The sequence below is a fragment of the Anomaloglossus baeobatrachus genome, chromosome 5, assembly GCF_048569485.1.
Source record: "Anomaloglossus baeobatrachus isolate aAnoBae1 chromosome 5, aAnoBae1.hap1, whole genome shotgun sequence".
In the NCBI taxonomy this organism is placed as follows: domain Eukaryota; kingdom Metazoa; phylum Chordata; class Amphibia; order Anura; family Aromobatidae; genus Anomaloglossus; species Anomaloglossus baeobatrachus.
This window is the reverse complement of record NC_134357.1, coordinates 116,708,460-116,852,638: the sequence shown is the minus strand read 5'-3', so window position 1 is coordinate 116,852,638 and position 144,179 is coordinate 116,708,460. Positions and strand designations below refer to the sequence as shown.

At 48.7% G+C, this 144,179-nt stretch overlaps 1 protein-coding gene across 1 annotated transcript; it reads left to right on the top strand.

Annotated features, from left to right (window-relative positions):
• Positions 1-41,177: 41,177 nt before the first annotated feature.
• KIFBP (kinesin family binding protein) lies at positions 41,178-129,540 on the top strand. The gene is made up of 7 exons (XM_075348796.1): positions 41,178-41,607; positions 56,994-57,092; positions 67,682-67,761; positions 67,839-68,022; positions 93,690-93,783; positions 96,087-96,202; positions 127,586-129,540. Exons 1-7 carry the CDS (start codon positions 41,230-41,232, stop codon positions 128,462-128,464), a joined length of 1,830 nt encoding a protein of 609 aa, XP_075204911.1. The 5' UTR covers positions 41,178-41,229; the 3' UTR covers positions 128,465-129,540.
• The last annotated feature ends 14,639 nt before the right edge of the window (positions 129,541-144,179 follow it).

The following is a 144,179-nucleotide window of genomic DNA, read 5'->3' as shown; positions in this document are numbered from 1 at the left end:
GCGCACTTTACCCGTCACCGTTCAACGGTGGGTAGGACAGGGTGACCCGAGTACCCTCGACCAATTAGTGTCCCTGGTAGAGCGGCATGTGGCTACGCAGGACTTGATACGGGACACTGAGACTTTGCGTACCGCCCGTCGGTCCGGCCCCTCCAAGCCTAGGGCCAAGGACCCACCGCTGACAACGGTGCAGGAGTCCCCTACCGTCCCGTCTGAGGCCGCGGCCGCCATTCCTGAGGTCCGGAAGGTTCTGTACCCTAAACGACAACCCGTCAAGGGGGTTTCCGTCCCCATTAGATGTTGGCGATGCCAGCGGGTGGGACATATGGAAGCCCAGTGTCCACTCACCATGGAGCCCATGGATTGTGGGGTTACCCGGCGGGGTTCAATGTATGCTCAGGTGGTGTGTACCGCTGACCTGGTCTCCCCAGAGACGGAGCCCCACTTGTGCCAAATACAGGTGAATGGATGTCCGGTTACAGGATTGTTGGATTCCGGAAGCTTAGTGACCCTTGTGCGATCCACCTTGAGGGCTAAAGTAAAGGCCACAGGACGTACCGTGGGGGTGGTTTGCATACATGGGGACCGCCGAGACTATCCCACAGGGATTGTCACCATCACAGCACCTTGCGGTCAGGTGCAACATGAGGTGGGACTTCTTAACACTCTTCCCTATGACGTGATCCTAGGAAGGGATCTGCCCTATTTTTGGACTTTATGGAAGGGACCCCCTAAGTCTCCTCAGATATTGGTCAGTCCGGGACCTGAGCCCTACAATCCTGAATCCGGGACAACTGCCGTAGGGGTCCCCATGATAGGGACAGAATGTGAACCCGATAGGTCGCCCCTAGAGGTATTGGCAGGAGAGGCTGAGACGGTCGAACCCATCCCGGAGTTGGAGGCGTCCCCGGATACGTTTGGGACTGCCCAACTCCAGGACCATACATTAATACATGCCCGGAGTCGGGTGACAGTAATTGACGGGGTGGCACAGCTGCCCGGTGCCCAGGTAAGGTACCCCCATTTCGCTCTTAAGCAGGATTTACTCTACCGGGTAGATGAAATACGGGGCGTGGGGGTAGAGCAGTTGGTGGTGCCCCAGCCGCATCGTCGGCGGGTCCTCGACTTGGCTCATAAACACCTGATGAGTGGCCACCTAGGGGTCAAGAAAACGCAGGAGCGAATATTGCAAAGGTTCTATTGGCCCGGAGTCTTTGGGGAGGTAAAACGGTTCTGCGAAACCTGCCCGGAGTGTCAGCTTACCGCACCCCTGACCCATTTTCGCAGTCCGTTGGTACCGTTACCCATTATAGAAGTCCCTTTTGAATGGATAGGGATAGATCTGGTGGGGCCCCTCGTAAAGTCCGCTCGAGGGCACCAACACATCCTAGTGATCGTTGACTATGCCACCCAGTATCCCGAGGCGATACCTCTCAGACATACTGCAGCAAAGCTTATAGCTCGGGAGTTGTTTGCTGTGTTCTGCCGGGTGGGGTTGCCCAAGGAGATCCTTACGGATCAGGGGACCCCATTCATGTCGAAAGTGACCAAAGAGCTATGCCGGCTACTCCAGATCAAGCAGTTGCGTACGTCTGTGTATCATCCTCAAACGGACGGTTTAGTCGAGCGTTTCAATAAAACCCTGAAAACCATGCTCAAAAGGGTGATCTCCAAAGACGGGAAAGACTGGGATTTGATGCTTCCCTATTTGATGTTTGCCATACGAGAGGTGCCACAGGCATCCACGGGGTTTTCGCCTTTTGAATTGTTATACGGGCGACATCCCCGGGGATTGTTGGACCTGGCAAAGGAAACATGGGAGCAAGAGCCCACCCCCCATAAAAGTGTGATTGAACACATTTTGGGTATGCAGAACCGCATAAGCGCGGTCATGCCAATTGTGAAGGAGCATTTACAGGAGGCTCAGGCCGCGCAAAGCGGCCGCTACAATAGACAAGCCACCGTGCGGACCTTTAAACCCGGGGATCGGGTGTTGGTATTAATCCCCACGGCGGAGAGTAAATTCCTGGCTCAGTGGCAAGGCCCCTACGAGATAAAGGAAAGAGTCGGGGTGGTTAACTATAAAGTATTGCAGCCCGGTAGGCGGAAACCTGAACAAATATACCATGTCAACCTATTAAAACCTTGGCAGGAACGGGAAAGCCTGATGGCTGTTTTTTCCCCATCTCCCTCCTCTTCGGGTCGTTCACCTCCGGCTCCAGCGACCTCCGGAGAGGACGAACCGGAAGTAAGGATTGGAGAAGCCCTCACCAAGACTCAGAGGCGAGAGGCCAGACGGTTGGTTCAGCAGAACCCCGATGTCTTCTCCGAGCTGCCCGGTAGGACCAGTCTGATACGACATGATATTGTCACCGAGCCCCACCTGAAGGTACGCCTGAAGTCATACCGGGTACCGGAGGCTCGACGACAAGCCATATCGGAGGAAGTAAAGACAATGTTACGCCTGGGGGTCATTGAAAAATCCCGGAGTGAATGGGCTAGTCCTATTGTCCTAATACGAAAACCCGATGGCTCCTTAAGGTTCTGCAATGACTTTAGGAGATTGAACGAAATATCCAAGTTCGATCTCTACCCCATGCCCAGGGTGGATGAGCTGATTGATAGGCTGGGACAGGCGCGGTATTTTACCACGCTCGACCTGACCAAGGGGTACTGGCAGGTGCCACTGACGGAGTCCGCCAAGGAGAAAACCGCTTTTGTTACGCCGGAGGGTCTCTTCCACTATGTTGTCTTGCCTTTTGGGTTACATGGCGCTCCGGCCACGTTCCAGAGGTTGATGGACTTAGTGCTGGAACCCCACCAGGCGTATGCATCAGCGTACCTTGATGACATCATTATTTACAGCTCCGATTGGCAGACCCACTTGGAACAGGTACAAGCGGTGGTGGACGCGCTTCGAACAGCCGGATTGACAGCCAATCCCAAGAAATGTGCGTTGGGACTCACGGAAGCCCGCTACTTGGGCTACGTGATAGGCCAAGGAGTGATTAAGCCCCAAATTAACAAGGTTGAGGCGATCCAGAAGTGGCCTAGACCCCTGACCACGAAGCAGGTTAGGGCCTTCCTGGGTATCGTGGGGTACTACAGGAGGTTTGTAAAGGATTTTGCAGGACTATCAGCCCCCTTGACGGACCTTCTCAAAGGCAAAAAGTCTGTCATGGTGCGCTGGACTCCGCAGGCCGAGGACTCCTTCCGGGCCCTGAAGGGGGTCCTGTGCGGACAGCCCGTTCTCGCACACCCTGATTTCCGGAAGGAGTTCATAGTACAGACTGACGCCTCAGAGGTCGGCCTGGGGGCAGTGTTGTCTCAGGTGGTTCAGGGGGAGGAACACCCCGTCACCTTCTTAAGTAGGAAGCGTAGTGGAGAAGGAGATCAAGTGGGCCTTGGAGTCCCTACGCTATTACCTGCTGGGACGGCAGTTTCGCTTGGTGACGGATCACTCTCCACTGGTCTGGATGAGGTCCGCCAAGGAACGGAATGCCCGGGTTGCCCGGTGGTTCCTTTCTCTGCAGAACTTCCGGTTTACGGTTGAACATAGGGCTGGTGGGTTGCAGGGCAACGCCGATGCCTTGTCCCGCGGACCGTGTTTGATGGCGGGAGTTCAACCCCGCACGCTTGAACTGAGGGGGGGGTATGTAAGACTGTGACCGGGGTTATCTATGACGGCCGGTATGTCTCGCCCCGGTTGTGCTCACTCCATGATAGAAAGTAAATCCACTCTAGGGTTAATGCTGTTTCCCTACAGGCTGAAGGAAGGGTTAAATAGAAACAGGAACAAGGGCAGGTGTGCCGGGTGTGAGGGAGTGAACAGAACTCCCTGAGCTCTCTGCTGGAGAGGCACATGTATATTGTTGTGGACTTTTGTTTGGACATTAAACCGTGTGCTGTGAACCTTAATGCCTGGATCCCGTGTCTTCTGCTGCGCAGCCGACCACGCTACCTCACATAATATATATATATATATATATATATATATATATATAAAAAGCCCCTTTCTATACGCTTTTTACATTTCTATGATGACACAATTTGATAGCCTGGAATTTGGGAGCATGTCTTATCAGAACACAGCACAACAAGCTGCCATCCCAAGATGGCCGCTCCCATGAACTGTAATTCTCTCATTTCATAATTCATGTAACTTTGGTCATTCTTCCAAAGGCAATTTATTAAATGTTTATATTTACCGTCAATATTGTAATATACCGAATTATGCAGGGTCGGACTGGGGCCCACCATATAGCTATATGCAAATACCTGAAAGCCGTTATCCCCGTTGTAGTGGAACGTCGACTGTAAAATACAGGCGGCCCCTGCACATCTACTGTGCACCATAACAGAAATGTACAATTACGGTAGTTCACATTAAATTGGTTCTTTGATGAAAATACAGTTGAAACCAGAAGTTTACATACACTATTTAAAAAGACACATCAGTTTTTTCTCATTATCGGACATGAAATAAGAATAAACTTTTCCTGTTTTAGGACAATTAGGAACCAAAATTATTTATATTTGCCAAGTGCCAGAATAATGAGAGAGAGAATGTTTTGGCAGTTTTTATTACTTTTTGCAAAGTCAAAAGTTTACATGCACTATGAGTACTATGGCTTCAATATGGGACAGCCCATATGATGATGTTGTGACGCCCTGGGCAAGCCAGGGGTCACAGGTCATGACACCACCACACCCTACACCCCAGATAGGTACACCAAAGCTACACCAAAAATCCTTGTTGCCTTCCTCCAGGGGCTGATGTCCACACCAGGAGGTGGGCTAGGCGGTTGGCTCCGACCACCGAGGAGTTCACAGCCCTGGAGGCGGGAAAACCAGGTAGAACAGATCAGATAGAGTTTTGAGGAGGAAGTGAAAGGAGTTAGAAGTTAGAGATCAGTTTAGGGAGAGTGTGAAGTAGGAGTGAAGTGGTAGAGGAGCAAGAGAGAGGAGTAAAGTGGAAGAGACAGTGACAGCTGAGAAAGCCTGAAGTTGGTCCGGGTGTGTGCCCCGGACTGAGAACAGCAAGGTTAGCAGACGGCGGTGACCGTCTGCAGGAGAGGCTGCTTGGAGGTTGCCGAAAGGACCGTGGACGGGTGGTGGCCCGGCGGTACCGGAGCGGTATATGAAGAGAAGCCAGCACCATTGGCAGGGGCCTTTCGGATCCCGGCAAGGCTAGGAGTTGCCGTGAATTTGCCAAATCCGTTAGTGAAGGGGACCTCTGGGTCTCCCAACAACCAAGTCCCTATTGAAGGCAATAGTCCAACCGTTAGAGAGAGACACCGCCACTGCCAAGGCACCTGTTTCTCAGGGCCAGCGCCTGCGGGCAAAGAGGGGCTCCTCCGGCCCATATCCAAGCCGGGGAGCGGGTTACCGGTGGGAACCCATCGCTACCAACATCATCTTAGGTACAGGAAAAGGGAACGTCACCGTCAACTACTGGGGAAAAGCAACAGCAGCCGTCCGTGGGAACTGTCTTTCCAGCCGTGTGTTTTACCGAGAACTGTGTCCCCGTCTCAGGCTGAGTGAGTACCACAGTGCCGTGAGGCACAGCGCTGCTCCCCGCGTCCCTGCACCCCACCAATCCCTGCACCGGCCCCGCCATCCCTCAACACCCACCCCATCACTGGGCCCCGGGACAACTACCCCCTACCCACGGAGGGGAGAACCAACAACTTTGCTGCTCCCTGTCACCGCTCCCGGGATCCCCATACAGAGCAGCGGTGGTGTCCACACAATCACCACAACCGTGGGTGGCGTCACGGACAACAATAAATCCCAAAAACCAATTCCCTTTTCACTCATGGGCGAGGAGCGCCGCTCGAGTCCCCGGGATCTGGCCCATCGCTCGAGCCACCGAGCAGCAGCAGGCCGCAGCAGCAGCGGCAGCCGGACCCGAGCAGTGGGAGAGCGTGGCGTCCCCTCCTCCGCCCACGACAATGTCATGTCTTTGGAAGTTTCTGATAGGTTTATTGGCAACATCTGAATTAATAAGAGAAACACCTGTGGATGTATTTTAATGCACACCTGAAACACATTGCTTCTTTGTGTAGCATCATGGGAAAGACAAAATAAATCAGCCAAGATCTCAGGAAGAGAATTGTGGACTTGCGCAAGTCTGGTTCATCCTTGGGTGCAATTTTCAGATACCTGAAGATGCCTCGTTCATCTGTACAAACAATTATACATAAGTACAAATAAGATGGGGATGTCCAGCCATCATACCGCACAGGAAGGAGATTGCTTCTGTGTGCCAGAGATGAACGTGCTTTGGTCAGACATGTACATGTCAACCCAAGAACAAAAGCAAAAGACCTTGTGAAGATGCTGGTGGAAGCTGGTAGAATTTTGTTATTATCTACAATGAAATGAGTACTGTATCAACATGGGATGAAAGGCCACTCTGCCAGGAAGAAGCCATTACTCCAAAAGAAACATAAAAAACGCCAGACACAGGAACAAAGACCTTAATTTTTGGAGACATGTCCTGTGGTCTGACAAAACTAAAATTGAACTGTTTGGCCATAATGACCATCGTTACGTTTGGAGGAAAAAGGGAGAAGCTTTGAAGCCTAAGAACACCATCCCACAGGGGTGGCAGCATCATGTTATGGGGTTGTTTTGCAGCAGGAGGGACTGGTGCACTTCACAAAATAGATGGCATCATGAGGACAGAAGATTATGTGGCAAGACTGAAGCAAGATCTCAAGACATAAGCCATTAATAGTGTTGAGCGAGTATGCTTGTCGCTACTCGGTACTCGCACGAGTATCACTGTACTCGGGCTACTCGGCGGGGACTGAGTAATCTCGCGATACTTGTGCTGTACTCGTGGTCTTCATCCCTGCATGTTGGCGCTCTTTTGAGAGCCAGCTCTCATGCAGGGATTGGGTGGCAGACCACTGAAATGCCACAGCCCTGTTAGATGTGGAATTGCAGTGATTGGCCGGCCTGCACAGCGTGACCGAGCCTTTATACCGGCGGGCGCGCTGTGCTCTGCACACAGCCATCCAGACAGTCAGTGCAGGGAGAGTGTTGCTGCTTCAGGGAAAGGTTTGCGGCCCTTTATAGTTATTTCCGTAGCAGGGCTGCAAACAGTGTGACCAGAAGTCCTTCTCAGGACTATTGTAGTTGTATACAGGCAGGCAGGGTATAGCCAGGTCGGAGTACAGGAGCAGAGTCCTTCTCAGGACTATTGTTGCTGTATACAGGCAGGGCAGGCAGGGTATAGCCAGGTCGGAATACAGGCTAGTGACCAGAAGAGTCCTTCTCAGGACTATTGTAGCTGTATACAGGCAGGCAGGCAGGGTATATAGCCATTCCTAGTTGTGACCGTATACCAGCCTTCATCATATCTGGGGCTGGTGTACACAGTCTAAAACAGTCCTGATAGTGTCAGACTTCTCAGTAATTGTCGCTCCTAAAAAGCTGTTAGGTTCTTAGTGCGTCCGTGCGTGCATTTAAAAACCGCACGTGTGTGCCTGTCAGTGGCAGCGTACAGGTGCACTTGTGTGCGTTTTGCACAAACTAGTATATAACGCACAAGTCTAGTGAATAATACACGTCAGTCAGCAGTGTCTGATAGTGTCAAACTTCTCAGTAATTGTCGCTCCTAAAAACCTGTTAGGTTCTTAGTGCGTCCGTGTTTGCATTTAAAAACCGCACGTGTGTGCCTGTCGGTGGCAGCGTACAGGTGCACGTTTTGCACAAACTAGTATATAACGCACAAGTCTAGTGAATAATACACGTCAGTCCGCAGTGTCTGATAGTGTCAAACTTCTCAGTAATTGTCGCTCCTAAAAACCTGTTAGGTTCTTAGTGCGTCCGTGCTTGCATTTAAAAACCGCACGTGTGTGCCTGTCGGTGGCAGCGTACAGGAGCATGTTTTGCACAAACTAGTATATAACGCACAAGTCTAGTGAATAATTCACGTCAGTCAGCAGTGTCTGATAGTGTCAAACTTCTCAGTAATTGTTGCTCCTAAAAACCTGTTAGGTTCTTAGTGCGTCCGTGCTTGCATTTAAAAACCGCACGTGTGTGCCTGTCGGTGGCAGCGTACAGGTGCACTTGTGTGCGTTTTGCACAAACTTGGATATAACGCACAAGTCTAGTGAATACACGTCAGCACAGCATTGCAAAATGCGCAAGGGCGTTGGCAACGAACAAGGAAGTGGACGTGATGGTGGTGCAGGCAGAGGCCGAGGTCGTGGGCAAGCTCTAATTTCGCCACAACAAAGGGCCACATCTACTCGCTCGCACGTCCTGTCCCAAATTCTTGGGGACCGCAGCAGTACACCGCTCTTGAACCAAGACCAGTGTCAACAGGTTGTTAGTTGGATAGCGGATAATGCTTCCAGTCAGATTGGCACCACCACAAACACTCTGTCTTCCACACGGTCAAGTGTCAGTAGCCGTGATACTGCACCGCCCATTTCAGAACCTGATCCTCCTTCCTACCACCAGGCTGAGTACACGTCCACGGACATTACTGATCCCACACTTGGACACTCGGAAGAGCTGTTCACGTTTCCATTCGCACATTCTGGCCTCTCGCCAGCTCCTGTTGAAGTGGGTCATGAGGAGATCGTATGTACAGATGCCCAAATATTTGAGCAGCCACGTTCTCACGAAGTTGGCAATGTGTCTCAACAAGGGGTGGACGATGATAAGACACAATTGTCAGGAAGTCAGGAGGAGGAGCAGGGTGCAGAAGAGAAAGACGACGTGGTGGATGATCCAGTAACTGACCCAACCTGGCAGGAGAATATGCAGAGCGAGGACAGCAGTGCACAGGGGGAGGGAGGCGTAGCTTCCCAACAGGCAGTAAGAAGCAGGGTGGTGGCCCCAGGCAGAAGTCAGGCAACCGTTCCCCGGAACAACAACACGACACAAGGTGCCTGTACAAATGTTAGGTCTTCCCGAGTCTGGCAGTTTTTTAAGTTGGCTCCAGATGATTCTAAAAAGGCCATTTGCAACACCTGCCATGCCAGCATCAGCAGGGGTACCAAAACTAGCAGCCTGACCACCACCAGCATGATCAGGCACATGTCAGCCAAGCACCCGACTTTGTGGGATGTACAACAGAGTCGAGGAGCAGTGCTTGCTGATGTCACTGCTACGTCTTCGCTTGTTGTGCATGCGAGCCAATCCCCTGTCCATGCTGCCTGCGAACAAGCCTCCTCCGGCCCTGCACCTGCAATTGCCTACGCAGAAATAACACCATCATCAAGCACGTCCTTGTCCCAGCGCAGCGTTCAGTTATCCATTCAGCAAACCTTTGAACGCAGGCGCAAATACACTGCCAACGCCCCACATGCCACAGTTCTAAATGCTAACATTTCGCGATTGCTTGCGCTGGAAATGTTGCCTTTTAGGCTGGTGGAGACAGAAGCATTCCGCGACCTGATGGCGGCAGCTGTCCCACGTTACTCGGTCCCCAGCCGCCACTATTTCTCCTGGTGTGCTGTCCCCGCATTGCATAACCACGTGTCACAAAACATCACACGTGCCCTGAACAACGCTGTTTCAGCCAAAGTCCACCTAACCACAGACACGTGGAAAAGTGCTTGTGGGCAAGGCCGCTACATCTCGTTGACGGCACACTGGGTTAATATTGTGGAAGCTGGGACCCAGTCTGAGCGAGGGACGGAACACGTCCTTCCCACACCAAGGTTTGCAGGCCCTACCTCAGTCAGGGTTTCACCCACACTCTACAGCTCCGGAATGTCATGCTCCTCAGCCTCCTCCTCCTCCTGCGCATCCTCATCCACTTTACCCTCCACACCAGTCCCAAGCTGGAAGCACTGCAGCACTGCCTCGGCGAAGCGGCAACAGGCTGTGCTGAAGCTAATCTGCATAGGTGACAAATCCCACAATGCAGAAGAGGTGTGGACAGCTCTGAAACAGCAGGCAGATCACTGGCTCACACCTCTGAACCTAAAGCCAGGAAAGGTCGTGTGTCACAATGGCCGGAACCTGGTGGCGGCTTTGAGGCGAGGCCAGCTGACACATGTTCCATGCGTGGCCCATGTGCTCAACCTCGTGGTTCAGCGGTTTCTAAAGTCATACCCAGAGCTGTCTGATCTGCTGGTAAAAGTTCGCCGCCTGTCTGCACATTTTCGAAAGTCACCTACTGCTTCAGCCGGCCTTGCCTATGTGAGCAGAAGAGGGCAGTTGTTGAGTACCTGCATCACCTAAGCCATCGGGACATGGGTCAAACTCCACACATAACACCTGAGGAGTGGAGATGGATGTCCGACCTATGTACCATCCTCCAAAACTTTGAGGACTCCACCAAGATGGTGAGTGGTGATGACGCCATTATTAGCGTCACCATACCGCTCCTCTGCCTTCTAAAACGGTCTCTGCTCAAAAACAAACATGATGCATTGCAAGCGGAGCGCGATGAGTTGGAGCAAGAAACAGTAGTGGGTGTGGGTGATAACACACAGCCCAGCCTCGTCTCATCACAACGTGCAGTGGAGGACTATGACGAGGAGGAGGATGAAGACATGGAGCAACTCTCCGGTCAAATTGAGGATATGACATGCACACCAGTCATATCCTCGGTTCAGCGTGGCTGACCAGAGGACAGGGTAGATGAGGAGGAGGAGGAGGACAGCATGTTCAGTCATCGTGTGTTGGTCAGGATACTGAAGTACTGGCTGTTAAGAGTCTGGCGCACATGGCTGACTTTATGGTAAGCTGCCTGTCTCGTGACCCTCGCGTTAAGAACATCTTGTCCGACAATCATTACTGGTTGGTAACACTGTTAGACACACGTTACAAGGAGAACTTTATGTCTCTTATTCCCGAGGCGGAGAGGTCAGCCAAAATGCAGCAGTTCCGGAGGGCCATAGTCACGGAAGTAGGCAAAGCATTCCCATCACAAAACGCTAGCGGCATAGGTCAGGAATCAGTGGACAACCAAGGCGTACAGCCGAGAGGGGCACAAGTCCAATCCGCCAGAGGTAGGGGAACTGTTACGAACCGGCGCCACCATAGCCGCAAGCAGCCTGCTGCAGTTCCTGTTGCGCCCAGGCACCGGCTGCCGTTCTTGGCCGTGCCTCGGGTCGTCCAGTTGGCTGTTCCTTCCACCACGTCTAAGTGTGGAGAGGCGGCTAGTGCGCATGCGTGCGCCGATTTACCCCAGCCAGAGTTTAAGCCCGGTGTTTTGCCTAGTGAGCATGCTCAGCCTGATTGTGTTATGTCTGAGACTAAGTCCTCAGTTCAGGCTACTGAGCATGCTCCCACAATTAACCCTAACAGCCTCTTTGCACAGGTACTTGGACTTCGTGCTGTGTCTAAGTTCTGGGATGTGCCTACTGAGCATGCTCAAACTGATAGTCTGCTTTCTAAGCCTGTGGCTCAGGCTACTGAGCATGCTCAGGCACTTAGTGCATCAGAGGCTAGGTCCGGTAAGGACCTCACTGAGCATGTCCGTGAGGTGGCAGGCCCTGATAGGGCAGAGGGTGTCAGGTGTCCTGATGACGTGGCAACTCCGGACTGGCTCGCAGAGGCCCGCCCCTATGATCTGGCACCTCAGTATTGGTCGTCAGACGATGACTGGTGAAGTGTTTGGGGCGTGGCTGCCATGAGGTCATCAATGATGTGGCGGTTCTGGATAGGTCGCATGTTACGTCACTGATGACATGGCTCTCTGCTATTGGACCTTGGTGGTTCCACCCTGGGTTTGGGGCAGACCCAGGTTATAAAAGGGGCTGGAGACAACATGGAGGTGCGCAGTCTTCACTTTTGCTCAGTCAGAGCACACCTCCATGTTAGAGCCTCATTGCGGCATAAGCCTATGTTGGGAAGCGGTAGGTAGGGTTAGGCGAACGGTGCCTGTCACGCCAAGATTCGTGGCTCAGCACATCAGGGTCAGGCGCCGTGCTTCCCTCCTGCCGTTCCAGTCTTGCTATAGCAGCCCAGTGGCGTTAACTGGGCTGCGGCTGCTGTGCTTCCTGTCCGATTGTGCCCCCTACGCACACGGACAACGCACCTGCTGCGCCACCTGTCTGATTGTGCCCCCTACGCACACGGACAACGCACCTGCTGCGCCACCTGTCCAATTGTGCCCCCTATGCACACGGACAACGCACCTGCTGCGCCACCTGTTAGGTTGTGCCCCTACGCGCACGGACAGCGTACTCCAGGACCCCTGTGGAGTTAACAGGGTGTTCCTTATTTTCCTCGGCTTCCCGGTCAACGCTACTGGTGTACCCATCTGGCCTGACGTGTCCTACACACACGTGGCCAGTCGAGAGGTGGCCAGAAACGCTAATCGGAGGACCGCTCGGCCTGACGTGTCCTACACACGTGGCCGACAGGGCGCTTTCGTGGCGGTCTTCCGGTCAACGCTACCTGGTTACCACCCGGCCTGACGTGTTTCCTGCACACGTGGTTGGTGTAGCGCTAGGTGCACCAAAACGCTAATCGGGTTGTCATCCGGTCTGACGTGTCCCAACACACGTGACCGGTTCCCAGAGTTCCTGGGTTATCTCAGAGCCATCCAGCTCTATAGTCTCTGCCTAACCCTCAGGTGCCAGCAGCTCCATGGTCATCTGGAGCACGGTGGGCCCCGACTGGCGATTAGGATATATACCCCCTGGTCCTAATCTGCCGGTCCCCCCGTAACAGTAAGACTGCGCCAGGGTCTGGCTGGCATGGCGGAGATGGAGCAGCTACGTCAGTTCATGCTGCAGCTTGATGCCAGAGTGAGGTCTCTGGAGAAGTCTGCTCTTGCTGCTGATATGAATGATGTGGTGGATCAAGCGGCTGCAATGGTGTCAGTCACCAAGCCTACTCCAACCCTCCCTCACCTCTCGCTGCCCAACAAGTTTACGGGAAACAGCAAGGCATGTAGGGGATTCGTGAACCAGTGCTCAGTCCATCTAGAGCTGTTGGCTGCACGGTTTCCTACAGAGAGGTCGAAGGTGGGGTTTATCATCTCCTTGCTCTCTGATAGAGCACTGGAGTGGGCTACACCATTGTGGGAGAGGAATGACCCCGTAGTACAGGACTCTAAGGAGTTTTTGGAGTCCTTGCGACAAGTGTTCCTGGGGCCTCAGGTCACTCACGACTCGGCCCTACAGCTACTGACTTTGGAGCAGGGGCGTACCTCCTCAAGTCAATATGCTGTGAGTTTCAGGACACTTGCTGCAGAACTGGGGTGGTCAGAGAGGACTCTCATTCCACTGTTCTGGAGGGGATTAGCCTCGCACGTGAAGGACGCATTAGCGTCGCGTGAGGTACCAACTACCCTTGAGGGCCTCATGACTCTGGCTACCCGCATTGACCTGCGGACCTCCGAACGTCAGCTGGAGTGCAGGTCAGAGGGCCGTTCAGCCACTGTAGTGGTCTCTCCTACTGCACCTCCCTTAGAGGACATCTCTGTCCCTATGGACATCGCTAGGGTTGGTGTTGCTAGGTCTTCGAGTCGCAAGGGCATTTCCTGTTTCGCTTGTGGGCAGTATGGTCATTATGCCAACCGTTGCCCAAAGCGTCAGGGTAAGCGACCGCGATTGGTGACCATAGCTGAAGGTAGACTGGACTCTGCGTCATCCATTAGGGTGACGTTTCCCGCGTCCATTTCCTTTAAGGGGTCAACATGATCCTCAAGGGCAAGTGTGGACACAGGTGCTGGGGATAGTTTCATCTCCTCCTCTTTTGCTCGGCGGCATGCCATCCCACTGGTGCAAATGCCAAGGCCAGTGAGAGTCCGTGTATTGGATGGGTCCTTGTTGCCCAAGGTAATTCACCAGCGGACAGTGCCCATTACCCTTGCCATGTCATCTGGGCATAGGGAGACCATTTCATTTCTGGTTCTCCCTAAGGGTGCAGATGATATTCTGCTGGGTATTCCTTGGTTGAAGCAACATTCCCCACATATCGACTGGTCGTCTGGGGTGATTACGCGGTGGAGCGAGTCTTGTAGCTCCCACTGCATGTCTCCATCTTCTGCCCATCGCTCAGTGGTATCTGTGGCGACTATAGACCATTCGAGTGGGAGGGCCGCTAGAGGGGGGGGTACTGTTACGAACCGGCGCCGCCATAGCCGCAAGCAGCCTGCTGCGGTTCCTGTTGCGCCCAGGCACCGGCTGCCGTTCTTGGCCGTGCCTCGGGTCGTCCAGTTGGCTGTTCCTTCCACCACGTCTAAGTGTGGAGAGGCGGCTAGTGCGCATGCGTGTGCCGATTTACCCCAGCCAGAGTTTAAGCCCGGTGTTTTGCCTAGTGAGCATGCTCAGCCTGATTGTGTTATGTCTGAGACTAAGTCCTCAGTTCAGGCTACTGAGCATGCTCCCACAATTAACCCTAACAGCCTCTTTGCACAGGTACTTGGACTTCGTGCTGTGTCTAAGTTCTGGGATGTGCCTACTGAGCATGCTCAAACTGATAGTCTGCTTTCTAAGCCTGTGGCTCAGGCTACTGAGCATGCTCAGGCACTTAGTGCATCAGAGGCTAGGTCCGGTAAGGACCTCACTGAGCATGTCCGTGAGGTGGCAGGCCCTGATAGGGCAGAGGGTGTCAGGTGTCCTGATGACGTGGCAACTCCGGACTGGCTCGCAGAGGCCCGCCCCTATGATCTGGCACCTCAGTATTGGTCGTCAGACGATGACTGGTGAAGTGTTTGGGGCGTGGCTGCCATGAGGTCATCAATGATGTGGCGGTTCTGGATAGGTCGCATGTGACGTCACTGATGACATGGCTCTCTGCTATTGGACCTTGGTGGTTCCACCCTGGGTTTGGGGCAGACCCAGGTTATAAAAGGGGCTGGAGACAACATGGAGGTGCGCAGTCTTCACTTTTGCTCAGTCAGAGCACACCTCCATGTTAGAGCCTCATTGCGGCATAAGCCTATGTTGGGAAGCGGTAGGTAGGGTTAGGCGAACGGTGCCTGTCACGCCAAGATTCGTGGCTCGGCACATCAGGGTCAGGCGCCGTGCTTCCCTCCTGCCGTTCCAGTCTTGCTATAGCAGCCCAGTGGCGTTAACTGGGCTGCGGCTGCTGTGCTTCCTGTCCGATTGTGCCCCCTACGCACACGGACAACGCACCTGCTGCACCACCTGTCTGATTGTGCCCCCTACGCACACGGACAACGCACCTGCTGCGCCACCTGTCCAATTGTGCCCCCTACGCACACAGACAACGCACCTGCTGCGCCACCTGTCCGGTTGTGCCCCTACGCGCACGGACAGCGTACTCCAGGACCCCTGTGGAGTTAACAGGGTGTTCCTTATTTTCCTCGGCTTCCCGGTCAACGCTACTGGTGTACCCATCTGGCCTGACGTGTCCTACACACACGTGGCCAGTCGAGAGGTGGCCAGAAACGCTAATCGGAGGACCGCTCGGCCTGACGTGTCCTACACACGTGGCCGACAGGGCGCTTTCGTGGCGGTCTTCCGGTCAACGCTACCTGGTTACCACCCGGCCTGACGTGTTTCCTGCACACGTGGTTGGTGTAGCGCTAGGTGCACCAAAACGCTAATCGGGTTGTCATCCGGTCTGACGTGTCCCAACACACGTGACCGGTTCCCAGAGTTCCTGGGTTATCTCAGAGCCATCCAGCTCTATAGTCTCTGCCTAACCCTCAGGTGCCAGCAGCTCCATTGTCATCTGGAGCACGGTGAGCCCCGACTGGCGATTAGGATATATACCCCCTGGTCCTAATCTGCCGGTCCCCCCGTAACAGGAACAGTCTTTAAGATGTGGGACAGTTTTCTCAGCCCCTCACGTACCACAGCCCTTGAGGTGCGGGGTAGTGCCACAAGAAATCCTAAGTTTGCCCAGATGCTCAAGGAGTACCTTGCAGATCGAACAACTGTACTCCGACATTCCTCTGTGCCTTACAATTATTGGGTATCCAAGCTGGACACGTGGCATGAATTGGCTCTCTACGCCTTGGAAGTCCTGGCCTGCCCTGCCGCTAGCGTTTTGTCAGAGCGTGTTTTTAGTGCCGCAGGTGGAATCATTACAGATAAACGCACCCGCCTGTCAACTGAAAATGCTGACAGGCTGACTCTGATCAAGATGAACAAGGGTTGGATTGGGCCAGACTTCACCACACCACCAGCAAATGAGAGCGGAATTTAAAGTTTGTAACGGGAATTTGCCATGTACCTCCACTCACCCATGGGTACACACTTCTGGACTTTGGATAATCGCTGGACTGCTCCTCCTTCTCCTCATGCGCCACCATGATGACCGTTACAATAGTTAGGCCGTTGTTTCAGGTATACCCCCAGTGGTAAATTTTTTCGCCCATTCTTTCAGAATGGACATTACAACGACAGGAGACCCGCTCCTTTGCAATGGGAACAATGTTTTGAGGCCCTCATGCACATCTCTATCCAGGGACAATGTGGAGCCTCCCAATTTTTGGCTGCCCTGCCAAAGGGGTATACTACAATAGACCCACTTCCTTACAATGGGCACTTCAGGTTTACAGGCCATCATGCACGTCTCTATCCAGGGACAATGTGGAGCCTCCCAATTTTTGGCTGCCCTGCCAAAGGGCTATACTACAATAGACCCACTTCCTTACAATGGGCACTTCAGGTTTACAGGCCCTCATGCACGTCTCTATCCAGGGACAATGTGGAGCCTCCCAATTTTTGGCTGCCCTGCCAAAGGGCTATACTACAATAGACCCACTTCCTTACAATGGGCACTTCAGGTTTACAGGCCCTCATGCACGTCTCTATCCAGGGACAATGTGGAGCCTCCCAATTTTTGGCTGCCCTGCCAAAGGGCTATACTACAATAGACCCACTTCCTTACAATGGGCACTTCAGGTTTACAGGCCATCATGCACGTCTCTATCCAGGGACAATGTGGAGCCTCCCAATTTTTGGCTGCCCTGCCAAAGGGCTATACTACAATAGACCCACTTCCTTACAATGGGCACTTCAGGTTTACAGGCCATCATGCACGTCTCTATCCAGGGACAATGTGGAGCCTCCCAATTTTTGGCTGCCCTGCCAAAGGGCTATACTACAATAGACCCACTTCCTTACAATGGGCACTTCAGGTTTACAGGCCCTCATGCACGTCTGTTTGCAGGGGCATTGGTGAACCTCACAATTTTAGACTGCCCTGGCAAAGGAAAATACTACAAAGACTCACTTCCTCAAAATGGGCACATTAGACTCAAGAGGCCTTCATGTACGTCTCTTCTCAGCGACATCGGAGTGCCACACAATGTTTTCACGTAAAATCTTTCTTGTAATCTCCAAAAGTAACATACACCAGCTCTATCTCACTATTGGGTATGTGCCCTTAACATTTCCGCCATGAAAATTCATTTTGGTGTCATTTTTGAAGGTTTTCTGGTGAGTCCGTAAAAATGGCGTAAAACGCAGACAAAATTGTTCACAGCTGTGACTTTTGAGTGATAAATGCTTCAAGGGGTCTTCCACATGCTGTTGCCATGTCATTTGAGCACTCTTCTGAGACTTTTGTGATATTTTTAGGGTTTCTACATGCTGCCGGGGGGTCATTTCATAAAAATACTCGAGTCTCCCATAGGATAACATTGGGCTCGGTGCTCGGGCCGAGTACACGAGTATCTTGGGATGCTCGGCCCGAGCCTCGAGCACCCGAGCTTTTTAGTACTCGCTCATCACTAGCCATTAACTTAAAGCTTGGGCGGAAATGGGTCCTCCGAATGGACAATGACCCGAAGCATACTGCCAAACTGGTTACAAAGCGGCTTAAGGATAACAAAATCAATGTTTTGGAGTGGCCATCACAAAGCCCTGATCTCAGTCCTATTAAAAATTTATGGGCAAAGGTGAAAAGGCCGGTGAGCGCAAGGTGACCTACAAACACTGCTCATTTACACCAGTTCTGTTAGGAGGAATGGGCCCAAATTCTTATCAACTATTGTGAGAAGCTTGTGGAAGGAGATTCAAAACATTTGTCCCAAGTCATACAGTTTAAGGGCAATGGTGCCAAATACTAATGAAATGTATGTAAACTTTTGAAAATAATAAAAATGCTATAAAACATTCTCTCTCATTATTCTGGCATTTGGCAAATATAAATAATTTTGGTCCTAATTGACCTAAAACGGGAAAGGTGTATTCTGATTTCATGTCAGATAGTAAGAAAAACCTGCAGATGTGTCTTATATTTATATATTTGCCTAAAATACAAAGGAAATGTGTAATCTTTAACGTTATGCCTTTTAGAAATCATTTAATCTATAACTTGCAATAACATTAATTTTGACCAGGGGTGTCCAAACTTTTCAATGTCACTGTATATAATGTAAGGATGTTAACTGCTAAAAATGGAAACTCTGCAGAGAGCTCACACCCGATCGTAGGCAGACCACATTGCAATGTTATGCTTCTAATGTAGAATAGCTCTGTAATATAGATTTTGGAGAAACTTTCCTTTTAGAATCTGACGAAGAAAAAAAAAAAGTATGGTTACATAAAAATCTCTGTACAACTTGGATGTCATAATACGTTTGTGTGCTGATGAATTTTACATCCCCAGCTTCTATCCGTTGCCTGCTTTTGTCACAGATCTCACCTGCTGCAATAGTTATATTGTTCAAATCTTGTAATTATACCGCCCCGCGGGCTGTTTAACGGGACGGGTGCAGGGTTTCACACCTGGTTGTCTCTTAGAGGCCCTACGTCCAGGGGACCCCTGGTCCGGAGGATCGCCACCGGTTGCATTGGTGGCGGGCCTCGGCCATCTGTTTCCCGCAGGCCCATCCTCCAGTCTGCCTCTCCCGAGGTTGTGAAACGGGAAGGCCGGTTAGGGATTATTTACAAGCCCAATAGTTTTTGGGTTGGCCTACAAGTTCTTGGCCTTGTCTTTGTTAAAACGGGGGGCAAAACAAAAGTCCCAATGGGCAGTAGGGTCCCAACGGGGACTGTGTTCACCTTGGCAGCCTAGTTCCGCTGCCTTTACTCCGTATCTTCATTTTCATATTCAGCCTCTATGTAACTCCAGGGCTGTACGGTGGGGTCTGGGAGCGCCTCGGGGCTTCTTTGTATGCCCTCTTCTGAACGTCAAGGGCGAACCAGCCCTTCTCCCTACAATGACGGGTATAGCTGACCAGCTCTCCGGGGATCAGGTCACAGTCCGGGTGACCCATGGGCAGGTGGGGGTAGACGTCCCGACGGGACACAAAGACCTCTGCCTCCAGGCCGGGCTCAACCACGAACCCCCACCCTTTGTTGGGGTCAAACCACCTGACCTGGCCTTCATGCCTCAGGCCCCGTACCCGGAAGGTAGCATTCCGGAGATTGTCCTTTTCTTTGATGCTGCGGTCCAGGACCTCCACCTTCTTCTTTTCCCGGGCTGCGATTTCCCGGCCCAGCTGGCGCTGCTGCCGCTCCCAGTACGGGGCATCCAGTTGCCCTCCCTTCGCACGGGTTGGGCCCAGCTGGAGCTCCCCCGTGCCGGCCCCGACCTGCACCTCATCTGGGGAACCCCACTGTTGTGGCCTGTAGCGCTGCCTTGCAGCAACAACCCTGCGCTGCCTCAGCCGAGGCCTGGGGTTGGGAAGTGGCCAGCTTTACCTGCTGGGCGGGTCTCCGGTTTGCGATGGCCTCCCTCTTGGCCGGGCGGACTGCCGGGGCCAGGGTATCTCTGGGCGTCGCTTTCTCCGGGACTTGCGGGACTACGTCTGGAGCGGGCACCTTTCAGGGTAGCGGGGTCGGTGCGGGCCGAGCATACGGCCGTCCGTAAGCCGCGTCTCCAGGTGGGTCCTCACGGGTCGCCCACCCGCTCCTCCAAATTCGTCTCCATCTCGCGTGCCCCTACAGCCGAAGTTATCTCCCCCATCTTGGTTGCCCACTGCTCCATAAGGTATCTCACCTGCACTTGCAGGCGGCAACACATGAGAGTCGTCCGGGCTTCCACCCACGCCGCTGTTCCGGGTGCGGGCTCCAGGAATTCGGGCTTCTCTGACGGGGCGGACATGTTGCAGCTTGTGCTTCCAAGAACCAGATGGGTGGCAGAGTCCTGGAGTCCCTGCCCTTTATCCCTTCAGTCACATGAGGCAGAATCTTCACCCGCCCCCCTTGGTCTTTTCAGGGCACTCCGCTGGCTTTCTGCACCGCTCTGCTCACAGGGGGAGGGGCTTCACTTTCGCGCCCTTTCGCTTGGAGAAGACGGCTTGGGCGGGAAACTTCGCGCCACAGGAAGGTGACAAGATGGCGGATTCTGCAATTTTTCATTGGGGACTCCGCTGACGATAACTTCAAGGCGCACTTCCGCAGGTAAGTGGATGGGTTCAATCCTGTTCGTGATGCCAGAAGAGTCGATGTGTACCGCCCCGCGGGCTCGGCCGGCTACCGAGCCGCTCGGATCCGTGCTCGTCGGTGGGTGGCTCGAGCTCTCCACGGACCCGGGGGTCACGTCGCTCTGAAAGGAGGTTGGCGCTACACGCAGGGACTTCGGTGGGGAGTTCCACGGCCGGGGCCGCGGTGGTTTGTAGGGGGGATTTAAGTTTGTGACACCACCCACGGGTTGTGGTGAATGGATGGACACCACCGCTGCCGTTGACTAGGCCTCCCGGGGACGGTGTTGCGCAGCTTGGTGTTGACCCCCTCCGTGGGTAGGGGAGTGATGGTCCCGGGGGACCGAGGGAGGTGCTGAGGCGGGGGAGCGGGTGCGTGCTGGGTGCTATTGCGGTGCGCGGCCCGAAGGCATTGGTGTACTCACTATGATACAACACACTGGAGTCTCTGGTAAACCAAACGGGATGATGAACGGTGCCCGCAGCCGACTGCAGCTTCCCCTTAACAGGTTGGTGGTTTCCGCCTTTCTCCTGCACCTCTTTAGTGTAGACGTTATGACTCCTATGCCTAAGCAACGGTAGTCCGCTCCCCGGCTTGCTGTGTGTCGGGAGAGCCCTGTTTGCCGGCAGACGCTGGCCCCTTGGGTCTCTATGGCTTGGCGGTGGCTTTACCCTAATGGTTGGGCTGTTGTCTTCAGTCGGGTCTTGTGTGGGAAAGGTCCTAAAGTCCAGTCCTCAATCAGTTGATTCGACTTAGCCTAATTGTTTCTGGGCCTGATACTGGGTCTGAGTACCCCTCCTGGTGCTCCGGTTTCCAATCGGTTCCCCGGTTCGGTACCGGCAGGCCACCGCCCGACCCCGGTCCCTACGGTTCCACCGGCTGTAATCCCAGCTCCTGCGGGCGGCCACCACCATCTGCCTCCTTGCCAGAGGTGACTGGGCTCCAACCCAGACACCTGGTAGACTATGGTAGGCCTGGTCACAGGTCTGCCCTTGAACTTGACTACTCCAGTCCACTGTCAAAGCTAATCTACTTAGAACAGACCTGAGCAAGGTGCGGCCCGCAGGCCACATCCAGCCCGCCTACTCTCTGTGACTGGCCCGCCTGTCTTCAACCGGTACAGTGGAGCCGGGCTGCAGCGTGCCGGCCAGGGAGAGATCTTGCAGGTCCGCACAGTCAGTGCAGGCAGCATAACGCAGGAATCTCTCCTCTGTTCCCTGCTGGCACTTTCTCTGTGACACACGCACACGCTGTGATGTTATCAGTACTGTGCGCGTGTGTAATTTCAAAAGTTCCCGCCCAGCCGGCAGGAGAAAAGCGGCACAGTGGGGGCCTTCACAGAGAGAAGCAGCGACGGGGGCTCCTCGGAGAAGAGCATCAGCGCAGCCAGGGCCCGTACAACAGAAGGAGCAGCTCAGTGGGGGGCCTGTACGGAGGTGCCTGAGGACGGGGACAATAAGAAGGGAGAGGTAAGTAGTGACTGATAAGCTGAGGAGGGAACATTGGGGGAGGGGGGACTAGTGACTAATACTGGTGGTGTAGTGGTGTAGTTTTACAGGTGTAGTAGTATATGGTGTTGTGTGCATATAGTGATGTAGTATATGGGGTGTAGTGATGTAGCTTTATTACAGGTGTAGTATATAGGGGTGTAGTATATGGGGGTGTTGTATATAGTGATGTAGTATATTACAGGTGTACTATATGGAGGTGTAGTATATTACAGGTGTAGTACATGAGGGGTGTAGTATATTACAGGTGTACTATATGGAGGTTGTGAGGTAGCGACCACCAATGTTGTGGATGGTCGCAGTGGAGAAGGATCCCCCTGTGATATTGAACTGAAGGTGTGACTGTGGGACTTGTAGTTCCACAGAACTTGGGTTGTAATTAAGGGTTAGGTTCCCTTTAAACTGTGACCAGTGTGATGGACAGAGCTGGAGAATCACATACCTCCACCTGTGGGTGTATCCGGTTGGGTTTTAAGAGACTGTTAGTTTTAGAAACAGGGGGAAGCCTGAGAGTGCTGCACATGGAGGATGTGTGCTGGAGAGCTCAGTCTGTGTGAAGACTGAAGAGAGACTCCTGGAAATCAGTCCCGGTGATGACTGGGGAAAAATACTGCAGCCTGGCTGGAGAGGGCTGGAGGCTGCAGGAAGCAACCACAGTGACTTGTGTTCGCTGGCTGGAGCCAGAGTGTGGAGACTCCACTATGGACACTTAATTGGACTGGAAGCCCACGGTATGTGGATGTTATATTTTCCTTTAAGCCAGGAGAGGCTTCATTGTGTTTTGGAAGGGCAGTTTATGTTGGTTACTAATAAACTGCTGCATTTTTGAGAGAGACTCTGTTGCCTGTGTATGCCTAAGCTACCCTGCACCGCTGCAAGCGAGTAAAACCCCCGGGTTGCGGTAAGCAACGTTCACATATGGTGCTAGATAGCGGGCAGCAATCCAGGCAGCACGTCTAGCAACTGCAGAGGTGTTGTTCCTGTGGATCAGCCGGGTCCACGAAGGTGTGTTTTTTTTTTTTTTTTCTTCTGCTGTCTACACACTGCAAGGAAGTGTTGCCTGTGGATTGGCGGGTCCACGAAAACAATTTTCGAAGCTGTCTGCAGTGGATCGGCGGGTCCACGAAAATCGTGTTGGCGCACTCAAGCTGCTGGTGGTGAATCTGCGGGTCTGCGGGGTTCCGTGCTGCAGTGGCGAGAGACCAGTGACTGGAGGTTCCAGGCCAACCCAGAATTGCGGGGCCCTGTTTGGTGAGCAGTGATACACCACAGGCTGGAGATCCTGGTTGTACGGGCGGTACAACCTGGAAAGGTTAGTGGTTCTCTAACCCCCCCCTCTTTAGACCACCGGGTATTACCCATTGGAGCGCCCCTCCTGTTTGTTTTCTTGTTTCAGCATGGAGGGCGCACAAATGGATGCTATGGAGGAGCTGTACCAGTTCCTTGTGCGTGGACAGCAGGAGCCGTCAGTGCGCACTGATGTGGCAGCAGTAGACCAGTTGATGAACTCCCTTCTGGGGCCAATACAAACACAGGGTGCCCAGCGAGATAAAGGGGAACTGTGTGTATTCGGGTCTAAAGACACTGCAAGGAAGCCACAGAAACCCCAAAAGGAGGCGGAGTCCCAGAAAGGGGTGGTTAGCCAAAAGGGGACAGAGGCCCGGAAAGGGGTAGTCGCTCAAAAGGGGGCGGAGTCCCGGAAAGGGGCGGTTACCCAAACGGGGACAGAGGCCCGGAAAGGGGTGGTTACCCTAAAGGGGGCGGGGTCCCAGAAAACGGTGGTGACACGAAAAGGGGCGGAGCATCCCAAATCCGAAGGTGTAGTGGCACCAATGGACAGTAGCCAAGGACAATGGTGTTCATGCTATTCGTGTCCGGTCTGCGGTACAGACTACCCGGCTGACGAGAAGTCACGTCTGTGTTCTGTGGAAGTTGATGGCAAATGTGTGACTGGGCTGGTAGACTCGGTGAGCTTGGTGTCCCTGGTGAGGGCCACGCTCGATACCTACCCGATTCTTGGAAGGATGGAATCCCGCTGCAGACATGGGAACATTGGAGAGTATCCACGGTCCCGAGTGGTCGTTGAGACGGATGGGGTGTTTGGATCCGTTAATGTTGGGGTAGTGCCTGACTTACCGCATCCCATTATAATAGGCCGGGACTTTAATTTTTTTGAGGACTTGTGGTCGATGGCAGAAATGGCCAGCTGCTTGTGTAAAAGCCGGAAAGGCTCAAAGGAAGCCCTATCACAGCGGGAGGCTGAAAGTGTTCCTAGTAGTATGATATTGTGTAATAAGGGGAAGACCGTTAAAAATGGGAGAGCTCCAGACAGGGGGTTCAACACTTGGTTAAGTGGGGGCTTGTTAGTCCAGGACACCAGGGGGAGTGACACTGACTCTAGTAACCTGACGACTGAGTACAGTGAGGTACAGACAGTTGAGAAAGATAAAATCTCCTCTCGACGCCGAAGACGTAATAAGCGCCGAGGGGTAGTGCAATGTATATCGTCTGAGTGGGGAGAGAAGGTTGAGGAAGGCACGTTGACAGTAGCAACCGCTAATGTAGAGTCAGACAATAAAATCCTGAAAAAGAAAGAGTCAGAAACTGAACAGACACACTGTAACGACAGAAATCAGCAGGGTGAAAGTGCAAAAAAGGAGCTGACCAAAACAGTATTGGTGATGTCCCCTATGATTTCCTGGTGTGAAGCTGATGGTCTGTTGAGTGAAAGCACTATAGGAGAAGAAATCCTGGAGGCTGTTGGTGGAGGAAAAATCCACAAAGGTCATGGTGAGCAGACCAGTGATCCACCCAGTGCTGGGGTGAATAATAGTGCAAACGGCACAAAAGCTGTTGTAGACCCCAGAGAATGTGAGGTTGAAGGTATGGAGTGCAAGAAAGCCTCTGAAGTTGCAGAGAATCAAGAGGAAATTGAGGGAGATGCTGCAGAGTCCCAAGTGATGGCTGAAGCTGCAGAAATTGAGAGAACCCTTAGGGTATGTGCGCACGTTGCTTTTGCTGCTTTTTCTTCTGCGCTGTTTAATGCCAAAATGGATGTGTTCTTCTATTCAAGCAAAGTCTATGGGAATTTGGGTTTCTTGTTCACACTATGTTGTTCAAAATGCTGCCTTTTTGAGGCAGAACTTTGGTCAAAAACTCAGCTTTTCAAAGAAGCAACATGTCAATTGTTTTTGCCATTTGGGTTTTGCACTGCAAAGCTGCGTTTTTGACCAAAGTTCTGCTACAAAAAGGCAGCATTTTGAACAACATAGTGTGAACAAGAAACCCAAATTCCCATAGACTTTGCTTGAATAGAAGAACACATCCATTTTGGCATTAAATAGCGCAGAAGAAAAAGCAGCAAAAAAGCAGGTAAAAAGCAACGTGCGCACATACCCTTAAAGTAGGGAAATCTGGCCCAGAAGTCCCATCAGCAGCTGAGAGCTTAACTGAACTTACTGGTAAGACCAAGATGGAGGCCATAAAGATGGACTTGGTACAGAAGATTGAGAATCTTGAGGCCAAAGATGAGGAAAAATTCAAAGGCTCTGAGGCTATTGAAAAACCTGAGGAGAATGCAACTCCAAAGGTGGAGCCTGTGATAAGAAAAGAGGATGGATATGGAAGACCGAAGGAACGGTCCGATGGCCTTACAGGTAAAGAAATTCGGCCAGTCTTTACGTGCATGGTAGAAGTCCCTGCAGACTTGAAAAAAGCCTGTGCCAGTGAGGTGGTACATGAAAAATTCAAGACGGCCGTAGGAGCCTATAAAGTGTACTTTGCCCCAGAGTCTTGTCGGTTGCTGGTGTGCTCTGTAAGTGATGTCACAAAGAAGCGGGTGGCTATCCTGAGTGGCATGCACCTACAGTGTCTTCGCACGAAGTGGCTCATCTCTACAAAGATGGAAGAAGACACCAGACGATTGGAGCATATGAAGCGGCTCACCGCAGCGTTTCAGGAAGTGGTGGTTGTGAAGAAACCATTAATTGGGCTTGCAATAAGAGCGCTGAGAAGTAACATTCAGCAAGCCAAGAAGGTTCCAGGTATTACAGCTATTGAATTGGAAAAAAACAGTGGAACATTCCGAATCTATGGGAAAACTGCAGGAGCAGTCAAGACAGCTCGGAAGTTGTTGGAGTTTGTGGAGGAGGTCACACAAGTGCCCAGAGAACTGGTTAAGAAGCTGATTGGAAGAAATGGAAGAGTCATGCAGGAGATGGTTGACAAGTCCGGTGTGACGAGAGTAAGAATTAATATTCATAATGAAGCCAAGATACTCTGTGAAGTCGGTATGGTTCCATGTGTCATTGTGGGAACAAAGGAGTGTGCTGAAAATGTACGAGTCCTCCTAGAGTACCGCCTGGGTTACCTGTCAGAACTAAGGCAGTTGAACCTAAAAAGGCAGAATATTGCAGAACAACTCCATCAAGTGGGTATGAGGTGGAGACCGCTTTCAGGCTGGGGCCAGGAGAAGGGTTGCCCACCTGATAAAGGTGTTGCTTCAGTTGGCACAGAAAGTAGGTCCTATAATGAAAGGAACAAAGGTCATGGAAGACCTAACTACACTTTGGGCTATAGCATATACTCTGAATGGTCCAAGTCCTCTACTCTAAACTCCAAAGGAATGGATGAAGGGAGTGATGTATCTACAGTGAAGGATGGTCTTGAAAGAACACACCAACAGAGCGATGACAACCGAAGACGCCATGGCAGAACAAGCCATAGTATATCTGCAAAAAGAGAATGCAGACGGTCTAGATATAGCAGATCGTCTATCCGCTCAGTGCTGAGGTGCCCAGACAGTAGCCCTTCTAGTGGATTAGATAGCTCAGAGTCAGACCAGACAGTAGTTTCGACTGGAAGAGACTTTCGCTACTACACTAGCCGTTGGAGACAGTCATGGAGAGATAGGTCTGACCGGGGGGCGTACCTGACAAGGAGGTTGACTGAGACGAGTCTGGTGACAATAACCGACTTTCTGTCAGGAGCTAAAGCTCAAATTTATCAGAGAGGGCCCTCTCAACTTGTAGGGCAGGGTAACACTAATGCCCTGTCAAAGGGCCCCTGTGGGTTATCAAATGTTCAACCCTACAAGTTTGAACAGAGGGGGGGGATATGTGAGGTAGCGACCACCAATGTTGTGGATGGTCGCAGTGGAAAAGGATCCCCCTGTGATATTGAACTGAAGGTGTGACTGTGGGACTTGTAGTTCCACAGAACTTGGGTTGTAATTAAGGGTTAGGTTCCCTTTAAACTGTGATCAGTGTGATGGACAGAGCTGGAGAATCACATACCTCCACCTGTGGGTGTATCCGGTTGGGTTTTAAGAGACTGTTAGTTTTAGAAACAGGGGGAAGCCTGAGAGTGCTGCACATGGAGGATGTGTGCTGGAGATCTCAGTCTGTGTGAAGACTGAAGAGAGACTCCTGGAAATCGGTCCCGGTGATGACTGGGGAAAAATACTGCAGCCTGGCTGGAGAGGGCTGGAGGCTGCAACCACAGTGACTTGTGTTCGCTGGATGGAGCCAGAGTGTGGAGAATCCACTATGGACACTTAATTGGACTGGAAGCCCACGGTATGTGGATGTTATATTTTCCTTTAAGCCAGGAGAGGCTTCATTGTGTTTTGGAAGGGCAGTTTATGTTGGTTACTAATAAACTGCTGCATTTTTGAGAGAGACTCTGTTGCCTGTGTATGCCTAAGCTACCCTGCACCGCGCAAGCGAGTAAAACCCCCGGGTTGCGGTAAGCAACGTTCACAAGGTGTAGTATATTACAGGTGTATTATATGGGGGTGTAGTATATTACAGGTGTACTATATGGAGGTGTAGTATATGGAGGTGTAGTATATAACAGGTGTATTATATGGGGGTGTAGTATATTATAGGTTTATTATATGGAGGTGTAGTATATTACAGGTGTATTATATGGGGGTGTAGTATATTACAGGTGTACTATATGGAGGTGTAGTATATGGAGGTGTAGTATTAACAGGTGTATTATATGGAGGTGTAGTATCTTACAGGTGTATTATATGGGGGTGTAGTATATTACAGGTGTACTACCGTATATGGAGGTGTAGTATATTACAGGTTTATTATATGGAGGTGTAGTATATTACAGGTGTATTATATGTGGGTGTAGTATATTACAGGTGTAGTATATGGGGGTGTAGTGATGTAGTACATTACAGGTGTAGTGTATAGGGGTGTAGTGATGTAGTATATTACAGGTGTAATATATAGGGGTGTAGTGATGTAGTATATTACAGGTGTAGTATATGGAGGGGGTGTAGTGATGTATATTACAAGTGTAGTATATAGGGGTGTAGTGATGTAGTATATTACAGGTGTAGTATATAGGGGTGTAGTGATGTAGTATATTACAGATGTAGTATATGGGGTGTAATAATGTAGTATATTACAGGTGTAGTATATGGGGGGTGTAGTGATGTAGTTTAGTGATGTAGTTTATTACATGTGTAGTGTATAGAGGGGGTGTAATGATGTAGTATATTGGGTAGAACGGAGTTAATTATATTAGTCCGGCCCTCTAAACCAATCCCTATTTCTCATGCGGCCCCATGGGAAAATTAATTGCCCACCCCTGACTTAGAACTACTGTTTTTCCCGCCTCCAGGCCTGTGAACTCCTCGGTGGGCGGAGCCTACCACCTGGCTCCACCCCCCCTGGTGTGGACATCAAACCTGGAGGGAGGTGACAAGGGTTTTGAAGTTTGGCTGCTGTCACATTTTTAGGGAGGGTGTGTGTGTGTGTGGGACTACCTGGGACGACCTGACTAGTCCAGGGCGTCACATAATACATGGAAATTGTACCGATAGTGTATTTTACTCTACTTGTTTGTTGTGTAAGTACACATAAGACTAGGAAAGTAGACAATAAAAAGATTCTGACAATGGACCACTCTAGCACCATAGTACTAATGATTTCACTGTACAATGTTACTAGCTTAAGTTTTTAACCCCTTTATAAGCCTGTAGAATTACTAATATGGGGAGGGCGTTCATTCATGTTCATTCAGGGAGCATTCTCATCGTGATTGTAATGACACTCATTCTGCCCGGGCCATCAGGAGCCCACCTGCCTCTCACACTAATGCTTGCCATACATGTCAATGGCTTTTGTTGTCAATAAGGAAACTGGAGTAAGCTGCTGCTGGGCACCTCTGGGGGCAGCTTTTTGTGTTAAAACATGATTCTCAGCCCTACCCCAAAAATAAGCCCTAGTTGAGGTTCAATAATGAAGTGTCCATGCAGCTAAAAAGTTAAAGAGGACTGAAGGACACTTCATTAAAGAAAGCAGACACCCTCAAAAGAGAGAAGACAAACCCACCAATCATACTCATCAGACCCCGAATGGGACGCTGTGGAATGTGAGGACCTGCGGTGGAACACATAACCCCCTCCCCCTGGTGATACCGAAGTGCAACGGGGACCTGAGAAGCAGTAGAACGCAAGGACCTGTGGTGGAACGCATCAAGGACCTGCAGTGCAACACATACACATCTGGTGATACCATACTGCTCTGGGGACCTGGGACGCAGTGGAACGTGAGCACCTGCGGTGGAACGCATCAAGGACATGCAGTGAAACGGATTGATGTGTTCCATCGCAGGTTCTCACATTCCACAGTGCTGCCAGTTGCATGCAGTACGGTATCACCCGATGTTTCTGTGTGTTTGTATGATGTTCCTGCAATCTGATGTCTCTGTGTGTGAGCGCTAGCTGTGGATCGCAGGAGGAGCTGGGAGCGATACAGATGTTCAGGGTCTGGTATGATTTTCCTGGGGGGGGGGTAGGTGTCTGCCTTTTTTGGGGGTTTAAATGTACTCCCAACCCATGCTTCTCCACAAATAAGCCCTACCTTGAAAATAAGCCCTAGCGTATTTTTTGGGGCAAAAAATAATATAAGACAGTGTCTTATTTTCGGGGACACATGATATTAAATTGGTAAAATTGAAAAGAGCTTGTAAAACAGCCAATTTTGCAAGCTAACATTAAAAAGATTATTTTTAATAACAGTCTTTACTGTTCGTTGCCTATCAGCAGTGGCCATCTCCAAGGCAGAGTGCAGTGACAAACTCCTTACAACAGAGCTGCTCTAAAGCTGTCAGAATCACTCTTAGGCCAAGGCCACACGGGGATTTGTGCGAGTCTTCGTATGACACTAGGCACACACTCGCAGCACAGCGGGAGCCGAGTGTCATACAGCTGTGGTCTGATCATGTGATCAGACCACAGCTGCGGAGGGGAGGGCTGGTGCTGTGGAGGAGAGGGAGGGATTTATTTCCCTCTCTCCTCCGTTGCCGGCTGATGCAAGAATCGCACTGCTCTTGCGTTACACCGGTGTAACGCGAGAGCAATGCAACGTTTCTCGCACCCCATAGACTTTAATGGGTGCGAGTGAAACAAGCTCGCATTCTACTCGCAGCATACTGTGACTGTTTTCTTGGTCCGATTAGGGCGGAGAAAAATTGCGCATGGGTGCTGCCCCATAGAGTAATATTGGTCCAAGTGGAATGTGATTTTTTTTTTATCGCATTCCACTCGCACTGTTTTTCTTGCCGTGTGTCCTAGGCCTTAGCTCTTAATCCCGGACAGTTTCAGTGCCCCTGTTCTCCAACAATACCAGAGCATCAAAGAAAGCACACAGTGCGGCCCGGCAGGACAACCAAGACAGATGGCCCAAACGGTCAATCAGGACCATATTGGCTACTGGCAAGCAGGTAGGCTGAGGAGACAGCAGTAAGTTCTTGAAGACAGATGACAGGACAAACCCTTTAAGAAAAAAAAACGATCAGGTATTTAAAATTGTCAAGCTTATCTTTGGGAGAGAGAGTTTAGATCATTTTCTACACAGATGGTCGGCTAGTCCTGTTGAAATCGCCAGATTTATCTAAGGCCTCTTTTACACGTCTGTGAAAATTACGCACGTTTTTCACGGACGTGTCAAAGGTGAGTATTGCCCTCGGTGTGCCGTGTGTATGGCACACGTGTGTTCTCCGTGTGTTATCCGTGATAACACACAGAGAACGGGAACTTTCTACTCACCTGTCTCTGGCGTCGCTGTCCGTGGTGCTGATCTTCCGTCTCCGGTCCTGCCGACTCCCCTCTGCTGCTGCGTCCGGCCGCAGTGAAGTTAATATTCAATGAGCATAATGAGCGGCGGTCGGCAGCAAGTGACAGCAGCGGCAGAGACAGCAGGGCAGGAGAAGGTGAGTAAAGATTTGTTTTTTTTTTCTCACAGACACGTCTTTTCTCCGGTGCGTGTCACACGGAACACATACGTGTTGTCCGTTTGCATTACGTGTGACACGTTTGCGTTCCGTGTGACACCCGTGATGCCGGAGAGAAAACTGACATGTTGCTGTGAGAAACACACGGTCACACGTAAGTACGGAACGGACACACGTTCCGTGCGAAAAAACGTACGTATGTCCAAAACCATAGGAATACATAGGTCTACGTGTGTATGTGTCTCCGGTACGTGAGAACACTGCCAAACACGTACCGGAGGCATGTACGTGTGAAGGAGGCCTAACCTAAATCTAACTCACATTTACATGACAGTAACTTTGCCCCACCCATTAAGGTTATTTAATGGAAATAATCACACATTTTTATTTTTTTTTTAATGGATCCATGTTTTTTATTTTGTTATTTTACCGAATTAAATTAGCCGTTCAATGTATAAGGATGTGTTAAAATCAGATTAATGCCCTTTGTGTCCCAAAAAACCCCAAACACCGCTGTCCATATGTGCCTTAATGTGGAAACAAGTAATCACTTATCCACAAGATAGCATTGATTAGTGGGTGTCCCACTGCTGGGATCAGCACCGATCAGCAAAAATAGATCATCATGTCAGATGCTTGTCCACCGTATGGCAGCTCTTTAAGGAATGAAATATGAAAGGTTTCTGTTCTGCAGATCATTGCAGTTCCCAGCTGTGAGACCCCCCACTCATCAATGTTATCCTGTTTATATTTGATATCTATGTGCGCACTAGAAAATGACTTTTCTTAAGAAAAAACGGAATCTGTGAAAGAATCCCGCACCTGCAGTAAAAAACCGCACCAAAACCGCAGCAATCCGCATACGTTTTGGTGCGGATTTGGTGCGCAATTTTTGCAGTTTTGCCGCAGGTTGGTCAATGTGGGGTTTTTTTTAACAATAATTAATGGCAAAACCATTCTAGTGTTAAAGGTATGTTCCCATGATCGTAATCTGGACACAGCGTTTTACAGTACAAGCAAAGTGGATGAGATTAATAGAAATCTCATGACCACTGGGCTCCTTTTTTATGCTGTGTAAACTGAATTGCGGTGCGTTTTTCTAATCTGCAGCATGTCCATTTCTCTTGCGGGAACGCTCAGTTTTCTGTTCAGATTTTCTCCATAGACATGCATTAGATGCGGAAATTCTGCAGGGAAAGGACACACATGCATTTTTGGTGCGTTTTCCATTTTTGGTGCGTTTGGTGATGTCAATGCCAGAAAGTTTCAAAAATAAAAAAAGCTTTAAGATATCATACCAAACGGAGACAAAAAAACCAAAACATAATAAAAACGAGTAAAAAATGCTATAGAAAAAAGATGCAGCAATTGTGCAGAAATTCTGCAGCATCAAAAACTCAACTGATCCGGATTGTAGCTTAAGGCCAGAATCACACTTGCTAGTGCCTCGCGTGTACCTCACGCGAGTCTCTCATGGTAGAACCCGGCTTGGCCGCACACTCCCCTGACAGGAGCGGGTCGGTTGCATGTATCTCTATGCAGCTCAGACGCTCCTGTATGCATAGTGTGCGGCCATGCCGGGTTCTACCATGAGAGACTCGCGCGAGAAACACGCAAGGCACTAGCAAGTGTGATTCTGGCCTTAGTGTATTCACATCAGGGCACCTCGCTGCATTGTATTTTCTTATTGTGTTGGTAAACCTGTACAAAACATTTTAAAAAATATGCCGAATAAGAAACCAACCTCAGCCCCAAATAAAAAACGTATTAATTAAGAAACCAACTTCAGCATCGTCTGGAAACTTGTATTATAGAACAATGTGCCATTCTCTGCAGAGCTGCCCGGTCACTGCACGTCCTCCATTACTGAGGATACTATACATTACACTATATTACATATTATCTAATTCTAATATATAAAGCTGTGTGTGTGTGTGTGTGTGTCCCCGCTAAAGGAATCCGCACCGTCGCATTTACAATCACGAAATTTTGCACAGACGCCTCATGTGACCCAGGGAGCGTCGTAGACTATGTTTTGACAGAAAAATTTAACCCCATGCTTTACAGCTAGTCTCTAAAATCCTGCTGCCATTAAACTGAAAGGAGATGGGAGCTATAGGTTATTAATAGCAACTGTCAGTGGTTGCTGTGAGGTAAATCCGGAGATATGACGATAAATCATGATATTCAAGTCATGTCAGTAAGCCCTCTCCTGGTGTCACCCCACCCCCCCTTTCCTTCACACAGCTCCTTCAATCAGAAAAGTTACCACAGGGATAACTAGTTTGTTTAGGGCCCCCTTCACACATCCGTGAAAAAACACCCACGTTTGTTACGTCCGTTTTTCGGGTCCGTTTTCCGTTTTTATGGTCCGTGTGGCATCTGTGTGAACTGCGTATGCTAGCCGTGTGTGCGTGTGGAATGGCCGTGTGTGCACGTGAAACTTAACTAACGTGTGTGTGTGTGTTGTCCGTGTGAAATGTCCGTGTGTGATGTAAAATGTCGTTGATACATGCCGGCTGACAGCAGACAGAGTCGCGCGCTGAGAATGAACTCAGGTGAACTTCACCCGACTTCATCCTCATACCGCGGCTCTGTCTGTGCCGCGTCCTGATTAGCGGTCACCGGTGACCGCTAATCCCCTGAGTGACTGAATGGAGTACCCCTCTCTCATACTCACCATTCCCCGATCTCCGGCGCGGCGCTGCACGGCTGTTCTCTAAACTCCGGCGGCTTTTCCTCTTTTGAAAAAGCCGGCCACTCATTAAACAATCTCGTATTCCCTGCTTTCCCCGCCCACCGGCAAATATGATTGGTTGCAGTGAGACACGCCCACACGCTGAGTGACAGCTGTCTAACTGCAACCAATCACAGCCGCCGGTGGGCGTGTCACTATGGAGCAGAGAAATAAATAAATAAATAATTAAAAAAAACGGCATGCGGTACCCCCCAATTTTAATACCAGCCAGATAAAGCCATACGGCTGCAGGCTGGTATTCTCAGGATGGGGAGCCCCACGTTATGGGGAGCCCCCCAGCCTAACAATATCAGTCAGCAGCCGCCCAGAATTGCCGCATACATTAGATGCGACAGTTCTGGAACTGTACCCGGCTCTTCCCGATTTGCCCTGGTGCGTTGGCAAATCGGGGTAATAAGGAGTTATTGGCAGCCCATAGCTGCCACTAAATCCTAGATTAATCATGTCAGGCGTCTCCACGAGATACCCTCCATGATTAATCTGTAAGTTACAGTAAATAAACACACACACACCTGAAAAAATCATTTATTAGAAATAAAAAACACTAACAAATTTCCTGGTTCAACAATTTAATAAGCCCCAAAAAGCCCCCCATGTCCGGCGTAATCCAGGATGGTCCAGCGTTGCTTCCAGCTCTGCTGCATGGAGGTGACCGGAGCTGCAGAATACACCGCCGCTCCTGTCACCTCCACGCAGCAAATGAAGACAGCCGTGCGATCAGCTGAGCTGTGACTGAGGTTACCTGGATCCAGCGGTGGATGCAGCGGTGGCCGCGGGTAACCTCAGTGACAGCTCAGCTGATCACGCTACTCACCGCCGCTCCTGACACCTCCACGCAGCAACTGAGGTGAGTAGTGCGATCAGCTGAGCTGTCACTGAGGTTACCCGCGGCCACCGCTGCATCCACCGCTGGATCCAGGTAACCTCAGTCACAGCTCAGCTGATCGCACGGCTGTCTTCATTTGCTGCGTGGAGGTGACAGGAGCGGCGGTGTCTGCTGCAGCTCCAGTCACCTCCATACAGCAGAGCTGGAAGCGACGCTGCAGCATCCTGGATTACGCCGGACATGGAGGGCTTTTTGGGGCTTATTACATTGTTGAACCAGGGAATTTGTTATTGTTTTTTTATTTCTAATAAATGATTTTTTCAAGTGTGTGTGTGTTTATTTACTGTAACTTACAGATTAATCATGGAGGGTATCTCGTGGAGACGCCTGACATGATTAATCTAGGACTTATTGGCAGCTATGGGCTGCCAATAACTCCTTATTACCCCGATTTGCCAACGCACCAGGGCAAATCGGGAAGAGCCGGGTACAGTTCCAGAACTGTCGCATCTAATGTATGCGGCAATTCTGGGCGGCTGCTGACTGATATTGTTCGGCTGGGGGGCTCCCCATAACGTGGGGCTCCCCATCCTGAGAATACCAGCCTGCAGCCGTATGGCTTTATCTGGCTGGTATTAAAATTGGGGGGTACCGCACGCCGTTTTTTTTAATTATTTATTTATTTCTCTGCTCCATAGTGACACGCCCACCGGCGGCTGTGATTGGTTGCAGTTAGACAGCTGTCACTCAGCGTGTGGGCGTGTCTCACTGCAACCAATCATATTTGCTGGTGGGCGGGGAAAGCAGGGAATACGAGATTGTTTAATGAGCGGCCGGCTTTTTCAAAAGAGGAAAAGCCGCCGGAGTTTAGAGAACAGCCGTGCAGCGCCGCGCCGGAGATCGGGGAACGGTGAGTATGAGAGAGGGGCGGGGAACTGACCGACAGACAGCGAGACCGACCGACAGACATAGAGAGAGACCAACCGACCGACGGACTGAGGGAGAGAACGAAACAGAAAAAGAAAAAAGACCGACATCACATAAAAAAAGCAAAAAACGTACAGGGAGCAAACAGAGATGCGTCCGTGTCACTCGGACGTGCGCACAGACCCATTGACCTTCATTGGGTCAGTGCTGCGTGTTGCGTGCTGAAAACGGACATGCATCCGTGCAAAACGGAGACACAAACGTAGCACGCACACGGACCCACGGACCTTAATGAAAAACGCTCATGTGTCCTCAAACATTAAATAACATTGGTGCACGTTTGGCCGTGTCTCCGGTATATACGGAAACGGACCAAACACACACGTGTATCACGGACGTGTGAAGGGGGCCTAGCAGATAGGTGTTAGAGGAACTGGTCCCTGTTCCACTCACCCAGCAGAAGGCAATCTCCTGTGATATGGAGATTAGACGAGCTGTGAACAATGGACACAGGATGACCCCTTGCTGTGACCCTGTAACAGGAGTTTGTATCTCATTACCAGGCTTTGGAAGCCACCAGACAGAAAGACTCTGGTAAAATATGGTTAATATCTCGTGAGCCATATTTCCGATAAATACGGCAACCATAAAAATGGTGTCTCCGCATGCGGACGATGCTGGCACACCTTTTTTATGGGAGTGGGACCTTGGGAAGTACTGCAGGCGTGATATCGGCCAGTGGGGAACTAGCAGACAAGCTATGAGTCCTCTCGTTTTGCAGCTAAATTCATAACTGTCACAATGAGAGCATTGGCGTCTGCCTACGACGTTTCCAGGCAAAGTTATGGCCAATATCCCCTTTTTGGATAATTTCCTGACTCCAGCCAGGGGTGGAGCAGTGCTCCCTCTGAGGTCACTAAGGTAGGAGGGGACAGCGATCCGGCCAGGATTGATAACCACAGTTCGGACATTTTAGCTTGTTCTTTGCTCGGGGGGTCTGAATCTGGAAAGACCTGTGAGGGAGTTCCTGGAAACCTGGTCTACGGCGCCCCCCTGTGGCCAGACGCACAAGGTAACTGCTTGAACGGTATGCCTGTTTGTAAACCATGCTTTATCTGTAACTGTACTCTGACCTAACTGTATATTCTGTAGATCCCCTATTGTATATATTGTAGTTTCTAGTGTGGCTTCAGCCGATTAAATTATATAATTAATCTTGGGCTGTTCTGTTATCTCGATCTTGAATCCCACGTCTGTGTGTTCGGGCTAATAGTTACCGTAAATCGGTTGGTGGCAGCGAGTTTGTGCCAAGGATCATTGTGGGGCAGCCAGTGAGATTCGGGGAGGTTTTTATATATTCCGTCCGCGGAGGTCGGGGGAATATATACCCTACTCTCACCGGGGACCCTTCAATAATCGGCATAAGTAGAATAGCGGCCTCCTTGCTTATTGTCGGGCAATTCCATAATTGGCCTGACTATAAGAGGGGGCGCTAGAGAGCGCGTCACGTGCTCTGTCTGTCGGGAGGTATAAAGGAGGGGCGTGACTCCCGCTTGTTACCCCCCCGATCGTGATATTGGTGGCCAGCACGAGGGATTTCTGAGTGACCCCCCCCGGCTGTTCGTGACAGTTGCTATAGGAACAAAATAAACTGTTAGTTGAAGCTTATGTGTGAGGTAACATGATGTCGGTGGAGAGATGGATAGAGAGACAGAAAAAGACAGACAGACAGAGACACAGACAGAGACAGATGGGGAAAGAGACAGACAGACAGCCGGGGGAAAGAGACAGCCGGCCAGAGAGACAGCCGGGAAAGAGACAGACCAAGAAAGACGGAAAAGAGACAGACGGGGAAAGAGACAAACAGACACACACATACATACACACACACACAGACAGACAGACAGACAGACAGACAGACACAGAGATGGAGACCGATAGACTGATACAAATACAGACAGAGATAGAAATAGTCAGACAGAGACAGACACAGAGAGAGAGAGACAGACAGACAGCGACACACAAACAGAGAGTGGGAGACAGTTACTATCCCGGGCAACGCCCGGGGTACTACAGCTACGGTAGTATAAGATATATTACACTGTACATCATTCCATAGTATGTATATATGTTACATTAAACTATATAGTACTTTATTCCATACTATATTAGTTATATTACAGTATACATTACATTATGCCATATTATACTATGACATTACACTATTCATGACTATTACATATTATATATGTGGCACCCTGGACAAGCCAGGACGTCACAGGTACTGCAACAACACACCCCACACCCCCGGCTAGGCACATCAAAGTCAGACAAAAATTCTTGTTGCCTCCCTCCAGGGGCTGATGTCCACACCAGGGAGTGGAGCCAGGCGGTTGGCCCCACCCACCGAGGAGTTCACAGTCCTGGAGGCGGGAAAAGGAAGAGAGATCAGTTAGGGAAGTGGAAGAGTGAAGTGGTAGTGGAGGAGACTGACCGTGTCCGGGTGCGTGGCCCGGGCACATACAGCAAGGTTGGCAGACGGTGGTGACCGTCTGCAGGAGAGGCTGATTGACGTGAACCGTACGGACCGGGGACGGGCGGTGGCCCGCCGGTACCGGATCGGGGAGCGAAGAGAAGCCAGCATCATTCGGCAGGGCCTACGGAACCCAACCAGGCTTGGAGTCACCGTAAAACCGGTCAAATCCGTTAGCGAAGGGAACCTCCGGGGTTTCCAGGTAACAGGATCTTACCGCCGTCTGGTAGAGGTGCGCCTTGTGATCGCCGGAGGTGTCCGGACGAAAATTTTGAGAAGCCGCCATTTTGGGCGCGAAAAGTCCCCCGCTCGAGCGTCTCCTCAAGCAGTGGAGGCGCGAAAGCCGAAACCCCGCCCCTGTAGAGGAGGAGCCGGAAAAAGACTAAGGGGGACGCGGATGGAGAGATGGCGGCGTCCTCGAATTGGAGTACGGGAGTACCCGCCACCCGGGGCGTCTAGGCTCTGGGGGAACCGAAGAGGAGTAGCCTTTGAAGACTGCGGCCAGGGTGAGCTCCCCGCTGGGACCGCTGCGTGGCTGGAGGCGGGAGCTGGGCTGGTTCTGCTTGAAGGTGAGGGGCGCAGAGCCTGCAGCAGCTGCTGGATTGGAAGGCGGAGATGCGTAGAATGGTTGCCGTAGTGGGGGCCCGAGAGCAAGGGGCTGCTGCAGCCGTGCCGCGTCGCGATCAGTCCACCCAAACTCCGGAACCAGCCCTGATTGCGTGTGAGCCGGGGGCCAGCACCGCAGCCGGAGGACCAGAGAGAATGCCACTGATGGAGGAGGGGGTCCCGAGCACGCTGCCCCCCGCCACCCGTTCCTAACGGCCGTCTGTGGTTCTGGACTGAACTGCCTATGGAAGGAGAACCCAATGTACCGTCCAGTCCCTGGGTGGGCCGACCCCCTGCGGTGGTAGCCGCCCCAAAGTCAGCGGAGCCCGCTGCAAGTTGTCCCCGTTGGGACCCACCAGTACCGTGTTAAAAGTGTTTGAATGATAAGATTGAATCAACCGAAGAAGTTATCTGATTGGAACCGTGATTGAACCGGCCGTTGCCGGCAACTAGTCCCCGTAGGGACTTTCTGCAACCGTTGCGTAAGGAACTACTTACGGACAAGCCCGAGAACTTGCAGGGCAACCACAAACTTGTGGAATGTAAATATTAGTTGGCTTAAACCGTTACCGCCTCCGGAGAGGCAGGTTTGGAGGATGGGCCTGGAGAAAAGAGATGGCCCAGGCCCGCCACTACCGTAACCGGTGGCGATCCTCCGGGGGTTCAGGGGTCCCCATGGACGCGGGTCCCCTGAAAGGGACCGTACCCGCTCGACGGCAACTTGGTTCTGGACTGGGGTCAAGGGGTGCTGCCCACTTCTTAGGGGCAGCATCAGGGCCAGGTTGTTTGGGTGGGAGAAGAGCGGAAGCTATACCGTTTAATAAAAGACAACCGTTTCGTAACGTTTAAGAATGTGCCTCCCGTTACGGGAAGTTTGACTAAACATGCTTGTGTTTTAAATGTATTTTTACTTTTTGCAGTTAACAAAAAAAAAATAAAACCGGTGATGGACGGGCAGCCCACGGACGGTCTGCATTTTACTAAGGGGGAATGTGGCGCCCTGGACAAGCCAGGACGTCACAGGTACTGCAACAACACACCCCACACCCCGGCTAGGCACATCAAAGTCAGACAAAAATCCTTGTTGCCGTCCCTCCAGGGGCTGATGTCCACACCAGGGGGTGGAGCCAGGCGGTTGGCCCCACCCACCGAGGAGTTCACAGTCCTGGAGGCGGGAAAAGAAAGAGAGATCAGTTAGGGAAGTGGAAGAGTGAAGAGTGAAGTGGTAGTGGAGGAGACTGACCGTGTCCGGGTGCGTGGCCCGGGCACATACAGCAAGGTTGGCAGACGGTGGTGACCGTCTGCAGGAGAGGCTGATTGACATGAACAGTACGGACCGGGGACGGGCGGTGGCCCGCCGGTACCGGGATCGGGGAGCGAAGAGAAGCCAGCACCATTCGGCAGGGCCTACGGAACCCGACCAGGCTTGGAGTCACCGTAAAATCGGTTAAATCCGTTAGCGAAGGGAACCTCGGGGTTTCCCAGCAGTCAAGACCCCGATTTTAAGGCAACCGCTCAAACCGTGAAGGGAAATACAATCACCGCCAAGGCTACAGTTCCCAGGGCGAGAGCCTGCGGGCAAAAGGGGCTCCCTCAGCATCCATCCAAGCTGGGGAGCGGGTTACCGGTGGGAAGCCACCAGAACCGAGAACATAACACAGGTGCAGGGAAAGGCAGTCACCGCCAACCTACCGGGAGAAGAACCACCGCAGCCGTCTGTGGGACCCGTCCATCCAGCCGTTTGTTTTACCGGAGACTTTGCATTCATCATTGGCTCAGTGTGTACCACCGTGCCGTGCGGGCACGCCGCGCTGCCCCCCGGCGACCCTGCACCTCACCAGGCCCCGTAACCCGCCTGCCATTCCTCCCTCACCGGGCCCCGGGACAACCAACCCCCTACCCACGGAGGGGAGAAAACAACATCCAAGCTGCTCCCTGTCATCGCTCCCGGGATCCCCGTCCAGAGCAGCGGTGGGTGTCACAACCCTCACCACAACTGTGGGTGGCGTCACGGACAATATCCCCAAAAACCATTCCCCTTTTCACTCACGGGCGAGGAGCGCCGCTCGAGTCCCCGTATCCGGCCCACCGCTCGAGCCACCAAGCAGCAGCAGCGCCGGACCCCCAGCGTGGTGAGCGCAGCGCCCCGCCGCCCGCGACATATACACTATATAGTACTTTTTTTTCCATATTATATACGTTACATTGCACCGTACATTACATTATTACATATATACATGACACTACATAGTACTTTCTTACATATATGTTACATGTCATTACCCTATATAGTCCATTATTCAATATGTTATATTACATTGTACATTATACACAATATATCACACTATACACAATTATATTCCATATATGTTACATTACACTATATATGACTTTATTCCCTATTATCTGTTACATTTTGCTCTGTACATCACACGCCCTATCACTGCTGCGGATACACCGGATGTTGTTCACAGAAGTGTCATAAAGCCGCCTCCCTGCCGTGCCGTATTCCGCGGACGTCGTCTGTGAGCAGCACCATGGCTGACAGCTGGCAGCCTGCGTGTGACGCGTACCGGCGGGCGATCGCTGCCTCCGAGGTAGAGTCCAAGTCTGATCCGGAGAATGAGCCGTATCGCTCCAAGTACCGGGCCCGGGAGTTACTGCGGGAGGTGCGGGCGCTGCTGGCTCCGGGGGCGGAGGAGGAGAGCGGCGGCGGCTCTCAGGCAGCCGGGGAGGACGAGGGGCGGCTGCTGGCTGCACGGCTGGCGGTCATCGAGTTCCGGTTGGGCGTGAATCACACGGAGACGGAGGAGATGTCGGCGGGAGAGGAGCACCTGGTGAAGGCGGTGCGGCTGCTGGAGCGCTGCCGCATGGCGCACGACTGCGTCTCCATCTACGTCCAAGGCGCAGGTGAGGTCGGCAGCGGCTCCCGGTGCACCCTCACAAAACGCGTCCGCAGGACCGCCGGATTATGTACGAGACGTTCTCCACAGTCCTGATTTATTTCATCTGTCATTCCTTATTTCCAAGCTTTGTGGCTGCGGTCAGTGCGTGGTACCTGGATAAAATGTGCCCTGTTCACACTGTTTACTGCAGTGCATTCAGGTGATTCCAACTGAAACCCCCTTTAATACTGAGTCATACGGACCCCATGGGTCTACAAACTGTAGAGAAACAAAGAGTTCTACTGACCCCAGTCTATGCCCCCTGAATGTGTCTGTTTCACGGCTACGGTTCTGTGCTGTCTGAACAAATCGACACATTCATGAATTGAACTTCATACCTCCCAACTTTTCAAGAAAGGAAAGAGGGACAATGTATGCGGCGCGCCACGGCAAATTTTGACCACGCCCCTAGCCACGCCCCTAGCCACACCCATTTAGCAGTAAGGGTCATTCAGCAGATGCCCCGGACTGTTCATTCATATTTATAGCAGTCAGAATTTTTTTATATTTCTGTGTCACTATATGACATGTTGCATATTTGTGCCTATCAATCCGTGTTCACATGTTGCATAAATTCTGTTTCTTTTTGTTTCTGTCTGCACCAAACTACACAATAACCATCTTCTCTGTTTTTTCCATTTTTGCTGCATTTTCTCCATTATTTAATGCGTTTTTGGTTCACATGTGAATCTGCGTTTTTATTGTACAGAGAAGCTTTTTCCTGCATTTTTTTAAGCTCCACATAGAAACCTCCAGAGAACCCCCCCCCCCCCCCCCGAAAACCGCAGAATTCAGCGGCGTCTTTTCATGGAATCACATCCACTTTACTTGGACAATTAAACACAGCAGAATAAATGTGCAAAGAAACAGCAGAAAAAAATGCAGCATTTACACTACATGGGAACATGGACTAATTGTCCAAGCAAAGTGGATGAGACGTCCTGAAATCTCCGCTCCTGGTGCGTGTAAAGACGCCGCTGAACTGTGCGGATTTGGTGTTTCTTTCTTTATAAGCTTCAGGATTCACATCAGCAACAAACATGTATCAAATAAGGGGGACAATGTATAAAAAAATACCGCAAACACGCAATAATCAGAGGAGATTGTTATTGAGCTCGTGGCGCGGAACACCTGCAGAAAAAATGCAGCATTTACGCTATGTGTGAACACGGCCTCAGTGATCCATTCTTATTACATTTTTTATGGGTTTTAATAAAGAAAAATAATAAATTGCGCCTTTTTTTCCCGCCATTTACCGATTTCCATAAATCTGATCGCTGTGTTGTTCAGGTCATTACGATTACAGGGACACCAAATATGTCCATGTTATTTGCTGATTTGTAATGTTTATTATTTTATAAAAAAAGTGCAATAAAATTACATTCTATTTTTTTTTAATTATTTTTAGTAACTTTATTAGAAGAAAAAAAATCCTCTTTTCCTCTCCCTCTAGAATACAGGACATAGAGATGCTGCTCTGTACAATGTAGCTGTGTCCTGTGTAATCTGCTGTGTAAGAGGCTGCTAGGAAAGCCAGGAGGCTGCTGGACACAAGTTTTGAACGTTGCTGGTTTGAATCCAAGGTGGTGAAGATAAAAAAAAAAAAAATTGTATTTGTATTTTTTTTCCTCATTTCTTTATAGTAGTTTTATGGGAACAAATGAATCTGACTCTTTCACCAACATTGAGATACAGTATTTATTTATCTATCTCTATTCCTCCTATCTATCTATGATTCTATCTGTCGTGTATCTATATATCACTCTATCATCCATCCCTCTATCATCCATCCATCCCACTATCATCCATTCATCCCCTCCCTGCCTCCCTCCCTGCCTCCCTCCCTGCCTCCCTCCATGCCTCCCTCCATGCCTCCCTCCATGCCTCCCTCCATGCCTCCCTCCATGCCTCCCTCCATGCCTCCCTCCATGCCTCCCTCCATGCCTCCCTCCATGCTCCCTCCATGCCTCCCTCCATGCCTCCCTCCATGCCTCCCTCCATGCCTCCCTCCATGCTCCCTCTATGCCTCCCTCTATGCCTCCCTCTATGCCTCCCTCTATGCCTCCCTCTATCCCTCCCTCTATCCCTCCCTCTATCCCTCCCTCTATCCCTCCCTCTATCCCTCCCTCTATCTCCCTCCCTCTATCTATCCCTCCCTCTATCTATCCCTCCCTCTATCTATCCCTCCCTCTATCTATGCCTCCCTCTATCTATGCCTCCCTCTATCTATGCCTCCCTCTATCTATGCCTCCCTCTATCTATGCCTCCCTCTATCTATGCCTCCCTCTATCTATGCCTCCCTCTATCTATGCCTCCCTCTATCTATGCCTCCCTCTATCTATGCCTCCCTCTATCTATGCCTCCCTCTATCTATGCCTCCCTCTATCTATGCCTCCCTCTATCTATGCCTCCCTCTATCTATGCCTCCCTCTATCTATGCCTCCCTCTATCTATGCCTCCCTCTATCTATGCCTCCCTCTATCTATGCCTCCCTCTATCTATGCCTCCCTCTATCTATGCCTCCCTCTATCTATGCCTCCCTCTATCTATGCCTCCCTCTATCTATGCCTCCCTCTATCTATGCCTCCCTCTATCTATGCCTCCCTCTATCTATGCCTCCCTCTATCTATGCCTCCCTCTATCTATGCCTCCCTCTATCTATGCCTCCCTCTATCTATGCCTCCCTCTATCTATGCCTCCCTCTATCTATGCCTCCCTCTATCTATGCCTCCCTCTATCTATGCCTCCCTCTATCTATGCCTCCCTCTATCTATGCCTCCCTCTATCTATGCCTCCCTCTATCTATGCCTCCCTCTATCTATGCCTCCCTCTATCTATGCCTCCCTCTATCTATGCCTCCCTCTATCTATGCCTCCCTCTATCTATGCCTCCCTCTATCTATGCCTCCCCTCTATCTATGCCTCCCTCTATCTATGCCTCCCTCTATCTATGCCTCCCTCTATCTATGCCTCCCTCTATCTATGCCTCCCTCTATCTATGCCTCCCTCTATCTATGCCTCCCTCTATCTATGCCTCCCTCTATCTATGCCTCCCTCTATCTATGCCTCCCTCTATCTATGCCTCCCTCTATCTATGCCTCCCTCTATCTATGCCTCCCTCTATCTATGCCTCCCTCTATCTATGCCTCCCTCTATCTATGCCTCCCTCTATCTATGCCTCCCTCTATCTATGCCTCCCTCTATCTATGCCTCCCTCTATCTATGCCTCCCTCTATCTATGCCTCCCTCTATCTATGCCTCCCTCTATCTATGCCTCCCTCTATCTATGCCTCCCTCTATCTATGCCTCCCCTCTATCTATGCCTCCCTCTATCTATGCCTCCCTCTATCTATGCCTCCCTCTATCTATGCCTCCCTCTATCTATGCCTCCCTCTATCTATGCCTCCCTCTATCTATGCCTCCTCTCTATCTATGCCTCCCTCTATCTATGCCTCCCTCTATCTATGCCTCCCTCTATCTATGCCTCCCTCTATCTATGCCTCCCTCTATCTATGCCTCCCTCTATCTATGCCTCCCTCTATCTATGCCTCCCTCTATCTATGCCTCCCTCTATCTATGCCTCCCTCTATCTATGCCTCCCTCTATCTATGCCTCCCTCTATCTATGCCTCCCTCTATCTATGCCTCCCTCTATCTATGCCTCCCTCTATCTATGCCTCCCTCTATCTATGCCTCCCTCTATCCTGCCTCCCTCTATCCTGCCTCCTCTATCTCTGCCTCCCTCTATCCCTTCATGCCTCCCTCTATCCCTTCATGCCTCCCTCTATCCCTTCATGCCTCCCTCTATCCCTTCATGCCTCCCTCTATCCCTTCATGCCTCCCTCTATCCCTTCATGCCTCCCTCTATCCCTTCATGCCTCCCTCTATCCCTTCATGCCTCCCTCCCTCTATCCCTTCATGCCTCCCTCCCTCTATCCCTTCATGCCTCCCTCCCTCTATCCCTTCATGCCTCCCTCCCTCTATCCCTTCATGCCTCCCTCCCTCTATCCCTTCATGCCTCCCTCCCTCTATCCCTTCATGCCTCCCTCCCTCTATCCCTTCATGCCTCCCTCCCTCTATCCCTTCATGCCTCCCTCCCTCTATCCCTTCATGCCTCCCTCCCTCTATCCCTTCATGCCTCCCTCCCTCCCTCCCCTCTATACCCTTCAATGCCTCCCTCCCTCTATCCCTTCATGCCTCCCTCCCTCTATCCCTTCATGCCTCCCTCACCTCCTATCCCTTCATGCCTCCCTCCCTCTATCCCTTCATGCCTCCCTCCCTCTATCCCTTCATGCCTCCCTCCCTCTATCCCTTCATGCCTCCCTCCCTCTATCCCTTCATGCCTCCCTCCTCTATCCCTTCATGCCTCCCTCCCTCTATCCCTTCATGCCTCCCTCCCTCTATCCCTTCATGCCTCCCTCCCTCTATCCCTTCATGCCTCCCTCCCTCTATCCCTTCATGCCTCCCTCCCTCTATCCCTTCATGCCTCCCTCCCTCTATCCCTTCATGCCTCCCTCCCTCTATCCCTTCATGCCTCCCTCCCTCTATCCCTTCATGCCTCCCTCCCTCTATCCCTTCATGCCTCCCTCCCTCTATCCCTTCATGCCTCCCTCCCTCTATCCCTTCATGCCTCCCTCCCTCTATCCCTTCATGCCTCCCTCCCTCTATCCCTTCATGCCTCCCCTCCCTCTATCCCTTCATGCCTGCCCTCCCTCTATCCCTTCATGCGCTCCCTCCCTCTATCCCTTCATGCCTCCCTCCCTCTATCCCTTCATGCCTCCCTCCTCTCCTTCATGCCTCCCCCTCTATCCCTTCATGCCTCCCTCCCTCTATCCCTCATGCCTGCCTCCCTCCCTCTATCCCTTCATGCCTGCCTCCCTCCCTCTATCCCTTCATGCCTGCCTCCTCCCTCTATCCCTTCATGCCTGCCTCCCTCCCTCTATCCCTTCATGCCTGCCTCCTCCCTCTATCCCTTCATGCCTGCCTCCCTCCCTCCTCTATCCTTCATGCCTGCCTCCCTCCCTCTATCCCTTCATGCCTGCCTCCCTCCCTCTATCCCTTCATGCCTGCCTCCTCCCTCTATCCCTCATGCCTGCCTCCCTCCTCTATCCCTTCATGCCTGCCTCCCTCCCTCTATCCCTTCATGCCTGCCTCCCTCCCTCTATCCCTTCATGCCTGCCTCCCTCCCTCTATCCTTCATGCCTGCCTCCCTCCCTCTATCCCTTCATGCCTGCCTCCCTCCCTCTACTCCCTTCATGCCTGCTCCCTCCCTCTATCCCTTCATGCCTGCCTCCCTCCCTCTATCCCTTCATGCCTGCCTCCCTCCCTCTACCCTTCATGCCTGCCTCCTCCCCTCATCCTCCCTTCATGCCTGCCTCCTCACCTCCCTCTATCCTCCTTCTGCCTGCCTCCCTCCCTCTATCCCTTCATGCCTGCCTCCCTCCCTCTATCCCTTCCTGCCTGCCTCCCCTCTCCTCTCATCCCCTTCCTGCCATGCCTCCTACCCTCTATCCCTTCCTGCATGCTCTCCCTCCCTCTATCCCTTCCTGCATGCCTCCCTCCCTCTATCCCTTCCTGCATGCCTCCCTCCCTCTATCCCTTCCTGCATGCCTCCCTCCCTCTATCCCTTCCTGCATGCCTCCCTCCCTCCCTGCATGCCTCCCTCCCTCTATCCCTCCCTGCATGCCTCCCTCCCTCTATCCCTCCCTGCATGCCTCCCTCCCTCTATCCCTCCCTGCATGCCTCCCTCCCTCTATCCCTCCCTTCATGCCTCCCTCCCTCTATCCCTCCCTTCATGCCTCCCTCCCTCTATCCCTCCCTTCATGCCTCCCTCCCTCTATCCCTCCCTTCATGCCTCCCTCCCTCTATCCCTCCCTTCATGCCTCCCTCCCTCTATCCCTCCCTTCATGCCTCCCTCCCTCTATCCCTCCCTTCATGCCTCCCTCCCTCTATGCCTCCCTTCATGCCTCCCCCTTCATGCCTCCCTCCATCATCGATCTTTGCAGCTGAATAACCTGCTTCTGGTGTCTCTGCTGCAGTATAGAGGTCAAGATAACAAAATCTTCCTACTGCTTTCAATAGAGGCAGTAGCTCAGTGGTAAAGCTGCTGCCTTTGAAACAATGAACTCACAGCTCCACGAGTTCGAGTCCCGGCCGCCCCGAAAATCCAGAGCCGATGATAAATTAATTTAATTTATTCACTTCACTGAGGGGAGGAGCCGGAACATCAGCTGTGAGCCGCGGGAGTGCGGGACAGCCCTGATAAATCGTGCAAGTCCCGCAGAATCCGGGACGGTTGGGAGGTATGGAACTCCATTTGTGTCATTGCAGGCTATGGCCCTAAGCAGGGGTCTGCCTGATACCAGTATTAGGGCTCTTCTCCACTGGCGTGTAAAATCACAGCGATACTCAGATCAAAATGTGAGTCGAGTGTCCTGCGTGTGATCTGCGTACAGTGTGTGTGTTTTTTTTTTTTTCCCCTCACATTGCATCCATATGACATGTAAGCGTCATGCGATTGCTATGTGAGGTTTTAGGTAAGCAGTGTAGGGCTGGCTACGGGAGAAATCTCCTGTAAAACCAGTCCTGGCCGCGGTTAGTCCTGCACTCAGCTCCAGAGCTGTAATCTGAGCTGCAGCGTCTGCCTGATCTGTCTGCAGCTGTGCTGACCTGAACAGCAATCGCCGGGGAATCCATCACTTGGCGCTCGCTGTTCAGGCTGCACTCTGGAGCTCAGGGGACAGCTCCGGGGTTCAGTGCATGTAACCGCGGCCAGGACTGGTTTTACAGGAGATTTCTCCAGTAGCCAGTCTGACGCGGTATGCAAGTGTCAGGATCCGTGTGACATGCGCATGCCACCCGGATTCTGACTTTTCACTCACCCCCATAGAATTTCATGGGGGTGAGAGCCGAGAATCGCATCAAATCGCAGCATGCTGCGATTTGAAGGTGGAACCGTGTATAGACCTAAAAAAACAGGTAAAAGGAGACAGCCTCATAGGAAATCATTACACAGATTGCAATCCGTTTTTTCAAGTGATGGGATTTGGAGAAAAAAAATGCCAGTGGAGAAGAGCCCTTGAGGGGGAACCCAGATGGAATCGCCTGAACTCTGCAGAAAACAGTGTGAACAGGGCTGTACACTACGTCTGTGCATAGAAGCTAAAGGTATATCTCCAATGAGAACCTAACTAAGTGTTACATGTTGAAGTGAACCCACGATGTAATAGTGGGAAATTATTTATTATTATAGCGCCATTTATTCCATGGCGCTTCACATGTTAGAGGCATACATAATAGGGACAAGTACAATAATTAAACACTACAAGGCACAGACTGGTACAGGAGGAGAGAGGTTCCTGCCCGTGAGGGCTCACAGTCTACAAGGGATAGGTGAGGATACAGTAGGTTAGGGTAGAGCTGGTTGTGCGGTGCTATAGCGGACTGAGGGTTACGGCAGGTTGTAGGCTTGTCAAATGAGTAAAGGAGGGCACCAATTCCCACCCCTGGGATCATGAACATGGTAAAAGCTGAGGGAGAAAAAAAAGTGCCAGAAGAATTGAGGGATCACCAGACCATAAATAAATGTAAAAAAAAAAAAGTACAATTTTTACTGAATACAATAAATATAAACCTACAACACCATAAGTGTATATAAAGACAACCTCTCAGACAAAAATGGTTATAAACATTAAGACAAATAAGAGACCACCCGGGGCCATTATCATCACTGCACACGCAGGCACTACCGCCCCCATCATCACCGCACACACGCAGGCACTACCGCCCCCATCATCATCACAGCACACACGCAGGCACTACCGCCCCCATCATCATCACCGCACACACGCAGGCACTACCGCCCCCATCATCATCACCGCACACACGCAGGCACTACCGCCCCCATCATCATCACCGCACACACGCAGGCACTACCGCCCCCATCATCATCACCGCACACACGCAGGCTCTACCGCCCCCATCATCACCACAGGCACTACCACCCCCATCATCATCACCGAACACACGCAGGCTCTACCGCCCCCATCATCACCGAACACACGCAGGCACTACCGCCCCCATCATCATCACCGAACACACGCAGGCACTACCGCCCCCATCATCACCGCACACACGCAGGCACTACCGCCCCCATCATCATCACAGCACACACGCAGGCACTACCGCCCCCATCATCATCACCGCACACACGCAGGCACTACCGCCCCCATCATCATCACCGCACACACGCAGGCACTACCGCCCCCATCATCATCACCGCACACACGCAGGCACTACCGCCCCCATCATCATCACCGCACACACGCAGGCACTACCGCCCCCATCATCATCACCACAGGCACTACCACCCCCATCATCATCACCGAACACACGCAGGCTCTACCGCCCCCATCATCACCGAACACACGCAGGCACTACCGCCCCCATCATCATCACCGAACACACGCAGGCACTACCGCCCCCATCATCATCACCGAACACACGCAGGCACTACCGCCCCCATCATCATCACCGAACACACGCAGGCACTACCGCCCCCATCATCATCACCGAACACACGCAGGCACTACCGCCCCCATCATCATCACCGAACACACGCAGGCACTACCGCCCCCATCATCATCACCGAACACACGCAGGCACTACCGCCCCATCATCATCACCGCACACACGCAGGCACTACCGCCCCCATCATCATCACCGCACACACACAGGCACTACCGCCCCCATCATCATCACCGCACACACGCAGGCACTACCGCCCCCATCATCATCACCGCAGGCACTACCACCCCCATCATCATCACCGAACACACGCAGGCTCTACCGCCCCCATCATCACCGAACACACGCAGGCTCTACCGCCCCCATCATCACCGAACACACGCAGGCACTACCGCCCCCATCATCATCACCGAACACACGCAGGCACTACCGCCCCCATCATCATCACCGAACACACGCAGGCACTACCGCCCCCATCATCATCACCGAACACACGCAGGCACTACCGCCCCCATCATCATCACCGAACACACGCAGGCACTACCGCCCCCATCATCATCACCGAACACACGCAGGCACTACCGCCCCATCATCATCACCGAACACACGCAGGCACTACCGCCCCCATCATCATCACCGCACACACGCAGGCACTACCGCCCCCATCATCATCACCGCACACACGCAGGCATTACCTCAGTGACGTCCCCACTGACAGCGCGATTCACTTCAGTTGCCTGGAGCTCACAGGAGCGGCGGTGTTCTACGGCCGCTCCTGTCAGCTTCATGTAGCAGAGCTGGATGCGTCGCAGGACCTCGTGTGGATTACGCCGGACCTGGAGGGGTATTTGGGGATTAATACAGTGGTGAAAGAGGGTGTTTTTTTTATCTTTTATTCCAAATAAAGTATTTTTTCGGGTGTATGTGTTTACGGTATTTACTTTCACTTACAGGTTAATCATTGTGGGTGTCTCATAGACGCCTGCCATGATTAACCTAAGACTTAGTGGCAGCTATGGGTTGCTGCCATTAACTCCTTATTACCCCGATTGCCACTGCACCAGGGCAATTCGGGATGAGCCGGGTAAAGTTCTGGGACTGTCGCATCTAATGGATGCGGAAATTCCGGGCATCTGCTGGCTGACATTTTTAGGCTGGGGGGGCTCCCTATAACGTGGGGCTCCCCATCCTGAGAATACCAGCCTTCAGCCGTGTGGCTTTACCTTGGCTGGTATCAAAATTGGGGGAGACCGCACGCCGTTTTTTTAATTTATTTATTTGACTGCACGATATAGACTCGCCCACCTGCGGCTGTGATTGGTTGGAGTGAGACAGCTGTCACTCAGTGTGGGGGCGTATCTGACTGCAACCAATCATAGGCGCCGGTGGACGGGGGAAGCAGTGAATACTAAATGGAATAATGAGCGGCCGGCATTTTCAAAAGAGGAGAAGCCGCCAGAGAAGTGTGACAGCCGTGCAGCGCCGCGACTGTGATCGGTGAGTATGAGAGAGGGAGAGACAGACCGACAGAGAGACCAGGAATGCTTTTAAAACGATTTAGAACGTTCTGCTGGACGTGCTGAGCATGCTCAGTAGAACGTGACGGAATCCTGCACTGGAATCCGTCGCCAAACACATGGCAACGGAATCTAGCACCAAAGACATTCATTATGCTTCTTAACGGATCCTGACTGAATCCTGCGGAGTGCGTTTTTTTTGCAGCAACAAAAAACGCTACATTCAGCGTTCCCTCCGCCCGACTGTCACCGACAAAACAACTGATGCGCTGCGGGGCGGATGCAACACAAGACCATCCGTTGCTATCCGTAGCTAATAGAAGTCTATGAGGAATAAATGGTTTCCTGCAACAGTTACCGTAATTCCTCAAGGCGGCCGATAGCAACGAATGCCGTTCAACGCAAGTGTGAAAGTAGCCTTATATGTCCCTGTTTACATTGGTCAGTTTTCCACATATAAAAAGAAAACCGTTTCATTTTGCTATAATTATCTGTGTAATATTTGTAATTTTGGAGTACAGGGGAGAACTATGCATTCAATATATGGGTTTCAATGTACAAGCTATATAAAAGGAAATATTTTTTTTTAATTTCTTGTGCTTCTAACCAGTGAATTTGACATGAATACATACTCTTATCAGTGTCTCTCATATGTATATTAATTTTTTTCAGGTGGTCTCTTACATTATGGGGACATACATGTGTTTAATTCATGATCAGCTTGGTCTGATAATGGTTTTCTCAATACATAGGAAGAAGCATGAAAAAAGCAGCTTTATTTCGTGCTTGAAAAAAAAAGCACTGTGGGCACAGCCCGTCACGATTCTCAGACTTTGCTGGGATGCATTTTCCTTGCTTTTTATCAATTAAAAAAGTCCTGTGGGCACAAGGCCTTAATATTTTTAACCATTTTTGTCTGAGAGGTTGTCTTTATACACCTATGGTGTTTGTAGGTTTGTGTTTATTGTATTCAACAAGAATTGCACATTTTTTACACTTTCTTTATGGTCTGGTGATCCCTCAATTCTTCTTACTCTTCTTTTTTTTTTTTTTTTTCTCTCCCTCAGCTTTTACCACAATGTAATAGTGGCTGCAGGGCAGAATAAAGCGTTTTTGTTTTTTTTTTTCATTTATACCTCTGTTGAGGAGATATTAAGGCTATGTGCGCACGCTGTGGATTTTACCGCGGATTTGCTGCAGAAAATGTTTCTAAGGCTCTGTGCGCACTAGTGCGTTTTTCCCGCGGATTTACCCGCGGATTTGCCGCGGAAATTTCTTGAGAAATGTCTGCAATCTTTGTGCAGACATTTCCCAGCAAATTCTATAGTAAAAAAAAAAAGCTGTGCGCACTGGTGCGGAATTTTCTCAAGAAATTTCCTTGAAGAATTTCTCGAGAAACTTTCTTGAGAAAATGAACATGTCCATTATTTCCGCAGGTACCCTGCGGATTTCGGCAGTACAGCCTGCAAAAATCCGCAGGGAACCACCCGCGGGAAAATCGCGGCTATTCCGCGGCAAATCCGCATGCGGATTTGGTGCGGATTTTTTCCGGAGGTCCGGAAATCTTTCACTCCCAGAAGTTTCTCAAGAAATTTTCTTGAGAAACTTCTCATTTCTAGTGCGCACAGAGCCTTACATTTCTGCAGTCATTCCCCAGCAAAACCTATGGGTATAAAAATTTATGCTGTGTGCACACTACGTTTTTTTTTTTTTTTAACCGCAGGTGCGGGATTCTTTCAGAGGGTCCGGTTTTTCCTTAAGAAATAGTCAATTTCTAGTGCGCACATAGCCTAGAGGCCCCAACACATACAGAGATAAATCTGTGGCAGATCTGTGGTTGCAGTGAAATTGTGGACAATCAGTGCCAGGTTTGTGGCTGTGTACAAATGGAACAATATATCCATGATTTCACTGCAACCACAGATCTGCCAAAGATTTATCTCTGTGTGTGACGGGGCCTTAAGGCCGGGGCCACACAGAGATCTACTGTGATCCTCGCATGACACTCGGCTCACGCTTGCAAGACAGCGGGAGCCGAGTGTTACTGCGACTGAGGTCCAATCATGTGATCGGACCACAGTTGCGGAGGTGCGGGACAGCTCTGAGGAGGAGAGGTAGGGATTTATCTCCCTCTCTCCTCTGTAGCCGGCTATTGCCATTCTCGCACTGCACTCGCAGTACAACGGTGTACTGTGAGTGTAGTGCAATTTTTTTTTTCCCTCTCTCGCCCCATAGACTTGAATGGGTGCGAGAGAAACAAGACTCGCATTACAATCGCAGCATGCTATGATTGTTTTCTCGGTCTGATTAGAGCTGAGAAAATAATGGGTGCTGGGATATAGGCTAATATTGGTCGCATTCGGCCGGGGCCACACTGGGCACTAGTGCGATGCTCGCATGACACTCAGCTTGCGCTGGCAGCACAGCAGGAGCCGAGTGCCATAGTAGTATCCCTGCGACTGCGGTCCGACTGTGCGAGCGGACCTCAGCTGCGGGGGGTCGGCCGGCTCTCAGGAGGGGTGGGCCAACGCTGCGGAGGGGAGGTAGGGATTTATCTCACTCTCTCCTCTGTAGCCGGCTATTGCAATTCTCGCTCTGCACGCGTGGTATACCGTGAGTGCAGTGCGTTTTTTTTTCTTTTTTCTCGCTCCATTCACTTGAATGGGTGCAAGAGAAATAAGTCTCGCATTACAGTCGCAGCATGCTGCGATTGTTTTCTCGGTCCGATTAGGGCTGAGAAAATAATCGCTCATGTGTGCTGACACACAGGCTAATACTGGTCCGAGTGGAATGCGATGTTTTATCGCACTCCACTCGCACCGATTTTCTCACCGTGTGGCTAAAGGGTACTTTACACGCTGCAACATCACTAGCGATCTCATTAGCGATATGAAAATCTAGATCGCAAGTGCGATCGCTCATGCGTAAAATTACCTATGTGCGATCTCGAAAGATCGCACTTGCGCTCTAGAATTTCACATCGCTAATGAGATCGCTAGCGATATCGCAGCGTGTAAAGTACCCTTTAGGCCTTCCACTCACTCCAATTTTCATGCCGTGTGGCTTAGGCCTAATATTCAAAGTATATGGCACCTAGTGAGTTAATTTTCTTTACATATTACCTGTCATCATAAAATTGCCATCCAATCTGCAGGGAGCGTGTTATACAGCTGGGGGTGCTGCAGAGATATGAGGTTTTGTGAGAAAAGATTCAGTATAACTTTTTATTCATTTAACCTCTTAATGACTTATTGTGCACATCGAGTCGCCTCCCTGCCTTTGATGTCGGCTCACACTCTGAGCCTCATCTTTCCCTGCAGATGAAGGCTGAATTATTCAGTCGTCATTTGCCTCTAACCTGTGGCTGGTAAATGCCGCTGTCAATCTGACAGCAGTATTTAACACACACAAGCAGGGGCGCTCTCTTCTGACCCCTTATTGGAACGCCGATGAGTTGTCATGACCGTTTGGTGTCAGCTGATGACCCCCTGCGTCTGTCATTTCAGTATTCCTGTGAAAAGCGGCCGGCGTTCATAGGAGACTGTGATTTCTGCTATATACAACAGTGCTGAAGCATTGCTGTATATAGAATGTGATCAGACTATTGCAGGTTCAAGTCTCCTAATATAGGACTATTAAATACAGTAAAAAGTTTTAAAAATATTAAAGTTAAAATCAACCCCCTTTTGTCATATTAAAAATTAATAAAAAAAAACACATTTGGTATCAATGCTTTTGTAAAAGTCTGATCTATCAAAATATAATATAAATTAATCCGACTGGTAAACAGCGTAATGAGAAAAAAATGTTTTTCAGCCACAGCAACCAAGCAAAATGTAATAACAGGTGATCAAAACATCATATATACCCCAAAATAATATCAATAACAACATCAGGTCGAGGTGGAAAAAACAAGCCCCGCACAGCTCCATATCTGAAAACTGGAAAATGTTACAGCTCTCTCAGAAAGTCAAGACATAAGCAAAATGATTTTATTTTTTTTTTTTTATTTTCTGATTTTTTTTTTTGTTCACCTCTTAAATAAAACAAAAGGTATACATGTTTGATATCTACAAACTCGTACCGACCTGGGGAGTCATTATGCCAGGTTATTTTTATAGTAAAATGAACACTAAATAATATACCCAAAAAACAATTGCAGAAATTCACTTTTCTTGCTATTTTGCCACACTTTGAATTTTTTCCCACTTACCATTACAGTACATCATAAAACAAAATGGATGATGGTGTTCAAAAGTACGACTCATCCTGGAAAAAAAAAAATCCTCACACAGCTGTATCGACAGAAAATAAAAAAACGTATAGTTTTTGGAATAAGGGGAAGAAAAAAATAAACTCAAAAGTAAAAAAAAAAAATCTACTGGTCCGTAAGTTAAAGGGAAGCTGTCATGTAAATAAATCTGCACAGATGTAATGCTGAGCCGGCTGTCAGTCAGTGCCAGGCCTTGTTACAACTATGCACGGTGCGGTGACTGAAACTGCACCAGCTGATCCTCTGACTGAAAGTCTGAGGCTGCCAAGAGGAATAAAGTCCACCTCCTCCTGGCAGCAGGGCTCTCAGTGCGGCAGCCACACTTTGTCAGAACATTATTAACCTTCAGATTAACCCCATATCTGCACGTTAATAGTTTTTTTTTTTTTCATGTGACAGGTTTAATCCTTTGGTCTTTCTCGGATTTTAGGACCGCCCACTGGACCCATCACTGACTGACAGCTTTCTTTGACAGCAGTCTCTGCATGCACACACATACATTCACTGATTGGACCGCCCACTGGAGCCAAAATCCTAGAAAGTGCAAAGGATTAAATGACTAAAACACAGGTTATACTGAATGTTTTCTCACAAAACTTTATCAATCTGTTCAGCAACCTCTGCTCTATAAGGATCCCTTCACACGTCAGTGATTCCGGTACGTCAACAGCGCCCTTCACCTGCCGCCCCATTGTGCTGGATGGCGGAATCTGCGTACAGCGCTGCGGAACTGTGTAGTTTAACTCTTTACAGGCATCATGTCAGTGACTCTTATTTGAGATTTTCCAGACTAATGAGGGATGAACTTTAATAAAATGACTAAAACCTCAGCATTCTACATCCCCCCCCCCCCTCCCCTATTTACTATTGGGGGGGGGGTGTCTTGACGACTGTCTCAACAACAAAAAGGAATTGTAAGAAGCAGCTAATGTGCACTGGATATTGTGCTCTGCCGGATAGTCAATGTCTAATAACCTTCATATTGTCATTGTAATATATATTGATTTTGTATATATATTTTTTTTTTTTTTTTTTTTTTTAGAATAATCTTGGTATTCTTTGGGCAGACAGAGGAGAGATCATCATAGCTCAGACTTACTTGGAGTCTGCGGAGTCCTTGTACTGTCAGTATATGAAAAAGGTAAGTAACAGATTAATGAACGATCTCTACAGGCACAGTGTTAGGCTATGTCCGCACATTGCTCTTTACCTGCTTTTTACCTGCTTTTTTGCTGCTTTTTCAACTGCAGCGTTAATTGCCAAAATGGTTCTGTTCTGCTTTTCAAGCATAGTCTATGGGAATTTGGGTTTCTTGTCCGCACTATGCAGTTCAAACTGCAGCCTTTTTGTTGCAGAACTTTGGTCAAAAACTCAGCTTTGCAGGGCAAAACCCAAATGGCAAAAACAATTCACATGTCAATTGTTTTTGCCATTTGGGTTTTGCACTGCAAAGCTGAGTTTTTGACCAAAGTTCTGCAACAAAAAGGCTGCAGTTTGAACTGCATAGTGCGGACAAGAAACCCAAATTCCCATAGACTTTGCTTGAAAAGCAGAACAGAACCATTTTGGCAATAAACGCTGCAGTTGAAAAAGCAGCAAAAAAGCAGGTAAAAAGCAACGTGCGGACATAGCCTTAGGCCTCTTTCACACGTCAGTATTTTGCATCAGTGTTTCATCAGTGTGTCATCAGTATTTGGATGCCAAAACCAGGAATGTCTCCAAAACACAGAACACGTGTCAGTCTTTCAATTATAGTTGTTCTAGTAAGTTCCACTCCTGGTTTTGGCATCCAAATACTGATGACACACTGACGAAACACTGATGCAAAATACTGACGTGTGAAAGAGGCCTTAGAGATGGAGCGTAGATGCAGCGCCCCTCTCTGGAGCAACGTTACACAACATAGGGACCTCTCCTCCCAGTACAGTGTTGCCTGGCACACCTTGGTCAGGTTTTGGAGCCTTCTGACGCCATTGTCTCGGGGAGAAAACATTCTGGTGGGGAAATAAAGTGCTAACTTTGTGTTTTTTTTTTTTTTTGCTCAAAATTGACATTCTTTTTTTGTTGTTCTACACCACTCGCCAATATTTTGCTTAAAAGTGCCAGAAGTTGGCAAAATGTTTAGTGGAAGTTTCAGGTTGTGGCACCATAAATATAAGATGTGGTAAATTTATCATGTGTAAGACCGTAAAAGTGAAAGCTGTGTGTGTGTGTGTGTATTAATATTAATATACTCTCCGCTGCTCTCTCCGGTGTCCAGCGCCGTTCTGCTCCACTTGTCAGTGACATCACCACAATGGCGACTAATCTGTGAGCTGGAAGTCTCTAGACTTATGTTGTTAAAGCCACTTTCTTGTCACGCAGACCTCAGTGTATCCCGGAGAGTGCAGAGTGGCGACGTTAAGTACCGTATTTTCAGTTTTATAAGACGCACTTCAAATTCAGAGCAAGTAAAGGTGAAAAAAAAATGGGGTCTGTCTTGTAATCTGGTGGTGTCTTACCAGAGGGGGCAGTAGCGGTGATGGAGGAGGCTGTGCTGCCGTGCTGGGGTGGCTGTGCTTGGCCTCAGGCTGCGGCGGAGGTTGGTTCTGCCGTGCTGTGGCAGCTGTGCTTTGGCTGCGGCAGCTGCTGCTGCGGACGGTGAGTGCTTCAAAGAAATGGTGCCTGGAGTCAGCGCAGATTGAGCTTTAAGCTCAATGGCAAGCCGCAATCTCAAATACGGAAGCGCCACCTCCGGGCGCCATTTTCCTGAAGTCCGCTGGAGGAAGATCAGTGTGCTGGAGGCGGCGCCTGCGCACATGAGAGCTTGAGCCGAGCGCTTTATCTGCGCACGCGCTGACTCCAGGTGGCATTATTTGAAGTCCTTACTGCCCGACCTTCAGTGCCAGTAAAGCAGCGAGACCCCGCACAGCAGCACTAGCCACCGGAGACCACGCGCTTACCCGGCACAGCCGCTGCAGCTACCGGAGGCCCCGCACACCAGCACCAGCCACCGTAGACCCCGCACAGCCGTCCTAGCACCAGCTGCTGCAGCACCAGGCCAGCCAACGCAGCCTCTGCACAGCCGCTGCAGCATTCCCCAGCCTCTTGCGACCTTTCTCCACCTCTCCTGTAAGCTACATCAGATTAGAAGACGCACCCCTCACTTTCCTCATAAATTTGTGGGGGGAAAAGTACGTCTTATGATCTGAAAAATACGGCTTATTCTCACACTACATTCCATGCATGTATACACACATTTGATAGAAAATAATGTTAAAATGTATTCATGGGAGTCTGTTGTGGACATGGAAAGGGCCCCTGTGCAAGAATAGTATATGGGCCTTTTGTAGTCCGATAACTCATCATCATGCACAATTCCACCTGCTTTTCATGTGGACATGGGCCCCCCCCTAACTTTTTGGTCCTGTGTACGGTTGCACCAATGATATGTCCTTCCCAGGTGGAAGTGCTTCTTAAACTCGCCATTAAATCTTTGGCCACTAGGGGGAGCTCATTGCATGTCTTATTTAGTAATAATCATCCCTGAAGGGCAAATTATTAGGCTGGTTTCATACAAACTGCAATGCCAGGACCGACCGCAGGTCTCCAGACCTGAAGTAGTGTGTGTCTATGAAGCTGGAAGTTCGGGTATGTATACGGACCGTGAAATAAGCCTGTGTGAATCCGTCCTTATAGAGAGCAATGTTTTATTCTGATATAGCGCTGCTTTTCAGATACAATATGGTCTGAAAACCTGCCGGGCACTGGGAGAAGAGTCTGCTGAGCGGCTCCTCTCTGGTGATTAATTCGGGTGTGAATAAACCAATGAGCGTCTTCTTTATGTCCATTTCTTTGGCGCTCCATTGGGAGACCCAGACAATTGGGTGTATAGCTACTGCCTCCGGAGGCCACACAAAGCATTACACTTAAAAGTGTAAGGCCCCTCCCCTTCTGCCTATACACCCCCCGTGGGATCACGGGCTCCTCAGTTTTCAAGCTTTGTGCGAAGGAGGTCAGACATCCACGCATAGCTCCACTGTTTAGTCAGCAGCAGCTGCTGACTATGTCGGATGGAAGAAAAGAGGACCCATACTAGGGTCCCCAGCATGCTCCCTTCTCACCCCACTTTTGTCGGCGGTGTTTGTTAAGGTTGAGGTACCCATTGCGGGTACAGAGGCTGGAGCCCAAATGCTGCATCCTTCCCCATCCCCCTTAGGGCTCTGGGTGAAGTGGGATTTACCGGTCTCCAGGCACAGAGACCGTGCTCCGTCCACAGCCCCTGGGGAATCTGCTGGATATGGAGCGGAGTATCGTCAGGGACAGGGCCCTGCTACGCCAAGGTACTCTGTGTCCCCGTACAGACCGCGCGCACACTGCAGCATTGCTGGGTGTGTTAGTGCGCCGGGGACAATAGCGCTGCGCGCTTGTGCCATACTTCCACAGCTTGCTGGGGGAGTTAGTGTGTTGGGAACTGCCGCGCCGGCCCCTGCTGGCAGTTTTTGCTGCGGCGCGGCTGGGACTTGTGGTGCGCCGGGGATTCCGCGCTGGCCGTGCATATTTGTCGGCCGTGCTTATTACTAGAGTCCCCGGCTTTTGCGGCCTAGTTCCGTTTCGTTCCCGCCCCCAGGCCTGCCAGTCAGGGGAAGGGCGGGACGCTGTACAGAACGTCAGCGCCGAGGGCTGGAGTCTGCTTTACATACTCCAGCCCTCACATTGAGCACAGTGGGAATCCAGTTTCCCGCACTTTGTCTGAGGCACGCCCACGGTCCGCCCCTCTTCACAGAACGCCGGCAGCCATTCCTGTGTGCAGGCTGAGCTGGAGAGGGGAGACAAGTTCTGGGAGACCCAGACACGGGATTCTGGCGACTACACACCCGCTTTTAGCGGGCGGTAAGCGGCACCTTCGGTGCTGACCCCACTAGTGACGAAGTGTTCAATTGTATTTTTATGCTTGCATGCTATACATTGCACTAAACGGTCGCTGGTGATTCTTGGCTATATACCCTCCTAGATTGCTCTGTGGAGAATACAGCATGTCGTCCGCAAAAAACAGGGGTGCCAAGGCACAGGCTTTCTATGCTGCTTGCACCGCTTGTGAGGCTGTTCTACCGGCAGGTTCCACTGACCCCCATTGTGTGCAGTGTTCGGCCCCTGTGCCCCCTGTTCGGCCGGGGCCTCTGCTGGAGGTGTCCCAGAGAGATCCACCTGTGAATACTGTCCAGGTGACGGGGACAGAGTTTGCAATTTTTGCGGATAGATTATCTGTGACTATGTCTCAGATTCTAGAAACTTTGCAGTCTAGACCAGTAACTCAGACCATGGGCACTGTTGATTCATTGCTCCCTGGTCCCCCTCAGTTGGAACAGCTCCGGGGGTGTCCCATGCATCCCAGGGTGATGGCTCTGACACGGACGACAGTCCCAGACAGCCTAAGCGAGCTCGCTATGAGCGGCCCTCTACATCATCTCACTGGTCAGGGTCTCAGCAGGAGGATTCTCTGTGTGATGAGCCGGAGGTAGATGATCAGGATTCTGATCCTGAGACCGCTCTCAATCTGGATACTCCTGATGGTGACGCCATAGTGAACGATCTTATCGCGTCCATCAATAAAATGTTGGATATTTCTCCCCCAGCTCCTCCAGTGGAGGAGTCAGCTTCACAGCAGGAGAAATTCCATTTCAGGTATCCCAACCGTAAATTAAGTACTTTTCTGGACCACTCGGATTTTAGAGAGGCAGTCCAGAAACACCACGCTTATCCAGATAAGCGTTTCTCCAAACGGCTTAAGGATATACGTTATCCCTTTCCTCCTGACGTGGTCAAGAGCTGGACCCAGTGTCCCAAGGTGGATCCCCCTATCTCCAGGCTGGCGGCTAGATCCATAGTTGCAGTGGAGGATGGGGCTGCACTGAAAGATGCCACTGACAGACAGATGGAGCTCTGGTTGAAATCCATCTATGAAGCTATCGGCGCGTCGTTTGCTCCTGCATTCGCAGCCGTATGGGCACTCCAAGCTATTTCAGCTGGTCTTACACAGATTGACACGGTCACCCGTACATCTGTTCCGCAGGTGGCATCCTTAACCTCTCAAATGTCTGCATTTGCGTCTTATGCGATTAATGCGGTTCTGGACTCTACGAGCCGTACGGCAGTGGCATCCGCCAACTCCGTGGTTTTACGCAGAGCCTTGTGGTTAAGGGAATGGAAAGCAGATTCTGCTTCCAAAAAATGTTTAACCAGTTTGCCTTTTTCTGGTGACCGGCTGTTTGGTGAGCGTTTGGATGAAATCATTAAACAGTCCAAGGGTAAGGATTCATCCTTGCCTCAGCCCAGACAAAACAAACCCCAACAGAGAAGGGGACAGTCGGGGTTTCGGTCCTTTCGAGGCTCGGGCAGGTCCCAATTCTCCTCGTCCAAAAGGACTCAAAAGGATCAGAGGAGTTCAGATTCTTGGCGGGCTCAGTCACGCCCAAAAAAGACAGCCGGAAGACCCGCTACCAAGGCGGCTTCCTCATGACTTCCGGCCTCCTCCCTCCGCATCCTCGGTCGGTGGCAGGCTCTCCCGCTTTGGCGACATTTGGCTGCCACAGGTCCAAGACCGTTGGGTGCGAGACATTCTGTCTCACGGGTACAGGATAGAGTTCAGTTCTCGTCCTCCAACTCGATTCTTCAGAACGTCTCCGCCTCCCGACCGAGCCGATGCTCTTCTGCAGGCGGTGTGCACTCTAAAGGCGGAAGGAGTGGTGATCCCTGTTCCTCTTCAAGAGCAAGGTCACGGTTTTTACTCCAATTTGTTTGTGGTACCAAAAAAGGACGGGTCTTTCCGTCCCGTTCTAGACCTAAAACTTCTCAACAACCACGTGAGAACCAGACGGTTCCGGATGGAATCCCTCCGATCCGTCATCGCCGCAATGTCTCAAGGAGATTTCCTAGCATCAATAGACATCAGGGATGCTTATCTCCACGTACCATTTGCTCCAGAGCATCAGCGTTTTCTACGCTTCGTTATAGGAGACGAACACCTTCAGTTCGTAGCCCTGCCTTTTGGTCTGGCGACAGCCCCACGGGTCTTCACCAAGGTCATGGCAGCTGTAGTTGCAGTCCTGCACTCTCAGGGACACTCCGTGATCCCTTACTTAGACGATCTGCTGGTCAAGGCGCCTTCTCAAGAGGCATGCCAACACAGCCTGAACGTGGCGCTGGAGACCCTCCAGGGTTTCGGGTGGATCATCAACTTTTCCAAGTCAAATCTAACCCCGACCCAGTCGATAACATATCTTGGCATGGAGTTTCATACTCTCTCAGCGATAGTGAAGCTTCCGCTTGTCAAACAGCGTTCACTTCAGACAGGGGTGCAATCTCTCCTTCAAGGCCAGTCACACCCCTTGAGACGCCTCATGCACTTCCTAGGGAAGATGGTGTCAGCAATAGAGGCAGTCCCTTTCGCGCAGTTTCATCTGCGTCCACTACAATGGGACATTCTCCGCCAATGGGACGGGAGGTCGAAGTCCCTCGACAGAAACGTCTCTCTCTCTCAGGCGGCCAAGGATTCTCTTCGATGGTGGCTGCTTCCCACCTCATTGTCGAAAGGGAAATCCTTCCTACCCCCATCCTGGGCGGTGGTGACGACAGATGCGAGTCTGTCAGGGTGGGGAGCAGTCTTTCTCCACCACAGGGCTCAAGGTACGTGGACTCAGCAAGAGTCCACCCTTCAGATCAACGTTCTGGAGGTCAGAGCAGTGTATCTTGCCCTACAAGCCTTCCAGCAGTGGCTGGAAGGCAAGCAGATCCGTATTCAGTCGGACAACTCCACAGCGGTGGCATACATCAACCACCAAGGAGGAACTTGCAGTCGGCAAGCCTTCCAGGAAGTCCGGCGGATTCTGACGTGGGTGGAAGACACGGCTTCCACCATATCCGCAGTTCACATCCCAGGCGTGGACAACTGGGAAGCAGACTTCCTCAGTCGCCAGGGTATGGACGCAGGGGAATGGTCTCTTCACCCGGACGTGTTTCAGGAGATCTGTCGCCGCTGGGGGATGCCGGACGTCGACCTAATGGCGTCTCGGCACAACAACAAGGTCCCAGTTTTCATGGCACGGTCTCACGATCACCGAGCTCTGGCGGCAGACGCCTTAGTTCAAGATTGGTCGCAGTTCCGGCTTCCTTATGTGTTTCCACCTCTGGCTCTGTTGCCCAGAGTGCTGCGCAAGATCAGGTCCGACTGCCGCCGCGCCATCCTCGTCGCTGCAGACTGGCCAAGGAGGTCGTGGTACCCGGATCTGTGGCACCTCGCGGTAGACCAACCGTGGGCACTACCAGACCGACCAGACTTGCTGTCTCAAGGGCCGTTTTTCCATCAGAATTCTGCGGCCCTGAACCTGACTGTGTGGCCATTGAGTCCTGGATCCTAGCGGGTTCAGGATTGTCTCAAGAGGTCATTGCCACCATGAGACAGGCCAGAAAACCTACCTCCGCCAAGATATACCACAGGACGTGGAAAATATTCTTGTCTTGGTGCTCTGCTCAGGGAGTCTCTCCCTGGCCATTTGGATTGCCTACTTTTCTTTCCTTCCTGCAATCCGGGTTGGAAAAAGGTTTGTCGCTCAGCTCCCTCAAGGGGCAAGTCTCAGCGCTATCTGTATTTTTTCAGAAGCGCCTAGCACGACTTCCTCAGGTACGCACGTTCCTGCAAGGGGTCTGTCATATCGTCCCTCCTTACAAGCGGCCGTTAGAGCCCTGGGATCTGAACAGGGTTCTAATTGTTCTTCAGAAGCCGCCTTTCGAGCCTATGAGGGATGTTTCCCTTTCTCGCCTTTCACAGAAAGTGGCCTTTCTAGTAGCGGTCACGTCTCTCCGGAGAGTGTCCGAGCTAGCAGCGCTGTCATGCAAATCTCCCTTCCTGGTGATTCACCAGGACAAGGTGGTTCTGCGCCCGATTCCGGAGTTTCTCCCTAAGGTGGTATCCCCGTTTCATCTTAATCAGGATATCTCCTTGCCTTCTTTGTGCCCTCATCCAGTTCATCAATGTGAAAAGGATTTGCATTTGTTGGATCTCGTGAGAGCGCTCAGGATCTACATTTCCCTGCGCCGCTCGGATGCACTCTTTGTCCTTGTCGCTGGTCAGCACAAAGGGTCGCAAGCTTCCAAATCCACCCTGGCTCGGTGGATCAAGGAACCAATTCTTGAAGCCTACCGTTCTGCTGGGCTTCCGGTTCCCTCAGGGCTGAAGGCCCATTCTACCAGAGCCGTGGGTGCGTCCTGGGCATTACGGCACCAGGCTACAGCTCAGCAGGTGTGCCAGGCGGCTACCTGGTCGAGTCTGCACACTTTTACCAAACACTATCAAGTGCATACCTACGCTTCGGCGGACGCCAGCCTAGGTAGACAAGTCCTTCAGGCGGCGACTGCCCACCTGTAGGGTAGGGCTGTTTTTACGGTCCTATCACGAGGGGTTATTATACCCACCCAGGGACTGCTTTTGGACGTCCCAATTGTCTGGGTCTCCCAATGGAGCGCCAAAGAAGAAGGGAATTTTGTTTACTTACCGTAAATTCCTTTTCTTCTAGCTCCAATTGGGAGACCCAGCACCCGCCCTGTTTGCTTAGGGATTTTTGTTTTTTTCGGGTACACATGTTGTTCATGTTGAATGGTTTCGGTTCTCCGATGTTCCTTCGGATTGAATTTGTTCTTAAACCAGTTATTGGCTTTCCTCCTTCTTGCTTTGGCACTAAAACTGAGGAGCCCGTGATCCCACGGGGGTGTATAGGCAGAAGGGGAGGGGCCTTACACTTTTAAGTGTAATGCTTTGTGTGGCCTCCGGAGGCAGTAGCTATACACCCAATTGTCTGGGTCTCCCAATTGGAGCTAGAAGAAAAGGAATTTACGGTAAGTAAACAAAATTCCCTTCTTTTAAACTATATTATATCTCTGTGATGAGGCCCATCAGATTTTCATGCTCCCTTTGTTCAAGAAGCATGAAATTAATGACAGGAGTTAGATGAATCTCTGCAGTGAGCTCCCCCTAGTGCCAGCTTAAAGGGATTGTCCACTACCTGAGCAACACCTTTTTGAATATAGTAGCCCTCCCTTGTAAAATAAAAAATACCCTATAATTGCCTCCCATGGCAGCATTTCAGTGATGTCTGCTCTAGATCTCCCAAAGATCACGTGACATTATTCTGCCCTATGTAAGCTACTGATTAGCTGCAGCGCTCACATGATATAACAATGTCACATAAGCCTCAGGAGACCTGGCGTTTAAATTTTTTTTCTTTTAATGCAAAGGTCCTAAATTTTAGTTACGCCTGTTATAAACAGTCACTAATAACCCTAATTACCATCCATACTACGTCTATCTGCTAGACTACCAACAGGCCATAAAAATAGCAATACCTTGACAATATCATTAACCCCTTTTTGATGGGTTTTTTTTTTTCCTCCCTTCTTCCAAAAGGCGTTCTTATTTTTTTTTTTTTTTTTTTTTTTCCATATACATAGTGATATTATTCTTTTTTTTTTACAGGATGAGTAGTAATTAAGAATGACCATATTAATTTGATGGGCATCGGAATGAACTCCCTTCCCAAACTGCAACGAAGAGTTTGAGAGCGACATTTAAAGTGGTTAAACAGTAGCGATTGGAGCTAGCTCTGATCACTGCAGTTAGTGGCAGGTGTTGACTGTATTACACAGCTGACACTCATCAGGCTCAGCTCCTTAGCCTGCTTTATGAACTTGCACCCAATCTCGACGGATGTAGCTATCCAGGATTAGAAAAACCTAGCTGCTGCTGGTCATGGGTTGTGCGTGTTCCTTTGAAGTGAATGGGGTGAGCTGCTGTCCCCGTCCTGACCTGTGGACAGGTGATGTTAGTTTTGGAAGGAAGCAGCCATGTGCTTCTACCCTGTAAACCCCTTTAGGCCATGTGCCCACGGGAGCTTGCTTCTGTGGATTTTGCTGCGGAAAACCTGCGGCTTTATCTGGATTTTCCAGATAAATCCGCAGGTTTTAGAATGTACAGACACTCCCCATGTTATCCTATGGGACATGGGGAGTGTCTGTGTCCACGTTGCGGAATGTGCGACTGCGGAATATGTTGCGGATGTCCCGCAGCCGCACATAACTGAATGTCAATTATTCCTGCGGATTTACCTGCGGATGGTCCCATACTTACCTGCCTTGACAGCAGACACCCGGTCACTTTCCCTCAGTGCACAGGAGGCTGGAGCGCGGTGGATCCATGAGCAGGAAGGAGGAGGTGGGCAGGGCCTGCACGAGCTCCGGTCATGTGACAGCCAGAGCTAGTTCAGGCCCGCCCACCTTCTCCTGCACAGTGTAGAGACGCTGACAGACGCCGGAGAGAAGTGCTGCGTGATGGAGGTATGAACTCCCCTGATCACTGCAGCACTTGTTCTGCATTGAGGATGCAGTGCTGAAGCCATGGTTCTGTATCCTCAATGCAGAATGCCCGCACCATATCCGCAGGACATTCCGCAAATAAACCGCAGACAAAATTGTGCTGCGGATTTCTGGGAGCTCCTGCGGAATGTCCTGCGGATATAACCGCAGGACACTTTCCCCCGTGGGCACATAGCCTTATAGTGAAGCTCTCCAGTCCTCACTTTGTAGTATTTTCATGGTTCCCATGGCTGGCCACACATACTAAATATCCCCCATATGTAAATAGTGGCAGGTGTCTGCTGCTGATCAACAGATAAGCTCAGAATGTTTTCTTCTTTCTACCAGATTGGGAAGCCCCCCACTGATCCTGATGAGCACTTTACACTCGAGGAGCAAACCCTCACGGAGCAGGAGAGAGCAAAGAGGTCGGTGTTACGTGTCCCCCCCCCCACCCTTCTTCTCACTAATAGACTTGGCTTTAACTCCCACTTTACTATTACAGGTTTGAGAGGGTCTATACCCACACACTGTACTATCTGGCGCAAGTGTACAAACACCTGAAGCAGGACGAAAAGGCCGCCCAGTACTGCCACACTACCCTGCAGAGGCAACTGGAATATGACAGCTACAACCCAGTGGAATGGGCAATCAACGCCGCTACATTATCACAGTACTACCTGGGAAAGGTATCACGCCTGCCTTATTATCACAGCACATTGTAAGAAAAGTATCAGTCTTGCATTATTATCATATCAAAGTATATCAAATTATTAGACTCCTACACTATCACAGTATCATCTGGGAAAGGTATCTCTGCTGCCTTACTATCATAGTACCATCTGGGAAAGGTATCTCTGCTGCCTTACTATCATAGTACCATCTGGGAAAGGTATCTCTGCTGCCTTACTATCACAGTATCATCTGGGAAAGGTATCTCTGCTGCCTTACTATCACAGTATCATCTGGGAAAGGTATCTCTGCTGCCTTATTATCACAGTATCATCTGGGAAAGGTATCTCTGCTGCCTTATTATCACAGTATCATCTGGGAAAGGTATCTCTGCTGCCTTATTATCACAGTATCATCTGGGAAAGGTATCTCTGCTGCCTTACTATCATAGTATCATCTGGGAAAGGTATCTCTGCTGCCTTACTATCACAGTATCATCTGGGAAAGGTATCTCTGCTGCCTTACTATCACAGTATCATCTGGGAAAGGTATCTCTGCTGCCTTACTATCACAGTATCATCTGGGAAAGGTATCTCTGCTGCCTTATTATCACAGTATCATCTGGGAAAGGTATCTCTGCTGCCTTATTATCACAGTATCATCTGGGAAAGGTATCTCTGCTGCCTTACTATCACAGTATCATCTGGGAAAGGTATCTCTGCTGCCTTATTATCACAGTATCATCTGGGAAAGGTATCTCTGCTGCCTTACTATCATAGTACCATCTGGGAAAGGTATCTCTGCTGCCTTACTATCACAGTATCATTTGGGAAAGGTATCTTTGCTGCATTACTATCATAGTACCATCTGGGAAAGGCATCCTTGTTTTCTAACTATCGCAGTACCATCTGGGAACAGTATCACTGCTATCTTACTATGCCGGTACGTTGCTTTATTGTCAGAATATTATCTAAGGAAGGTGTTAGAGCAATTAGGTAATTACAGTACTAGCTAAAAAAGTTATCGGTGTTCCTCCACTACTACAGTACTCTCTGCAAAAGGTATCCGTGGTGCATTACTATCACATCGTATTATCAGTATTAAGGCTATTACTCTATTAGGCCTTGTGCCCACAGGGCGTTTTTAGGCCCTGTGCCCACAGGGCGTTTTTACAGCGTTTTTTCTAGCGTTTTTCATTGCTTTTTTTAATCAATAAAAGCAAGGAAAAAGCATCCCAGCAAAGTCTATGAGAATCGGGACTTGCTGTGCCCACGTTGCTTCTTTTTCAGTTGCTTTTTTTCTTGCTGAAAAAAGAAGCAACATGTCAATTGTTTTAGCGTTTTTTCCTGCTTTTTTCCCCAATTGACTTCAATGGAGTCAGGGAAAAAAGCAAGAAAAAACGCATGTGTAATGCCCACGTTGCTTTATATTTTATGCGTTTGGGCGTTTTTAGGGAGAAAAGAAAGCTATGGCTATGTAGATTTCTTCATAGAAGAAAGCCACATAGCCAGCTTCCGGAGCTGTTATCTTATCTCCCATTGTTTAGCGCGACACCTCTGCAGGGACCCCCGCTGACGTCACAAGGTAAAGAGTTCATCACAGCGGGGGATCTCCAGGAAATCCCACAGTAATCCCCCTGTATGAATTGTATTCACCTTGTGACATCCCCGAACTTATACAGCGAGGTGTCGCGGTAAACAATGCATGGACCGCCGCTGATGTCACAATGTAAAGAGTTCATCCCAGCGGGGATCTCCAAGAATGTGGGCGGCATTGCTCGGTAATCCCCCTGCATGAATTGTATTCACATTGTGACATCCTGAACTTCTCTGCAGTGATGTGTGGCATTAAACAATGCAGGGACCCCCGCTGACGTCACAAGGTGAATAGTTCATCCCAGCGGGGGATCTCCAGGAAAGGTAATTCTCCAGCATGAATTGTATTCACCTCCTGACATCCCCGGACTTCCCTGCAAAGAGATGTCGCGGTAAAACACCGCAAGAATACTGAATGCCTGGTGCACAGCCTATGCCACATAAATGCAGGCAACCCCCGCTGACGTCAAGGTGAACCCCGAAAAACCCCGGTGATCCTCCTGCATGAACTGTGTTCACCTTTTGCCATGCACCAGACATTCAGTATTCTTGCAGTGTTTTACCGACACCACTCTACAGGGAGGTCAGGGGATGTCACAAGTTGAATACAGTTCATGTAGGAGATTCGCCGCTGGAATTAACTCTTCACCTTACTCACCTCTCTGCAGTCTCCTGGGTCACGTCCGATGGGCTCCAGGACCTGCCGGTAAGCAGCTGATTGTTTACGTCCAGCGGTGAAAAGCCTGCCGGCTTTTTAACTACCAGATGATGAATCAGCTGATCTTCCCTGGACGTAAACGATCGGATGATGCTATTAGGTGATAGCATCAGCTGCTTACCAGCGGGTCCTGGAGCCCATGAGACTTTTAGACAATCAGCTGATGTGTAATCTGTTTCAGGTCCTTGAACCTGTGTCAGGTTCAAAGACCTGAATCCAATATCATCTGATCAGAAGGCAAACCGATCAGATGATGTGTCATCATCTGATCAGTTTGCCTTTCAATCAGATGATATTGGATCCGGATTGGACATCGCGGGACCCTCGACCCAGGACTACGGCGGAGGGGGGTTCTTTAGTTCAATAAAGATGGAGTCACTAATTGTGTTGTGTTTTATTTCTAATAAAAATATTTTTCTCTGTGTTGTGTTTTTTTTATCTTTACTTGAAATTCATGGCGGCTATGTCTAATATTGGCGTGACACCATGAATTTCAGGCTTAGGGCCAGGTGATAATACAAAGCTGTCCCTAACCCCATTATTACCCAGTGAGCCACCCGATACCAGGGCTGCTGGAAGATTTGGATACAGCACCAGAAGATGGCGCTTCCTATGAATGCGCCATTTTTTGGGGCAGCTGCGGACTGAAATTCGCAGTGGGGGGGCCAGAAAGCTTGGGCCACCCTGTACTGCGGATTCCAGTCCCCAGCTGCCTAGTTGTACCTGGCTGGAAACATAAATTGGGCGAAGCCCATGTCGTTTTTTTTTAAAATTATTTTATGAAATTCATGAAATAATTAAAAAAAGGGCTTCCCTATATTTTTGGTTCCCAGCTGGGTACAAATAGGCAGCTGGGGGTTGGGAGCAGCCCGTACCTGCCTGCTGTACCTGGCTGGCATACAAAAATATGGCGAAGCCCATGTCGATTTTTTTTTTTTAATTCATTCAAAAAAAAAACAAAAAAAAACAAACACATAACCCAAAAGGGTTAGGGGTAAAAAAAAATGCTTCAGCTCTCGCTGCATTTTCTATTGCTAGGGTAACTTAAACAGCTACTGGCTGCTAACCCCTCCTGCTTGGTGTTACCTTCACTGGCAATGAAAAATCCAGTTAAGCCCTTTTTTCTTGAGTTTTTTTGCCAAAAAATTAAAAAAAAAATTCCATGGGCTTAGCCCAATTTTTGTGTCCAGCCAGGTACAACCAGACAGCTGGGGACTGGAAACCGCAACGCTGAGTGGCCCAAGCTTTCTGGGCCACCCACTGTGTATTGCAGTCCGCAGCTGCCCCAGAAAATGGTGTTTTCATAGAAGCGTCATCTTTTGGCGCTGTATCCAACTCTTCCAGTGGACATGGTGCCAGGTGGCATGCTGCGTAATAAGGGGTTAATACCAGCTTTGTTTTACCAGCTGGTATTAAGCCCGAGATTCTTAATGTGAAGCCAAGTTTGACCCAGATATTAAGAATCTCCAATAAAGGGTTAAAAAAAGACACCACACAAAAAATACTTTATTAAAAATAAATACACAGACACACTTAGGGACTCCATCTTTATTACTCCCTCTCACCCCTCCTCAATCCTGGTCTTCTGTCACCGATCTAGCTCTGCTATATCAGAAAGCACGGGGGAGGAAGAACGCTTCAAATCCCCGTGCTGTCTAATCACTCAATGAGTTAGCAGAGACTGCAGGTTGGTAAGCGGTGACATCACCGCTACCACTGTTACCATAGTAACCTAATGAGCAGGTTGCTATAGCAACGGTGATCTCCGAGCACCTGATTCCCGGTGCCGCTATTCACCTGCATGAGCCGGTAAATAGCGGTGCTGGTAAACGATCTAATAGATCATCATTTTCCTGTCACTTTTATTCCAAAATGGAGATTGAAAAAAATGGGCTGAACAAGGAAATGACATCAGAACACCTTTTTTTCACATCCAACTTTAATGAGCTGAAACAAGCATTCAATAGTAACAAAAAAAGCATGAAAAGAAGCATGAAAAAAAGCATGAAAAAAAGCAAGAAAAAAAGCATGAAAGCATGAAAAGAAGCATGAAAAAAAGCATGAAAGCATGAAAAGAAGCACAGAAAAAAGCAGCTTTTTTTGTGCTGAAAAAAAAGCACTGTGGGCACATAGCCTTAGGCCTTGTGTCCACAGGGCGTTTTTACAGCGTTTTTTCTAGCGTTTTTCATTGCTTTTTTCTTCGGCGCTCTATTGGGAGACCCAGACGATTGGGTGTATAGCACTGCCTCCGGAGGCCACACAAAGCAATTACACTAAAAAGTGTAAGGCCCCTCCCCTTCTGGCTATACACCCCCAGTGGGATCACTGGCTCACCAGTTTTCTGCTTTGTGCGAAGGAGGTCAGACATCCACGCATAGCTCCACTGTTTGTAGTCAGCAGTAGCTGCTGGCTATATCGGATGGAAGAAAAGAGGGCCCATATGGGGCCCCCAGCATGCTCCCTTCTCACCCGCGGTGGTGCTTGTAAGGTTGAGGTACCTATTGCTGGTACAGAGGCTGGAGCCCACATGCTGTTTTCCTTCCACATCCCCTGGAGGGCTCTGTGGAAGTGGGATCTTGCCGGCCCCCAAGCCCTGGGGCCGGGCTCCATCCACAGACCCATAGAACCTGCTGGATTTGGAGCGGGAGTGCCGTTCAGGGACAAGGCCCTGCAACTTTCAGGTACTCTGTGTCCCCGGCAGGCACGGACACTCTCAAGGCTTGCTGAGCGTTATAGTGCGCCGGGGACAGTAGCGCTGTGCGCCGGGGTTAGGTCACTGCAGCTTTGCTGAGTGACGTTTCATGTTGGGAACTACTGCACCGACCGCTCCTGGAGCGGCGGCGCAGCTGCGACTTGTAGTGCGCCGGGGACTTTGCGCCGACCGCGCTTTTACGGCGGCGGCGCTTCTAACTTTAGCCCCCGGCTTCTGCGGCCTAGCGCCGCTTCGTTCCCGCCCCCACCCTGTCAATCAGGGTAGGGGAGAGACGCTGCTCAATTAACAGCGCCGAGGGCTGGAGCTTTATTTACATGCTCCAGCCCTCTCACTAGGCACAGGGGGAAGCAGACTTCCCGCTCTTCGTCGGTGTACGCCCAGGGCCCGCCCCCCCTCTCCACAAGGACGCCGGCAGCCATTACACATGCGGTCTGGCTGGGGAAAGGCAGCAGGCTCTGGGAGACCCAGACTAGAGGGATTTCTGGCGTCCACACACCGCTCCTAAGCGGGCGGTAAGCAGCACAGTAGTGCTGGCCCCTCTAGTGCCTCAGTGTTATATTAGTGTACTTTTTTCTTGGTACCATATATATATATATATATTTATATAGTGCACTGTAAGGTCGCTTCTTGGCTGGACACCCTGTACTGCTCTGAGGAGGCAGCAACATGTCATCCGCAAAACGCAAGACTGCCAAGGCACGGGCTGTGTACACTGTTTGTACTGCATGTGGGGCTGATCTACCGGCAGGCTCCAATGACTCACATTGTGTGCAATGTTCAGTCCCAGTGGCACTTCGTCAGCCAGAGCCTATTGTGGTGGTAGCCCAGGCAGAGACGCCTGTGAACCCTGCCCCGGTGACGGGGACAGACTTTGCAGTGTTTGCTGATAAAATGTCTGTGACTATGACAAAAATCCTGGAGACCTTGCAGGCCAGGCCAGCTCCTCAGACCATGGACACTGCTGTGTCTATGCTCTCCGGTCCCCCTCAGTTGGAACTAATCCGTACTTCAAGGGGGTCTCAAGCATCACAAGCTGAAGTCTCTGACTCAGATGACAGTCCCAGGCAGCCTAAGCGAGCTCGCTGGGAAAGACCCTCGACGTCATCACACTGCTCAGGGTCTCAGCGAGAAGAGTCTCTCTGTGATGAGACTGAGGACGGTGATCAGGATTCTAATCCTGAGGCCCCTCTCAATCTGGATGCCCCTGATGGTGACGCCATGGTTAATGACCTTATATCGGCGATTAATAGACTGTTGGATATTTCTCCACCAGCTCCTTCAGCAGAGGAGGCAGCTGCACAGCAGGAGAAGTTCCATTTCCTGTATCCCAAGCGTAAATTAAGTGCTTTTTTGGACCACTCTGACTTCAGAGAATCAATCCAGAAGCACGACGCTCATCCAGACAAGCGTTTCTCTAAACGTTCTAAGGATACCCGTTATCCTTTTCCCTCTGAAGTGGCCAAACGCTGGACCCAGTGTCCAAAGGTGGATCCCCCAATTTCCAAGCTTGCGGCTAGATCTATAGTCGCAGTAGAGGATGGCGCTTCACTTAAAGATGCCAACGACAGACAGATGGACCTTTGGTTGAAATCTGTCTATGAAGCTATCGGCGCGTCGTTTGCTCCAGCATTCGCGGCCGTGTGGGCACTCCAAGCTATTTCAGCTGGTCTGGCACAGGTGGATGCTATCATGCATCCAGCAGTACCGCAGGTGGCGTCCCTAACTTCGCAAATGTCTGCGTTTGCGACCTATGCTATCAATGCTGTCCTAGAATCTACGAGCCGTACCTCTATGGCGGCCGCCAATTCTGTGGTTTTGCGCAGAGCCTTATGGTTAAAGGACTGGAAAGCAGATGCTGGTTCCAAAAAATGCTTAACCAGCTTGCCATTATCTAGAGACAGACTGTTTGGTGAGCCATTGGCTGAAATCATAAAACAGTCCAAGGGTAAGGACTCTTCCTTGCCACAGCCCAGAGCAAGTAAACCTCAACAGAAAAAGTGGCAGTCGAGGTTTCGGTCCTTTCGAGGCTCGGGCAAGGCCCAATTCTCCTCGTCCAAAACGACCCAGAAAGGACAAGGGAGCTCAGATTCCTGGCGGGCTCACTCACGCCCCAGGAAAGCAAATGGAGGAACCGCTTCCAAGGCGGCTACCTCATGACTTTCGGCCTCCTCCCTCCGCATCCTCGGTCGGTGGCAGGCTCTCCCGCTTTTGCGACATTTGGCTGTCACAGGTCAAAGACCGGTGGGTAACAGACATTTTGTCTCGCGGGTACAGGATAGAGTTCAGTTCTCGGCCTCCACTTCGGTTCTTCAGAACCTCCCCACACCCCAACCGAGCAGATGCCCTGCTGCAGGCGGTGGACTCTCTAAGAGCAGAAGGAGTCGTGATCCCTGTCCCCCCTCAGGAACGGGGGCGAGGATTTTACTCCAATCTCTTTGTGGTTCCAAAAAAGGACGGCTCCTTCCGTCCTGTTCTGGACCTAAAACTGCTCAACAAGCATGTGAACGCCAGGCGGTTCCGGATGGAATCCCTCCGCTCAGTCATTGCCTCAATGTCCCAAGGAGATTTCCTAGCATCAATAGACATCAAAGATGCTTATCTCCACGTGCCGATTGCTACGGAGCACCAACGCTTTCTACGCTTCGTGATAGGAGACGACCATCTTCAGTTCGTGGCTCTGCCATTTGGTCTGGCGACAGCCCCTCGGGTGTTCACCAAGATCATGGCAGCAGTGGTAGCAGTCTTGCACTCTCACGGACACTCTGTGATCCCTTACTTGGACGATCTACTGGTCAAGGCACCCTCTCAGGAGGCATGCCAACTCAGCCTGAATTTTGCACTGGAGACTCTCCAGGCGTTCGGGTGGATCATCAACTTCCCAAAGTCAAATCTGTCACCGACCCAATCACTAACGTATCTTGGCATGGAGTTTCATACTCTCTCAGCGATAGTGAAGCTTCCGCTGGACAAGCAGCGGTCTCTACAGACTGGGGTGCAGGCTCTCCTTCAAAGTCAGTCGCACTCCTTAAGACGCCTCATGCACTTCCTCGGGAAGATGGTGGCGGCAATGGAGGCAGTCCCGTTTGCGCAGTTTCATCTGCGTCCACTTCAATGGGACATTCTCCGCCAATGGGACGGGAAGTCAACATCCCTGGACAGGAAAGTCTCCCTTTCCCAGACGGCCAAGGACTCTCTGCAGTGATGGCTCCTTTCCACCTCATTATCACAGGGAAGATCCTTCCTACCACCGTCCTGGGCGGTGGTCACGACAGACGCGAGTCTGTCAGGGTGGGGAGCAGTGTTTCTCCACCACAGGGCTCAGGGTACGTGGACTCAGCAGGAGTCCATCCTTCAGATCAATGTTCTGGAAATCAGAGCAGTGTTTCTTGCCCTACTAGCCTTCCAGCAGTGGCTGGAAGGAAAGCAGATCCGAATTCAGTCGGACAACTCCACAGCGGTGGCATACATCAATCACCAAGGGGGGACACGCAGTCGGCAAGCCTTCCAGGAAGTCCGGCGCATTATGATGTGGGTGGAAGCCACGGCCTCCACCATATCCGCAGTTCACATCCCCGGCGTAGAAAACTGGGAAGCAGACTTCCTCAGTCGCCAGGGCATGGACGCAGGGGAATGGTCCCTTCACCCGGACGTGTTTCAGGAAATCTGTCGCCGATGGGGAAGGCCGGACGTCGACCTAATGGCGTCCCGGCACAACAACAAGGTCCCAACCTTCATGGCACGGTCTCGCGATCAAAGAGCTCTAGCAGCAGACGCCCTAGTGCAAGATTGGTCGCAGTTCCGGCTCCCTTATGTGTTTCCACCTCTGGCTCTCTTGCCCAGAGTGCTACGCAAGATCAGATCCGACTGCAGCCGCGTCATACTCGTCGCTCCAGACTGGCCGAGGAGGGCGTGGTATCCGGATCTGTGGCATCTCACGGTCGGCCAACCGTGGGCACTACCAGACCGACCAGACTTACTGTCCCAAGGGCCGTTTTTCCATCGGAATTCTGCGGCCCTGAACCTGACTGTGTGGCCATTGAGTCCTGGATCCTAGCGTCTTCAGGCTTATCCCAAGGGGTCGTTGCCACCATGAGACAGGCTAGGAAGCCCACGTCTGCTAAGATCTACCACAGAACGTGGAGGATATTCTTATCCTGGTGCTCTGCTCAGGGAGTGTCTCCCTGGCCATTTGCATTGCCTACCTTTCTTTCTTTCCTGCAATCTGGGTTAGAAAAAGGTTTGTCGCTCGGCTCCCTTAAAGGACAAGTCTCGGCGCTATCCGTCTTTTTTCAGAGGCGTTTGGCACGCCTTCCTAAGGTGCGCACGTTCCTGCAGGGGGTTTGCCATATTGTACCCCCGTACAAGCGGCCGTTGGATCCATGGGATCTGAACAGGGTACTAGTTGCCCTCCAGAAGCCGCCCTTCGAGCCTCTGAGGGAGGTTTCACTCTCTAGACTATCACAGAAAGTGACTTTTCTAGTAGCGATCACATCTCTTCGGAGAGTGTCTGAGCTAGCAGCGCTGTCTTCCAAGGCTCCCTTCCTGGTCTTCCACCAGGACAAGGTAGTGCTGCGCCCCATTCAGGAGTTTCTCCCGAAGGTGGTATCCTCTTTTCATCTTAATCAGGATATCTCTTTGCCTTCGTTTTGTCCTCATGCAGTTCATCGGTATGAGAAGGATTTACATTTGTTAGATCTGGTGAGAGCACTCAGAATCTACATTTCCCGCACGGCGCCCCTGCGCCGTTCGGATGCACTCTTTGTTCTTGTCGCTGGTAAGCGCAAAGGGTCGCAGGCTTCTAAGGCCACCCTGGCTCGATGGATCAAAGAACCAATTCTTGAAGCCTACCGTTCTGCTGGGCTTCCGGTTCCATCAGGGCTGAAGGCCCATTCTACCAGAGCCGTGGGTGCGTCCTGGGCATTGCGACACCAGGCTACGGCTCAACAGGTGTGCCGGGCAGCTACCTGGTCGAGTCTGCACACTTTCACCAAACATTATCAGGTGCATACCTATGCTTCGGCGGACGCCAGCCTAGGTAGAAGAGTCCTGCAGGCGGCAGTTGCCTCCCCGTAGGGGAGGGCTATCTTGCAGCTCTAACATGAGGTATTTCTTTACCCACCCAGGGACAGCTTTTGGACGTCCCAATCGTCTGGGTCTCCCAATAGAGCGCCGAAGAAGAAGGGAATTTTGTTACTTACCGTAAATTCCTTTTCTTCTAGCTCTTATTGGGAGACCCAGCACCCGCCCTGTTGTCCTTCGGGATTTTTGGTTTGTTTGCGGGTACACATGTTGTTCATGTTGAACGGTTTTCAGTTCTCCGATGTTACTCGGAGTGAATTTGTTTAAACCAGTTATTGGCTTTCCTCCTTCTTGCTTTTGTACTAAAACTGGTGAGCCAGTGATCCCACTGGGGGTGTATAGCCAGAAGGGGAGGGGCCTTACACTTTTTAGTGTAATTGCTTTGTGTGGCCTCCGGAGGCAGTGCTATACACCCAATCGTCTGGGTCTCCCAATAAGAGCTAGAAGAAAAGGAATTTACGGTAAGTAACAAAATTCCCTTCTTTAATCAATAAAAGCAAGGAAAAAGTATCCCAGCAAAGTCTATGAGAATCAGGACTTGCTGTGCCCACGTTGCTTCTTTTTCAGTTGCTTTTTTTCTTGCTGAAAAAAGAAGCAACATGTCAATTGTTTTAGCGTTTTTTCCTGCTTTTTTCCCCAATTGACTTCAATGGAGTCAGGGAAAAAAGCAAGAAAAAACGCATGTGTAATGCCCACGTTGCTTTATATTTTATGCGTTTGGGCGTTTTTAGGGAGAAAAGAAAGCTATGGCTATGTAGATTCCTTCATAGAAGAAAGCCACATAGCCAGCTTCAGCAGCTGTTATCTTATCTCCCATTGTTAAGCGCGACACCTCTGCAGGGACCCCCGCTGATGTCACAAGGTAAAGAGTTCATCACAGCGGGGGATCTCCAGGAAATCCCACAGTAATCCCCCTGTATGAATTGTATTCACCTCCTGACATCCCTGAACTTATACAGCGAGGTGTCGCGGTAAACAATGCATGGACCACCGCTGATGTCACAATGTAAAGAGTTCATCCCAGTGGGGATCTCCAAGAATGTGGGCGGCATTGCTCGGTAATCCCCCTGCATGAATTGTATTCACATTGTGACATCCCGAACTTCTCTGCAGTGACCTGTGGCATTAAACAATGCAGGGACCCCCCGCTGACGTCACAAGGTGAATAGTTAATCCCAGCGGGGGATCTCCAGGAAAGCCCCCGGTAATTCTCCAGCATGAATTGTATTCACCTCCTGACATCCCCGGACTTCCCTGCAAAGAGATGTCGCGGTAAAACACCGCAAGAATACTGAATGCCTGGTGCACAGCCTATGCCACATAAATGCAGGCAACCCCCGCTGACGTCAAGGTGAACCCCGAAAAACCCCGGTGATCCTCCTGCATGAACTGAACTCCTTGCACCAGACATTCAGTATTCTTGCAGTGTTTTACCGACACCACTCTACAGGGAGGTCAGGGGATGTCACAAGTTGAATACAGTTCATGTAGGAGATCCTCCGCTGGAATTAACTCTTCACCTTACTCACCTCTCTGCAGTCTCCTGGGTCACGTCCGATGGGCTCCAGGACCTGCCGGTAAGCAGCTGATTGTTTACGTCCAGCGGTGAAAAGCCTGCCGGCTTTTTAACTACCAGATAATGAATCAGCTGATCTTCCCTGGACTTAAACGATCGGATGATGCTATTAGATGATAGCATCAGCTGCTTACCAGCGGGTCCTGGAGCCCATGAGACTTTTAGACAATCAGCTGATGTGTAATCTGTTTCAGGTCCTTGAACCTGTGTCAGGTTCAAAGACCTGAATCCAATATCATCTGATCAGAAGGCAAACCGATCAGATGATGTGTCATCATCTGATCAGTTTGCCTTTCAATCAGATGATATTGGATCCGGATTGGACATCGCGGGACCCTCGACCCAGGACGACGGCGGAGGGGGGTTCTTTAGTTCAATAAAGATGGAGTCACTAATTGTGTTGTGTTTTATTTCTAATAAAAATATTTTTCTCTGTGTTGTGTTTTTTTTATCTTTACTTGAAATTCATGGCGGCTATGTCTAATATTGGCGTGACACCATGAATTTCAGGCTTAGGGCCAGCTGATAATACAAAGCTGTCCCTAACCCCATTATTACCCAGTGAGCCACCCGATACCAGGGCTGCTGGAAGAGTTGGATACAGCACCAGAAGATGGCGCTTCCTATGAATGCGCCATTTTCTGGGGCAGCTGCGGACTGCAATTCGCAGTGGGGGGGCCCAGAAAGCTTGGGCCACCCTGTACTGAGGATTCCAGTCTCCAGCTGCCTAGTTGTACCTGGCTGGACACATAAATTGGGCGAAGCCCATGTGGTTTTTTTTTTTTTAATTATTTTATGAAATTCATGAAATAATTAAAAAAAGGGCTTCCCTATATTTTTGGTTCCCAGCTGGGTACAAATAGGCAGCTGGGGGTTGGAGGCCACCCGTACCTGCCTGCTGTACCTGGCTGGCATACAAAAATATGGCGAAGCTCATGTCGATTTTTTTTTTTTTAATTCATTAAAAAAAAAACTAACACATAACCCAAAAGGGTTAGGGGTAAAAAAAATGCTTAGGCTCTCGCTGCATTTTCTATTGCTAGGGTAACTTAAACAGCTACTGGCTGCTAACCCCTCCTGCTTGGTGTTACCTTCACTGGCAATGAAAAATCCAGGGAAGCCCTTTTTCCTTGAGTTTTTTTGCCAAAAATCTAAAAAAAAATGACGTGGGCTTCGCCCAATTTTTGTGTCCAGCCAGGTACAACCAGACAGCTAGGGACTGGAATCTGCAGCGCAGAGTGGCCCAAGCTTTCTGGGCCCCCTGCTGCGTATTGCAGTCTGCAGCTGCCCCAGAAAATGGTGCTTTCATAGAAGTGCCATCTTTTGGCGCTGTGTCCAACTCTCCCAGCGGACCTGGTGTCGGGTCGCACGCTGGGTAATAAGGGGTTAATACCAGCTTTGTTTTACCAGCTGGTATTAAGTCCGAGATTCTTATTGTCAGGCCAAGTTTGACCCGGCCATTTAGAATCTCCAATGAAGGGTTACACCACACAGAAAAAAATACTTTATTAGAAATAAATACACAGACACAGTTAGGGACTCCATCTTTATTACTCCCTCTCACCCCTCCTCGATCCTGGTCTTCTGTCACCGATCTAGCTCTGCTACATCAGGAAGCACGGGGGAGCAAGAACGCTTCTGCTCCTCGTGCTGTCTAATCACTCAATGAGTGAGCAGAGACTGCGGGTTGGTAAGCGGTGACATCACCGCTGCCACCGTTGCCATAGTAACCTAATGAGCGAGTTACTATAGCAACAGTGATCTCTGAGTACCTGATTCCCGGCGCCGCTATTCACCTGCATGAGCTGGTGAATACCGGCGCTGGTAAACGATCATAGTAGTAGTAATTGAGGAAGTTATCAGTATTACTACACTATTACAGTGCTACCAGTTATCAGTGCTGCTACACTTTAACAGTATCATGTGAAGAAGTTAATAGTGTGGCTAATACATTATTACAGTGCCATTTAGAAAAGGAGTTGGTGTTACTACACTATGAGCGCGATCTGAAAGTGGAATCATTGCTACTACACTACCACAATAATGATGGAGAAAGGGATCAGAGCCGCCTCAGTATCCCCGTAAATCTGAAATCGTTATCAGTGTTAGGCTGAATCCAGACGTCCGTGTGTCATGGACAGCAAGGTACAGGCTGGGCATGAGTATCCAGATCTGAACTTTGCAGCCATTTCGGTATATATGAGGTTGCCAGGATGAGACCGGCGAAGAGTCTGAATTTTGCGGTTCGCACTGGTGTGTGATACACGGATTTCAGTCTTATTTCCCTACCACAGTGGTATCTGGGGATTGTATGACAATACTGCCGTAGAGTTCAATAAACAAGAGAACATATTAATTGTTCCAGTGTATATATACATGAAAACCTACAGAAAAAACACTGAAACACATGTTATATAAACAATAATATTTATTATTGAATCAAATATGTAGAAAAGATTAAAATACAAAGATTATGAAAAAAGGGGGGGAGAGGGGAGGAGGATGCAGAACAATGATGATACAGAATAACCCCCAATGGTCACCCCGGACTTGTAATCAAAGTGTATGCAAATACAGTTACAATCAATGCAAGTAATGTTAGGTATACTCATGGAATGATGAAACCGAATTAGTCCATGTAGTCAAAAGGTCATATAAAGCCGTAGGTGTGTAGGAAATAAGGAGCATGAATATTTAATCCTATAGGCTCAATTTTTCCCTAAATAGATCTCTAGAGAATCTGGTAGATACTCCTCACTAAATTAGAAAAGCTATTTTAAAAGGATAAATTCGGTATACATGTGACCATGTGCATACAATAACAATTCCAACAGTAGATGCTGAAGCTGTAGAAAGAGTTCTTCATATACTGTATTCAAGCTAGGCTAGTGGATATAATCACACCAAAGCAATTTTAGAAATGTATAAAGCACTATATGCAACCCCTGTCAGGTGGAGCTGAGATGGAGTGCACCACAATAAGATAGGCTAGTGCCTAAGAGAAATTACTTAAACATGTGGGTACTGAATCATATCAACATGTATATAAGCAATATGGAAAAATACGTGTATTCAGAGAACACTCCATATGTGCTCCACCAGACTGGAGGAACCACATCAGCCAGCAGTGATGTATTTATATAGCTCAGTTGTTAACCATACAAAAGATGCTCAAGATGCTGAGGCTGTGGAAAGAATTCCTCATATATTATATTCTGGCTAGGCTAGTGGATAAAAATACACAAAAACAGTTTTTTGAATCTTAATAATATATATATAGCGCACCATGTGCAACCCCTGTCAGGTGGAGCAGAGATGAAGTGCACCACATTAAGATAGGCTGGTGCCTAAAGGAAATTACTTGAACATGTGAATACTAAATCATATCAACATGTATGTTGGCGATATGAAAGGATACGTGTATTCAGAAGACACTTCACATGTGTTCCACCAGGCTGGGGGAACCACATCGGCCGGCAATGATGTAGTTATAAAGCACAGTTGTTAGCCTATTATACGATGTATATATAAATGTATATAGGGGTTCTGTTAACTATCCACTAGTCCGTTAGACACAGCATCAAACAGTAGCTACGGAAAACAATTTTATCTGCAGAAAGTCTGTTTAACCAGATTAGAGGATAAATACCATTCAAGAATAAACATGTATGTTGGCAAGTTAATACATCTAGAAATGAAGAGTGCCCAATGCAATAAATGCTACAATATATGGGCCATAATTTCTGGTTTACAGATGTATCCCTGAAAACACAACAAGACTGTTCAGCTACTGCAATTGTTAGACCTATTTAATGCCCAATGCAATAAATGTTACAATATAAGGGCCATAGTTTCCAGTTTTCCGGTGTATCCCTAAGCATGCAGCAAGTCTGTTCAGCTACTGATGATAGTAAACCTAGAGCATACTAACTTAATCACATATAGATGCACAAGGGCCATCAATGAATTACTTACATATAGGAGACCACTGGGAGGCTTCCCAACGCGCGTTTCGCCGTCTTTATCAAGGGAAACGTGAGTGTGTATGGTGTGGGGTGCCTTTTAAAGAGTGTATGGCGTCCGAGGGCGCCACTTGCACGGCCGTGCGGCGTCTGTCGTCACTTCCGGTTCCGGGACCGCGGCACGCAAGGCGCGATCCCGAGACAGGAAGCGGCAACAGAGGTGAAGAGTATTGCGTGTAACAAGCGCATGCGCATAAGAAGTTCTTATGAGACATAGATTAGGATGTCATTTATGATAGCGTAAATATAGATTCATGTTGTTGTATTCACAAGCTATATCTATATTGCAAGGCACGCTCAAAAATGATGGAGGAGCCTGTACAGTTTGTCCATATTAAAAACATTTAACTGTATAATGATATAGTAAGCCAACATATATTATACATGGCATAGACACAGGAAAAAGCTGAGAAACCCCCCAGTGTTGGCCATACACAGTCATCATACATAAAATACAGGTTCTTACAATATTAAGAGTAAAAGACACATAATAAAATATATAAAAAAAAAAAAAAAAAATTATAAAAGACATGTAAAGTGGATGTGTAATTAAAGTGAAAAAATGGTAGTGATAAAAATGTGTGTCAGATGGGTAGGTGTAAGGGATAACAGTGTAAGTATATCCGGTGAAGTGAAGCTGTGACCACTGTGACTAAAGAGTGAACGAACCTGACAGTGAGAAATTACCATATTGTATGGGGGGAAGGAGGGGGGGGGGGGGGGTTGGGAAAGTACAGGACATGTGGAAGTGACGTTATAAATAATGTCCCCAGAAAGTAAAATGGGACATATATGACTGTGGAATAGCAAGTGAATGTATAGGTAAATACTAAGGTATAAAAGAAGGGGGGGGGGGGGAAAGGTTAATCATGTTGTAGTTGGGGGAAGTTTGTTTGGGGGGTTGGCAGGGGCTGTGAAAGATAAATAAAAAGTATGTGAGGTGAAGGTGAAAGTAAAATGTGATGTATAAAACACTGTACAGGAATCTCAACAAATCATCTTGGTGGAATTTAATTGTTCACCGAGCCGTCCATGCGAAATTATCTGATGTACTTGTTGAGGGATAAAAGGCACACAGGTGTTAATGGGATGGAACTTGATGGCGAAATAACTAGGATTAAAATAAGAAGAAATTAGTACAAATGAAGAAAACATATTAAAAACAGATTAAAAACAAGTTAAAAATTCAGATGGGTCAAATTAGCTATCATGATAAAGGCTTGGGACAAATCTCATCACTCAGAACCTAAATCTAACGATCATAGAAAAGGTGAAAAACTCAGGGATTCATTAAGGCCTATTGGTGTAAGAGCATTTAGTGTGGAAATCCATCTGACTTCCTTCTGGGCCAAAAGCTTCTTCCAGTTGCCTCCTCTTTCAGTTATTATCACTCTGTCTATGCCACTAACTCTGAGTTGGGTGTCATCGCACTGGTGAAATTGTTTGAAGTGTCTTGGTATAGTCTTCATTCCAGAAATATCATCTATTTCCTTGGCTGCTCTAATGTCCAAGACGTGTTCTCTCGTCCTCCTGCGTAATTCTCTAGTAGTCATTCCTATGTAGATCTTATCACACGGACATTTTGCACTATAGATTACTCCTATTGTGCCACAATTAATTTGGTGTGTAATCTTATAGGCTTTTGTACCTGTTGCATCAGAGAATTCTTCTGTAGTGGTGATATTATCACACGCTACGCATTTACCGCAAGGTCTGCAGCCCCATTTCGGTCCTTTACTATTAAAGATACCCCTGGGTTTTTTCTGTGAGAAGTGGCTATTGACTAACAAATCAGCCAGATTTTTAGATCTCCGGTAGGTGATTGCTGGGTTTTGTGGAATATATCTTGATAATGCGGGGTCCAGTAATAGGACATTCCAATGTCTCTTTAGGGCCTGCCAAAGTTCATTATTTCTGGAATGAAAAGTTGAGATGAATCTTACCATATCAGGGCTATTGGGTTTCTTATTGTGATTATACAGTAATTCCGTCCTATTTGCAAATTTTGCCTTCCTATACCCTCTCTGTATCGTTTTCTCACTATATCCTCTCATTTGGAACCTCTGCCATAGGTCACTAGATTGATGTTCAAAGTTTTGATCCGTTGAACATATTCTTCTTATTCTGAGGAATTGACCTCTCGGAATGCTGTTAATTAGGTTCCTAGGATGTGCTGATTGGGCATGGAGTAAACTGTTGACTGCCGTCGGTTTTCTGTATACATCTGTCGTTATGAAACCACTATCATCAATATTAAGAAGAACATCCAAAAACTCCATATTATATCTTCCTGCTTTGTGTGTGAATCTTAAATTGATGTCATTCTTATTGATATATTGCATAAAGACAGTCAAGTCCTGTTGGGAACCCTGCCAGAGAAAAATAATATCATCGATGTAGCGCCCCCAATAGGAAACCTTGTCCAAGTGGGGGGCCACATCGGTATAAAAAAGGTCCCTCTCCCACAGCCCCAGGAACAAGTTGGCATATGAGGGGGCACAAGCTGCCCCCATTGCTGTTCCCTGGAGCTGTAGGAAAAAAGACCCATTAAACAGAAAAAAATTGTGTGTTAGTGCAAACTCTAGCAGGGTTAATGTGAATTCACAAATGTCATCTGGGTGGCTAGACATTTCCAAATAGAATTTAACTGCCCTGAGCCCATCCGCATGTACTATGGATGAGTACAAAGCCTCCACATCACATACCACTATCAGGGTATCTTCATCAAGTTGTATTCCATCTAACTTCCTCAACACATCGGAAGTATCCTTGATGTAGGACGGGATCGTTTCCACAATTGGTTTTAAAATGTGGTCTACATAACGACAGATGGGTTCACATAGGTTGTCAACTCCGGAGACAATTGGTCTGCCTGGGGGATTTTTGGCGTCTTTATGGATTTTAGGAACCATATAAAACGTAGCAATTTTGGCCTCAGGTTTGAATAGATATGATAGTTCTTTCTTGGTGATTGTATTATGGTCCACCGCCATCTCTAAGATATGTAAGAGTTGTGCCTTAAACGATATCAGGGGATTGAAAGTAAGTTTCTTGTATGCCTTTTGGTCACTGAGATGTTTTAGGACCGTATTAAGGTACATCTGTACCGGCCATAGTACAATATTCCCCCCTTTGTCTGAGGGTTTTATAATCACATCATCCATAGCCCGTAGTTCTTCAATTGCTATCCTCTCCTCTCTCGTGCAATTGTCATGGGGTATGGAATGATGTATTCTTTTCAGATCATCTGTGACTAATCTGACAAATATGTCTATGTTGGAATACATATTAGATGGTGGGAATTTGTTAGATGGTGGAATGATGTTTTTAGGCATTCTACTTACTGGTGGTGGAGTCTGTTCATCTAGTAGGTCCTGTAGAATTCTCACTGTTTCACGTTCTTTTGCTGTAAAGAATATATCTGGTCCTTCATTTTTGTGGAAGATCTTTTTGAAGGTAAGCTTTCTAGCAAATAAGTGTAAATCCTTTAACGCTGTAAAGAATTGAAAATGAGAAGAAGGTGAAAAAGTTAGACCTTTACTCAGGATTTCAAGTTGGGGTTCCGTGAGAATTTTATCTGTAAGGTTAATTACCTTATAGGAATTATTCCCATTCTTCCTGTAAGTATTCTTACGGAATGGCAATATTTTCTGTTGTTGATCCTGGTTCTTCCCGGCCCCCTTAGCTGAAGCACCATATGACATATTGGAAGTGGTACTATGTTCTGTGTCTGACGAAGCCACCGATGAATATGATGGCATGCGTTGTATACGTTTACTTGTTTCTGTGCTTTTCCATTTGTAAACTCTATCTTTTTCATAGTCTTGAAGATCCCTGTGAAACTTTTTCGTTTTGTTATCTTTGATTTGTTTTTCCCATATTACAAAGGATTTGTCTAGGTCTTCATGAAATTTTTCCCTTTCGGGCTCAGAGAGTATCTTCATAAGTTCATCTTGTTTCTCATTTATCTCACCATCGATATCTTTTATGGTTTTGGAATTTTTGTCCATGATGAGTTCCAGATATTTTTTGGAGCAATTATTACTGGCCAATTCCCATTGTGCAGTGAACTCCGTGTCTTCTTTACCATAGGACGGGAACACTTGAACTCTCAGTCCACGTGGGACCATGTCTTTCTCCAAGTAATTTTCCAGTGTCGTTTTATTCCACCAGATCTTAGTTCTGCGGTGGAATAAACTAGTGAGATTTTGCTTTAATTCTTTGGTATTAGACCCATCTGAATTCACTGTTTGCAGCTTCTCTCCCTTAAAAATGGATGCAGCTTGGGTGACCCAAGATGCTTCTTTGGTGCGTATATCCATACTATGAATGGATTTAAGCCTCTGTGAAAACACAGGAAAATACTTCAATAAACAAGAGAACATATTAATTGTTCCAGTGTATATATACATGAAAACCTACAGAAAAAACACTGAAACACATGTTATATAAACAATAATATTTATTATTGAATCAAATATGTAGAAAAGATTAAAATACAAAGATTATGAAAAAAGGGGGGGAGAGGGGAGGAGGATGCAGAACAATGATGATACAGAATAACCCCCAATGGTCACCCCGGACTTGTAATCAAAGTGTATGCAAATACAGTTACAATCAATGCAAGTAATGTTAGGTATACTCATGGAATGATGAAACCGAATTAGTCCATGTAGTCAAAAGGTCATATAAAGCCGTAGGTGTGTAGGAAATAAGGAGCATGAATATTTAATCCTATAGGCTCAATTTTTCCCTAAATAGATCTCTAGAGAATCTGGTAGATACTCCTCACTAAATTAGAAAAGCTATTTTAAAAGGATAAATTCGGTATACATGTGACCATGTGCATACAATAACAATTCCAACAGTAGATGCTGAAGCTGTAGAAAGAGTTCTTCATATACTGTATTCAAGCTAGGCTAGTGGATATAATCACACCAAAGCAATTTTAGAAATGTATAAAGCACTATATGCAACCCCTGTCAGGTGGAGCTGAGATGGAGTGCACCACAATAAGATAGGCTAGTGCCTAAGAGAAATTACTTAAACATGTGGGTACTGAATCATATCAACATGTATATAAGCAATATGGAAAAATACGTGTATTCAGAGAACACTCCATATGTGCTCCACCAGACTGGAGGAACCACATCAGCCAGCAGTGATGTATTTATATAGCTCAGTTGTTAACCATACAAAAGATGCTCAAGATGCTGAGGCTGTGGAAAGAATTCCTCATATATTATATTCTGGCTAGGCTAGTGGATAAAAATACACAAAAACAGTTTTTTGAATCTTAATAATATATATATAGCGCACCATGTGCAACCCCTGTCAGGTGGAGCAGAGATGAAGTGCACCACATTAAGATAGGCTGGTGCCTAAAGGAAATTACTTGAACATGTGAATACTAAATCATATCAACATGTATGTTGGCGATATGAAAGGATACGTGTATTCAGAAGACACTTCACATGTGTTCCACCAGGCTGGGGGAACCACATCGGCCGGCAATGATGTAGTTATAAAGCACAGTTGTTAGCCTATTATACGATGTATATATAAATGTATATAGGGGTTCTGTTAACTATCCACTAGTCCGTTAGACACAGCATCAAACAGTAGCTACGGAAAACAATTTTATCTGCAGAAAGTCTGTTTAACCAGATTAGAGGATAAATACCATTCAAGAATAAACATGTATGTTGGCAAGTTAATACATCTAGAAATGAAGAGTGCCCAATGCAATAAATGCTACAATATATGGGCCATAATTTCTGGTTTACAGATGTATCCCTGAAAACACAACAAGACTGTTCAGCTACTGCAATTGTTAGACCTATTTAATGCCCAATGCAATAAATGTTACAATATAAGGGCCATAGTTTCCAGTTTTCCGGTGTATCCCTAAGCATGCAGCAAGTCTGTTCAGCTACTGATGATAGTAAACCTAGAGCATACTAACTTAATCACATATAGATGCACAAGGGCCATCAATGAATTACTTACATATAGGAGACCACTGGGAGGCTTCCCAACGCGCGTTTCGCCGTCTTTATCAAGGGAAACGTGAGTGTGTATGGTGTGGGGTGCCTTTTAAAGAGTGTATGGCGTCCGAGGGCGCCACTTGCACGGCCGTGCGGCGTCTGTCGTCACTTCCGGTTCCGGGACCGCGGCACGCAAGGCGCGATCCCGAGACAGGAAGCGGCAACAGAGGTGAAGAGTATTGCGTGTAACAAGCGCATGCGCATAAGAAGTTCTTATGAGACATAGATTAGGATGTCATTTATGATAGCGTAAATATAGATTCATGTTGTTGTATTCACAAGCTATATCTATATTGCAAGGCACGCTCAAAAATGATGGAGGAGCCTGTACAGTTTGTCCATATTAAAAACATTTAACTGTATAATGATATAGTAAGCCAACATATATTATACATGGCATAGACACAGGAAAAAGCTGAGAAACCCCCCAGTGTTGGCCATACACAGTCATCATACATAAAATACAGGTTCTTACAATATTAAGAGTAAAAGACTCCTGTACAGTGTTTTATACATCACATTTTACTTTCACCTTCACCTCACATACTTTTTATTTATCTTTCACAGCCCCTGCCAACCCCCCAAACAAACTTCCCCCAACTACAACATGATTAACCTTTCCCCCCCCCCCCCCCTTCCCCCCCCCCCCTTCTTTTATACCTTAGTATTTACCTATACATTCACTTGCTATTCCACAGTCATATATGTCCCAGTGGTCACAGCTTCACTTCACCGGATATACTTACACTGTTATCCCTTACACCTACCCATCTGACACACATTTTTATCACTACCATTTTTTCACTTTAATTACACATCCACTTTACATGTCTTTTATATTTTTTTTTTTTATTTTTTTTTTTTTTTATATATTTTATTATGTGTCTTTTACTCTTAATATTGTAAGAACCTGTATTTTATGTATGATGACTGTGTATGGCCAACACTGGGGGGTTTCTCAGCTTTTTCCTGTGTCTATGCCATGTATAATATATGTTGGCTTACTATATCATTATACAGTTAAATGTTTTTAATATGGACAAACTGTACAGGCTCCTCCATCATTTTTGAGCGTGCCTTGCAATATAGATATAGCTTGTGAATACAACAACATGAATCTATATTTACGCTATCATAAATGACATCCTAATCTATGTCTCATAAGAACTTCTTATGCGCATGCGCTTGTTACACGCAATACTCTTCACCTCTGTTGCCGCTTCCTGTCTCGGGATCGCGCCTTGCGTGCCGCGGTCCCGGAACCGGAAGTGACGACAGACGCCGCACGGCCGTGCAAGTGGCGCCCTCGGACGCCATACACTCTTTAAAAGGCACCCCACACCATACACACTCACGTTTCCCTTGATAAAGACGGCGAAACGCGCGTTGGGAAGCCTCCCAGTGGTCTCCTATATGTAAGTAATTCATTGATGGCCCTTGTGCATCTATATGTGATTAAGTTAGTATGCTCTAGGTTTACTATCATCAGTAGCTGAACAGACTTGCTGCATGCTTAGGGATACACCGGAAAACTGGAAACTATGGCCCTTATATTGTAACATTTATTGCATTGGGCATTAAATAGGTCTAACAATTGCAGTAGCTGAACAGTCTTGTTGTGTTTTCAGGGATACATCTGTAAACCAGAAATTATGGCCCATATATTGTAGCATTTATTGCATTGGGCACTCTTCATTTCTAGATGTATTAACTTGCCAACATACATGTTTATTCTTGAATGGTATTTATCCTCTAATCTGGTTAAACAGACTTTCTGCAGATAAAATTGTTTTCCGTAGCTACTGTTTGATGCTGTGTCTAACGGACTAGTGGATAGTTAACAGAACCCCTATATACATTTATATATACATCGTATAATAGGCTAACAACTGTGCTTTATAACTACATCATTGCCGGCCGATGTGGTTCCCCCAGCCTGGTGGAACACATGTGAAGTGTCTTCTGAATACACGTATCCTTTCATATCGCCAACATACATGTTGATATGATTTAGTATTCACATGTTCAAGTAATTTCCTTTAGGCACCAGCCTATCTTAATGTGGTGCACTTCATCTCTGCTCCACCTGACAGGGGTTGCACATGGTGCGCTATATATATATTATTAAGATTCAAAAAACTGTTTTTGTGTATTTTTATCCACTAGCCTAGCCAGAATATAATATATGAGGAATTCTTTCCACAGCCTCAGCATCTTGAGCATCTTTTGTATGGTTAACAACTGAGCTATATAAATACATCACTGCTGGCTGATGTGGTTCCTCCAGTCTGGTGGAGCACATATGGAGTGTTCTCTGAATACACGTATTTTTCCATATTGCTTATATACATGTTGATATGATTCAGTACCCACATGTTTAAGTAATTTCTCTTAGGCACTAGCCTATCTTATTGTGGTGCACTCCATCTCAGCTCCACTTGACAGGGGTTGCATATAGTGCTTTATACATTTCTAAAATTGCTTTGGTGTGATTATATCCACTAGCCTAGCTTGAATACAGTATATGAAGAACTCTTTCTACAGCTTCAGCATCTACTGTTGGAATTGTTATTGTATGCACATGGTCACATGTATACCGAATTTATCCTTTTAAAATAGCTTTTCTAATTTAGTGAGGAGTATCTACCAGATTCTCTAGAGATCTATTTAGGGAAAAATTGAGCCTATAGGATTAAATATTCATGCTCCTTATTTCCTACACACCTACGGCTTTATATGACCTTTTGACTACATGGACTAATTCGGTTTCATCATTCCATGAGTATACCTAACATTACTTGCATTGATTGTAACTGTATTTGCATACACTTTGATTACAAGTCCGGGGTGACCATTGGGGGTTATTCTGTATCATCATTGTTCTGCATCCTCCTCCCCTCTCCCCCCCTTTTTTCATAATCTTTGTATTTTAATCTTTTCTACATATTTGATTCAATAATAAATATTATTGTTTATATAACATGTGTTTCAGTGTTTTTTTTTAATACTGCCGTAGAGACTTAAGGCCCCGTTTTATATGCTACAATTTAGCTGACGATATGTCGTCGGGGGTCACTGTTTTCGTGATGCACTTCCGTTGTTGTTAGCGCCGTCGTTGCGTGTGACGCCTACGAGCGACTCCAAGCGATCGTAAAACTAGCGAAGATCGTTGACAACGTTGTTCATTTTCAAAATATTATTCGTCGTTTTGAACGCAGCAGACATATTGCTACGTTTGACACTTTGCCAACGACTAACAACATCGTTACATGGCGTGTTGTTATGCGCAATGCTCCACGCCTCCTCCGCTCTGATTGGTGTTATGCCAGGGTGTATGCTATGGACAATTATATGCCTCTGTCGTTGCCGGAATCGTTGGGAGGAATGCTGTGTGACAGTGTCTACACGACCGCCTTGGTCAAACAATATATATCGCTGAACGATGTAGCGTCGTTTGTGAGATGGGTACGTGTGACCGCAACAAAACGACCTATAAGCGATCTCTGCAAATCGTAGCAACGATCTGGGCATGTCACATCGCTAACGAGATCGCTAGCTATGTCGCAGCGTGTAAAGCGGCCTTTAGTCCTGTCATTGTGGAGTCTAGGAGAACACAATCTATTCTGCTTCTCCTTGCAGTTCGATCTGATGAAGTTATAAGAGGGAAAAATGTTTTTTTTCACAACAACACAAGTCTTGTCAATGTCCCAGGGAACATTCTGGGTGAAGTAATAAAAATACATTTTTGCAGATTGGCAGTCCATTTACTGTACGAGGCGCTGGTAACAACCATAGCAGATAAGTCTTTGTATGAGCGGTGCTGTCTGAGGTTCTCCAGCACTATCATCATGTTATAGCTTTCTAGGTCTCTTTATTGGCCGCAGATTGTTTTATTCTGATTGATCCTTTTTTTTTTTTTTCTCCTCTCTGATAGCAATGTTATATGGAGGCCAGACACTGCCTTGCCGCATCCACTGTCATCTTCAGCAAAGCCGGACAAATACTTTCCCCTGAAGCCGCAAAAGAAAGTACGTCACAGCTATAAGGCATTTATCATGACTGCGTCCTCTTATTCCTTCCTACCATGTAAACTTAGTCATTAACAGATGAGCTGAGGGGAAGGGGAAATAATACTTGGAGGGCTAATGTCCATATTATTAGCAATGCCCAGCCCAATACTGTACCTAATCTTTCCAGGTGCCAGAAACACTTGTTATCCCATAGAGCGCCGTATGACGATCTCCGACAATAGATATTTCAATCGTTCTCTCCAAATTTGACGTACTGACAAGTGGAGGTATATAGAGGCTATAGATAGAGGATTGTAGGCCGCCCCTGAACACATGTAATTATTGGATACAAGGATGCTACATGAAGTGTCTCCAGATATTTCTTCCAACTATCTATGCACCCACCGCTGTAGTGAAATAATATGTATGCTGAAAGGAAGTATGTACGTTAATGGGGTTGTCCACTACTGGACTGTATCCTGCACATAACACCAGTGTGGCACGTCACCGCCGGGAAAATGAGTAGGCGAGTGAGTATACATTCGTGTCGTGCCAAAGGGGTCTAACACAATGGGCTATATTAATACTGTCTAATTCTTAAACAGTGCAGAAAGAAACATTGCAGAGACTTGAAAGGGTTGTACAGTACTTTTAACATTGATGGCCTATAGTCATAAATGTCTGATTGGTGAGGGTGCGATTCCCTGTACCTCCACTGATCAGCTACTCTCAGTGCCAGCTGCGCTCAGTTGTGCAGAACTGTATAGTGGTCACAGCTGGGTAACGCATATCCACATACCTATTGGCTCTTCTTAGACTATGTGCCCACATTGCTTTTTTTTTTTTTTTTTGTGCTTCTTTTCTGCCCACAAAAAAAGCATGTTTTAACAGGAAAAATGCAGCTGAAAAAAAACACTTTTATTGCATTTGTGCGGGTTTTTTTTCCTGCTTTTTTTTTTTGTACTTTTTTAAGTCATGGCGATTGCGGGGTGTCAGGCACTGTACCCCTGTGATTGCCGCCGGGTCTCCAGCTGATGTCACTGCCTGGAGCTGTGCCCACGCCGCTCCCGGCAGTTTAACTCCTGAATGCTGGGATCAGTGCAGTCGCAGCATTCAGAATGCAGGAAGAGGGATCGCTTACCTCTCCATGGTGATTGAGTCCCTGTAATGCGATCAGAGGGACCCGATCGTTGCCATACTAACCCTGGGTCGTCACCATGACAACCCTGGGTTACTGAGCTACGGAGAGCCTCACACACCATGCTGTATGCACGGTGTGTGAGGCAAAATGCTGCACTGTAATCCACTGTAGGGATAAAGCAATGCAGGGGATTATAGAAACGCAGGAAATAAACACAAAGTATTGACATGATGCATCTATTTTCAGCAACAAAATCTGCAAGGTAAAAAAACAGTGTGTACAGCAAGTCACGGTTCTCATAGACTTTGCTGGGATGCTTTTTCCTTGCTTTTAGTGATTTTAAAATAAGCAAGGAAAAAAGCATGAAAAAAAAGCAACGTGGGCACATAGCCTCACACTGTTTTTTTGCAGTGTACATTTACTAAACACCAATACCACAACTAGTATGGAAGGCTTGCTATATAAATAAATTAACACCAAAAGCCATAAGTAAACCAAAAATTACTCAATATATCTTTATTGACAATTAAAATACATAAAATCGAATGGACCACCTATGTGACTGATGGAATTAAATTGATATGGGGGACACAGCACCTACAGTAATAAGTAACAAAACAAAATACCAAGGTTTGGAATGTAATCAAAAATCCCAGATATGTTAATCAAAGCTGATCAAAAAGTTAGCAATCCTATATTATGTTACATATATAAAGTACCAAGTGTACATATAAATATATAGGAAAAACAAAGAATAAATATGACAGCCACATATCATATTACCAGCAATTTAAAGATCCAAACCAGGGTAATGGTGCACTAACACTGACGCGCGTTTCGCAGCAACCGTGCTTCGTCCCAGTGTACATTTACTGTATACACCGGGATATGTGTTCTGTGCTCATTATATAGCCGCCAGTATAAGAAAAAAAATGTATACCGCATGGAGTTTTTAAAGTTTTTTTATTTTTTTATATTTATATTATTGGCTTGCTCTGTATGACATCCCTTCTGTACATTGTGTATTTGTCCCAGTGTCCGTCTGATTTATGAGATGATACTGTGCACTTTATTTTCATAAGTATTGTATTATTCATTTATTCTGATCAAATTGATGCAGGAAGGTTATTGTGAGAAGAAATAGAATTAATTTCCTTTTTTTTTTTTTTTCTTTTTTAAGCCGATGAATCAGAACAGGAGCGCCTGGATCATCTAAGACAAAAGAAGGCCGAAATAGCCCGATGCTGGGTGAAATATTGTCTCAATTTATTGGCAGATGCACGTAAAAAGCTGGAGGTAACAGTTTTCCAACAATGTATCAGAACATTAATAAATAAAAATATAGGTATAGGAGCATGTTCACACTGGCCATTTAACAGATAAAACCTAAGAAACAAAATGAGCCTCCTTTTTGAGCTAGACATTTCATCTATATTGCTTCACATTGGAGATGTCTGAACTAGTTGGGCCCTGGTCCTGTTCGGCCCCCATCTATGTTGAGGTCGGTCGACAGAAGGTGAGAATTTACTGCCAGAATTTAGGTGTGTGTGTGTGTGTGTGTGTGTGTGTGTGTGTGTGTGTGTGTGTGTGTGTATATATGTATATATATATATGTATATATATGTATGTGTGTACATATGTGTGTGTTTGTAATATATATCTCTATCCTCTAATCTCTATAGTACAGACCATACGTTTGGACACCCCTTCTCATTCTTTTCTTTCTTTTCATGACTCTGAAAATTGTAGATTCACATTGAAGGCATCAAAACTATGAATTAAAACACGTGGAATGAAATACTTAACAAAAAAGAGTGAAACAACTGAAAATATGTCTTATATTCTAGGTTCTTCAAAGTAGCCACCTTTTGCTTTGATTACTGCTTTGCACACTCTTGGCATTCTCTTGATGAACTGAAAGAGGTAGTCACTGGAAATGGTCTTCCAATGGTCTTGAAGGAGTTCCCAGAGATGCTTAGCACTTGTTGGCCCTTTTGCCTTCACTCTGCGGTCCAGCTCACCCCAAACCATCTCGATTGGGTTCAGGTCTGGTCACTGGAGGCCAGGTCATCTGGCGTAGCACCCAATCACTCTCCTTCTTAGTCAAATAGCCCTTACACAGCCTGGAGGTGTGTTTGGGGTCATTGTCCTGTTGAAAAATAAATGATGGTCCAACTAAACGCAAACCGGATGGAATAGCATGCCGCTGCAAGATGCTGTGGTAGCCATGCTGGTTCAGTATGCCTTCAATTTTGAATAAATCCCCAACCGTGTCACCAGCAAAGCACCTCCACACCATCACACCTCATCCTCCATGCTTCACGGTGGGAACCAGGCATGTAGAGTCCATCCGTTCACCTTTTCTACAAAGACACTGTGGTTGGATCCAAAGATCTCAAATTTAGACTCATCAGACCATAGCACAGATTTCCACTGGTCTAATGTCCACTCCTTGTGTTCTTTAGCCCAAACAAGTCTCTTCTGCTTGTTGCCTGTCCTTAGCAGTGGTTCCTAGCAGCTATTTTACCATGAAGGCCTACTGCACAAAGTCTCCTCTTAAAAGTCGTTCTAGAGATGAAAAGGTGTGTCCAAACTTTTGGTCTGTAGTGTGTGTGTGTGTGTATGTATGTATGTATGTATGTATGTATAATATTTATTTATTTATTTATTTTTTTTACTACCCGGGTTAATAATTGCTGTTAACAAAATAGAATGAATTAACAAAAATGTATTCTGCACACAAAAACCACAAAACAAATAGATAGAAATGTAATTATAATGCCATACTATGAAGAAAAAGACATGGATCGCACATCCCAAAAATACAATGATCTAAAGCCGCTAGGCAAAAAATTAAATAGAACATGAGGTTCTTTTGTTACCATTCTGATCAGATTGTATTAAGCCCACTGCCACGTCACGGCAAACCTCTTGAGTGGGTCCCTAACCTGACCTTTTTGTGTGGCACCGTGCACTGACCACCGCCGCAGCAACAAAGCGCCAGCAAGGCGGGCGACCTGGTGCCTCACAGCACCCATGCTGCAAGGCAAAGCCCCCAAGGCTCCAGGCCGCGCCGCCCCACCGACACCAGACCACCACACAGCACCAGCACACAGTGAGAGGAGCTGTGCACTCACCTCCCACTGGCTCCCATATGTGAACTGGGAGCAAAAAGAAGGCTGACCCCTCTTGCAGTCTCCTGCTGATTAAAATCACCTGTGCCAAATGGGGAGAGTGCAGATCCAAGCAAAAAAAAGAGGGGGATAGACTGATATATAATACTGTTTTTTTTTTTCTTCATAGTATGGGATTTATATCAGTCTATCCCCCTCTTTTTTTTGCTTGGATCTGCACTCTCCCCATTTGGCACAGGTGATTTTAATCAGCAGGAGACTGCAAGAGGGGTCAGCCTTTTCTTTTTCGCTCCTAATTGGGAGACCCAGACAGTGGGTGTATAGCTACTGCCTCTGGAGGCCGCACAAAGAACTACACTTAAAAGTGTAAGGCCCCTCCCCTTCTGGCTATACACCCTCCCGTAGGAGTACAGATTCCTCAGTTTTAGCTTTGTGCGCAAGGAGGTCAGACACGCACGCATAGCTCCATTGTTTTTAGTCAGCAGCAGCTGCTGACTATGTCGGATGGAAGAAAAGAGGACACATATAGTGTCCCCAGCATGCTCCCTTCTCACCCCACTTATGTCGGAGGTGTTTGTAAGGTTGAGGTACCCATTGCGGGTACGGCGGCAGGAGCCCACATGCTGATTCCTTCCCCATCCCTTTTTACAGGGCTCTGGGTGAAGTGGGATTTACCGGTCTCCAGGCACAGAGACCGTGCTCCATCTACAGCCCCTGGAGAAGATGCTGGATGGAGCGGAGTACATCAGGGACATGGCCCTGCATCCTCAAGGTACTCTGTGTCCCCGTGTATCTGGCGCTCACACCGCAGCATGCTGGGTGTTGTAGTGCGCCGGGGGACATCAGCGCTGCGGCGCCTGTGCCATGGCCTCATTCAGCTTTGCTGAAGCAGGCACATTTATGGGAATAGGACGCGCCGGCCGCTGGGACTGCGGCGCGGCTGGCACTTGTAGTGCGCCGGGGACTTCAGCGCGGCCTGCGCTTTTACGGCGGCCGCGCTGATAACTACAGTCCCCGGCTTTTGCGGCCTGCTTCCTTTCGTTCCCGCCCCCAGACCTGCCAGTCAGGAGAGGGGCGGGACGCTGCCCACGTCCAGAACTCGGTCGCGCCGGCCGCTCGAACAGCGGCGCGGCTGGCACTTGCGGTGCGCCGGGGACTTCAGCGCGGCCCGCGCTTTTACGGCAGCCGCGCTGATAACTCGAGTCCCCGGCTTTTGCGGCCTGCTTGCGTTCGTTCCCGCCCACAGACCTGCCAGTCAGGAGAGGGGCGGGACGCTGGCCAGGGCATCAGCGCTGAGGGCTGGAGTCGTTTTTACATACTCCAGCCCTCACAGTCAGCACAGAGGGGACACTGTTCCCGCACTTTTCTTTGGGAACTCCCACGGACCGCCCCTCTCCACAGTAGCCGGCAGCCATTCTTGCAGACACGCTGAGCTGCAGAGGGGAGCCGGGGAGACCCAGACAAGGCATTCAGCAGCCTCTTACCCGCTGTTCAGCGGGCGGTAAGCAGCCCTCAGGGCTCACCCCCTCTTGTGCTCGTAGTATTCTTAGTATTTTGTTGCTACAAATACTTGGTATTACATAGCGCTGGTCGCCCTTTTGGCTATAGACTCTCTCACATGCAGAGAGCCAGCAGCATGTCGCCCGTAAAACGCAAGGGTGCCAAGGCACAGACATTGTATGCTTCCTGCACCGCATGTGGGACTTTTCTACCGGCAGGCTCCACGGACCCCCATTGTGTGCAGTGCTCGGCCCCTGCGGCGCTTGCACAGCCGGGGCCTCTGCTGGACGTGTCCCAGGGTGTACCACCTGTGAATGCTGTCCAGGTGACAGGAACTGAGTTTGCAGCTTTTGCTGACAGAATGTCTCTCACTATGTCACAAATTCTTGACACATTGCGAGCTAGGCCTGTACTTCAGACCACGGACACTGTGCATGTATTGCCCCCTGGTCCCCCTCAGCTCCTAGCTCCGGGACGGGCATCTACACCTCAGGGTGAAGACTCTGACTCGGACGATGGCCCCGGGCAGCCTAAGCGGGCTCGTTATGACGGGCCTTCACATTCATCTCAATGGTCTGGATCCCAGCGGGATGAATCTATGGGTGATGAGGCGGACTTAACTGATCAGGATTCTGATCCTGGGACCGCTCTCAATCTAGATACACCAGATGGTGACGCAATAGTTAATGATCTTATATTTAACATCAATAAGATGTTGAATATTTCCCCACCAGCTCCTCCTGTAGAGGAGTCAGCTTCGCAGCACGAGAGAATCCATTTCAGATACCCTAAGCGTACATTAAGCACTTTTCTGGACCACGCTGACTTCAGAGACGCAATCCAGAAACCCCACGCTTATCCTGAAAGGCGTTTTCCTAAACGACTTAAAGATACACGCTACCCTTTTCCCTCTGAAGTGGTCAAGGGTTGGACCCAGTGTCCAAAAGTGGATCCTCCAATTTCCAGGCTTGCAGCCAGATCCTTGGTTGCTGTTGAAGATGGAGCGGCACTTAAAGATGCCACTGACAGGCAGATGGAGCTCTGGCTGAAATCCATCTATGAAGCGATTGGAGCGTCATTAGCGCCTTCTTTTGCGGCCGTATGGGCACTCCAAGCTATCACGGCCGGGCTTGCGCGAGTCGACTCTGTCACACGTGCATTTGCCCCGCAGGTAGCACCATTGACCTCGCAAATGGCGGCATTCGCGTCGTACGCGATTAATGCTGTTCTTGACGCTACAAGCCGCACGGCAGTGGCGTCAGCCAACTCAGTTGTTTTGCGTAGGGCTCTGTGGTTGAGACATTGGAAAGCAGATTCTCATTCCAAGAAGTGCTTAACCAATTTGCCTTTTTCTCGTGACCGATTGTTTGGAGAGCGTTTGGATGAAATCATCAAACACTCCAAGGGTAAGGACTCTTCCTTACCGCAACACAGACAAAACAAGCCCCAACAGAGGAGGGGTCAGTCTGGTTATCGGTCCTTTCGAGGACAGGGCAGGTCCCAATTCGCCTCGTCAAAAAAGACTCAAAAGGACCAGAGACGTTCAAATTCTTGGAGGTCTCAGTCACGCCCAAAAAGACCAGCCGGAGGAACCGTTGCCAAAACGACGTCCTCCTGACTTGCGGTCTCCGATGCCCACACCCGCGGTCGGTGGGAGGCTGTCCCACTTTGGCGACATTTGGCTAGCAAATGTCAAAGACCGTTGGGTGAGAGATATTCTATCTCACGGGTACAGGATAGAGTTCGGTTCTCGTCCGCCAACTCGTTTCTTCAGAACTTCTCCACCACCAGACCGAGCCGATGCTCTGTTGCAGGCGGTGGCCGCTCTAAAGGCGGAAGGAGTGGTGACCTCCGTCCCTCTTCAGGAACAGGGTCACGGTTTTTACTCCAATCTGTTTGTGGTCCCAAAAAAGGACGGATCGTATCGTCCCGTCCTGGATCTGAAGTTGCTCAACAGACACGTAAAAGTCAGGAGGTTCCGGATGGAATCCCTACGCTCCGTCATAGCCTCAATGTCTCAGGGAGATTTTCTAGCATCAATAGACATCAAAGATGCGTATCTCCACGTGCCGATTGCACCAGAGCATCAGCGTTTCCTACGTTTCGTCATACACGACGAGCACCTACAGTTCGTAGCGTTACCCTTCGGTCTGGCAACAGCCCCCCGGGTCTTCACCAAAGTCATGGCAGCAGTAGTAGCTGTTCTGCACTCGCAGGGTCACTCGGTCATCCCGTACCTAGACGACCTGCTTATAAAGGCATCCTCTCAAGAAGCATGCCAACACAGTCTGAAGGTGGCGCTAGACACTCTCCAGACTTTCGGGTGGATTATCAACTTTCCAAAGTCTCATCTAACCCCGACCCAATCTCTGACTTATCTTGGCATGGAGTTTCATACTCTATCAGCGATAGTGAGGCTTCCACTGGACAAGCAGTGCTCGCTACGGACCGGAGTGCAATCTCTCCTTCAGAGCCAGTCGCACTCACTGAGGCGCCTCATGCATTTCCTAGGAAAGATGGTAGCAGCAATGGAGGCAGTCCCGTTCGCGCAGTTTCATCTGCGCCCTCTACAATGGGACATTCTACGCCAATGGGATGGGAAATCGACGTCCCTCGACAGGACTGTCTCCCTCTCTCAGACTGCCAAGGATTCTCTACGTTGGTGGCTTCTCCCCAACTCATTGTCACAGGGAAAGTCGTTCCTTCCCCCGTCCTGGGCAGTGGTCACGACAGATGCGAGCCTATCAGGGTGGGGAGCGGTGTTTCTCCACCACAGGGCTCAGGGGACGTGGACTCAGGAAGAGTCCACCTTGCAGATCAATGTTCTGGAAATCAGAGCAATCTACCTTGCCCTGCGAGCCTTCCAACAATGGCTGGAAGGCAAGCAGATTCGGATTCAGTCGGACAATTCCACGGCGGTGGCGTACATCAACCACCAAGGGGGAACACGCAGTCGCCAAGCTTTTCAAGAAGTCCAGCGGATTTTGACGTGGGTGGAAAGCAGAGCGTCCACCATATCTGCAGTTCACATCCCAGGCGTGGAAAACTGGGAAGCAGACTTTCTCAGTCGCCAGGGCATGGACGCAGGAGAATGGTCCCTTCACCCGGACGTGTTTCAACAGATCTGTTGCCGCTGGGGGTCGCCGGACGTCGATCTGATGGCGTCACGGCACAACAACAAGGTCCCAGTTTTCATGGCACGGTCTCACGATCACCGAGCGCTGGCGGCAGACGCCTTGGTTCAGGATTGGTCGCAATTCCGACTCCCCTATGTGTTCCCACCTCTAGCATTGTTACCCAGAGTTCTCCGGAAAATCAAGTCCGACTGCCAGCGAGCCATACTCGTCGCTCCAAATTGGCCAAGAAGGTCGTGGTACCCGGATCTGTGGCATCTCACGGTAGGCCAACCGTGGGCACTACCAGACCGTCCAGATCTGCTGTCTCAAGGGCCGTTTTTCCATCTGAATTCTGCGGCCCTGAACCTGACTGTGTGGCCATTGAGTCCTGGATCCTAGCGGCCTCAGGTTTATCTCAGGGAGTTGTTGCCACAATGAGACAGGCTAGAAAACCATCCTCAGCTAAGATCTATCACAGGACGTGGAAGATATTCTTAGCGTGGTGCTTGGCTCAAGGGTTTTCTCCCTGGCCATTTGCATTGCCAATTTTTCTTTCCTTCCTGCAGTCTGGGTTGGAAAAAGGTTTGTCCCTTAGCTCGCTTAAGGGTCAAGTCTCCGCGTTATCCGTATTCTTTCAGAAGCGCTTGGCACAGCTTTCTAAAGTACGCACGTTTCTCCAAGGAGTTTGTCATATCGTTCCTCCTTACAGACGGCCATTGGAACCCTGGGATCTGAACAAGGTTCTCCTTGCTCTTCAAAAGCCGCCTTTCGAGCCTTTGAAAGAGGTTCCCCTTTCTCGGCTTTCACAAAAGGTAGTTTTTCTTGTAGCGGTCACGTCTCTTCGAAGAGTGTCCGAGCTGGCGGCGTTATCTTGCAAATCTCCTTTCCTGGTATTTCACCAAGACAAGGTGGTACTGCGTCCAATTCCAGAGTTTTCTCCCAAGGTGGTTTCTTCCTTTCATCTCAATCAGGATATCACTTTGCCATCTTTGTGTCCGCATCCAGTTCACCAATTTGAAAAGGGTTTACATCTGTTGGACCTGGTGAGAGCACTCAGGATTTACATTTCTCGCACGGCGCCTCTACGCCGTTCGGATGCGCTCTTTGTCCTAGTCGCTGGTCAGCATAAGGGATCGCAAGCTTCCAAATCCACCCTGGCGCGGTGGATCAAGGAACCAATTCTTCACACATACCGTTCTGCTGGGCTTCAGATTCCATCTGGACTGAAGGCCCATTCTACCAGAGCCGTTGGTGCGTCCTGGGCGTTGAGGCATCAGGCTACGGCTCAGCAAGTGTGCCAGGCGGCTACCTGGTCGAGTCTGCACACGTTTACCAAACACTATCAAGTGCATACCTACGCTTCGGCAGACGCCAGCCTAGGTAGACAGGTCCTTCAGGCGGCGGTGGCCCACCTGTAGGAAGAGGCTGTATGACAGCCCGTTCATGTGGTATCTTTTTACCCACCCAGGGACTGCTTTTGGACGTCCCACTGTCTGGGTCTCCCAATTAGGAGCGAAAAAGAAGAAGGGAATTTTGTTTACTTACCGTAAATTCCTTTTCTTCTAGCTCCAATTGGGAGACCCAGCACCCGCCCTATCTGTTTTTAGGGTTTCGTTTTTTCGGGTGCACATGTTGTTCACGTTGTTTCTTAAGTTCTCCGATCTAGTTATCGGATTGAATTTGTTTTTGAAACTGTTATTGGCTTTCCTCCTTCTTGCTTTGGTACTAAAACTGAGGAATCTGTACTCCTACGGGAGGGTGTATAGCCAGAAGGGGAGGGGCCTTACACTTTTAAGTGTAGTTCTTTGTGCGGCCTCCAGAGGCAGTAGCTATACACCCACTGTCTGGGTCTCCCAATTGGAGCTAGAAGAAAAGGAATTTACGGTAAGTAAACAAAATTCCCTTCTTTTGCTCCCAGTTTACACATGGGAGCCGGTGGGAGGTGAGGTGAGTGCGCAGCTTCTCTCACTGTGCGTTGGTGCTGTGCAGTGGCCGCTGTTGTGGTGATGTCGTGACAGTGGGGCAGTGCGGCCTGGAGCCTTGGGGGCTTTGCCTTGCAGCATGGGCGCTGTGAGGCGCCAGGTCGCCTGCCTTGCTGGTGCTTTGTCGCTGTGGCAGTGGTTGGTGCACAGTGCCGCACCATAAAGGCTTTAGATTAGGGACCCACTCAAGAGGTTCGCCGTGACGTGGCAGTGGGCTTAATACAGTCTGATCAGAATGGTAACTAAGAACCTCATGTTCTATTTAAATTTTTGCCTAGCGGCTTTTAGATCAATGTATTTTTGGGATGTGCGATCCATGTCTTTTTCTCCATGGCTTGTTATATAACAATGTAATTATAATGTCTGTCTCCCCCTCTGTATATATCTTTCCCTGTCTGTCTCTGACTGTCTGTCTCTTTCTCCATCTGTCTCAATCTCTTTCCCTGTCTATCTATGTCACTTTCCCTGTCTGTCTCTTTCTCTTTCCCTCTTTCCCTGTCGGTCTCTTTGTCTGTCTCTGTGTCTGTCTCTTACCTTGTCTATGTCTGTTTCTTACCCTGTCTGTGTCTCTCTTTGTATCTGTCTCTTACACTGTCTGTCTCTCTTTCCCTGGCTGCATTGTGACACGCCAACATTCCATATAAGGGCGTGGCTGCGCATTCTTCTAAAGTTCAGCCTGCACTGTGGCTCCCAGCTCCATTCGCTTTAATGGAGGCAGGTTTTTTGGCGAATAACTGTAAAGAGCGGGGTTAAAATTTCCCCTCAAAACATAGCCTATGACGCTCTCGGGGTCCAGAAGTGAGTGTGCAAAATTTTGTGGCTGTAGCTGCGACGGTGCGGATGCCAATCCCGGACACACACACACACACACCTACACACACATTCAGCTTTATATATTAGACTAGCTGTACTACCCGGCTTCGCCCGGGTTAATAACTGTTGTTAACAAAATAGAATGGATTAACAAAAATTTATTCTGCACACAAAAACCACAAACAAATAGAAATGTAATTATTAAAAGGCAAAAACTAAGGTAATAGAAGCATTTCACAACATATATTTCTTTATCGTTCCTATGGGAGACCCAGACATTGGGTGTATAGCTTCTGCCTCCGGAGGACACACAAAGTACTACACTAAAAAGTGTAGCTCCTCCTTCTGAGCATATACACCCCCTGGATAACCAGATCTAGCCAGTTCATTGCTTTGTGTTCAGGAGGCATACATCCACACATGCATTCTCATCTGATTTATCATTTTTAAAAAGTTTTTGAAGAAAAGCGGGTCCAAGCCTGGACTCCCGGCATGTCCCTTCTCACCCCACTGTGTCGGCGGTGCTGTTAAGGTTGATTTACAAGGCTGGAGCCTTACATGCCGCGCTCCTTCACCATCCCTCGGGCTCTGGCTTGAAGTGGGAGCCAGCACGGTTCTCTCCTTGCTTTGCAGGAGACCGGTCTCCATCCGCAGCCCTTCAGGATCCTGCTGGACGGAGCACTCATCCCCAGGCACTTGGAACCCTGCGTCTCAGCAAGCTAAGTACCTGAGACGTTTATATTCGGGGGGTCCCGGTACTTTTTTATGGTGGGAGAGTGTGCTGTGTAACTTTTGTGACATTTCCGGCCGGTTCTCTGGCTGTCGCCTGAGAACCGCGCCGATGGTGCCTGCGTGCCGGCCGCATCGCTTAAATTTAGGCCCCGGCTTCGCCGGAGGCCTACTTTCGATTTCACTGCCCTCGCATGTCATTCATGCAGAGGGACAGTGCGGCTCCGCCCAGCGGCCGTTCGGCACAGGGGAGGGACACTCCTCTCTGAGTACATGTCCCCTCCCCTGTAAATCTCCTTGGCCCTCCAGATCCCGCTCTCAGAGCAGGTCCCGCCCCCTCTCCTCGCTCCAGCGCCATTTTCTCAGCGTTTTTCTCTGGATCAGCGCTGGCTGCAGCATCCCTGCTAAGCTGCTTGGGGGACCGGGCTGTGGGATCTGGAGGGCACACAAACTGTCTGGTAAGCCACAACCTCCGGTTGTGGACCTTCTTATATACTCTCTGGGGGTCATTCTGGCTCAGAGCCCCCCACTTCAGCAGCATGTCTCACACGAGGAGCAAGGCTGCAAGGCTGTACTCAATGTGCACTGCATGTAAGCTCGTGCTGCCTGAACCGAGCACATATCCACATTGTGATGCCTGCTCTAACCTGACAATGCCTCAGCCTGGAATCGCACCCACAGTGGTCCCTCCGGCTGCTCCGGCTCCGGTGGCTGAACCCCCGGCTTGGGTAGAATCCTTCTCTAGGTCAATCTCCCAGTCTTTTGCCGACTCCATGGGACAGCTATCCCGGACTTTGCTGAACATGCATCAGCCCCCTTCTCAGGGCGCCTCTGCTGCTAGGGCTCTATCAGCAGAGCTCACAGAGGATTCTTCATCTGGTCCCATACCCCGTCCTCCTAAAAGGAGACGCAGGGTCCCCTCTCCTTCCTCGTCCCGCGGCTCTGATTCACGAGCTGACTCTCAGGACGAGGAGGATGCCTTTACTGGGGGCTCGGACGCTACCTCCATGTGCCCCATTGATCTGTCCGAAAGTGACGCAGATGTTAGTGATTTGATTGCGTCCATTAATTCTGTACTGGACCTCAATCCGCCAGTATCAGAGGAGCAACCCTCTCTGGCAGAAAAGCACCAGTTTACCTTGCCTAAGAGGACAAGGAGTGTGTTCTTTAACCACTCCAGTTTTCAGGCCACTGTGACCAAGCCTAGGGCCTGTCCTGACAAACGCTTCCCAAAGCGTGGTTCTGATGACCGGTTTCCCTTTCCACCTGAGGTGGTCAAGGAGTGGGCTCATTCACCAAAGGTAGACCCTCCGGTGTCTAGACTCTCAGCCCGGACCGTTGTCAGTGGCTGATGGCACCTCTCAAGGATTCCACTGACCGCCAGGTTGACCTTCTGGCCAAATCTGTATATGAGGCGGCTGGGGCCTCGTTCTCCCCATCTTTTGCAGCAGTGTGGGCTCTCAAGGCCATCTATGCTTCTCTAGAGGAGATGCATTCCCTCACCAGGGAATCTATGCCCGAAATGGTTGCCTTAACTTCCCAAGCTTCAGCTTTTTCATCCTATGCCATGTCTGCCATGCTGGAGGCTTCTCACCGCACTGCGGGGGCTTCGGCTAATTCCCTCGCTATCCGCAGGATCTTGTGGCTTCGAGAGTGGAAGGCAGATGCTTCTTCAAAGAAGTACCTTGCTGGGCTCCCTTTTGCTGGATCCAGGCTATTCGGTGAACAACTGGATGAAATTATTAAGGAAGCTACTGGCGGGAAGAGTACTTCCATGCCACAAACTAAAACCAGGAAACCTGCCCAGGGTAGGAACCAGTCGAGGTTTCGTTCCTTTCGTTCCTCCAACTGGTCATCCTCTAAGCCCTCGGCCTCGTCCACTAACTCAGCCAAGGACCAAAAACCCAACTGGCGCACAAAGGCGCGTCCACAAAAGACCGCAGGAGCTGCTGCCACTAAGGCAGCCTCCTCTTGACTATCTGGCCGCGCCAGCAACGTCCTTAGTCGGTGGCAGGCTCTCCCACTTTGGCGACGTGTGGTTTCAACACGTCTCCGATCAGTGGGTGCGGGATATCATCTCCCACGGCTACAGGATAGAATTCTCTTCCAGCCCGCCAAACAGATTTTTTTCTGTCAACTCCCCCCTGCTCCAAGGCCGCCGCCTTCTCTCAGGCCGTGGCATCCTTGCAGGCCAACGGAGTAATTGTACCGGTTCCCGCCCGGGAACGGTTCAGAGGTTTCTACTCAAATCTCTTCCTAGTCCCCAAAAAGGACGGTTCCTTCTGGCCCATCCTGGATCTCAAGCTTCTCAACAAGCATGTTCAGGTGCGGCATTTTCGCATGGAGTCTCTGCGATCAGTCATTGCCTCAATGACCCAAGGAGATTTCCTGGCATCCATCGACATCAGAGATGCCTATCTGCATGTGCCAATTGCAGTTTCACACCAGCGTTGGCTACGTTTTGCAATCGGAGAGGAACATTTCCAATTCGTGGCTCTCCCCTTCGGGTTAGCCACGGCCCCTCGAGTATTCACCAAGGTCATGGCAGCAGTGGTTGCGGTTCTGCACCTCCAGGGGTTGGAAGTGATTCCTTACCTGGACGACCTTCTAGTCAAGGCTTCATCCAGCGCAGACTGTCAGCGGAGTGTCTCGTTCACTCTAGCCCAATTCGGGTGGCTTGTCAATCTGCCCAAATCCACTCTGACTCCGACCCAGAGGCTCACGTACCTAGGGATGCGGTTCGAGACTCTGCCGGCACTTGTGAAGCTGCCCTTAGTCAAACAGCAGTCCCTCCATCTGGCGGTGCGCTCTCTGCTGAGGCCCCGATGTCATTCCATCAGGCACCTGATGCAGGTGCTGGGTCAGATGGTGGCGTCAATGGAGGCTGTTCCCTTTGCCCAGTTCCATCTGCGTCCTCTGCAGCTGGACATTCTCCGCTGTTGGGACAAGCGGACTTCCTCCTTGCACAGGTTAGTGGCTGGTGGCTTCGGCCCCTCTCTCTCTGTCTCAGGGACGCTCCTTCCTGGCCCCGTCCTTGGTGATCCTCACCACGGATGCCAGCCTATCCGGCTGGGGAGCGGTATGTTTCCACCACAGAGCACAGGGCACTTGGACTCCGTCCGAGTCAGCCCTCTCGATCAATGTGCTGGAAACCAGAGCTGTGCTTCTAGCTCTCCTAGCCTTTCACCACCTTTTGGCGGGCAAGCACATCCGAGTCCAGTCAGACAACGCGACAGCGGTTGCCTACATCAATCACCAAGGCGGGACACGCAGCCGCCTGGCAATGTTGGAGGTTCAACGCATCCTTCAATGGGCGGAGGACTCTGGGTCCACCATATCCGCAGTCCACATCCCAGGCGTGGAAAACTGGGAAGCAGATTATCTCAGCCGTCAAACCGTGGACAGTGGCGAGTGGTCCCTGCATCCGGCAGTGTTTGTCAATCTGCCGCAAGTGGGGCACTCCGGAAGTGGATCTAATGGCATCCCGGCACAACAACAAGGTTCCGGTTTACGTGGCTCGCTCCCACGATCCTCAGGCCCTTGCAGCGGACGCTCTGGTTCAAGATTGGTCCCAGTTTCGTCTGTCCTACGTGTTTCCCCCTCTAGCTCTCTTGCCCAGAGTTCTGCGCAAGATCAGAATGGAGGGCCGTCGGGTCATCCTCATTGCACCGGACTGGCCCATGCGAGCTTGGTACCCAGACCTGCTCCATCTGTCCGTAGAGGTGCCGTGGCATCTTCCGGACCGTCCAGACCTTCTCTCACAAGGTCCGTTTTTCCGCCAGAATTCTGCGGCTCTCAGATTGACGGCGTGGCTCTTGAGTCCTGGATCTTTACGACTTCAGGTATTCCTCCTGAAGTCATTTTCCACTATGACTCGGGCTCGGAAGTCTTCCTCGGCCAAAATCTATCACAGGGCCTGGAGAATTTTCTTGTCCTGGTGTCGCTCTTCTGGCCATGCTCCTTGGCCTTTTTCCTTGCCGACCCTTCTGTCCTTTCTACAGTCAGGTCTGCAGCTAGGACTATCCCTCAATTCCCTCAAGGGACAAGTCTCGGCTCTGTCAGTGCTGTTCCAGCGGCGTATCGCCCGGCTGGCTCAGGTGCGCACCTTCATGCAGGGCGCGTCTCACATCATTCCGCCTTACCGGCGGCCCTTGGATCCCTGGGACCTCAATCTGGTCCTCACGGCCTTGCAGAAACCCCCCTTTGAGCCTCTTAGGGAGGTTTCTTTGTTTCGTCTTTCACAGAAAGTGGTCTTTCTAGTGGCCATAACTTCCCTCAGGAGAGTCTCTGATTTGGCTGTGCTCTCTTCGGAGTCACCTTTTTTGGTTTTTCATCAAGACAAGGTGGTTCTCCGTCCGACTCCGGATTTTCTCCCTAAGGTGGTTTCTCCTTTCCACCTTAACCAGGACATTTCCCTGCCTTCCTTTTGTCCGGCTCCTGTTCATCGCTTTGAAAAAGCGTTGCATACTCGATCTGGTGCGGGCGCTCCGGATCTGTGTGTCTCGCACCGCTGTTCTTAGGCGGTGCACCTCTCTTTTTGTGCTAACCACAGGTCGGCGTAAGGGCCTCTCGGCTTCTAAGCCGACCTTAGCTCGTTGGATTAGGTCGGCCATATCCGATGCCTACCAGTGTACTCAGGTGCCTCCCCCGCCGGGGATGAAGGCACACTCAACCAGAGCTGTCGGTGCCTCTTGGGCTTTCAGGCACCAGGCTACGGCTCAGCAGGTCTGTCAGGCTGCCACTTGGACTAGCCTGCATACCTTTTCAAAGCACTAGCAAGTGCATGCTCATGCTTCGGCAGATGCGAGCTTGGGCAGACTCATCCTTCAGGCGGCTGTCGCCCATTTGTGAAGTTAGGTTACGCCTACTTCTCAGTTTTCTGTTTATTCCCACCCATGGACTGCTTTGAGACGTCCCAATGTCTGGGTCTCCCATAGGAACGATAAAGAAAAAGAGAATTTTGTTTACTTACCGTAAATTCTTTTTCTTATAGTTCCGTATTGGGAGACCCAGCACCCTCCCTGTTGCCTGTTGGCAGTTTCTTGTTCCGCGTGTTATCACCGGCTGTTGTTGTAGACAGAGGCTCCGGTTGTTCCGGTTCTTGCTCTGTCTTTACTTGTGGGTGGCTATTCTCCTTCAGCTTTTGCACTAAACTGGCTAGATCTGGTTATCCAGGGGGTGTATATGCTCAGAGGGAGGAGCTACACTTTTTAGTGTAGTACTTTGTGTGTCCTCCGGAGGCAGAAGCTATACACCCAATGTCTGGGTCTCCCAATACGGAACTATAAAAAAAAGAATTTACGGTAAGTAAACAAAATTCTCTTTTTCAACACCACAGATATTCCACACAGATTTAACATCCTATGACCTCACACATACTGAGAATGTCCTTTGTTGCCTATATTAACCAATCAGAGCTCAGATTAATTAACTGTAGCAAAATAGAAGCTAGGCTGTGATTGGTTGCTATTGGCAGCCTGATAAATCTCCAGTTAACAGAAAGCCCTCCCCCCTGACAGTATATATTAGCTCACACATACACATAGACAGGTCATGTGACTGACAGCTGCCGTATTTCCTATATGGTACATTTGTTGTTCTTGTAGTTTGGCTGCTTTTTAATCAAATTTTTATTTTTGAAGGATAATACCAGACTTGTGTGTGTTTTAGGGCAATTATGTGGCGGGATGTGGTGTGTGTGGTGAGATGTGTGCTGAGGGTGGTATATGTGTTCAAGTACATGGTAGAGTGTGTGTGTGTGTGTGTGTATCCCCGAGTGTGGTGAGTATCCCATGTCGGGGCCCCACCTTAGCAGCTGTACGGTATATACTCTTTGGCGCCATCGCTCTCATTCTTTAAGTCCCCGTTGTTCACATCTGGCAGCTGTCAATTTGCCCCCAACACTTTTCGTTTCACTTTTTTTGTAGATAGGGGCAAAATTGATTGGTAAATTGGAACGTGCGGGGTTTAAATTTCGCCTCACAACATAGCACCCGGCGCTGCCCGGGATAGTAACAGTCTCTCTGTTTCTCTCCGATTCTCTGTCTGTCTCCCCCTCTCTGTGTCTCTCTCTATTTTTGTCTGTCTGTCTCTGTCGCTTTCTCCGTCTGTCGCTTTCTCCGTCTGTCGCTTTCTCCGTCTGTCGCTTTCTCCGTCTGTCGCTTTCTCCGTCTATGTATGTCTCTTTCCCTGGCTGCATTGTGACACGCCAACATTCCATATAAGGGTGTGGCTGTGCATTCTTCTGAAGTTCTGGCTGCACTGTGCCTCCCAGCTCCATTCGCTTTAATGGAGGCAGGTTTTTTGGCGAATAACTGTAAAGTGTGGGGTTAAAATTTCCCCTCAGCTTTATATAGTGTGTGTGTGTGTGTGTGTGTGTGTGTGTGTGTGTGTGTGTGTGTGTGTGGGATTGGCATCCGCACCGTTGCATCTGGACCCAGAGAGCGTCATAGGCTATGTTTTCGTTTAATATTTCTTTATTATTTCAAAAGTTTTCATATAACAGAAGATAAGAAATGCATAAGGGTCTTTCATGTTACCCAATGTTACAGCATATAAAGATTATAAAATAACCTATGTCTTGAAGTCTCGTAAAACGTATGGTACTATGAAATGTATCGCAAATCATGTGGAAGGTAAAATCTGTATAACATCCTATAGAACATCTTAATTTTAACATGTACTAATCTTCTATCTTTATATTTATTCCGTGTAAAGTGTTAAAGGCAACTCCTTCTGTATAGTCTGGTTCAATAGGTATGAAAACATGACCCTATGTATATCAATTAGGTGAGAAAGCGATATAGAGAGAGGGAGAGAAAGATAGGTAGAGAAAAAGGGAAGGAGGGGAAGACATGGGGAAATGATGGGGGGGGGAGGAGAAGGTCTGTATTGTGATGCCGCGCCACTCCTGTGTCCGGGAGCCCATCCCGGCTTCTTGAATATTTATTGTGATAGAGCGCCTGTGAGTAACCAGGTTTGGAATTGCTGTGTTTCTCTATACTGAAGCCACGGGTACCAAACCGAGAAACACAAGGAGTCTTTCCCTTCGTCAAACGCTCTCAACTCCTCCAGACGCCGCAGGCTATCCATAGCCTCTACCTAGTCTGCTCTCCTCAATGTACAGGGGGATCTCCAATGCCTCGGTATGATTTGCCTCATTGAAATCATAAAGTACGAGAGCAAGCCTTTCTTCGCCTTGGAGACTGCCCCTGTATACATTGATAAGAGGGCCACTTCCGGTGAGGGTGTCACTTCCGTGTGATGTAAATGGTTATAGAGAGCAAAGACATCTTTCCAAAGACCCTGTATCCCTGGGCAGGTCCACCAGATATGTAGCATTGTGCCCACTGAGGTCTTGCACCTCCAACAGGCGTCAGATACCTCTGGGAACATTTTATGTAGTCTGGCGGGTGTCCTATACCACCGTGAGAGGATTTTATAATTGAGTTCCTGCATTCTACAAGAAATGGTGGATTTGTGTGTTAGGTTAAATGACTTACACCATTGTGCCTTGGGAAAAGTCTGGCACAATTCTGTTTGCCAATGTCTAACGTAGTCAGGCAAGTCGTCTCCTCCACCCCCCTCGGGCACTGCTATGTTGTAGATTATTGAGACTATGTGAGGGGGTGTTTCTCTAAGGAAGCATAGTTTTTCAAATGGAGTCAGATCCTTATGTATCTCAGATCCCGGAGCCAGAGAATCTATGAAACTACGTAGTTGTAGATATTGGAACCAGTAACCTGGTTCCCGTGGCCGGTCTCCAAGCAGGGATATCAGTGGTTTGCATCCCTGTTGGGTAATTACGTCTTTAACTCGTGGAATCCTTCCCATTGGCGTTGAAATCAGTCTGGGATGAGGTTCGTGAAACCAGCATTGAAACGCGGGGTTGCCCACCAGAGGCGTCATAGGACCCGGTTCTCCTGTCAATCTATATCGTCTATTGGCTGTCCTCCACGCTGTAGCCAGGGACAAGAGGATCGGGGAAACTCCCAGGGTCCCAAGGTTAGTTCTAGATGACAACCAGAAGATTCCGTGTGCCATATTCGGGCATAGGTCACATTCAATCTCCACCCACAATTTTCTGTCTTTACTGTGCAGGAGATCCAATATGCAACCACCCACCGCTGCTGCGTGATAAGCTTTAAGATCTGGGAGCCCCGCCCCTCCGTCCCAGCGAGATTTAGTCAGCATTGAGTATTTCAGTCGGGGTTTGGTGCCACGCCATATAAAATTGCTGATCATCTTCTTTAACTTGAGGAAGACATTTTCTCCTAGGTTCAGTGGGACAGTTTGAAACAGGTATAGTATTTTAGGTAGGACATCCATTTTAATTGTATTGACCCTGCCGAACCAGGAAATGGGGAGGTTATGCCATGCTATGAGGTCTTTGTGGATATTTTTTAAAAGGTCTGGGAAATTGTAATTATATAGATCTTGGTGGTTGGGAGAAACCCTGATCCCCAGATATTTAATGTAATTGCTGGCCCACTTAAAGGGGAAGGCGGGTTTGAGAGTATTCTCTTCTACGGATGGTAGCGATACATTTAAGATCTCTGTTTTTTGTAGGTTTACTTTAAAATTGGAGAGTCTGCCAAAGATCTCAAACTCCTGCAGTATGTTGGGCAAACTAGTCTTCGGCTGTGTCACATATATCAAGAGATCGTCCGCAAATAGTGCTAATTTATGAGATGTTTGTCCTATCTGTATCCCTTTTATCGAAGGGTTTTCCCTGAGTGCATTTGCTAAGGATTCCATTACCAGGATGTATAGGTATGGCGATAGGGGGCATCCCTGTCTGGTACCGTTTCTAATATTAAATGGAGCTGACAGGCGTCCGTTCACGCCCACTTGTGCCGTTGGTTCGTGATATAATGCTTTTATCCATTGTAGTAAGCGCGAACGGACGCCGATTGCCTGCATTGTGGCTTCTAAAAAAAACCAATGGACTCTGTCAAATGCCTTTTCGGCATCTACTGTCAAGAGGCACATTGGGATTTGACGCTGACGTGCCTGGGCCACTAGGGACAGGGTTCTAATAGTGTTGTCCCGTGCCTCCCTCCCTGGGACAAATCCCACCTGGTCTTTGTGGATTAGTTTGGGTATGAGGGGGCCTAGTCTCAGGGCTATCATTTTAGAGTACAATTTAATATCCACATTTATTAGTGAGATAGGTCTGTAATTAGAGCAGGTCAGTGGGTCCCTGCCAGGCTTGGGGATTACAGTTATTCGGGCTTGGAGTGTCTGTTTAGGGAACTGGCATGTGTTGGTTATGGAATTGAAGGCTTTCAGCATTATAGGGCTGCAGGCCCCTCCACATATTTTGTAAAACCGGGGGGTGAACCCATCAGGACCAGGGCTTTTACCCACTTTAAGGGTTTTAATGGCATCGCTTAGCTCTGTGTCTGAGAAATCCTCGTCTATGTCTTCAGCTACCGCATCTTCAAGGGGGTCTGGGGCATATTTGTTTAAGTATTCCCAAATGTCGCGATGTCTCGCATCAGGTGATGGGGTATGTGGGGATGGGATGTTATAAAGTTTTGTATAGTAGTTTCTGAATTCTTCTAATATGTCAGGGGTGGAATGTATCTGGGTACCTGTCTGTGAGTTTAACGCTAATATTGGGGTTTGTGCCTGTCTGGGGTGAAGGGTCCTGGCTAACAATCGTCCACTTTTATCTCCAAACTCAAAGATATTCCTACGAAATTTATCTCTGATACACAGTGATTTTTGGTCAAGGATAGATAATATTTGGTGGCGGATAGTAGAAATTTCCGTTTTAATGGTGTCACTGGATTTGGTTTTGTTTATCGTTTCTTTATGGCCTAGTTGTGCTAACAGTTCTTTTAGTTCCCTTGCACTTTCTTTTTTAATTCTTGATCCATGGGATATGCAGACCCCCCTGATCATACATTTCAACGCTTCCCATTTGACCGGGGCAGGTGTGGGATCTGCCATATGATCTATTTTGAAGTTTGCAATGGTTTTATGAATATCCTCCAGGCATTGCTCATTCTTGAGCAGGTTGTCGTTCAGTCTCCATGTGTGTCCCACCCCCCCCATATCTCTCACCCCAATTTCCCCATATACTGGTGCGTGGTCCGACCAGAGAAAAACATCCATTGAACAACGCGGGGATTTGTCTAGCAGGTCGTGGGATATGAAAATGTGGTCTAGTCTGGTGTAGCTATTATGAACTGTGGAATGAAAACTGTAGTCTCTGATTCCGGGATGTAAGACCCTCCAAAGATCGACTAGTTTAAGGGATGTTAGTTCTCGTTTTAATCTGCGTAGTGCCGAGGAGGGGATTGCAGACCTACCAGAGGACGAATCCATGGCTGGATCCAGCACAAGGTTGAAGTCTCCTCCCAAGATGATACAGGTGCCACCCGCAAACTCTGCCAGCTTCTCCAGAGTCTCCACTCCAAAGGATACCTGGTCCTGATTTGGGAAATAGATGTTAGCGATTGTATAAGTATTATTCAGGAAAGATATTTTAAGAAATAGCCAGCGTCCCTCTGGGCTAGTGAGCGTGTTGAGAACTGTTGGCTGGAATGTCTTGTGAAAAGCAATGGAAACCCCACATGCCTTCTTGTTGGGGTGTGGGCCATGGAACCATGTCGGGTAATTCTTGGTTTTACAGTTGGGAGTGTTGGAGGCTATGAAGTGTGTCTCTTGAAATAGGGCTATTTTAACTCCCTTCCTGTGCAGGCGATATAGGATCTGACTTCTCTTTTCGGGTTTATTTAAGCCTTTAGTATTGTAAGTGCAAAAGGTGAGGTGCGACATCACAGAAAAGGGTAGGCAGGGTATAGGGAAAACCAAGGGGAGAAGAGAAAGAGCAGAGATAAGATAGTGGTGAAAGGTAAAATTAGATAAGCTAAGTAGGACTAGGGTGCCTACTGATCTTAGGTATCTACTGGTAGACTATTGTCTAATGTGGCACTCTGCCACGTCCCTAATAGAGGTGCGGGAAAGCCTACGGTCTTTCAGGAACTCCCTTCTGCGGCGAACGCCCACAAGTAATATAAATAACAATCAACGTATACAGTCTAGTAGTGATTAATCACTTTTCCATTCCCCTCCCCCACACCCCCAATTACTTGGTGTGTTTTGGGTATGGATCGCACATCGGGAGGAGAACACGAGGCTATCAACTCAATATAAAATGCCATTAAACCAGAGCTCAGTATCAGATCCAGATGTAAAGAATGAAAGGGGGAGCAACAGATTGAGTGAGACAATAAAAAAAAAAAATAAATAAATAAATAAATATGAAGTGGTGTAGGGCAAATGACCAGGGGGGAGGACGTGGGGAGAAGTGGGAGGACGGAGTGTAGGAGGCGTATGGAGTGGTGTATGTAGAGAGCATGTCTAAGAGGGGGGGAGAGGAAGGAGGTAGAAATTAGTGTAGGGCATGTGTCCTTTGTAAGTATGTGTGCTGGGGAGGGAAGATGGGTTGAGTAGAGTTAGTTTGTAGGAAGTAGTGCGCTCATAGAAGGTGTGTGAAGAGGAAGACGCAAGGTGGGAATGATACGAAGGAAGAGGTATAAGGGGAGGGGAGAGGGGGCGAGTGGAGGGGAGTAGGGAGAGAGAGAAGGAAAGAGAAGAAAAGAAGAAGAAAAAAAAAAAAAGAGAAAGAAAAAAAAAAAAAAAAAAAAAAGGGGGGGGGACTAGGAAAGTAAGCGTGAGGAGAGAAGATACTGATACATGACGCTCTATGAACAGGTAAGCAGTCCAATACAATCAATTTATATCTCGCCTCCTGGTTTTCCAAGAAGTTTTTGTCCTTTTCTTTGGATGGTCAGCGATATTCAGCGGTGTATATCACGGGGGGATCCTCCACCCCTTCTCTTCTGGACTTGTCGCCAGTACTCTCTTGGTGGTAAGGGTGCAGGGCCCCCCGGGGTTGGCCAATCTGGCAGGCTGATCATAGGCAGTTCAAAAGTCCCTAGGAAGTTGGGGAGGTCTCCCAAGGACCGGAAGACCGCCGACTTCCCATTTTTCTTTGCTGTGAGTTGGAACGGATATCCCCAGCGATAAGGAACATCCTTATCTTTGAGGGATTGGAGTAGTGGTCTTAAGGCCTTGCGTAGTTGCAGTGTCCTCCGTGCTAGGTCTGGTAGGACAATCAGAGGTGTCCCTTTATATGTACCCGCTCCTTTCTCTCTGCATCTTTGTAGTATGGCCTCCTTTTCTTTATAGAAGTGGACCCGACATATCACATCTCTTGGTCTGGCCGGATCAGGAGATTTGGGGCCTAGGGATCTGTGGATGCGGTCCAGTTCTATGCGTTGTTCTGGGTCGCGTTGGAGGAGACGGGTAAAGAATTTTTGTGCCCATTCATCCAGCTGTGGTGGTGCCACTGCTTCTGTGAGGCCTCTAATTCTTAAGTTATTACGGCGATGTCTGTTTTCAATATCGTCTAAGTGGGTCAGAATGTCCTGTATCTGGGCCGTGTGCTCTGATAGGACTTGTTGATGTGATTCTATATGGGAAAATACCTGTTCCTGCACCTCTTCTGTAGCTGCTACACGCTGGCCAATTTGTTTGATTTCTGATTGTATAGAGGCCATGTCTTGCTTATGGGATTCCCTCAGTTTCCCCAGCAAAGAGTCCATTTCCTGCCTGGTTGGAATTGATCTGATATGTGCTTTCCAATCCCAATCGTCTTCTTGCTCCTGTGTCTGGTCTGATTTATTCTTCTCTCCCTTGTTTCTGCGGGTGGAGGTGTTGGAGGGGGGGGATCTTTGTTCTTTAGGTGATGTGTGCTGTTGTTGTGGTATTACAGGTTCCTCTCCGGGTGTCACAGATCTGCTTCCCATGGCTGCTGGGGTCTGCTGTATCACAGAGCTGGGGCCCTGCTCTGCCTGCAGTTTATCTGGCAGTCGCTTTTGTGGCTGGGACAGGGGGTTTTCAACACTCCCTTCTGTAGTGTCCTGCTGTGCCTTATCTATGTTTATGGCTGAGCTGGCTGCTGTTGTGTGAGGAGACAGTGAGGTAGCTCCTCTGCATGTTTGCTCAGCGTTATCTCCTGCCTCAGTGTCTGCCGGCGCCATGTTGGAGAGAGCAGAGGTATCAGGCTGGGAGGCTGAGGTCCCGAAAAAGCGGGTGATATCTGTACCTTCCCCCTCTGGAGTCTGTACACTCGTCCCCCGTCCTCTCCTGCGTGCCATTACTGATCCTGGACCCGGTGAGTGCCTTTGAAGTGTGAGAATTCACCGCTGGTATGTGGGAGCTCCTTCTTACAGCATCTCAGTGTGCCATCGGCTAGCTCCGCCCCACCATAGGCTATGTTTTGAGGGGAAATTTTAACCCCGCTCTTTAGTTATTCGCCAAAAAACCTGCCTCCGTTAAAGCGAATGGAGCTGGGAGCCACAGTGCAGCCAGAACTTCAGAAGAATGCGCAGCCACGCCCTTATATGGAATGTTGGCATGTCACAATGCAGCCAGGGAAAGAGACAGATACAGACAGGGTAAGAGACCGACACAAAGAGACCGACACATGACCTGTCTATTATGTGTGTGTGTGAGCTAATATATACTGTCAGGGGGGAGGGCTTTCTGTTAACTGGAGATTTCTTTTTCGCTCCTAATTGGGAGACCCAGACAGTGGGTGTATAGCTACTGCCTCTGGAGGCCGCACAAAGAACTACACTTAAAAGTGTAAGGCCCCTCCCCTTCTGGCTATACACCCTCCCGTAGGAGTACTTCCTCAGTTTTAGCTTTGTGCGCAAGGAGGTCAGACACGCACGCATAGCTCCATTGTTTTTAGTCAGCAGCAGCTGCTGACTATGTCGGATGGAAGAAAAGAGGGTCTATACAGACTCCCAGCATGCTCCCTTCTCACCCCACTTATGTCGGAGGTGTTTGTAAGGTTGAGGTACCCATTGCGGGTACGGCGGCAGGAGCCCACATGCTGATTCCTTCCCCATCCCTTTTTACAGGGCTCTGGGTGAAGTGGGATTTACCGGTCTCCAGGCACTGAGACCGTGCTCCATCTACAGCCCCTGGAGAAGATGCTGGATGGAGCGGAGTACATCAGGGACATGGCCCTGCTTCCTTAAGGTACTCTGTGTCCCCGTGCATTTGGCGCTCACACCGCAGCATGCTGGGTGTTGTAGTGCGCCGGGGGACATCAGCGCTGCGGCGCCTGTGCCATGGCCTCATTCAGCTTAGCTGAAGCAGGCACACTTATGGGAATCGGCCGCGCCGGCCGCTGGGACTGCGGCACGGCTGGCACTTGTAGTGCGCCGGGGACTTCAGCGCGGCCTGCGCTTTTACGGCGGCCGCGCTGATCACTACAGTCCCCGGCTTTTGCGGCCTGCTTCCGTTCGTTCCCGCCCCCAGACCTGCCAGTCAGGAGAGGGGCGGGACGCTGCCCACGTCTAGGACTCGGTCGCGCCGGCCGCTGGAACAGCGGCGCGGCTGGCACTTGTAGTGCGCCGGGGACTTCAGCGCGGCCCGCGCTTTTACGGCGGCCGCGCTGATAACTCGAGTCCCCGGCTTTTGCGGCCTGCTTTCGTTCGTTCCCGCCCCCAGACCTGCCAGTCAGGAGAGGGGCGGGACGCTGGCCAGTGCATCAGCGCTGAGGGCTGGAGTCGTTTTTACATACTCCAGCCCTCACAGTCAGCACAGAGGGGACACTGTTCCCGCACTTTTGTTTGGGAACTCCCACGGACCGCCCCTCTCCACATTAGCCGGCAGCCATTCTTGCTGACACGCTGAGCTGCAGAGGGGAGCCGGGGAGACCCAGACAAGGTTACCCGCTGTTCAGCGGGCGGTAAGCAGCCCCCAGGGCTCACCCCCTCTTGTGCTCGTAGTATTCTTAGTATTTTGTTGCTACAAATACTTGGTATTACATAGCGCTGGTCGCCCTTTGGCTATAGACTCTCTCACATGCAGAGAGCCAGCAGCATGTCGCCCGTAAAACGCAAGGGTGCCAAGGCACAGACATTGTATGCTTCCTGCACCGCATGTGGGACTTTTCTACCGGCAGGCTCCACGGACCCCCATTGTGTGCAGTGCTCGGCCCCTGCGGCGCTTGCACAGTCGGGACCTCTGCTGGACGTGTCCCAGGGTGTACCACCTGTGAATGCTGTCCAGGTGACAGGAACTGAGTTTGCAGCTTTTGCTGACAGAATGTCTCTCACTATGTCGCAAATTCTTGACACATTGCGAGCTAGGCCTGTACTTCAGACCACGGACACTGTGCATGTATTGCCCCCTGGTCCCCCTCAGCTCCTAGCTCCGGGACGGGCATCTACACCTCAGGGTGAAGACTCTGACTCGGACGATGGCCCCGGGCAGCCTAAGCGGGCTCGTTATGACGGGCCTTCACATTCATCTCAATGGTCTGGATCCCAGCGGGATGAATCTATGGGTGATGAGGCGGACGTAACTGATCAGGATTCTGATCCTGGGACCGCTCTCAATCTAGATACACCAGATGGTGACGCCATAGTTAATGATCTTATATTTAACATCAATAAGATGTTGAATATTTCCCCACCAGCTCCTCCTGTAGAGGAGTCAGCTTCGCAGCACGAGAGAATCCATTTCAGATACCCTAAGCGTACATTAAGCACTTTTCTGGACCACGCTGACTTCAGAGACGCAATCCAGAAACCCCACGCTTATCCTGAAAGGCGTTTTCCTAAACGACTTAAAGATACACGCTACCCTTTTCCCTCTGAAGTGGTCAAGGGTTGGACCCAGTGTCCAAAAGTGGATCCTCCAATTTCCAGGCTTGCAGCTAGATCCTTGGTTGCTGTTGAAGATGGAGCGGCACTTAAAGATGCCACTGACAGGCAGATGGAGCTCTGGCTGAAATCCATCTATGAAGCGATTGGAGCGTCATTAGCGCCTTCTTTTGCGGCCGTATGGGCACTCCAAGCTATCACGGCCGGGCTTGCGCGAGTCGACTCAGTCACACGTGCATTTGCCCCGCAGGTAGCGCCATTGACCTCGCAAATGGCGGCATTCGCGTCGTACGCGATTAATGCTGTTCTGGACGCTACAAGCCGCACGGCAGTGGCGTCAGCCAACTCAGTTGTTTTGCGTAGGGCTCTGTGGTTGAGACATTGGAAAGCAGATTCTCATTCCAAGAAGTGCTTAACCAATTTGCCTTTTTCTCGTGACCGATTATTTGGAGAGCGTTTGGATGAAATCATCAAACACTCCAAGGGTAAGGACTCTTCCTTGCCACAACACAGACAAAACAAGCCCCAACAGAGGAGGGGTCAGTCTGGTTATCGGTCCTTTCGAGGACAGGGCAAGTCCCAATTCGCCTCGTCAAAAAAGACTCAAAAGGACCAGAGACGTTCAAATTCTTGGAGGTCTCAGTCACGCCCAAAAAGACCAGCCGGAGGAACCGTTGCCAAAACGACGTCCTCCTGACTTGCGGTCTCCGATGCCCACACCCGCGGTCGGGGGGAGGCTGTCCCACTTTGGCGACATTTGGCTAGCAAGCGTCAAGGACCGTTGGGTGAGAGATATTCTATCTCACGGGTACAGGATAGAGTTCAGTTCTCGTCCGCCAACTCGTTTCTTCCGAACTTCTCCACCACCAGACCGAGCCGATGCTCTGTTGCAGGCGGTGGCCGCTCTAAAGGCGGAAGGAGTGGTGACCTCCGTCCCTTTTCAGGAACAGGGTCACGGTTTTTACTCCAATCTGTTTGTGGTCCCAAAAAAGGACGGATCGTATCGTCCCGTCCTGGATCTGAAGTTGCTCAACAGACACGTAAAAGTCAGGAGGTTCCGGATGGAATCCCTACGCTCCGTCATAGCCTCAATGTCTCAGGGAGATTTTCTAGCATCAATAGACATCAAAGATGCGTATCTCCACGTGCCGATTGCACCAGAGCATCAGCGTTTCCTACGTTTCGTCATACACGACGAGCACCTACAGTTCGTAGCGTTACCCTTCGGTCTGGCAACAGCCCCCCGGGTCTTCACCAAAGTCATGGCAGCAGTAGTAGCTGTTCTGCACTCGCAGGGTCACTCGGTCATCCCGTATCTAGACGACCTGCTTATAAAGGCATCCTCTCAAGAAGCATGCCAACACAGTCTGAAGGTGGCGCTAGACACCCTCCAGACTTTCGGGTGGATTATCAACTTTCCAAAGTCTCATCTAACCCCGACCCAATCTCTGACTTATCTTGGCATGGAGTTTCATACTCTATCAGCGATAGTGAGGCTTCCACTGGACAAGCAGTGCTCGCTACGGACTGGAGTGCAATCTCTCCTTCAGAGCCAGTCGCACTCACTGAGGCGCCTCATGCATTTCCTAGGAAAGATGGTAGCAGCAATGGAGGCAGTCCCGTTCGCGCAGTTTCATCTGCGCCCTCTCCAATGGGACATTCTGCGCCAATGGGATGGGAAATCGACGTCCCTCGACAGGACTGTCTCCCTCTCTCAGACTGCCAAGGACTCTCTACGTTGGTGGCTTCTCCCCAACTCATTGTCACAGGGAAAGTCGTTCCTTCCCCCGTCCTGGGCAGTGGTCACGACAGATGCGAGCCTATCAGGGTGGGGAGCGGTGTTTCTCCACCACAGGGCTCAGGGAACGTGGACTCAGGAAGAGTCCACCTTGCAGATCAATGTTCTGGAAATCAGAGCAATCTATCTTGCCCTGCGAGCCTTCCAACAATGGCTGGAAGGCAAGCAGATTCGGATTCAGTCGGACAATTCCACGGCGGTGGCGTACATCAACCACCAAGGGGGAACACGCAGTCGCCAAGCTTTTCAAGAAGTCCAGCGGATTTTGACGTGGGTGGAAAGCAGAGCGTCCACCATATCTGCAGTTCACATCCCAGGCGTGGAAAACTGGGAAGCGGACTTTCTCAGTCGCCAGGGCATGGACGCAGGAGAATGGTCCCTTCACCCGGACGTGTTTCAACAGATCTGTTACCGCTGGGGGTCGCCGGACGTCGATCTGATGGCGTCACGGCACAACAACAAGGTCCCAGTTTTCATGGCACGGTCTCACGATCACCGAGCGCTGGCGGCAGACGCCTTGGTTCAGGATTGGTCGCAGTTCCGACTCCCCTATGTGTTCCCACCTCTAGCATTGTTACCCAGAGTTCTCCGGAAAATCAAGTCCGACTGCCAGCGAGCCATACTCGTCGCTCCAAATTGGCCAAGAAGGTCGTGGTACCCGGATCTGTGGCATCTCACGGTAGGCCAACCGTGGGCACTACCAGACCGTCCAGATCTGCTGTCTCAAGGGCCGTTTTTCCATCTGAATTCTGCGGCCCTGAACCTGACTGTGTGGCCATTGAGTCCTGGATCCTAGCGGCCTCAGGTTTGTCTCAGGGAGTTGTTGCCACAATGAGACAGGCTAGAAAACCATCCTCAGCTAAGATCTATCACAGGACGTGGAAGATATTCTTAGCGTGGTGCTTGGCTCAAGGGTTTTCTCCCTGGCCATTTGCATTGCCAATTTTTCTTTCCTTCCTGCAGTCTGGGTTGGAAAAAGGTTTGTCCCTTAGCTCGCTTAAGGGTCAAGTCTCCGCGTTATCCGTATTCTTTCAGAAGCGCTTGGCACAGCTTTCTAAAGTACGCACGTTTCTCCAAGGAGTTTGTCATATCGTTCCTCCTTACAGACGGCCATTGGAACCCTGGGATCTGAACAAGGTTCTCCTTGCTCTTCAAAAGCCGCCTTTCGAGCCCTTGAAAGAGGTTCCCCTCTCTCGGCTTTCACAAAAGGTAGTTTTTCTTGTAGCGGTCACATCTCTTCGAAGAGTGTCCGAGCTGGCGGCGTTATCTTGCAAATCTCCCTTCCTGGTGTTTCACCAAGACAAGGTAGTACTGCGTCCAATTCCAGAGTTTTCTCCCAAGGTGGTTTCTTCCTTTCATCTCAATCAGGATATCATTTTGCCATCTTTGTGTCCGCATCCAGTTCACCAATTTGAAAAGGGTTTACATCTGTTGGACCTGGTGAGAGCACTCAGGATTTACATTTCTCGCACGGCGCCTCTACGCCGTTCGGATGCGCTCTTTGTCCTAGTCGCTGGTCAGCATAAGGGATCGCAAGCTTCCAAATCCACCCTGGCGCGGTGGATCAAGGAACCAATTCTTCACGCATACCGTTCTGCTGGGCTTCAGATTCCATCTGGACTGAAGGCCCATTCTACCAGAGCCGTTGGTGCGTCCTGGGCGTTGAGGCATCAGGCTACGGCTCAGCAAGTGTGCCAGGCGGCTACTTGGTCGAGTCTGCACACATTTACCAAACACTATCAAGTGCATACCTACGCTTCGGCAGACGCCAGCCTAGGTAGACGGGTCCTTCAGGCGGCGGTGGCCCACCTGTAGGAAGAGGCTGTATGACAGCCCGTTCATGTGGTATCTTTTTACCCACCCAGGGACTGCTTTTGGACGTCCCACTGTCTGGGTCTCCCAATTAGGAGCGAAAAAGAAGAAGGGAATTTTGTTTACTTACCGTAAATTCCTTTTCTTCTAGCTCCAATTGGGAGACCCAGCACCCGCCCTATCTGTTTTTAGGGTTTCGTTTTTTCGGGTGCACATGTTGTTCACGTTGTTTCTTAAGTTCTCCGATCTAGTTATCGGATTGAATTTGGTTTTGAAACTGTTATTGGCTTTCCTCCTTCTTGCTTTGGTACTAAAACTGAGGAAGTACTCCTACGGGAGGGTGTATAGCCAGAAGGGGAGGGGCCTTACACTTTTAAGTGTAGTTCTTTGTGCGGCCTCCAGAGGCAGTAGCTATACACCCACTGTCTGGGTCTCCCAATTGGAGCTAGAAGAAAAGGAATTTACGGTAAGTAAACAAAATTCCCTTCTTATCAGACTGCCAATAGCAACCAATCACAGCTTGGCTTCTATTTTGCTACAGTTAATTAATCTGAGCTCTGATTGGTTAATATAGGCAACAATTTAATAATTACATTTCTATCTATTTGCTTTGTGGTTTTTCTGTGCAGAATACATTTTTGTTAATACATTCTATTTTGTTAACAGCAGTTATTAACCCGGGCGAAGCCGGGTAGTACAGCTAGTGTGTATATATATAAAAAATTATATAATGTATGTATTAAAGTGATCTGAAGGATAGGTAAGTGAGGGTCTGAACACTGAGGCCCCAGAAGACCTCGAAGACCCCTATTAATGTATGTGGGACTTTATAGGATTATAAAATATATTTAATATTTATTCACTGATCTAGCGCTATTAATTCCATAGCGCTTTACATACATGAGCAACACTGTCCCCTTCGGGGCTCACAATCTAAATTCCCTATCAGTATGTCTTTGGAGTGTGGGAGTAAACCGTAGAACCCAGAGGAAACCCACAGAAACACAGGCAGAACGTACAATCTCCTTGCAGTTGTCATAGGTGGGATTTGAACCCAGGACCCCAGCGCTACAAAACTGCAGTGCTAACCACTGAGTCATCGTGCCGCCCTTCAAACTTCATAGTTGGGATGGTGCAGTAAGGCAGGTATCGTTCTTCCAGACTCATCCATCAGATGCTAGATAGATAAACCTGTCACTCCACAGAACATGTTTCTATAGTGCTGAGAGAGCACTACCATACTCGGTTGCTCTGTACTCGTTAACAGCAGTTAGACGCTAGGATGGGCGCGACTCAAGCCCCTAAGTATACTGGAAATCAATGGGGAACTCTAGCATTTTTCCCATAGATTTCCCAGAAATGCAAAATATATTCTACTACACTACTATTTTGTTTATATAATTTCTGTCATGACTGTTTCTTTAAATTTGAGACTTATGACAGATTCAGGGCTTGAAAGCCATTGCTATGCTTACCCCTGTAGTTAAATGTAGTTTCCTTTCCTTTGGGGAGGAGAGGGTCAATATCAGTATTCCTTGGCAGCAAGCATTCTCATTACCATCTCGGGTGTTTCCGATTTTGGACCACTCCCAGTCCCAATATATACCATCTGCCCCTAGTAGAGGGTGCCGGTTATTCACTCTCTCATTTGGATGCTTGGCCTGGAGTTGGATGGAGCTGGTGGAGCCCTCCTCTAAAAGTCGCTGTTTAGGCTGCAGTCTTGGTGCTGACTGCAGCAGTCTGTTGGTGTGTTTCATCCTGTCTGTGTTTTCTTTCCCTTGTGTGTTGTTTTAGTGTAGTAGTGAGGCTGGCGTCACCTATCTGTCCACTCACTAGCCAGGGCTATTGTAGGGTCACTCAAGGCTTGAGTTGCCTGCTCGCGACTGATGAGATACCTGTATAGGGACTGGCTAGGCGTGCAGGGTACAGTTGCAGATAAGTAGAGGAGGTGTCAATCTTCCCTCTCACTAGCGCTAGAGCCCACTGTTGTTAAAGTGGCCCCGGTATACCCCTTGTGTTGTGTTTCGCATCGTGCGTCATATTTCCTTGTCACTATCGTGACAATTTCTTTGCTTTTTTTTTATTTTGCCTTAGGACAACATAGGTGAACTCGATGTTGACCTTCAGGAAGAACTTAAAGCTGAACGTAAAAAGCAGGAAGATGAGAAGGAAAAGGGTCGGAAGAAGGCAGTGCTGTTTGGATCGAGTGACCTATATGATTCCATTTTAGCTGTGGAAGAAAAAGTTCACTGTTCACTTCCATTGGACTTTAAGGAAGCGAGAGAGGTCTTTCTTGTAGGGCAAAATTATATAAATGAAGCCAAGGAATACTTTCAGTTGGATGGACACGTCACTGACCACATAGAAGTCATCCAGGACCACAGCGCCCTGTTTAAGGTTCTGGCCTTTTTTGAGGAAGACTATGAACGGCGATGTAAAATGCACAAGCGCAGAGTAGATATGCTGGAACCATTATGTAAAGAGTTAAACCCGCAGTACTATCTTCTTATCTGTAGACAGCTTCAGTTCGAGTTGGCGGACACCTATTACGAGATGATGGACTTGAAGGTGGCGATCGGAAATAAACTGGATGAGATGGACTCTCACACCATCAAGAAAATCAACAGCCTGGCACAGGCGGCAATCAAGTTCTACGAAATGTTTTTGGATTCCTTAAGAAGTCCGGATAAGAAATTCCCTGAGAAATTGGAAGAGGATGTCGTCCGTCCCGCGCTGGTAGCCAAGTTCCATATTGCTCGTCTGTATGGAAAGCTCATTACTGCCGATGGAAAGAAACAGTTGGAAAACATGCAGATCTCACTCAACTGTTACGCTTTTCTTGTAAATTACTGCGCAGACCATGAGGAGGCCATTAAATCGGTGGAGACAGAGCTGGAACTCACCAAGGAAATGGTGGCTCTCCTCCCTGCACGGATGGAAAGGCTAAGGATACAGTTATCCTCCTTCTCCTGAGCTGCACATTGAGATTAGTGATTCACGCGCCTATTTATTGCTTCTAATTCCCTACCACATTACCATTAAAAATTATGTCCAAAGCAAAAAATGCAGAAGGAAGGAGTGCTCAATGGTTTTATCAATGTTTTTACGTCATTGTATAGTTTATTTGCATGCATTAAATGCACTACGTACATGTATTCCTTACTGAGCAGGTAACGTACTGGAACAGCCATCTTGTGGTATTGTCAACCAAAAGAAATAAAGTACTCCCACCGATGGGCTGACTGCCAGATATAACCTGTATGTGTTAACTATGAAACCCTAATATAATGTGTGCACAGATCAATAACAAACACTGTTAGCTGTGCTACGCCTGCAAGCAAAGGTCATATTTTACCATAATTAATGGCATGTCGTCAGAAATTGACCAACTTTTTAATTCCGTTTTTTATATTTTAAATGTATTTTGGGACAAATTAAAAAAAAAAGTGTGGTAATTTCCCTTTAATTTTTCATATCATGATAATAAATTATATCCCACGACTTGGGAATTGTTCATTGGTTTCATTGCTGTGTATTGCTTTTCTGTTGCAGAAGCTTTGACTTTCTTTGTATTTTGTCCCTTCTGCCTCCCTGTAGCTCCACCTATGTTCGGGTGTCCGTCTGCAGAACGTATATATGCACAAAATTGCACAAAACAGAGCACACGCTAACGCAGTGCGCTCCATAACAGTGAATGGCCCTGTCGGGCGCATGCGTCCGGAGCACGTTTTGCAGAGTGGGGGAGGGGCGGTCCGGACGGATGCCCCGACGGGACCTGTGGACGTAGAGAAAAACGCAATGTTAAAGGGACCTAATCTTCTGCAATGCTCAGGCGTGGTATAAAGGGGCAGAGGATCCAAAATCTGATGTCTCTGTGTGCCCCTGGGAGATCTGCTTTGTTTGGATGCTGTGCACTAGGCTTCACTCTCAGGAGTCAGGATTTGCATGTATACTTAGCTGCTATCTGTTCTAGATTTGTATTTTATATACATTTCTGGTTTTCTTTTGATTTATATTCTTAACTAATAAAACTGCTCACTTGCATCAAACCTGTGGGTGTGAACTGTGTCTTGGAGTGCCTGAAATGACCCAGGAGCTAGCAATCCACCAACCTGTCACAACAGACGAAACCTGATAGATAATCAGAAAATTACCTATTATTTCTATGCCCTTTTAATGTATGTCACATATATGAGAACCACAACTGACAGAGAAAGCTTCCATTTCTTCTTTGTTTATGAAGTATGTTTTAGAGAAATGTTAGTTTTTGATGGACTTAAATTTACATTTTTTTTTTCTAAAATTTTTTTTTTTTTCTTTTTTTTATTTTGTAATAAAAAATCAGTGTTGCGTGTTACAGGGGTTGATTAAAACGTTCTGTTAACTCCAATCACATTTTGATTTTAGTTAAACTTAATTGTCCAAAGTTGTAATTTCAGTACGAATACTTCTCCTAGAACTCGTCGGTGTACTGCCGTTCCTCTGATCTTCTTGTTGAAAATATATGAATAAATTGACAACTTGGTGGTACCATTCCTCTTCTTAATAGGTCGTGTTCCTGCACAATCCTAACAATGACTACTCATTATAAGGTGCCATAACCGTTTAGAACTGCTTGCACAAATACTTTTTTTTAATTTTTTTTTTTTTTATTTTTCAGTCCACCTACTGCTGCCCCAGTCACCTGCTGTCAGTCCACCTACTGCTGCCCCAGTCACCTGCTGTCAGTCCACCTACTGCTGCCCCAGTCACCTGCTGTCAGTCCACCTACTGCTGCCCCAGTCACCTGCTGTCAGTCCACCTACTGCTGCCCCAGTCACCTGCTGTCAGTCCACCTACTGCTGCCCCAGTCACCTGCTGTCAGTCCACCTACTGCTGCCCCAGTCACCTGCTGTCAGTCCACCTACTGCTGCCCCAGTCACCTGCTGTCAGTCCACCTACTGCTGCCCCAGTCACCTGCTGTCAGTCCACCTACTGCTGCCCCTGCCACCACTAATATAGTGGCATTACAAGGTCTTTTTTTTAGCTAGTTTTAATTCTTGCTCGGATTAGAAAAAGGACATTGTTGTTTTCTAGAAACAGTGAATAGCATTTTCTTAGGATTACTTATTGGGAACCTATCACGTCACATAGTCCTATTTATTTGCATACACACGGTTACTTTGCCGGTAAATTGCATCAGAAACATGCTGGCCACCATACTAAAGTTTGGCTCCCAGGAGAAAATTAATTTATTTCTTCTCGGAAGCTGCTGGCATTCAGTCATACTGTGAGCTTTAGCTGTAAGCATATCCCGATACTTTGACTGCTCTCTCTGTACTGATGCACTGTAGTCGATTTGTCAGTCAAAGTGCTAAGGTATGCTTACAGCTGTGGATCATAGTATAGTGAGTGATGACTGTAGCCATGCCGGAGTGCCTGTATGACAGAAAACCAATGGATCCTAGAAACAATGAAATACATTTTTCAGTAAAGTGGCCAGACAGTATTAGAATGCTCTTAAAGGGAACCTGTCACCAGATTTTTCTCTATTAAACTTTGCGGGCAGAGCAGAAAACATTATGGGCTGGTACAACCATGGTGCTGGTGAGGTCATGCACAGCGCTGACCATAATCTCGCGCCTGCGCATTTAGCTTACCGACGCGAGCGAGGGCAGCTATGTTTTCTGCTCTGCCTGCGATATGGCAGAGGAAACTGCGCCTGCGCAAGCCAACCTAACTGCACAGGCGCGAGAAATCAAGAAAGGAGGATGGCGATCAGCGGCAGGAGGGGGGACAGGAGGAGAAAATGAGCTCACCCATCTGGCCAACACAGTTAATTAACATACCTAATGGCCAAATTTTATAAAGTTATTTCTGTGGTCTGGAAGGGGAGTCAGGGTCAAGGTGCACCTTCATAGACTGCAGCCCAGGAGCTGCAGAAGGGGATTCTTTTAGTTTAATAGGGAAAAATCTGGGAACAGGGTTCCCTTTAACCAACAGACTAATCCTGTATCTGGTAAATAGCGTTATCCTATGGGACCGGTTCCCTTTAAAGCAGCAGGACACATCTGCAATTCAAGGCACTACCTGTCTACAGCAAGCATTGTTCCTGGAGAGTTTTAAAGAGACAACGCCCAAAAACTATAAGTTAAAGTTTTAGGCTATGTCCGCACGTTGCTTTTTACCTGCTTTTTACCTGCTTTTTTGCTGCTTTTTCAACTGCAGCGTTTAATGGCACAATGGTTGTGTTCTGCTTTTCAAGCAAAGTCTATGGGAATTTGGGTTTCTTGTCCGCACTATGCAGTTCAAACTGCAGCCTTTTTGTTGCAGAACTTTGGTCAAAAACTCAGCTTTGCAGTGCAAAACCCAAATGGCAAAAACAATTGACATGTCAATTGTTTTTGCCATTTGGGTTTTGCACTGCAAAGCTGAGTTTTTGACCAAAGTTCTGCAACAAAAAGGCTGCAGTTTGAACTGCATAGTGCGGACAAGAAACCCAAATTCCCATAGACTTTGCTTGAAAAGCAGAACACAACCATTTTGCCATTATACGCTGCAGTTCAAAAAGCAGCAAAAAAGCAGGTAAAAAGCAACGTGCGGACATAGCCTTAAAAGGTTATGTCATAGCAGCAAAAATAAGGGAACTTGGTCACTGTGAAATGTATTACTTAAGTAAAAGGAGAAACACATTAAATGGGGAAGAAAGAAAAGGGTGGCGCCATTATGTTTCCAGTTGGATATTGGAAAAAAAAAGTCCATCAGCCATACAGTAATCCATTTATTCTTACATGTGTGAAAGAAGGCTCAAAAGTTTATCTTAAATTGGATGGATCTCTGCTAGACCACCATGAACATAATAGGAGTACTGATGCTACCATGTAGAAAAATAGTTTAAATTATGGTACATATTATAATAATCATTAATGATAATTATTGTGAAAATCTTCTATACTAAAGAAAAAGAGAACAGCATTTAAACCCAACTGATTGGATGGTACTACAACCCTCAACATTCTTTGCAAGTGCTTCATATAAAGAACAATAAATAAATGGAGCCACAAAATATTATTTGTTCCATATGAGAAGTTTTGCTTGGTAGAACACAGTGGCGTAACTAGAGTTTGATAGGCCCCGGTGCAAAGTTCAGACCTGGGCCCCCCCTCCACGTACACCAACACTCTGGGTACAGGATAATGATGCTGACACTGGGTTCTTTCCCTCAGCACCCAGCTTTCCTATGTTCTGATATCCATCTTGTCCTCGGCACACTGCTTCCCCATGCTTTGCTATACATCTTTTCCTCAGCACCCAGCTTTCCTATATCAGAGCATGGGAAAGCTGGGTGCTGAGAAATGATGTATAGCAGAGCATGGGAAAGCTGGGTGCTGAGGGAAAAGAGCCTTTCCCTCAGCACAAAACGTTCCCATCCCATGCTTGTATCTTTGTCCCCCCTTGTATATAGATCTCCAAATACAATAATGGCACCCACATAGCCTTCCAAATAGTATAAAGGGTCCCACATAACCCTTCATATATTAGAATACACTTCCATAGTTCTCCATGTATTATAATTCACCCCATAGTTCTCCATATATTATACTGCACCACATAGTCCCCAATGTTTTATAATGCACCCCCATAGTCCATGTATAAGGTAGCCTCCATAGTCCTCCATATATTATAATGTAGCCCCCATAGTCCTATATGTATTATAACGCAACCCCATAAAACTTCATATTGCATTATGCAGCCCCATATTCCATGTATAAGGTGTCCTTCATTTTGTATTATGCAGCCCCTCAGACCTCCATATATAATAATGCAGCCAGCCTCCTCAGGCCTCCATGTATAATGTAGCAGCCAGCCTCTCCAGGCCTCCATGTATAATGTAGCAGCCAGCCTCTCCAGGCCTCCATGTATAACAATGCACCCAGCATCCTCAGGCCTCCATGTATAATGCAGTATCTCCAGGCCTCCATGTATAATGCAGTTTCTCCAGGCCTCCATGTATAATGCAGCCTCTCTAGGCCTCCATGTATAATAATACAGCCTCCCCAGACCTCCATGTATAATAATGAAGCTTACCCAGACCTCCATGTATAAAGCAGCCTCTCCAAGCCTCCATGTATAATAATGCAGACTCCCCAGACCTCCATATATATTGCAGCCTCCCCAGACCTCCATGTATAAAGCAGCCTCTCCAGGCCTCTATGTATAAAGAAGCCTCTCCAGGCCTCCATGTATAAAGCAGCCTCTCCAGGCCTCCATGTATAATAATGCAGCCTCTCCAGACCTCCATGTATAAAGCAACCTCCTCAGACCTCCATGTATAAAGCAGCCTCTCCAGGCCTCCATATATAATACAGCCTCCTCAGACCTCCATGTATAAAGCAGCCTCTCCAGGCTTCCATGTATAATAATGCAGCTTCCCCAGAACTGCCTTCCCAAGCCTCTGGCCACCGTTTACTCACTTATATTAGAAAGAAAAAAAAAAAAACCAACAAGTACTCACCTTCCTTCTTCCTTCCACCGCTGCTGTCCTCCCCGCTGCTCGGTCTCCCGGTGCTGCAGTCGGCGTTCTCCCGTCCTGCACTCTGTGCACTCAGCACAGCAGTCGCTCGGGAGTGACGTCACCGCACAGGGGGAGAATGGTGATGCATAGCGCGGCACCGACCGCGCTATGCTTCATCATTACTGTGCACGGTGACGGGGGAGACGCCGCAGCCGCTGACACCAGGTAGGGGGCCCCGATGCCGCCGCTGACACCAGGCAGGGGGGCCCGGTGTCGGCGGCGGCAGCGGGTCAAATAGCGGCCGCGTGGTCTGTGACAGATCAGCGCGGCTCCTCTCACACTCACGGGAGCTGGCTGCTGATCTGCCTGGCGGCCGCCGGGCCCCTAGCCTCCCGAGCCCGGTCGTGATCGCGACCGCTGCGACCGCGGTAGTTACGCCACTGGTAGAACATACCATCCAATCTGACCAAAGGACCCCTTTACTCTGCACCTCTTTACTTTGACCGTACCCGGACCGGAGGGTGATGAGTTGAGGAGCTCACTGACTGCTCCTATGGGGATACTGGACCCGTTCTCTATCCAGGGTGTCTTGTGAGGAATATCTTTATTTGGTTTGCACTGAGATCTAAGATAAGTGGCTAATACTGTGTATCTTGAATAGTGGCTGCTGTCTATCCCTTTGAACTTATTCCCATTGTTATATGTATTGAAACCTTGGTCAACTACTGTTACCCGTATGGGTGCCAGAGACCTGGTACTGTACTTTTTGAGGCCCTTTAGCTATTGAATATAGCCTCATTCTGTTGGCATTGGTCAGATTTTGGGATTTTTGGATTCTTGGTGTTGCATAGGACTACCAGCATTTATCATCGTTTTATTCACTGTTTCTTTGAACTAACTGTTTAGTCCACTCCTGAAGAACCTCAGATAGATGAGGTTGGGTGGTTTCCGTTAGGAGCCGCTGGTATACAACTGAGTGGTTAATTTGGGTCATTGTACCCTACTATGTTTCCAATTCAATTAGATTGGTTATAGTATATATTTTTTATTATGTACAGTAGATCGGACTGTTGGTTCAATTTGGCATCTTTACCTTTGCTAGTACTATCACCTTTACATCTACTAGGGTCATTCTAGGGCCTTTAGGGATAGTCTTCGGTGAGCAGGGGCGCCAAATGCGTAGGCCGTTAGGGTGCCAACCTCCGCGGCAAGGAAGGGCTGAATTTAGGGTGATATAAGGGTCAGACCCCTCCTTTTTGTTTTCTTTGGATATCTATTTTTATCTCAAATATTTAATGTAGATGTTGGGCTCCCCCCCCCCCTTTTAATACCTAATTTAAATAAAAATTGTGTATTTTAGTAGTTTTTTCTTTAGTTTTCTACTAATGCACTTCTAAACTATTCTGCCTGGGTAGAACATCCCATCCAATCTGACCAATGGAGAGACGAAAGCTATGATTCCTTTTCTTGGTAGAGCAAACCATCCAATCCGTCCAACAGGACACAAAAGGCATGGTATCTTTGCTTGGTAGAGCACACCATCCAATGCGACCAATGGAGAGATGAAAGCTATGATTCCTTTGCTTGGTGTAGTACACAACATCCAATCTGACCAACAGAGAGACGAAAGCCATGGTTCCTTGGTCCAGGTTGTACAATGATCGTGTTGAGGGGCACCCACCCGGGATCTACATGGCCAGGCATAATGGTGGGCCCAGGGCAACCTCAAAATAGTTACACTTCTGGATGACCTTGTTACATTGTAAATGTACCCTGAAGAAGAGACTTGAAATGTTGATCAAGTGTACCAAATTTGTCTTGTCACTGCTTAGAATAGCATCCTTTAGGCAGCCTCTACTGATCAAACCAATTCCAGAAAGGAAAAACAAAAAAAGGAGGTAAAAATAACATTACTTTAAAAATGTTAAAATATAAACTACTAAAATCTTTGTTAAATCATAATATAAAAAAAGAGGAAAATAATAAATCTATTCGTAGAATCCTGAATGGGACCAGTTGCCAATAATTAAGATCTAAACAAAGTTCATGGACCCATGCAAATTAATACATTTTTAGGAGGTCAGGAAAAATTTCATCTAATAATTAGTAAACATGATTAATAGAAGCAATATCCTTTATTAATACAATTATTTTTTTTATAGAACTCATGATTGTATACCTATAAGAAAAATACTAGAATGGTCTAACAGAATATTACAACACTCTTCAATAGAAACTCATTAAAGGGGTTGTCCAGTGAAAACAAATAGATACGAGCGGATCTAAACAGTTAAGTTTAAAAAAAAAAAAAAAATATTATTTTTTTTTTTTAAAGTGTTTCAGTTCGGGAGCTGTACCTATGCTGACCACTCAATGAACGTCACTGTGCTCGGCCCAGTGTGAGCCACATGCAGTGTTTGGCTCATACTAGCGATAAAAACAGCATAATTGGATGTAATGTGTACAAAAAAAATGTATGAAAAAAACCCGAAATCCCTCCCTCCCAGGAAGTGCTCTGTTTATGGCTGGCTGGCTGTGGGTGGAGAGCCGAACTGCTCAATCAGTGACTTCCAATGGCGTTCAGGTCAAGTCTGGGTCCAGAACAGAACTTTATCTAAAGTTTGGCTGAATCCGCCGAACCCAAACTTCCACAGGTCATCTCTAACAATTAGTTTATACCTATCTCCAGGATCGGTGATAACTTGATCAATGGGAGTTTTCATGCCGGTCGGCAGAATAGGCAATTTCTACTCCTAGCTTTACTATAAGATGAACTTGTATAGCATTGGTGGAGATATGACGACCAGTGCTTGTCTGTAAATCCACAGTTGATGTAACAGACATCAATTACCACCTGGAATATACTTTCATCAGTACTATACCATGCGACAGTGCAGGGGATTAATGCTGATACGTTTCATCACATGACGTGACTTCATTAAAGCGTGAGTCGGAGGGGAAAAGTCTGCTGATTAAATATACATATATTTTAGCACCAAGTGAGATTTAAAGCATAACCTTTATTACATGTAAAAATCGTGTAGTGCCTAAACAATATTAAAATACCGCAGGGTTTGACCCTGTAGGTTACACATGCACACCGCCCGAGACTATGTGCAGCTTACTAAATAAGCGGAGATTAAAGGGTGCTTTACACGCTGCGACATCGCTAGCGATAGCACCCGCCCCCGTCGTTCGTGTGACATTTGGTGATCGCTGCCGTAGCGAACATTATCGCTACGGCAGCGTCACACACACATACCTTTTCAGCGACATCGCTGTGACCGCCGAACAATACCTCCTTCAAGGGGGAGGTGCGTTCGGCGCATTGCGACGTCACTGCGGTATCACTAAGCGGTCGCCCAATAGCAGAGGAGGGGCAGAGATGAGCGGCCGGAACATGCCGCCCACCTCCTTCCTTCCTCATTGCCGGTGGACGCAGGTAAGGAGATGTTCCTCGTTCCTGCGTTGTCACACATAGCGATGTGTGTTGCCGCAAGAACGATGAACAACCTCGCTACTGATCAGACAACGATTTTTGGTAAATTAACGACGTGTCACAGACCAACGATTTTTGCCTCTTTTGCGATTGTTTAAGGTCGCTCATTGGTGTCACACGCTGCGATGTCGCTAACGTCGCCGGATGTGTGTCACTAACACCGTGACCCCGACGATATATCGTTAGCGATGTCGCAGCTTGTAAAGCACCCTTTAGTCCCTTGGGCGAGGTGATAAGAGGGTCAGCCGAGAAAAAGGTGTTGTAAACAGTTTATATCATAGCCACCGCTATCAATAGATAGTATACATACAGTGAATAAGAGACAGTCTATCCTCAGTGGGAAGAAGAAGAAGCAGAGATGAACCCATTTTGTGCTAATGATAGGGAAAAGATAAGGTCTAAAGGGGTAGTGACAAGGTGTTATGTGACATTGAGACCTATTTTTTCTTGCTTGAGCAGCATGTTTCTTCATTCCCAATACGAGTATTGCAAAATGTCAGCATTGGGTAATAATTACATATTTCTGTATGATAATCTTTGCTTTTCCTGGAAGACTATGACTCGTATTTTTTTCTGATTAAGCAGAATGTTTCCCACAGCAAAACCATCTTTACAGGAAAAATTACACTGAGCTTAGTGTCTAAAAATAAACAAATTAAATAAAATGATCTGTTATGGTGGTCCCATACTTTTTGCAGAATTCATCCCTTGAATAGCTATGTGACTGATGTTCACTTTTCAGCCATAACATACAAATCAAGGTTGGGATATATTAGTAAGAGAATGGGTCCTTGTGAGAGAATACAAGCCATTTTGTATTGTATAGAAATCATCTTGTTTTATAACTGAATGATGTCATAGGGCTCAGCTAACATTGATGGGCGAGGAAGTTTCACATTGCTACACACATCCCTGCGGCTCTTATTGGTGCATGGTAATTTCTTTGTTTGGGATACTATATAAGCTGGTCACATGATGTAATAAAACAAACTCCGTACACCAAACTTGGCTGTGCTGCATTGATTTCTCCAAGCGCTTGTAAAACAAATCTTATTAATTTGAAGTTACAATGGCATAGACTGAGTGAATTTCACTCACAGTCCTTCTAGATATGTTTGAAGCCAGAATAATGTACAAGTGTTAGATATTCAACTCAGAAATTGAGGTGATTTCCACATTCAAACTATTTCCTATTGATCAACTTCATAACTTTTCTGTCTGATTTGAGATCAAGTCACATAAAAACAAGCGAAAGTACATAGTACATGTTTAATAAAGTTAGTTTTTTTGACCAAAAATGAAGCAAAAAATACTGCAAAAATGGAGCAACCCCCCCCCAAAACCCACATAATGAGAGTTTACCCTGTAATAAGTAAATAGTAAATGTAAATAACATAGGTGGGATGCTGGGTATCTTAATTTCTGACAGCAAAGCTGTGAGATGGAGGAGTCAAGAAGTCTGGGATCAAATACAGAGAGTGTACGTCAAAGGCAGAGGGGCAAGACAAAAGAGTAAACAGGTCAAAGTCTAAGGTGAGATCAAAACAGTGTGGATAGAGATAAAGGGGCTATGCAAATTAATAATCAAAGGCAAGGTCCAAGGTGAGGCAGCAAAAGAGAACAGAAAAACAAGGGGCATACACTTCACAGACCAAAAGGTATGACTGACAATGGCCTGACCATTTCTAACTAGCTAAATTGCAAGGCAATCACCCTGAAAGGTTATAACTGGAGAAAGCCCAGCTACTGATCATATTGGGGCAGCCACGCCGCTCCGGGGACATACGGCAGGGTGATCGGCACGATCGGTACCACCGCTCCGGGTACTGCCGCTTGATCTACCGGAGCTGGGCCCGCTGCGTATTCCCGCTATCAGGCGCCTGCATTTTCCCGGTCCCCCTTAGTGTTTCTCACCACTCTCTCACGGGACTCGAGCACCTCTGGGAACTTCCTGGTCAGGTTACTGCCTGCTTCCGCCCGCGCTTACAGGAGTCATGGGCGTCGTTTCTTTTTGCGCCTTCTGGTCTGCTGTGGCGCAGTTATTTTTCACATCAAAATGGTGGCGGCTTTTCAAACTATAAAGTTCAGTACATACAATACAACTTTTAAGGCACACGTCACCCGGTTTGACCGGGTCCAGTTCAATCCTGTTCATGACGCCAGGAAAAAGGGTTGTAGCACCTAGGGATATGGGGTACTCTTTTCCGGGTAGTGTACGTCCTGGGGATGTCACGATGGTGGCTGTTACCCAGTTCCGTGCCCTGGGCCCTTTTTGTAATGGGGATATTTACAGGGGATTTGTGAATAAAGTTATTCATGACGCTACTTGCGGTGTTGCGGCTAAATAAAGGGGGCCGCAGCTGCAGTGTCTCTACTGGGGCTGATGGTACTGCAGCTAGTATGGTAGTCCCTCCGCAAGTAGAGTTTTGCCCCAACGGGTGTATGGTGCAGTGAGCGTCCGAAGAAGGAGTCCAGACAGGTATTCAGTGCAACTGGTTTACTCACTTTTTGGAAGTTAACTGGTTGCCCGCGGCTGGCTGGTTTCGCCTTCAGGTCCCCTTCGCCCCAGTACCAATCTGGTTCTCTGGTACCTTCTTCCCCTGCACCTGTCTCTGGTAAGTGGGTCCCCGTGGTATAGAACAACTGGAGTTCCCCATTCTGTGGTTTGCCCACTACTGTCCGCCTGACGGTATCGTGAACCCTGTGGGGTTGGAGTCCTGTCCCTGGTTCTCCCTTTGCTACTGAGTCTTCGGATTCTTTAGGGTCAGCAAGGACCTTGATGGTCCCCGTTGCTGTGCAGGTGTTAACAGGTCGGCTTGAAGCTCTTTCCTGTGCTAGGGTCCTGTACCCCGTCAGTGCGTAGTTCCGGGAGTACTCCACCGGCAACCACCTCTTCTGGGTACCAGGTCACCGTCAACCCGAGTCTGGACGTTGCTCAGTCACACACCTCTCACTTTCACTGTCAACTCTAGACTAGACTATGTGACGACATGGACTCTCATGGGTTAAAGTTTCTTAACATTCAGCCAGACGTATTGTTCTTTTGTGCTAACTCATGTTTGCTAAACTATTGTTTCGCCAGACCCTTCCAGTAATCATTGTAATGTAGTTGTGTATTGCTAATGTAATTACCTTAATAGCCATTGTCTAGTCAGTGACTTGCAGACTCCATTTAGATATCCTCAGTCTTCCTACCCACATCATTTAAATGAATATTATCCATGCAGCTTGAAATTCATCCAATGGGAGAAGCAATCTTGTCCAACCAATCCGATGAGGACGCAGTGTATCCAAAGGGAAGGCTGTGGCTATAAAAGGAGATTTCTTTAAGTCACCAAGTTGTTGATGGATGTGCATGATCCAGTCTGAGCTCTTAGGAGCTGACTAGAGGATCAGGATACCTTGTGGCTTCAATATAGGGACTCCGGTTCCGATTGGAGACCATATCCACAGTCTAGGGATTTCGACTCCGGCTGACAGGATTATATCATCATACCAGAGACTACTTAAGGAAGAAACCCAGGTTGGGACAATTTGGTCACCTGGTTACAGACTTTGCAGACCTCACACAGCTTCCTAAATCTGGCGCTATTCCTTTCTCGGTGGGTGCCCGCCGAAAGCGGGGTGCTGCTGGCTTGGAGTAAGTGGCCCTGGAAGCTCTGAAGCGAGGACATTCTAATCACTGGTGAGCCAGGGGAAGGGTGAGACTCTGTTGCATGTTACATTTGTGTGTTTTGCTGGTTATGTGTTATGTGCCGTTAATTGTTTGGGGATCCAATAAAGTCTAATTATTGTGGTTCCCTCACCCTGTGTTGTCTGAGTAGTGTTCCGCCCACGGTTAAGGAGGCCGGCGTTCAGTTGGGATGAGCCCTGAGCCACGCTGTCTTTCTAAAGGCAGCTGGGCCAACGGACAAGAGCACCCACTGAGACTCGTGTCTCCACAGACTACTCTCCACAGTCTGCCCCTCCCACCTGGTCAACTAGTGGACTAGAGTGGCTCCACCTCTAGACAGCCATCCATGGTCCCACCGTAGCTAGGTACCATTGTATGGGGGATTGTTGGGGAAAACTGGGATTACCTAGATTTTTGTTGTTACCGGCACTGGGGTTCTGGGTACTTAAGAGGGTATGCCCTGCATCCTTGTGGGGATGCAGAACCTTGTAGCACCCTGAGGGCTTCAGCGGCGCTACACGTCATGCACACAGGCTTCTGAAGGAGGACGAAGATGGCCAAAAGAGGAGGCGCCAGCACCGGACAATGGAGACGCCCATCTGACTAGAATCCACCACAGCGCGACCGTTAGGTGAGTATTATAAAGTGTTTTTTATGTTCTGCACAGTGGCCTGGGCTTTTATATACAGCATGTTAGAATGCTGTATATAAGAGCCCACTGGTGGTGGCTGCAGCTTATAGGCTGAAAAACTGATCACCAGTTCCCTTTAACCCCTTAACGACTGGGGGAAATAATATTACATCCTAGCGGTCATAATGTTACTGCCCGCGGTCTCCCGCCGGCAGCATGCCGCGATCGGCGCACATCTCAGCTGATTTTCAAAGCTGAGATGTGTGCCTGCTAGGCACAAGCAGAATCGTTATCTGCTCGTGCCGTTTAACCCCTGAAATGGCACTGTCAATATGTGACAGCATCATTATAATCACGATCGCGGTAAACTTTTACTTACCGCCCGATACCGGAAGTCTCGTGACGTGATCACGTGACTTTCAGCGGTTGTCATGGTAGCAGAGGGTCATGTGATGACTCCTGTGCTAGACATGAATTACTTTCAGTTTCACTCGGCCCGGAGCCGAGTGAATCAGAAAGTGATGCTATCTGCTGTTTACAGCTGCATAGCTGAGATCAGCATTGTTGATCCATATAGCCCCCTAGGGGGACTAGTAAAATAAAAAAAAAAAAAAGTTTTAAAAAATAAAAAAAAAAAACCTAAAAATTCAAATGACCCCCCTTTCGCCCCATTGAAAATTAAAGGGTTAAAAAAATAAAAAATATACACACATTTGGTATCGCCGCGTTCAGAAATGCCCGATCTATCAAAATATAAAATCAATTAATCTGATCAGTAAACGGTGTAGCGGCAAAAAAATTCCAAACGCCAAAATGACTTTTTTTGTCGCCACAACTTTTGCGCAAAATGCAATAACAGGCGATCAAAACATGGCATCTGTGCAAAAATGGTACAGTTAAAAACGTCAGCTCGAGATGCAAAAAATACGCCGTCACTGAGCCATAGATCCCGAAAAATGAGAATGCTACGGGTCACGGAATATGGCGTAAAACGTGCGCCACTTTTTTCGGGCAAACTTCCGATTTTTTTTGTAACCCCTTATATAAAAGTAAACCTATACATGTTTGGTGTCTACGAACTCGCACTGACCTGAGGCATCACACCCACACATCAGTTTTACCATATAGTGAACACAGTGAATAAAATATCTCAAAAACAAAAGTGCTATCGCACTTTTTTTGCAATTTTTCTGCATTTGGAATTTTTTTTGCCGTTTTTCAGTAAACTATATGGTAAAACCTATGGTTTCATTTAAAAGTACAGCTCGTTCCGCAAAAAATGAGCCCTCACATGATCATATTGACTGAAAAATAAAAAAGTTACGTCTTTCAGAAGAAGAATGGCGAAAAAAAAAAACGGAAAGCGAAAAACTGCCTGGTCGTGAAGGGGTTAAGGGTCACCCCTGGATCACCGACACGCGGGGTCTTGCACATAGAGGACTGTTTAACTTCGTCCCAGAAGCAGGTTTAGTCGGTCGGTCGGGGGGTGTCCGTTTCCTGGAAGTAATAATACCCAATGAATCCCTCTGCGAGACCGAAGGTCAGTTGCACCCTCAGGTGTAGGGTATGTCTTGTTCCTGACCTAAGCACAAGCAGAGTAGTGTCGTGCGTGGCTAACCGGTGCGAAAGCAGTCTCTCTGGGTGGGATGGAGCGGCCTAAGAGACTTTTTTATTCTGCCCATGCAAGCATGATGTCAAACAGAGGAATGAGGGGCCTAGTGGCATCCTATGGAGCCCAGGTGCCAGGAAAGCGGTCGGCCGCAAATTGCATATTGTGAAGGAGGGTGGAAGGCACCCCAGTGGGACCAGCGATGGTGCCCGTAAACAAAGTGAATATGGTGGCTGTAGAAGAAGAAAATGCCATTGTGGAAGCAAAGATTGTAACTGAAGCGAAGAAAAAAAGTAAACTATGGTTGTTAAAAATGAAAGTTGCAGATTGTGCCTTATTGCCTCTGGGTGAACATGGAGTGAAAGAACTGGCTGGAAGTCATCCTTTAATTGGCGTGATAACTGTCTCTCTGTTTCTCTCCCAGCCTCTGTCTCTATCACTTCGTCTGTCTTTCTCTTTCCTTGTCTGTCTGTCTTTTTCCCTGTTTCTCGGTTTATTTATCTGTCTGTCTCTTTATCTCTATCCCTGTCTGTCTCTTTAGCCCTGTCTGTCTCTTTGTCTGTCTTTGTCTGTCTCTTTGTCTGTCTCTTTTTCTGTCTGTCTATTTCCCGGTCTCTCCCATGTACCAAATGGTCCATGTTCAATGAACAATTTAATTGTTCATAGATTTGTGAAACACTGATCAATCAATGCTGACAGGGTCAGATTGTTCAGAAAAACACCTTATCAACAAAGGGTTTGTAACACCCAGTTGTCAATTTATTTGCTCATTTTTAGGAGGA

What these genes read in the sequence shown, in the direction of transcription:
- KIFBP (XM_075348796.1), top strand. Translation starts at nt 41,230, where the DNA reads ATGGCTGACAGCTGGCAGCCTGCGTGTGACGCGTACCGGCGGGCGATC. An exon ending in CACAGTACTACCTGGGAAAG is followed by an intron (nt 68,023 to 93,689) that starts GTATCACGCCTG and finishes CCTCTCTGATAG; the next exon opens with CAATGTTATATGGAGGCCAG. An exon ending in CCCTGAAGCCGCAAAAGAAA is followed by an intron (nt 93,784 to 96,086) that starts GTACGTCACAGC and finishes TTCTTTTTTAAG; the next exon opens with CCGATGAATCAGAACAGGAG.